This window comes from Protomyctophum bolini (genome assembly GCF_963924005.1).
Source record: "Protomyctophum bolini genome assembly, chromosome: 2".
NCBI lineage: Eukaryota > Metazoa > Chordata > Actinopteri > Myctophiformes > Myctophidae > Protomyctophum > Protomyctophum bolini.
Window position 1 is genome coordinate 11,720,502 of NC_137863.1, and position 144,179 is coordinate 11,864,680.

Below are 144,179 nucleotides of genomic sequence, written 5' to 3' on the forward strand. Positions count from 1 at the left end.
TGAGTGTTCTTGAACTTGTGTCCATCAAAAAGACCATTGGTGTGAATGCTTTGAAAAATGTGTATAGCCCGGCCATCACTGTTTATTTCACCAACTTGCATCCTATCTCACTATACATATACTCTCTCTCTCTCTCTCTCTCTCTCTCTCTCTCTCTCTCTCTCTCTGCACAAAACATAGGTTTAACCTATCTTTTGTAGCTAAAAAAACATAAACCCACCAGAAAAAAGAAAGAAAGAAAAAAAAGAAAAACATATATAGGTTTAACCTATATTTAGTGCATTTATATTTTGAATATAAATGCGCAGGTGGAACAAAACATAGGGTAGTAGAAATACATGTGCAACAGTAGCATGAAACATGCTTAGTAAAATATACTGTACATGCATTATGATATCTCCCTTGCATGCCTTTACCACCTATAAATAGCTTCACACACTGCACCGTTTGTTGCACATACCTGTATCACAGACAAGCCCTTGAAACATGAGACATTTGCACACATGCACACATGCACACTTACCGGTACACACACATTTCTGGTGATAGACTGTACATTATACTTTACACTTACTTTTATATTTCTAGCACGCGCACACACACACACGCACGCACGCACGCACGCACGCACGCACGCACGCACGCACGCACGCACGCACGCACACACACGCACACACACACACTACTGTACAGCTAAGAGATGTATTTTCTTTCCTATCAGGGAATAACAAAAGGTTTACTTTTATCGTGTTAATTTCAAAACATGTGATTTTGTGCGAGTTTTCACGTCCATCGTCGAAGTGTTGGGGAGGAAAACAGCTGAATAATTCTCACCAACATTGCAAATGGTTGCCAAGCGGAAAAATGTTTTGGCACTTCCAACACTTTCAATCTGGCGTGCCTATTTTGGGCATGTCATTATGGACAAACATTTCCACCCAATATTGAATTTGTCGCCGCAAAGTTTTCGATCATTTCAGAAACTGCCACAGTTTTTCACTAACCTTTGAAGAATCACCCAGTCGTGAACATATAGCTCCATTTCACGATCGTCCACCTTAAAATAGCGCGATCGTTTCTCATAATGTCGAGACATATTCCACCACCGCCGTCCAAAACAATTAAGAGAAGCAGAGCGACCCGTAGGCTGCCATGATTCTCCATAGGATTGCATTGTGACTCCATTACCCAGAAGCCCTGAGAAGCGAGCGACAGAACACTTAATTTTTTTCCGGTCACGTGATCCAAACGTGTGACGTCACATATCCCAAAGTGTCAGCGGAAAACCTTGTAAGTTATCAAAATCTGCGAAAAAAAACAAAAAAGTAAAAAAAAAGTAAAACATAACTCGGGTAACTCATGTTCGGGAGGGAATGTGTTAAACAACATTTTCCCCCTAAAATTAAGAGAAAATGAGCTTGTTGTAGATCACCTATCTTCACTATTCATTACAATAATATAGGGCTTAAATTGTTAATTCAAAGATACATTTCGTCTGAGAGAAAAGGAACACAAATACTAATAATTAATGCTGCAATAAACAATGAACAGATTTACTGGGGTTGGAGAGTCCCATACCAGGCTGTGGTGCTCGTCCTCGTATGAGACGAATCATCAATAACGCAATTGTTTAAGTTCCCAGTGGGTTCCCAGCACAGGCTATAAAATTTATGAGCAGAAGTACCAACAGACAGGATGGATGGAAAGGGGTCCTGGAGCCAGCCGGAAGAGAGTCCTTAGCAATAACAACACAATCAATCATGTCACATTCAACCTCAAGTTCCCCAGCGGTGGGATTCAGAGTGCAGTCACACATTCACATACAGTATGTTCTCAGGTTCGCAAGTGCGGGTTGGGTTGTGGACGGCGAGAGCCCCCCAATCTTACCTCTCTCTTTATCTGTGTCCTTCTCTAACCTCTGTACAGTTTCCTAACTGTGAGAGGGTAAGCCTACACGTTTGATTGTGTTTTGTACTTTCTATCTATCTATCTATCTATCTATCTATCTATCTATCTATCTATCTATCTATCTATCTATCTATCTATCTCATAGGATCCTTCCATCCTTCTAGCTACTGTATCTATCTGACATGCTCTCCCTGTCTCCATACCACAATTTCACTGTATGAAGCTTTGTTTGATTTCCACCTTTGAGTCAATTTTAATTAGATTATAGGAGTGATTCCAGGTTAATTGGTGGAACAGTTTTAAGTTTGGGACTTTTGAGTATTTTGTGTTTGTCAGGTTGTCTGTGTGTTTGTTTCCCTGTGTTCTTCCTCCCCCAGCCTGCATTTCCCTACCTGTCTTGTGCTAGCCTCGTCAACCTTGCCCTGTGTATCGCCTGCCTGTCACACCCCCCTAGTCAGCTTGTTATCCAATCCTCTTGTTTCACAGCTAATTCTGGTTTCTGCCCACTCCAGCTGTGCCTTGTCCTGTGATTAGTCCCCGCAGTACCTGTGTGTGTCCCTTCGGTGTTTCTCAGATCATTGTTGAATATTCTAGTGTGTCAACTATAGTCAATGTTTTCAGTGTTTCTGAATCTATGTTGCTAGTTTCATGCCAGGTTCCCTGTTGCACTAAACTGAATATGTAATGACGTCTCTCTCTCTCTCTCTCTCTCTCTCTGTCTCTCTCTCTCTCTCTCTCTCTCTCTGTCTCTCTCTCTCTCTCTCTCTCTCTCTCTCTCTCTCTCTCTCATACCTATCCCACAAGGGAATCTCAGTTTTCAGCTTCACCCATCTGACTGGAGCACAGAGAGGGGGGGGGCACTAACCATTAAACCGCCTGGTACCACACCTGCCTTGCTAACCTTGTCTGTCTGTCTGTCTGTCTGTCTGTCTGTCTGTCTGTCTGTCTGTCTGTCTGTCTGTCTGTCTGTCTGTCTGTCTATCTTTATCCATCTATCAATCTTTACCACTCTCTCTGTCTTTCTCCATCATCCATCTATCGATCTGTCCAAGGATGATGGATAATCCATCTGTCTGTCTTTATCCATCTATTGATTTTAGCGTTTCACAACAGCGCCCTCTCACACTCCACACCCCAGTCTCCAGGTTACCTCTTCCACATTCCTGATGGAACATGCTGTAACTGACAAGCAGTGAAATGAAGTTTGGATTTCATCTGTTCACCACTAGAGAATCTTGGCTCTGAGATGCGATTGCGAGGAGTCAGTCTCACTAAGCCCCATGAGGACATATTCAAACATGACTCAGACCATGTTTAATCCAGCTCCTGTTCGCCCGTGGTCCCTTTTGTGTACACTGTACGTATGTGGCGGAGTCCTGGGGTCTCCCTTGGAGAGACAAGTGGAGGTAGATTCACATCAGTGTGTTCACAGTGGGAAGTCTGCTCATTATTACTGGGCAGCTTCATGTACCTCGGGGCACACAACACAGAGGACCTGACTTGGAGAATGCAAGACTGTGGCATAAAGGGCAAGGCAGTGCCTGTACCACATCAACCAGCTGAGGAAACTCAAGGTCTCTCAGAGAATGTCCTGAATTCTTTCTACTCTGCTACAACCTAAAGCACCCTGACAGGGGTCCATGAACATGAGTTTATTTATGGACAAAGCGGAAATGGAATGGAATTGGAGCAAGACAAGCACTGGTCACAATGTGTGCATTATTGATGTTAGGGATGCCAGAAAGTGACCATCAGCCAAATCGAATAATCGACAGCTCTGCCGATTAATAATCGATTAATTATTTGTTTAATCAGTTTGAAGATTTTACATTATGCACATGCCATGGTCACATAACCATTACATGTTGAGTGCATGCTTTGATGGTTACAGTTTTATAATCAGTTTTGATGAGTAAACCTTTGTGGAGATCTTCTCAGTTCTCATTGTAGGCTATTATAGTTACTGCCGTTCAGGATGGAAAATGAAATCCGTTTAGGGAGAAGAAGTTTCATAAGGGGCCGGTATGAAGTACTTGATATAAACAGCAAACGTTCAGTTCACTAGTCTACAGCTGCCTGATTGTCTGTCTGGCAGGCACTTAACGAGCGATCGTTAACTTTGTGAGGGGCAGAGAAGAGTGGCTTTGCTCAACTTGATTTATACTTCTATTCTCCACTCTGATGAAGGCAGTGCCGGTTCTAGGCCTTTTGAGGCCCTAGGCAACATATTATACAGAGCCCCCCCCCCCCCCTCCTGCTTTGCCACGCCGGATAAAAATTGTAAATTTGCCATGAAAATGCTTCAATCTGGTGCACTTTGAGATCAAAATTAAGAAGCTAGGTGGGGGCCACATATGTTTTAAACAAATCCCAAATGTTTATAAACAAATCCCAAATGTTTATAAACAAATCCCAAATGTTTATAAACAAATACCAAAATGTTTATAAACAAATCCCAAATCCCATGAGACTTGGTCCTACCCCCCCGACCATGAGACTTACTACAGGTAAACTGGTAGTGGTCCTACCCCCCCCCCCCCCCATGAGACTTACAAATCCCAAATGTTTATAAACAAATCCCAAATGTTTGTAAACAAATCCCAAATGTTTATAAACAAATCCCAAAATGTTTATAAACAAATCACAAATGTTTATAAACAAATCACAAATGTTTATAAACAAATACCAAAATGTTTATAAACAAATCCCAAATCCCTTGGTCCTACCCCCCCGACCATGAGCCTTACTACAGGTCAACTGGTAGTGGTCCTACCCCCCCCATGAGACTTACAAATCCCAAATGTTTATAAACAAATCCCAAATGTTTGTAAACAAATCCCAAATCCCTTGGTCCTACCCCCCCGACCAATGGTACATGTTCGATATATCATGCAGTCTTACTTATTAGCCTATATTTTGTCTATAATTGTAATTGTATTTATTTTTATATTATGAAATATTAAAATCTAGACTCCCGCAATTTAATCAGAAAATCGATTAATCGGCGGCATCCCTAATTGATGTGCCTATGTTTTTTTTTTAAACATATGTTTATTGATTTATTTTCGTGGCTTCCGCGTGCAGTTAGGGTTAGGGTTTTGGGATAGGGTTAGCATGGGGCTCTATGGTCGGAACATTGGGATTTATGGTTTAGTTGAGGTGTTACATCAGTGAGGAAAAGAAACCAAAGCACTGTTAATGTTTGTGTGGCAAACACCTCCTGTGGAGAATATAAGTTTTATGTAACCTGAACTGACCAGTTGGCTGAACTGAACACCTATTGATTGAGCCATGTGCATGTGAAAATACTCATATTAAATCCACACAATTGCCACGATACCTATTAACATTGATTATGAACTAAACCCCAAGTAACACTTTTGTGTGTTTTGGAATAATAACAAATCACATATTTGCATTTCAATTTTCTAAATGTTGTCCTTGGGTTTAAATGTGAATGACTTCAAATCAAATATGCTGTCTATTTTTGAAGCACTCTATTCAACTGTAGATCATGTCAGTGTATCAGAGATTGTCTATACTGTGCAGAGACAGTATGAAGAGGGCTCAAAACACACTCATCTTGAGAGGCAGCCACAGTAGGCCTACAGTACTCCAGTACTCCTAACATGATTATATAGCACGCATGCACCTTTTGGGGTTAGAAATGCCAACACTTGCATGCTAACGGCAGTGGCTCCCATGATTGCTTCAGTTTGTGATGAAAGGATTGGTAAGCAGCAGTATGAAAAATAAAAAATACATCTAGATAAAAGATCAATGGGAGATGTGAGCTATTTTAGTACTGAAGTGATCCAGAGATACTGGATGAACTATGGCAACTTTATTGTTGAACATTAAAAAGTTCCTTGGGGAAACATATTGCAAACTGCCAAGAATTTTCTTTTTTTAAATGTTTTCTACCATAGCTGCCTCAGTATTTCTCCTTTTTGATAAGCAAGGGATAATTTAGAGCCATCCGGTCATTGTTGAAAAATAAAGATTAGACACCCGCTTATCACACGGCTACTTAATAATTTAATTAATACATTTACAGAAAAGTAACAACAAAACAAGTATTTCCTTGCGGTAATGAAAGTATTCCATGTGTTGAGCACTGGATTACCTCGAAAAACTAAGTATTAATGAAATAGGAATTTTGGTTACTGCATTATCTATTTTTCGCTTCAAATGTTCTTGAGAGCAATGTTTGGTTGTATTTGTTGACATGGCTGTCATGTTGGATACAGCATCAAATTCAAGCGGTGCAGCAGGTGCTCTGAGGCTTTGACTAGACAGCGGTCGGTTATTGAGCCCGGTCATGATTCACATTATAACACATCCATCCATCCATCCATCTTCAACCGCTTATCCGTAGTCGGGTCGCGGGGGCAACAGCTCCACCAGAGTGCTCCAGACTTCCCTCTCCAGAGCAACATTAGTGATGTCCTCCTGGGGGATTCTGAGACGTTCCAAGGCCAGTGAGTCAATGTGTTTCCTCCAACTGCGCTTTGGTCTGCCCCAGGGTCTCCTCCCAGTCGGACGTGCGTGGAGGACCTCCCTAGGGAGGCGCCCGAGAGGCATCCTAATCAGATGCCCGAACCACCTCAGCTGGCTCCTTTCCAGGCGAAGGAGCAGCGGTTCTACTCTGAGTCTCTCTCGTGTGACCGAACTTCTCACCCTATCTCTAAGGGAGACGCCAGCCACCCGTCGAAGAAAACTAATTTCGGCCGCTTGTATTCGCGACCTAATAGCACATGCACAGCTGAATTAGTTGATTGATCAATCAGAATCAAGAATTCAACCAAGCCGTATAACTAAGTACGTTTGTAACTCCCTACAAAAGATCACTTATGTATTGTATTCATCAGGTAGGCCTACTTCCTCTGAAGCACTGTTTGCAGTTGTCAGCACACTTTTGTCTTTTCTCTTTTTTTTCTGAATAAAATGTTAAATTAGGAAAACAAAAGCAATTTGCAAAAAAAGCATTTTGCTCCTCTGTGCTTTTACAGGCATTAACTAGGACTGTAACCCAATGCTCTCATCAAAAATTGATTGCCCATGGGAACTAACAGCACTTTAAACTGCAAAAAAGCAAAAATGTAGTCCATATTTTCAGTGTAGTTATAAATAGGCAAGTCACTACAGTAAATGCTGGATACAAATGCCTGCTTGAACACACCAGTGAACTGTTTGTTACTTCAACTCAGGAACTGTAAAACTAGATTCTGACAACACAGTAGTACGTGTGCAGGGTCTTATACAAAAAGTATTAAAAACAAAAACAAATCTCCCATGAACAATTCATTAAATTCTTCATGTATGGTAAAGATTTAAACAAAAATTAATAATGAGAAATGGGAATTGAAGCCCTCTATAGCAATTGGACATTTCATTTTCCAGATGTAATTTGGCTCAGTTGAAAAGCCCTGTTGTTCATACTGACTTCATACTACGTTCATGACAAATAACACGCACACACATACACACACATTCCTACAGTAAAGGCTTTAAAGTTTTGTTTCGTTAAGTCAGTCTAGCCTATCTCATACTAAAGAGCACCATCCTTTGAGGTTTCATGCCACTTGAAGTGTCTCAAAATACATTACCATTAAAAGCTCTGTTACATTCATATCCTGACACCCAGAGCAGCATCATCTTGTGATGGCAAACCAGAACGGGAATGCAAGCCACATGACAGAATCATGGACTTGATGGAGTAGCAGCATTGTAGGCTAATAAGGGATTTTGAGACCATACCCACCCATCCTTACATTACCTGGAAACTACTGATTACATGATGAGGCTGGAGAGCCTGCTGGAAACATGAGTTTACATCTCCCTGATTTGGTTGTAGACATGCTAGGTCATTCATTTGGGAATAAACATTATATAGCAGGCGCATGTGACAGTGCTTAATTGAGTCCACACGCACGCACGCACACACACACACACACACACACACACACACACACACACACACACACACACACACACACACACACACACACACACACATAGATCATACTGTTGGGGAACAATATCCTTGCGGTCTTCTGTGTTGTTCTCTGCGAAATGCGGAAGCACATTTTAACCTTCCTTCATTAGCTCTCCCTATTCGTTTTCACATTTATTTAATCATTGAATTGATTACTTTGCTTGGTCAAGTCCATTCCTCATCACAAAACGTATTAGTAGCCTACGTATATAGTAATATTAATAGGAGCGCCATCTGTGATCCTTGGGAAGGGTCTTTCTGCATGTTCGCTTCAAAATCTCTAGTCTACTCTAGACTGAAGAGTAAGGTAATCAGAGAGGGAGAGGGAGAGAGAGAGAGAGAGAGAGTTGCAAGTTCATTGTTCTTGTTGCAAGATGCAATATGTAATGCCTGACAGCTACAAGTAGGAGGTGCGACCTTGTTTTCACACACATCTCATATTCTGGTAAATAACCAGTGTCGTATTCTGCCAATTCCTAGTAGCTAGTCCGTTTAAAACTGGATCCCTGGAAACCAATCAATCGTACGGTATTCCAGCCTATACCACGAGTAGCATTTCATAAGGAAGTACAAATAGTAATGACTGTATAGGCTCACTGATTTAAATTGTGACACACTTTAACAATGGTTGGGGCAGAGAGGGATGGATCTAGCATTTTAAGCCAGAGATTAATGACTAAAATGACATCATCGTGTCTCATTCTAAACATATCTTTGAAGCCCTGATGAGGCAATAATGCCTCAACAACCATTATCCAGCCTCTAGTTTTCGAGATATCCTGTTTGGGAAACAAAGTGGGAGATGGATGTAGGGATGGACGGACAGATGACTGCCGCCTGGCTAGCACTGCAGAGACAATAAAATGCATGTTGAAATGTGCCACAATATGTTTTAGTCCTGGGGGGAGGGCACATCATTATACTGACTGTGTACAATGTGTGCTCTGCGTTAGAGTAAATAATAATAGCAGGCATTTACAAATATAGCTAGACATTCAATTCATTCGACACCTCCCACACAATGTTATATCAGCATTAATCATGGCCATCAGTTGTAAAGGACTCTGTCTCCTGGTAGTGTTAATTGGTTAGCATTAATGAAGCTCCAGTGGTCTTATGAGGATAGCAGTATGAGCTGTGATTGATTAACAGTTGAAGGATCATTGATTTACCGGTCTCTGAGTGCTGAGTAAGCGCCATCAATGCTGTCAGACAGCAACATAATGTCTCAGCTGAGTCTCCAAGCCCCTCAGCACAACTGCACTGAATGATTTGAGGTGAGATTTCTCCATTGGCTGGGGCAAGGGCTGCAGTGGGACTGGGACAACATGTTGAGGAGATGTGAAAGGCTCCAGGCTATGCCTGTGTAAACCATATAGACCATGTAGCCTATCACTAATTCATATGCTTCAGGTGAAATTATATTCTGAATTTATTATTGACTCTAAAGAGTCGATATGCCTTGGTCTGCTTGATTGCCTATGCTCAAATAATACATTTGCAATATTATTTCACCTGAAGACGGAGTAGTTTCTTTTTTCGTATCACCCCGCAGTTGTCTGCACGACAAAAATAATGTTAAGCAAGACTTCATGGGTTGTGTTTTTTATACTTTCACCTACCCCACTAAATAACAACTGTCATAAGCATGAAGCAGAACCATGCAGAGCTTTATACTTCCATTGTCATTTTCTTGCAAAGCTATAATGTTTTTGTTGTTTTCAAAGAAAAGACAGGGGTGGGGGCAGGCAAGGAGAAAAATAAATCAGACCGTAAATAGAAACACATCACGGATAGGCACAAATTTAAGATCTACATACACATAGATACATATACATATACAGATACATACATCCAGCTGGAACAGTACATTAGGTTAAACATAAGGTTAGGCATGGTGGTAGCACTTTGGTACGCCCACAACATGTTGCGAAAGATTGTCAGCAGTCAGCACAGACTAAGATGACCTGGTGTTGTGGCCCATCTCCTAAACTGCTTCTTTTGCAAAGCTCATTTTGCCAAGCAGTACAGTAGATGATGCATATTAAAGGAAAACGTTTACATGGACAATGAACCAACACTGATCATGAGACTGGAAAGCTGCAGGGAAACGTTGGTGCAGTGGAATTCTACCCACATCCACAATCAGTGCTGTTCATCCAAGCCAGTGAGCTGCATGCATGTAATTGGTAAATGGTCTGCATTTATACATTGCCTTTTTCCAAAGCGTGCATTACATTCACCCGTCCCATTCACACACCAGCCATGCACAGTCGGACACCTGCTCATCGGGAGCAGATATTATAGATATCTTGCTCTAGGCCACTTCATGCTGGTGCCAGAAAGAGTGGTAATAAAATTGGGAACATTTAAAATGCCAAACATGTACAAAAGGGAAGAGGAAGGAAGTAGAAATTGCAATGTCGCTAAAACTCCAGGCCTTGTTGGGCTCACGTGGAACTTCGTTTAGTCTGGACATTTTATTGGAATGAACTCGCCAAAATTAAATAAGCTATTGTATAGCAGAATTGGGTAGTCATGCACCATGTCTTTTAGTGTCTAGCCAAGGCATTGAAATCAGGCTTCCTTCATTTAGTCTATGAATGTTGTGGTTACAAGTGGACCTTTTCGTCACAGTTCTCCTTTTTACTCAGTGATTGCTCATATCATATTACAATTCAAGAAAACCAGTCAGTCTGTCTGTAAACACTTCCTTAGCACAGAGCAAGACTGCTGCTCGCTTTGGGGCCAGGGCGCACAGAGAGCCTCCACGCAACTCGCGCCACACCACCCTGTGCTCCGGCCCTCAATGTCCGCTGCTTACAACAAGCACCAAACATTTGCTTGTACTACCTTAATTGACTTAATTTTCACCAAAATCAACTCCTAGCATCGCTGTCGCCGTGTGTGTGTGTGTGTGTGTGTGTGTGTGTGTGTGTGTGTGTGCCCATCACAACTTCCCAAACTCATCCGTTACCAACTCCCTCCCCCAGCCCCAGACCAATTGTAGCCTACACCTTTAAATACATACCGGTAGGCTACATCTATTAAATCATTACCCGCACGCTGTACATACTTTGGTGTTTATATATTCGAATGGGTAATAGACTAGTAAAGAACAATTGTTCATATAATGAATAAGGTTATTTAAAGCCAATAAAACATATCAATTGCCTATTATGTAGGCATGTGTGTATTGCAATAGACAACTTCAAAAGATACTTTTTTCAAATAAATGTTTGTTTGACAATGCAGAGATACTTGCCATGTTCCCATAATGCAGTGCACCAATCGTGTTTTATGTAAATGCCAGTCACTGTCAAAAACTAAACGATCCTAAACAATGATGTCTGTCTGTCTAAATTGTTTCCTGTGCTCCTTTAGTCGTTTACAGGCAGTCCTTCCCTCCTTTCTTCAGCATTAGAGGGTTTTAAATTGAGTGGACAGATGGGCAAGTTTGGAAGAATTGTAGATAAATACAGAAAACTTTGGAATGGCTACTGAAAAACTAAAACTAACAGGTGATATAATGGCACTGCTACTGTATGTGTCTTTTGAATGAGCCATTCCTATAGTTCCCATTCATTTCATACAGGTATATGTGTTCTGCCTAATCCAAAAAACCTACAAAGGAATGTCATGCAAGGTGCTACATGCAAGAACATCTGGTCCTCTAAACAAATAGCCTTGACAACCAAAGTGTGGATCTTCAATTCCAACGTCAAATCCATACTTCTCTACGGTTCAGAGACATGGGGGATGACTAAGAGGACATTGCAAAGGATCCAGACATTAATTAACAGCTGTCTGAAGCGCATTTTCAAGATCTGGTGGCCAAACAAAATCAGAAGGGAAGAACTCAGTCAGGAGCCAGTGGAGAAACAGATCTTAAGGAGAAAGTGGGGATGGATTGGCCACACCCTGAGGAAACCGGCAGCTAGTACAACGCGCCAGGCACTGACTTGGAACCCCCAGGGGAAGCAGAAGAGAGGGCGGCCTAAGAACACCTGGAGGCGGGACACTGAGGCGGAGCTGAAGAGACAGGGAATCAGCTGGGGAGAGGCGGAAAGGACGGCCCAAAACCGCATTGGATGGAGAAGAGTCGTCAATGGCCTATGATCCACTGGGAGCGACGGGCCCAACCTAAGTAAGGAAGTAAGTATATGTGTCCTTTCAGAAAATAAAGATCTGCTTCAGACAAACAAACAAAAACTAATTCCAGGCAGTTAATTTGAGTATGACGAGACTTTAAGCATTACATATCCAAGTAGCCTACATCAAATCTAATCCATGATATTTTCTTCCTGGGATATTCAGAAACTATAGAGTGTTAGCAATGTATAGGTACCGGTAGTTTCTATTGATAACAGCAAAATCAATCAATTGTTGGGTTGGGTATTAATACTATTTTTATTACTCAAGTATTAGCTACTGAGTGCACCTAAAGTAGTCCTATACTGCATGAAATTGTAGTCTATTTTTTCCCTGTATGAATCTCCTGATGTATGTTCTGTTTATTAACGAACTGGAGAGACGGGAGACCTCTGTTAGTGAACAATCACTGTAGCTATGATCAGTATAGACCTTTAACTTTTTAACAATGCACTTTTTGTTTTAACCCAAATAAATTAAATAAAAAAAATCACTTACTTAATCTCCTACAAGTATTTATCTACTGTTTTTACTTTTTATTTACTGAGTTGGCAACACGTATTGTAATATTCGATTGTTTGTCTTTTTGCTTTCTGTATGTCCTTGTATGTCATTTCTGTTCATGAAAAATGAATAAAATTTAAAAAATCACTTACAGCATCTTTAAATGTCTGTTTTTGTTAGATGCAGTGAACTGCCTGATCCATGAGGCCCAATTGCTCATTAATGATTAGAATGTCTTTAACGTGACATTATACAGTATTAATATAATTAAAACATTACAGGTCTTCAAATGGTCAATAATTATACTCTTGGTGAATTATTGCCCATCTACTTCCTTTTTCTCATGCCGCCTGCACAAGTTGTCAAAGCTCTTGTGATCTGATGTTGAAAGGCTTCATTTATCACAATCCATGGGGAACAGGTGGTCATCAATCAGGCTGAAAAACGCTAAACTATTCACCCCAGCACACTTATCTGCAGTCTGTTTCGTGGCGTGGTGGCCAGCTACTTTCAAGACATATTTTTACTTTGTCGTACAACGCTGTCGCACACCAACAATAGATCTACAAGAGTGTTGTGATTGGTCGAAAAATATCGTATCCATAGGGGAAATATATCTGCCGGATGTTCCGACCCGACACTCTCTACCTTAATGTATGGTTGTGTGACCAGGCTTTTCTCTTGCAGGGACCGAGGCTACATATAGGAAGTGTGAGCCAACTTGTGTTTCGCTAACCAATAACAGTAATAACATAATAGTGCAGAGGGGCGTCGCTCCAAATTTGGTGATGTCAGTGTTCTCCACTGTTTTCTACCGGGGAGGGGAGGGGAGGAGGGGGACAGGTGCTTAGATTGGTGAACCAATAGGATCCACCGGCTGTTTTCGCCGGCACCCGCCCCTCTAGACCAGAAATCACACATGCATGCTGGGGTGTACAGATGGAACCAGATGTCCCCTCGAGCACCGTCCCGTCGGCAGTGGCAATGGTTTTGTCCTCCATGTTAAATGCCAATACCTTTGTTTTCTTGACATTGATGTAAATCTAACTGCACTCCACTAAGCTAGGCCAGATATAGTATAACTAACACGTATCCATGGTGACGACAAGACAATTATTCATGTTACAGGTTACATAAGCAGACAAATCCATGGTCATTTTGCTATCTGCATTGTTACAGCATCTTAAGCATTCACAAAAAGAATGTTACGTCTTCTCGGCTCCTCTGGCAAATGCTGTGCATCATGCATAATGTACCTGTGCCATGAATATGGCAAGCCAACGAATCACAGAGCACGCACATACACACATCAACAACAAAAAACACACATACTGTATACTTGTGTGGGCCCACATTTCATTTGTAAAATACCAAGCAATAACTTGGAGATCAAGCTAAGATAACTTAATTGGGACAACTTCTCTGATTCTCTCTCTGTTCATGGCTTAAGGTTTTCACAGCAACAAATACGACCTCACCGCTTGGTTTTAATCAAATGTGAATAGAAGGATCATAAATAATGCAGTGATTAGTGGATTTCTACAGCTGTTCAACATCACCCTGGACAGCTAGATTGCCACCAAATTAAAATTGAATCGCATAATTCTATAATGAACTAGAACTGCACTCTGCCGAGTGCATACTTGCTTGTTGCACACTAGTAGGCCATAAATGGCCTACTAGTGCGCAAGCAGAGCGCGCAAGTACTTTCGACCGCTGGAAAGTATCACATCTCAGTATCTCTGTGAAGGAACGTTTGAAATGTATAATAATTACGTGTAACTATTTGCTACCTAACTACTTTTTTACAGAAAAATGAATCATTGATATGTGATGAAAAAAAAGGTATATAAACTGAATTAAAATATATTATACAGTATAATTATTTTATTATTATTATTATTATTTTGCCTTGTGGGTTCCATGTAAGGGCTTGTCTTGTGATGCTGGTATTGGGCTTATTTTATATAACGGTAAGTCTGTGCCTGGTTTGCTGGGACCAGTTACCACATTACGTCATCGTTGAAAGCTGGGACCAGAGTACATGGTGTGTATATGTATGACTAGCTCTCAGTGATGACATAAGAGAAATGGTCATCTGTATAATCTGGTCCCAGCAGATACCACATTACGTCATCTTTGAGAGCTGGGACCAGAGTACACGGTGTGTATATGTATGACTAGCTCTCAGTGATGACGTAAGAGATATGGTCATCTGTGTAGTCTGGTCCCAGCAGACCAAGCACAGATTTACAAATTACAAATCACATTACAACTACATACAGAGTATGTAGTTGTAATTTGATTAGCAGTATACTGTGGTTACTTGGTTCCAAAAAGTGAAGCCAAGTTTTTTTCAACCGTAGGTTTGTGCCTGGTTTGCTGGGACCAGTTACAACATTACGTCATCGTTGTGAACTGGGACCAGAGTACATGGTGTGTATATGACGTAATGTTGTAACTTGTAACTTGTAACTAGTCCCAGCAAACCAGGCACAGACTGTATGTAGTTGTTCTAGTTACAACTACATACAGAGTATGTAGTTGTAATTTGATTAGCAGTATACTGTGGTTACTTGGTTCCAAAAAGTGAAGACAAGTTTTCTTCAACGGTAAATCTGTGCCTGGTTTGCTGGGACTAGTTACAACATTACGTCATCCTTGAGAGAGTACATGGTGTGTATATGACGTAATGTTGTAACTTGTAACTTGTAACTAGTCCCAGCAAACCAGGCACAGACTGTATGTAGTTGTTCTAGTTACAACTACATACAGAGTATGTAGTTGTAATTTGATTAGCAGTATACTGTGGTTACTTGGTTCCAAAAAGTGAAGACAAGTTTTCTTCAACGGTAAATCTGTGCCTGGTTTGCTGGGACTAGTTACAACATTACGTCATCCTTGAGAGAGTACATGGTGTGTATATGACGTAATGTTGTAACTTGTAACTTGTAACTAGTCCCAGCAAACCAGGCACAGACTGTATGTAGTTGTTCTAGTTACAACTACATACAGAGTATGTAGTTGTAATTTGATTAGCAGTATACTGTGGTTACTTGGTTCCAAAAAGTGAAGACAAGTTTTCTTCAACGGTAAATCTGTGCCTGGTTTGCTGGGACTAGTTACAACATTACGTCATCCTTGAGAGAGTACATGGTGTGTATATGACGTAATGTTACAAGTTACAAGTTACAAGTTACAACATTACGTCATATACACACCATGTACTCTCTCAAGGATGACGTAATGTTGTAACTAGTCCCAGCAAACCAGGCACAGATTTACCGTTGAAGAAAACTTGTCTTCACTTCGAAGAGACCAAGCGAAACGATTACTTGCGCGCTCTGCTTGCGCAAGTAATGAGGTCAGGTGTGTCTGATTATAATTGGGCCCACTATCAGGAGAACCAAATTCTATACACGCAAACATGCACACATGCGCTCACACTTGTGCACAGACACACTCACACACAAAGAGACAGACAGTCACTGTCAGGCATGGTATACTGTATGGAGTGTGTGCACTGCCCTTGAACTGTAGATGACAGGAACTTCAGGCAGGATAGGGACTCACTGGACTTATAATATAGTGCTCCTCTTCTCTCTACTGCCAGAATGAGAAGTGACACTGTAAAATGATCAAAGTTGTAGATTGTATGTGTCCAATTCTCACTTGGTCTCAAAGGTGTACAATACATGACAAATTGTGTCAAATGAATTATTATTCATATGCTGACAGCAATATAACTACAGCATATTCTATTCTAACAAAGGATGGATGGGAATCGGTCTGTATACAGCTGAGGCTCACTCACTACTACTATCTGCAGTCTATTTTTGCTGGCTCATTTTATGGCAGGCGTAAGCCTGTCAACCTGAGCTCACTGGAACATATTGTACACTGTCTGTCCTTCCATCTGGAAGACCAAGTTTTTGCTTCCACTGGTGGGACTCGCGGCGATGGAAGCCCGATGATTTCGGATGATTCAAAGCTCTGCTAGTTGACTCCACTGGAGCAACTGACTGACTGACTGACTGACTGACCTGGGCGCACAGCTCTAGATATATATATTTCTCCATCTGCCTGATTGAACAACTTGAGAGGACTGGCTTAAGGCCTCGGGCAGCCCAGTGCACTGCCCAGTACACCACCCATACCCTGGGGCTTCATGTGAAGGTGTCGGGCTGACCCTTCCTTGGCACTGTGCCAGCCACGCTGCAGGGATAGCGGCTGAAAATAGCCTCCCAATTCATCAAACTGGCTGCCGGTATAGGGTTTGTGCTGCCTAGGCATCCTCTTAAGTTTGGGATCTGTTTCGGAGACCCAAGGAAGCCGTATTCACAAGTACAATAGCATTGCTATTCAATGTGTCTCTACTGTGGCTGTAGTAGACCTCCATTAAGATGTTTTGCTGCCTCAGCAACTGAATCTACAGCATCCCTTCAGAGAGGGCCAGGGCGGGTCCAATGTTTTGTATCGGTTGTCGTCTATAGCTCTGTACTGCTGTTGATAGAGACCATACTTCACATGACACAAACATTGAAATATAAGCTGGATCTGCATGGCAGTGCCCGAGGTTGTAATACATCAGGAACAGATTCACAAGAGTGGATTAGGATGAGACCCTCGGATGGAACAACAATACCTATAGCCACTGGGAGAATAAACCAACCTTACAGGCTGCTTAGATTTCATGCCTGTCGTTGGCCCGTACCACTGCTGTCATTCACCTTATTTGACCTCTCACTCCACGCCAGTCAAAGGACGCGATCGCCTGACCTCCCCAGCTCCATCAGCAAATCAGCTCTGCTTGCAGAGCTGATTTGCTGCCTTGCCTAGAACTCAGCCCTGACCTCACTCACTGACCTCAGTACAGTGGGAGCAGATGCTCCACAACTTAAGCGTCAGATTTCTACAGTATAGAAAATAGAGCTCATTAAAAAAAAAAAAAAAGTAAGCTACTTTATTTTTGGCACAACATGTATCATGCAAAATGTTTACAGCAAAGTTGATCACAGGGATAGACTATCGTGTTCCTTGGTTTGATTCAATGCAGTATAGCCTGTTATTGTACCTCTATATGCTTTGTTTATTTGAAGCTGAATTCATTACTTACTGCACTGACTTTAGATTCGTTTCTGGATCAGCACTTCGATTGAAGTATCAAAATCGAAGCATAGCACGGTGTAAATTAGACATGGCTTCTCACTATAATAATAATTATTGAGTGAATATTGTACCAGCATTAATTATAGAAGAAGATAGCGACCTTGGGGTTTGAATATTTCATTATATTATGGATTATTATAAATCTAAACTGAGGAACTACATTTGATTTATAATTACAAAGCTATTTATCACCATGGAAAGAAAGGCCCTGTCTCTGATGTACTTACTCAGAACCAAGCCAAAATGGCAACCTACCTAACCTAAAGGCGTTCTATGTCATGGTATGGCAGCCGCATTTTCACCCTTGGGTGAAATAGCCTTGTTGGTGGGGACCTGAAATGTCAGAACAAGAACACAGTGCACACCTGTGACTTGTTACATTTGATTGAGGCATCCACAAATTGTAGCACAAAATCACTGTGATCCAAACTGAAGCAGATAAATTCCAATTCCAATTCCAAGAAGAGGCAGCCAAACATTTCACAAAATAACAGGGATATCAGGGATCAGCAATGAATGGGGATTACAAAACAACCACTTGGAATACATCACACAACCAGGGTGGAGGAAAATACTCAATATGATACAGTATGCATGCAGTGCAGGTGGTAGTTTTAGTTTAAGTGCATGCATAATATTGTACTGAAACATATTCTAATGACCTGGTTGGGTTCCGAGTACAGTCAATTTGGATGATGTGGAATAAATAAACTATTCCCATAAAAGAAAATACATTTGAACCTGATTCCACCGAGGAGTCTGTGTAAGTAAACCTAGATGTGGTTTATAATCATATTAGTTTTATTTGAAGTATGACGTAATAAGCTGATTTCTGACGAGAATGGATTTAATCCTTTTCAACTATACGGTATATTTGTGCTACTTGTGGTATTGCTCAACTACTGTTTCACTATTGTCCTGCTACTATACTGCTACAGCAATAAGACACCTGACCTGAGCTATCCATGGTGCTGAAGACACCTGACCTGAGCTCTCCATGGGGCAGAAGACACCTGACCTGAGCTCTCCATGGTGCTGAAGACACCTGACCTGAGCTATCAATGCAACTGAACCAAATGACGAGCATTCACCGCTGGAAATAAGGCCAATATAGAAGTACTGAAAACCTAGCTGCAACAACTTTTCATACCATAAGGTATTTGACCGGTCTTTACACTTGATTACCTTCGTAAATACTTTATGCCTTAAGTTGATAGTTTTGTGAATTCATAATATCAGATCCACTCCATTGTTTACTTAGTGTATCAGTGTGGATGCTCATAGCTATAATGATCGTGCTCAGTGTGAACAGCACTTTAGAGAACTTTGCCTTCCTTCTTAGAAGCAGTGGGTGCAATTAATACAGCATCCAGCAGTTAGGGGTTAACGTTAAGTATCTTGCTCAGGGACACTTTTGAATTCTGGGACCATTTGATTCCCTGCAGGCAGCCTAAAAATCGTCCCACCTTGGTATTCCTTTAGCGCCAGCCAGAGCACTGAAGTTTGACTATACTTTACACATCCTACCTGGATCACGTTTTTTCCCCATTCTGAATTCCCATAGACGTGTGAGGAATACACTAATGTTTTGCCAGACACAGACACACAGCCCTGACAATAGCGCCGGGATAATTTGTTTATTTATATGGACCACTATTTTGTGACAATTGTGACAATTGAAGATGACCCAATATTATTCTCCATAGAGAAATTACTTCTGTGACCCAGCGGGTGAGCGAGTGACGTCAGGAGTCAGGACTTCGCTACTCTCTCTATACTGATACTTAAAAGATAATCACACCCATGTGAAGTGAGGGCCGATCTTATCATCGTACATCATCATACATCAGCTCTTTCCGGCAATTCAATGTTCAATGTTTGTGACACTTAAAATTGTCCATTAATTGTCAAAGGCATTTAATATTTGTGTAGCATTTAATGTTTGTGTCAAAAATTCAGTAGTAGCTTGTGTGTTAGTGGTAATGGTATAGTCATGATGTTAGTGACATGGTCGTGGATTGTTTATGGTTATGCTGTCATAGTGACGTAGCTGCTATGCCAGTTACTTTAGTATACTACTGTAAGACATTGTGCATTTGTTTGCTTTAACTGTATGTATACGTTTTTTGTTTTTTTTGTTATTATTATTATTTTATTTTTTAAATTTGTTCTGTATTCATAAACATTGCCTGATGTTTCTTCAAATACTTTGTTTGTATTTGTGCTGCCATGGGATGTGGCGGGGGGGGGGAATATATGTAAATAATTGTTTTGAAATTACTTTGTTGTAAAGAAAAATAAAAAAGTATACTACTGTAAGTATAAATAAGAAATCACACTTGTGAAGTGAAGTAAGGTGCGCTCTTATTATCATACTGCTGCATAAAAACACTTGTGTGAAGTGAGGTGCGCTCTTATCATCATACTGCTGCATAAAAAACACTTATGTGAAGTGAGGGGCGCGCTTATCATCATACTGCTGCATGTCACCCCCCCCATCTCTCTCCCCATTTCCTGTCAGTCTACTGTTCATCTATATTGATAAAGGCAAAAAAAACTATCTTAGACTTGGCTGCCATATGGTGTAATTCCAAAATCCAGACAGAAAAATCCAATGTCTGGATTTTGGAATGGGGCTTGCACGCCTCAAAGATCTAAGAAGTTGACTGACTCAGATGCACATTCTTTATTTATGCTACATCAGGTTTGATGCAGTATCAATAAATAACGTGCATCTGAGTCAACGTCTTGCATTTTTATCTTTTGGGGTGATGCTATCTCCACTTCTTTTGGGTTTATTTATTGTTTTATTTTTTGTTTTATTTTATTTTGTATTTTAGCACAGACCTGGAACTGAACTCTTCCTGCACATTAAACAAGAAAACTATTTAAAATGTGTTGGCAGTGGCACTGCTGCATAGACATTCGGCTGTATGACTTTGTGAAAGGCTTTGTTGACGTAGTTCAACAGTTTATTGATGTTGCCACTAAATAACTAAATATGTAACATTGTGTTTTTGGTGCTGAGATGTTTATGGTGCTGAGATGGTCAAATGCTCTCCCTCTCTCACTCTCTCTCTCTCTCTCTCACTCTCTCTCTCTCTCTCTCTCTCTCTCTCTCTCTCTCTCTCTCTCTCTCTATCTCTGGGTCTACAGATCCATTGCAGGTTTTAACAGGGATGGTAGCTTCTCTCTCTCTGAAGCCATGAAGCGATTTACCGTAAAAATATTGTATCTTTTCATAAGCAAACAATTTCACTGTCACTGACTAATGAAAAATGTATATATATTGTCTTTTATAGCCTTTTATGAATGTATTATTTGTAATATATACAGTATGCTAATATTTGCGACCGCATATATCATTATAATATTATGTTGGACATATTTGCCCACAAATTGTCAGCATAATGTCATTGATGATAAGCCACATCAAGAATGCCCACCTGTGTGTGAGTGTGAGTGTGTGTGCGTGCGTGTGTAACAGGGAAAATTATGCAGTTATTGAGCAAATGAAACAGTTTACCGGCTTCAAAGTAAAGGGCAGTAACTTTTATTGTGTACTTGAATGGTAACTAATTTGACTTGACTTGCACTGAAAGTATAAGCTCCTTGTAATGTAAATCATTCATTTTATTTACATGTTGCATGTAGAACAGGGAAATATCTGATATTTTCAAATACCAGTATCTAAATCAGCCCACCTACAAAGTGATGCATTCAGTTTGAGGTTATTATCATTATTACAGTAAATAGCGTGTTGTTAGTCTCTATAGACAGGGTGAACAAGAACATCTGATTAAAGAGGCAGGACATTAATCTTTGAAACTTGAAACTTTGTATGGTTAACTGAGTGAAAGCAGTATAAGGGCTTTACTTTTACAGTCCAGAGATAATATAATTGTCACGGTCCGTGACATGTTATGTTTTCTTGTGTAGGCCTACCTTTTATTTTGTAGTATTGTTTGTTTTGTGCCATCCTGTCTGCCCCTGTAGTTCTGTACCTGCCTTGTCTAACCTGTATTGTGATTAGTCTTTGTTTTCCACCTGTGTCCTCTTAGTCCCCCAGCCAATCCCTGTCTTGATTTTGAGTTTTGTTCACCTGTGTCTAGTTATCCCATGTCTATAAGTATGCCCTTGTGTTTTCAGTTCTTTGTTGGTTCGTAAATTGTTGTCAGTGTATTTCTAGCTCCTCGTGATTCCTTGTATTTTCCTAGTGTTATTTTCTTGCTCCTAGTTATCCCTTATAGTTATCCCGTGTTTCCTGTGTTTGTTCCTGTACCTCTGGTTTTTGGATAATAAACCACCTTGCACTCGACCTGCCTTGTGTCTGCCTCATCCTCTGCCTTGTCCTGCGCTTGGGTCCTACACACCTCTGACTCTGATCGTGACAATAATAGTCTCTCTTTCACTTCATATTTTAGCACGTCTTCTATACCCCACCTCAAAACATATATTACAATTATAAATTATTAATGATACAGGTGCCATAAAATATCTTGGGCAATGATTTCTTGTGCACAGTGTAGTGTGAAACCTCTTTCATTCCTACAACACACAAGCACACAGCACACAAGCTTTTATGTGATGAAAAGTCCAACACAATATCTTTCACCTCGGAGTTGGAGAAGATCCTACAGAGACACCACGAGAATATCCTGATTTGTATCACCACCTTGCATGGGAAGTGCTCTGACCTCAACTGGAAAGCACTGCAGAGGGTCATGTGGAGTTTGTGGACAACCCACAGCTTCAGCTCAGGTGAGCTTTCCTCCATCCAGCATATACACAATAGCACATCATCTTTTCCTGGCATTCCGGCATCATGAATACACATTGAACACTACATGGCCTGGATTATATAGCCATATGTTTGTGGCTAATATATTGGCATTTTGCACATTTTGCACTCTTGCACTAGGTATAGTTTTAGAGATTATAGTTATTTAAGCAACTTAGTTTTTAACATACAGTAGATGACTCTTGACACTAGACTGTAGCTGTTGTGTTGGCTTTTAATGCATTTCACGTGCCTTTTATTTGTAATTGGTATTGTTGACAATAAAGTTGAACCTTGAAAGTTGAACCTTGAATAGACGGTGTGTCAGTAAAGCCTGTATGATTATCACCCCATCTGTGGACTGTTTCGGGTGTAGCCGCAATTTGCAACTCTAGATTTTTTTACAATTGGTTGAATCTAGAGTTGCAATAACCTCCATCGACTTCCTATGCATGTTTTTTGGTTTGTGACCTCCTGGTCTTAAATTACGTAAAACTCACCAACATTGCAGCTGTAGTCCAAGCTTGAATTATCCTCTTTCGATCTGGTGTCGCTTGTTTATCATAAAAGTCCCCGTAAAAAAAGTTATGAGCTACTTTCTGTCCAAAATATTCCACAACTATTATTCCGAGCCGCCATCTTGGATTTTTTCAACGTGCCATAAAACAAGACGTGAGGGGGAGCGCTTGTTTAATAGTGTCCCTCCCTCCCTAGGGTGTCGGCCTCTTCTTTGGGTGTCTTACCTGCGCAGGTAAGATTCTATTAAACAAGCGCTCCCCCTCACGTCTTGTTTTATGGCACGTTGAAAAAATCCAAGATGGCGGCTCGGAATAATAGTTGTGGAATATTTTGGACAGAAAGTAGCTCATAACTTTTTTTATGGGGACTTTTATGATAAACAAGCGACACCAGATTGAAAGAGGATAATTCAAGCTTGGACTACAGCTGCAATGTTCGTGAGTTTAACGTAATTTAAGACCAGGAGGTCACAAACCAAAAAACATGCATAGGAAGTCGATGGAGGTTATTGCAACTCTAGATTCAACCAATTGTAAAAAAATCTAGAGTTGCAAATTGCGGCTATTTCGGGTGCTACTATCTGAAAAGTGGCACCGCCACCTCAAAACCTGTACCAGCAGGCTTTTTCCACCAGGCAACCTCACAAGTCCAGCTAGTCTCAAAATGGACTGAGTAGGCTACCAATCTAAAGCTGTGTGGAGACAACAAACAAAACATCTGCATTGCAGAACCAATCCGAAGTCTTTAGGGCACTCCTTCATATTGAGGTGGTGACAGGATTGGTTTATAAAGTAGTGGGCGTAGGTTTGTCAGCGGCTGTTCATTTCACTGTTCTAGCAACGACTGTACCTTGCATTTAGACGCCCCAGACGCTATAGTCGGACATTGCGGATGATCTGAAAATAGAAAATAGAACAGGGACAGGGTCCCTGGTAGGGTCATTCAGAAATATGGGACTATACAGTACACCAACATACCATCAGCACATTCAACACAAAGGCCTTGCACATTGTGTGACAATGCATTACTTTTCCGTTTAGAAATCTAAATAATGTGCACATTAGTAACTACATATGAGATTTATTTAAACAGTAAGCCATAATTATAACTAAACCTTGAGGTTAGTCACAAGACAAAGCATAGAACCTGAGGCTGTACATGTGCTGCATCCTGAATCCTAGCTGGATTTTCAGCTGAATAATTCAAGGCTTCAAACCCCTTCAACAATGGAAAACAATCTTTACAAAATATCAATAAATAATTGTTGACTGTTTGGTCAAATGAGTAATGCTTGAATTGAGTTCTATGTTTAAGTGGACGTCTGAAAGGGATTTCAAATGACCTTATATGGCTCATGATTGATCTGTGGTGAAAAGGATTTTCATAGTGATCTCAAATTTGACTGAGTCAGGCCCCATCTCAGTCTGTATCATATTCTCGAGAGGACATTGCTACAGTTCGCCATATTAATGCATATTCCGTTGCCTTCTTATTTCATTATTTTCGACAGTGTATTGATTGGTTGATATTTAAAGCTTGTGAGGGGGGCTAGCCGGTGCTCCTTGAGTCACAGAAGGATTCAATCAGCGATTTCATGGGGATATCAGGTTTGTCTTCAACCTTCCTCCTTCTTAATATACTGACCATGCCGTCAATCTGTCTGTCTGGGAGAGTTGTCGTCCCCAACCCCCCCCCCACCGCATTCTGAGACACGATGTGAAATTCGGATCACAAGAGACGGAGCTAACTCGATCATATCTCATTATAAACCATTCATTGAAAGACTCCCTCAAACCTACCGAGTCCACAAATATCCTGTTTCTTTTAACCAAATGCAAGAATAAATATTCATGAGGCCAAATTAATTCAGACATACACTGCAACACCACGGTATATGAGGTGTGCGGCGGAAATCAAAGGAAATATGAGGTTTCTTTGTGTCTCACACTCTGAGTATTTTTTTATAACCATACCAGGGGAATCGAGTGCCACTATAAATCAAATGTGTTGGCCAGTAATTATTGCCTCTGCTCTGTCAGGGACCTTGGGATTTCACTCCTGAACTTATTCTCATTGGGCTTTGGTGCACTATTCATTCTGTATAATAGACTACTTTTGAAAGACAAGTGAGCAGAAAGCAGAATGTCAGCTTAATTGGTGTGGTTGCTGCCCACGTTTCTTGCTGTGAGCCAGCTGCAAATTAGTTCCAGGGAGCAACTCAAGGACAAAGCGACTTGACACATTGATATGTGTATACATCCAAGATCAGTTACTGTAAAAAAGTAAAAAATGTCTGAAGAATGCAGAGTGCTTCTATGATTTTATGTTATGGTAATATGCTTTTAATGAACCTGGGGTCCAAGATGCATTTTTACTGTGAGCTCTGTGTAAACGAGACCGTTTTTAGTCTGTCCTTTAGAAATAATGGATACTAATAACACGGCATGTGGCCGATATAGAAATGATGACATTAAGTCTAGAGAATGCGATGCTAACATTAATACTACTGAGCCATCCACTAGGTTTGCATGCGTTGTCAAACTTCAATTATTTTCTTCTTTTCACTGCAGTGTTCAGTACAATGTGTAGGTGCAGTTTCACCATCAACACCTTGGCTTTGACAACCACAGGCTGGAAAAGCTTCTAATGGTTCAAACATCAATGGGTAGTGCAGAGTCTTGAGGAGCCCCTTGTCTATTCTCTTTGTGATTCCAGGGTGAAATATAGCTGGAAGGAAACCGGTGGATGCTGCTGGACCAGGCTGGATTTAAAAACCCACAATATAAATTATCAAGACGCCCTGAGGGCGAGAGCAGGTCTGGGAATGCCCATATTTGGACCCTTTTCTTTTCTTTTTTTTTACGGTTTCGGGCCGGGTAGGGCGTAAAATGTGTGCTAATTAGTACGGCCAGGCGGGACCTCGGGCCACCCCAGTTCGGGCCCAGGTAGGGCCGGGCCTTAATTTTCGAGAACTCTATAGTTTGAATGGACAGTCAGGTATCATTCAAAAGGTAGACATCGAAGAGGAAGGACGGGTGGGGAAGGATCAACATATGGAATGTCAGAACAGGTCAGCTCCATATATGTAGATCTAAGGGTTTGATGAGGTCAGATCAACATGGTGTCTGTGAGGTCAGATGTAGAGTTGCTGGCCGACTCCATATGCAGATCTAGGTGATAATCCAGTATTCTCCATGTATGGCTATCCAGGTTTGATTCAGTGTTGTGATTTTCATATGAAGACGGCCATATATGGAGTAATTGGAATGTGTCACAACGCATGACAGACTGACTGACGTAAACTGCAATCTACGGTCGCAACAATAACACATCCTATGAATCGCACCATGAAAAAGAGAATTGTAGTGAAGCTTTGATCATATTCAAAGAATATGCAGCAAGCATTGCGTCTCCGTAAGGCGCCGCAGAAATTATTACTTTTCAGGAAATGTAAAAAGAAACTGTGTTTCAAAGGATCCAATGTAGTTATTATTTATTTACAAGCTCTCAATACTTTTAAATGGTTAAATATTTATAAAACCCACAGACAGACTTGATCACTTTCAGCCTCCCTTCCCTATTTTTGTCTGTTAGTCAGTGCAGTGGAAGCACTGAATATCCAAAGAAACTACAGCGGATGTCCAGCCTGCCTCCCACTTCTATTTCGTCTTTGCGCATAAATAAGTCCTATTTTAAATCGAATTTCTTGAAGCATATCTACAGATATGTTTAGCAGAAATGGAAATTAAATAATATATTCATATATTAAGAAAGATTCAGACTTTCAGGATGCGTAGTTACAGACTCTAGTTTTCTGGCTTGAGATACTTTGCGAATTGCAACTTTTTGTGAGCTTGTTCATGGGCATTTTTGGGGCTACTTTTGAACGACACTATTGCAACAAATAAGGAGATTTGTTTAAAAAAATGTACAGTATTTGTTAAAATGTCGTTTTTATGTGGGAACCCCCAGCAGTTCATAAAGTATGCCTGGTTTGCCTGGTGGGTGGTGATGGGTGGTGATCCACCTGAACTTAAGCTGTACCCACTGTGCTGTCAAAACCCATCAATCACTGGTGTTGACCAACTGATCATGAGTCAGCACCTGGTGACAATCACTGATTGGGGTGAGGCACTGAAAACAGGAAGTGTTTGTTCAGTATGAGAGCAGCAGCAGTGGAGAACACTGCATGAAGAGAAGTAGAACAACTGAAAGACTAACTGCAAACATTGAAGCTGGGAAGACCGAAACCTGAAGCCATCAAGGGGAATGCCACTGGTGCGTTAATTGTTTCTGCATTGCAGTTTATTTTGTTGCTTAAATTTGTTATAAAAGTTATTTGTGTTTTTGTGCTGCTAGGCCACATTTAACTGCTATAGTTAGCTATAAGTTTGATTTAAGTTGCATATAGGCTTGCTAAGTTGATGTGATGATCTTTAATTGAATATGGAAGAAATATGAGTTAAACGAGCTGTTTATTTGTATTACTGAAGTGTCTAGTCTAGTGATTCAGTGCTGCAGGTTACTGATGCAACTATGGTTATTGGAGGGGCTGATAATGTGATGTCACTATATTACTGTTTTTTTCATTGGCATGTTTGACTGTCAAGGGTTCAGCCTCCTGGAAGAAACTCTAAATACAAAGGGAATACATCATTGCACATAAAAACGACTCCAGGGTGTCTAATGAAGTACTGTCACCTCATAAACGCATGCAAAACTAAAAAATGTGTGGCACTCCATCTTCAAATTTAACTCTTGAACCGTATACAGTAGGTCGTCAAATCAAGATCTCTCTTTCCCTATAGATTCCTTGGCTCATGACTCATCTCCCCATGTAGGCCACGCCCAGTATAGATTCTCCACCATTTAGAATTTTCTTCAAAACATACTTTTTGCTCTTTCACCTACAGTACATATTTTGTCCAAATCTCACAAAAATTGGTACACGTGATCTCTGGACCCATCCGATTAAATTCCACCGGCAGAATTTTGGAATGTCCAATCCACCCCAAACTATAATCACATGTCGAGGGTGGTTTGATCAACAGAGAGCCAAAAGCTATTCCATTTTCATCCCTAAGGGGCCCTGCAAATGCAAAAAACATAATTTTGGGTGGATAAATTCCCTGCTAATTACTTTCACATGGGAGGGGCCTATATTTCCAAAGGCGCCTGTGCGATCGAGCCAACCACACTTTGCAATTTCCCCAGAATTGCAGCTTTCCTGTACTACTTGCCCGATGGGCAAGCTCAAAATACAATAATATGATCTATTAAGTCGCATTACCCACACTGTACATAATTTGATATTCATATATATTATATATCGAACGGTTAAGGACTAGTTATATTAATGAATGGTTCTCTATCAGCAGTCCTACCCCCTGAATTTGGGGTTTCAAAACATCCCGTTTTCATGACCTGTATAATGTTCCTTTTTTTTTTGCACTGCATGTATCATTGAGACATTATGGTACAATACTGAACTATTGACTGATTTAACTACTGATGTTTTGGAGCATCACACTGAGAGGAAAATAAATCACACATCATGTGGGGTGCGTGTTATATTATAACTGCTAAAATGAACCCTACACAGAATGATTTTTAATATGCTCAAATGTAGAGTTGGAAAACCTTTTTAAAGCTATCATGAAGACACAGTAGTTGTTACAGTTTATGATTGAGTGGAGAAAGTAGAGAGAAGTAAAATCTATAGTATATAAAGATTTCATTATTATTTTTTAAAGCATGATATTATACCGGTAGCCTACATGGCAATGATTGCAAACTGTTTGCCATTGTATTTGCTACCAGGCAACTATACAACACTGCTATATAGGACGAAGCACTTGATGACGATGTCCAGAGACAGCAGAGAAGGGATGGTGGAAAGAGTCCTCAAAGATTTTACTTAAGTGAAAATATCAATCCTGCGATATAGAACTAGTTACAAGTAACAAGTAAAAGTCCATAATTCCAATGTACTGGAATCAAAATGTAGGCTACTTAAAGTACCAAAAGTAAAAGTAGTAATTATTCAGAATGTTCCGTTTCAAGTTTTCAAATATATATAAAAATCTTTTGAAAATAGCAGATCTACACGCTCACAATGCATTGCATAGCAACATATTGTGAGCTTGTAGATCGTAATACCTATTTTTAAATAGCCAAAATCTATATAGGGCTGAAGTGGTATTGTTTTATAATAATAATCCAAATCTACAAAGTAACTAACTACCGGCAAATAAATGTAGTGGAGTAAAAATACAATATTAGGATATGAGATGTAGATGTAAAAGTATTGGAAATACAGTACTAGTAATAAAGTACAAATACCTCAAGTAAATGTACTTCACACCACTGCTTTCCAGACCACTAAGAATTTGCCTCTCCATGTTGGCCCCACTTGGATAATGATTGTCTCTTGCATTGCAATTAGATTGCCATTGCATCCCATTGGCAAGTGACACAGGTTGTTTGTCAAGCTGCTTCTCTGGAACGAGGAGAGCAGTAAATACTGTAATGTTTCACTCTCTGGGGAGTGCAGAAGCGTTGTTGTATCCACACTTGCAATCTGGCAGCGCCAAGACACCATTTCTCACTTGAAAGAATTGAGTGCGTTGCTCTGAGTCGTTTCAAAGTATTTTATTTATTTATCTCGGTTCACATTCTTGAGAGCGGTTGCTCATTCTCTAGCGTGAAGTCGTGAACGTGTTGTACATTTTTGTTGCAGTTGAAGCAAGGTTGCGGGGTAGACTTGGCTGATTCAAGCCCATTTTATTGGAGACTGCAACCAATAGTACCAAAGTGCTGCTTTATTTCACCTCCCCATCTGCTACACTGATATACTTTAATCCCTTCCCAGCCATTGTGGAGGTGCAGCATGTTATTGCACCGTCACTGTCTGAGCTTCAGGAAGTCACAAGAGGTGCCTCAGCCCAAGCCCCACTTTGGGACACTAATCTAAAGCGTATACAGTACAGGTGTTCCCTCTCTCGCACTCCTTTCAGGAAGAGATTGCTATTGCTATTCATCCTCATACTGTAGCTGCTGAAACAGCCATTCTACAACAAAGAATTATGACATGTCTTCCATTTTCACAGCGAAGTGGTAAATTAAAATTCCCCTAGATGGACACGTTAACCTAGTTCCCGCGCATAAATAGGGCCTCAGTTCTAACATCGGAAACTAAAAAAAGGCAGCATTTTAGTTGTTCTCAGTGGCTGGCTACACTGTATATGGACTAAAGGCTGTGGGCTGTGGGAGGATAATTAATGTCAAAACTGTGCACTGCTACAAACAGGCTTTGACTCGGCTCACAGGCCGACATGGCCACAACGCACCAGCAGGCTTCAGAGCCCTTCCAGTGAGTCGTTGGAGACACATTCCACCAGACTGCACCAACAAGCAGCCTCTGACCAGCGCTCTAATGAGGTTGGGGACTGTCAACAGCATCCCCCCTCAGTGCATCCCATGTAGAGGCATAGCCCTTGCTTCCTTCCCACTGCCCTGCTTCCCGCGGGGCTGCCAGGCCCATGCAGCCACTTCACGCTGACTGTGCCCATTAATCAAATAAGGCCTTTTGCTACTAACTTTTGCCTTTTTTTAAAGACCATGGCCCGCGAGAAGTGGTGTTGATGGTGGTCTGATTGTCATAATAGTTGGTAAGCCTGTTTGACCTTGTTAGTAGGGATAGGAACTTTGCCCCCATGCTGTGATCAAACATTTGCAAACACACAGTGTTTGTGGAGTCGGAGTTTATGGTTACATGGTGTTCAAGGTCTCGCTGGGGTGCCTTTATACACGGTGATGTTATTTTTTACAAGGCTACAACTGCCTTCCTTTGTGTCACTAAGAGTGCGACAGTTTAACAATTTAATCTGCATCCACAGCTCACACTACTGTACAGTACCGGTATATATTAGACCACAATGGTATATGTTTTTCCCTAAGTATATTTTTTGGGACTTTTTATGCCTTTATTGATATGGATAATAGACTGACAGGAAATGAGGAGAGAGATTTAGAGTGACACGCAGCAAAGGTCTACGGGATCGGAAGTCGAACCCGCGACACACTGTCAGGCGGCATTAGCAGCCTAGGTGCCCAGACGGCTATGCCAGCAGTCCGGGCCCACAATGCTCCATTTGGGTCAATCTTTAGGCACTCATGCAGAGTTATATTAACACTAAGGATTTTACTATGAATTGACTATTGACTATGAATCTACTCCAGAGAAAGAGCTGGAGATTTTACACATCTCAGGCATATTGGAAAATAATTCTCTGCCAGGAGGGTGGATATTGTTGCACTCACCCTTGTGTGTGTCTGTTTCCCTTCCTTTCACTCTCCCTCTCTCATTCGCGGATCAAGCTCTGATCCAACATTATCAGATGGGTGAAATAGGCTCTATAGTATATTACCCTCTATATCCCCCTCTCTCTCTCTTGCTTTATTTCTCACTTCCCCTCTCTGTTTCTCTGATAGAGCTCTGGTCTGACGTCATACAACAGAAACCGCTTAATGACTTACGCTGATGTTGGGGTCCGTATATGGGCATGTGATAAGACACCTGTCCCTCTGCCTCCATCCTACCTTCCTCTCTCCCTCTGGTTTTCAACCTTTTTCAGTCAAGGCCCAATATTCTTTCGGCATTTGAGCCCACGGACCACCATTTAATGAGATCTACCCACTCAGACCTAAAACTAAAGAATTATATTGTCGCTGGATAATAATTTGTCACCAATTCCATGCTGTATTGATGTTGGTACCATAGGAGAGATAACAGGCAAAGGTGATCAAAATAGAAATTGTGTAGGTTAGGGTGAGTGCAACACAAGGGTGAGTGCAACAATCTCCACCCTACTGGCAGAGAAATATTTTCCAATAAGCCTGAGATGTGTAAAATCTCCAGCTCTTTCTCTTGAGTAGATTCATAGTCAATTCATAGTAAAATCCCTAGTGTTAATATAACTCCTAAAGATTGACCCAAATGGAGCATTGTGGGCCCGGACTGCTGGCATAGCCGTCTGGGCACCTATAGGCTGCTAATGACAGTGTGTCGCGGGTTTGACTTCCGATCCCGTCAACCTTTGCTGCGTGTCACTCTAAATCTCTCTCCCCATTTCCTGTCAGTCTATTATCCATATCAATAAAGGCAGAAAAAGTCCCAAAAATTTATTACCATAATTATATACCATTGTGGTCTAATATATACTGTACAGTAGTGTGAGCTGTGGATGCAGATGAACTTGTTAAACGGTCGCACTCTTGGTTGTTATTACATGCTTTAAAAGATGGATACTTTTCTTTTGCAGTATACTTCTTGTTGTTGTGAAATGTAAAATGTAGGTCTAAATCCAATGGGACTTGCTTAGCCATTTCACACTTTCCACTGAGTTCTTTGTGCCCCCAAAATATATATTTTTCTCTTTAAAGTCTGCCATAAATCACTGTAAAATATGCAAAGAAGTAACCCCATGCGAATTACTCCTAAAAAAAATCTAGTAATACCTTGGAAACTTTAGAATGCAATACAATATCTTGTGCAGATGAAGCTTGGATAATATGCATTTTACCAGCCTATTCACATGATTAAGTTGCTTAATTATATATATATTCCTCTGTCACCAGTGATTAAATCATCTTATGAATGATAAAGACTACACTATTTACTGTACATCAACTGAAGTGTAAGCCCTTTTAAAAAAGTGGAATATATTAAAGATAAACACTTTATTGCTCTGGCATCTGGCATTTTGTTTTAAAAATACAAAATGCCTATCTTTTGTGGTATGGCCAACTTTTACTGCTAAAATATAATTGGCCCAGCAGGGCCTCCATATATGAGTCTAGTGTGGGTTGGGCTGCAGTGTTCCATCTAAAAAGAGTATTATGACTCCTGAATAAAGAGTAGCTTACTGTAGGTTTAGCTGCGATTTTCATTCAAATTCAAATGTCCATCTTGCCATTACACAGTCAACTTAGTCAAGGGATTGTATTGTATAGGCCTAGCTACTTATATGCAGATATACAAAAAGTCCATTCCCGTCACGTGCAACAAGAACATAGCCTACCAGTTAACTTACCGTAGGCTATAGGCATGTTGCATTTTTTGTTGGAAGTATGCTATTTTCATCATAGTGCTATGATTGTATAAATTAGGCTTAAAGTCATGAACAGTAAAATATTATGGCGCCACTAAGCATATCAGAGGATGAAGATGTTACTTTGAGAACCTGCTTGCTCCTGTCAGTAGGCCTCAGCATGGACAGAGGCGTGAATTGCATTGGCCTTTCCCTACAGAGCAATGGATGCCAAATGGCGACAGATGGCACGGGGTGTGAGATTAGCCTGGTGTTGTTGCGGGGCAGGAGAGCAGACTTTTTCTGGTGTGAAGTTGCCATGGGTGAAATGGAGGTGAGACAGCTTCTTAATGGGAATCAGCCTTGCCCAGCTGTTCTCAAAGTGCAGTCCGAGGACCCCCAGGGGTCCTTGAGGGGGTTCCAGGGGGTCCCCAGCTAATTTCCTCTTTCTCTCTTTTCTCTGACACTGATGAAGCCTGGATAGCCGTCTTCGATCCATCATCTTCGATCCATCATGCAAGAATAAAAACTAAAATGCAGTCTTGGTGTGCGCGACCCGATTACCTTTATTTCCGTTGATATAGCATCAAAATCTGTTTAACCACTTTAACCCTATATACATTGGCAAATATAGCAGATCTACAAGCTCACAACAAGCTTGTATCTGCTATTTGCAAAAAGTCGTGAGAAACCAAGTGAGAAAGACAGAAATGGGCTATATTGAATGGGGGTCCCTGGCACAAAATATTTTCAAAAGGTGGCTCATAGCCAGATACATATTCATTTGAAGGTTCTTGACCTGACGAAGAGGTTTGAGAACCACTGGCCTATATAGCCCTGCCATTGTTGGGGGATGGCTGGTGGTGGATGGAGGGGGACTAACGTGCTGTAGGCCTAGCTCTGATCCATAGCGCTACTGTAGGCCTATATACATTTACATGAGTGAGTGTCTGCGTAACACCCAGCTCACTGTACCCTCAAACAGCCTGGGGAGGATGTTAAATGCTGCATTTTCTCTCTAAAAAAGAATCCAAACAGTCAGCATTGTATGCATTTTATGATCAATTTCTCCCTCCGGATGTTCTGGAAGTTTATATATTCCAGGATAAATGACCAAGAAATGACTAGACCTACTTTTCAATGTGTTATGTGTAAAATAAATATATATATTTTAATATTATAGTCACTATAAAGAAGGATGATTGTGCGCCTGGAGTTCATTAATAGCAGTCCCAGTCGAATATCTCTCTTAAATGTATGATGCATTTATACAGGGGCTCATTACAACCCACTGTATTTTTACTGGGGCAATTATGTAAAAACAAGAACCTTGCTCAAGGGTATAAATGGCTGTGCCACAGTGTTAATCATTAGGCCACTGTCCGCTATATAATATTCCCCCCTGCTGATATACTAGGAACATTTTACTTTAATGTGTGTGTGTGTGTGTGTGTGTGTGTGTGTGTGTGTGTGTGTGTGTGTGTGTGTGTGTGTGTGTGTGTGTGTGTGTGTGTGTGTGTGTGTGTGTGTGTGTGTGTGTGTGTGTGTGTGTGTGTGTGTGTGTGTGTGTGTGTGTGTGTGTGTGTGTGTGTGTGTGTGTGTGTGTGTGTGTGTGTGTGTGTGTGTGTGTGTGTGTGTGTGTGTGTCATAGAACATGTAACCAGAAGAGGGCGGTTGATATAACACAATGAAATGAGTAAATCTGTTTGCTTCTGTTATTCTTATATCTACCAACAGAGGGCGGCAAAAGACAACTTTACAAACTGTACATTATTGCTGGAGTAATGTGGTAGGAACTAGGAAGCACGCATGCTAGTTTACTTTGGCACTAGTCTATCTCAGTGGTTTTCAACCTGTGAGTTGGATCCCCCAGTGCTGTCCCCACATATGTTTTTGGGGGTCCCCTGATGATAGTAAAGTGTAAGGACTTTAGACCTTTTAAAAATATATATATTTTTAAATATATATAAATATATATATTTTTAAAGATCATTGCTGCCTCTAAAGTAATCAACACAAACTATATACTATAAAAACACTGGCCAAATTGTCAGTTACGTATATATGAAAGGTGTGATTGGGAGCTTGTAGATTTCCACATCATTTATCTGTGGAACCAAGTCAAACAAAAAACAATAATTTTGAGTAATGCCTCAATTCAAGTGGGTCAACTGTCAGAGTGGGGGGGTCCCCAATTCAATATTTTGTGTGTGTGTGTGTGTGTGTGTGTGTGTGTGGGTGGGCTGGCTGGCTGGGGGGCCAGTGGTTGAGAACCACTGGCCTATATCTATCTCCCCACGGTCACAATGACACCCGGTCAATTACCATAGGGCAAATGCTGTTCTACTTATTAGACTCCTCCACTTGTCACAGCAGGCCAGCCTGTCAACCTGTATCAGAACACAGTAGCACAATATCAACCTGCTGTCATGAAACCACCTGACGTAATCAAAAGGTATAAGGCTGCCATGAGCAATTTCATTTTGTCAAAATGCTGAAATGATGCACGCACGCACGCACGAACGTACAAACACAGCTTTGCAACAGTGTTCCATAATACAACTGTTGTAAAAACAAAATTAGCGTGTCCTCATTAAAATGTAAATTAAATTGTAATCATCGTAAACAAAACCCAGAAATACAATAGTTCAAGGTTTGCCATAAATATCCATTGTATGTATTGAGGACACATGTACGCGCTGTGCGTGTGCCCCCCCACCCACACACGCACATGCTACCAGACACCAAAATAGAAAGTGGGAAAACAGAGAAACCAGAGAGAGAGGGAGAGGGAGAGAATATGCTGTAGGGAGAGGCAGATGTGGGGGTTGCTCTTCATCAGAGCTTCATCTGAACACAAGGAGGTGAGACAGAAACTCGATTACTGGGAAATGGAACTCTCCTGATGCTGTGACAGTAGTGACAGTGTGGTGGGGTGGAGGGTGGTGCCGTGGTGGGGGGGGGGGGCGGTGGTCTGCGACTCCAAGATGATACCATCAAAGTCCTTCTTTATTTTCTTGATGAGGAAGAGATGCCTCATCCCCAGAGCCCCCGGGGGCGTGCTGATGTCATCTGCCTGTCAGACACAGTGACGGGAAGCCTCGCTGCTGATGGGAGTCCTAACACAAATGAATGGAGTCTGCTGGTGGATCCATGGTCCTACAATGGAAGTGGTCATGGCACTGATAATGGACAGAGAGAAAGCATTAGCATTTTTCCTGGATACTTGTAATGATCTAGCAAGGCGCTGATACTTCTAATGCATGGTGTTGATAAGCCACCACCTAGGGTGAATCAATAATGCTTTTCATTAGAGCCTGGTAACATGCTGAATATTAGAATTAATGTGGTGACTTCGAGACTATAATTTGCTGCACTGAATAGCTGCTGAGATTCAAATCACTGTGTTGCTGGATGCGTGTGCTCACACAATGGAGCTGCAAGGCGGCAACTTTGTTGGATTACTTTTGATTGCTCCGGCAAACCACACTGCTTGATTGTGTGTGTGTGTGTGTGTGTGTGTGTGTGTGTGTGTGTGTGTGTGTGTGTGTGTGTGTGTGTGTGTGTGTGTGTGTGTGTTAGTGCGTGCGTGCGTGCGTGCGTGCGTGCGTGCGTGCGTGCGTGTGTGCGTGCGTGCATGTGTGTCTCAGTACTTTGTTGAGAAGACAGATTTATCAGCAGGCCTTTGTGACTTTCCCCAGCCTCCAGCACCTTTGGCACCAACACAGAGAGAGGAGACAAACACATGTGGTCTATCCAGATTATACCTCATTTGACATCTACAATGGCCGCATTAGACCGTTTAAAAGGACCCCGAATTGCCAACATTCTGCGCAGTGACGGGTCACAGATGCAGATTGTTAACTGACCATTGTTCACTGAAGCACACCATAGGATAAGAAATCCATGAATTATCACAGGAATAATCCCCCCCCCTCCATAAAATAAATCTCATATTCAGCTGCTCACACCACTGCCAGACAACATTAGACAAGATGCAGCCAGATTTCTAATTGACTTCTTGCATTCCATGTAGCTTAAATCTCCATAGCAACCAGACCAGCCATCTCTTTTCACACAAAAGCAAAAGGAGGAAAAAGGTTCAAAAGGCTCTCATTCATTCTCTCCTCTTTCAGACTCTGAATAAAACTCTTACTTTTCAACTCCATTTTCATTCCAAACTATCAATTACACGACAATGTCATTAGAGGAATAATGAGGTTAGATATTTAGGCAAGTACAAAGTGATTCCTCATACAGCATCTGCCCGGGACGACATGCTTAAGTAACAATGGACACGCACATACCACACAAGATGGCACAAAAAGTGTGAGGGAAAAACAGAAAAAAGAAGTGTGATACCGACAGAAAAGGAGAGGAGACAGAGTGATAGTGAAGGGGGGAAGGGGTTGGAGCGGCAAAGTGTCTGACTCCCCACTGACACGAACATGGCCCTCTCTGTTCTGTGTCACAGTGACATCAGCTGGTCCTGAATCACTGGCGCTGGCCTCGTCCTGACGGAGCCTCCCTGAATCCCTCTCCCTCACTAACCAACGTGACCTCCACAGATCATGTGTCTTCGTCAGCCGGGTAACAAGATCCAGGATGCCTTGTCTGACTGGAGAAACACAGGAAACAAGCTGTGCAAGAACATGCTGTAATTGCGCTCGCGCAAGAGAGAGAGAGACTGATTGACTGACTGACAGACAGACAGACAGACAGACAGACAGACAGACAGACGGTTGAGAGGGAGTCTGCTATCCCATGCTATTTCCAATAGTCCAACATATAAGGAAAACAGTTGATCACAGTGTGATTGCACTCTATCACACTCCAGAGATCAAGAGGCAAGCATGAAGATGGCAAATATGAGGGCTTATTCCTATTGATTTCCTTTGTTTCTATTTATAATTAGCCCCAGGGCTTCTGGGTCCTTGATTAGAAAGGGTTTTAGCTCCCTACTGTTATTGATTTTTTTGGCGGGGTCTTTTAAATCCACTCCCCTAGTTATTAGCAACCTCTAGCGTCTCCCCTGTGGGCAGTGTTTGTCCTGATACCCAACATGTAGTCCCGCCTCTGATGGCACCAAAAGACATTTAATTGAAACAGACAAGAATCACACTCCTGTTATCCCATGGGCCCAATTCTATTACCCGCTTATGAACCTCCGCTGGGAGTGAAGAGTCACCGCGTGCAGCCTGAAAAGGGTTGTAACATTCCTTCATCCCTCATTCCCTCACATCTTTACATCCCATTTTGAGCCATCTTGACTTGTAGAACAATGGGTGATGCATGGTGGGTTGGTCAGAGCACAAGTGAGCTTCTTGAGCAATGAATCTTCGGAATGACAATTTCCTACATTATTCCTGCAAGACTCAGCCGTTCATATCATCATAATGCTGCTGTGGTGCTAACTGTGTGTGTGTGTGTGTGTGTGTGTGTGTGTGTGTGTGTGTGTGTGTGTGTGTGTGTGTGTGTGTGTGTGTGCGTGTGTGTGTGTGTTTCTTTCTTTCTTTCTTTCCTTCTTTCTTTTTACTTCAGCAAACATTCATTTAGACAATAATGAGCCAATGTCCAAACATCACTGAAGTCTTGCTTGTATTCAGAGACATCTGATTATGGATGTGCCTGCCAACCAATCTGCCTGAGCACGGCAGGCAAGGCAATTATTTGCATGATCACACAGCCATTGTGTTGCACCCATCCACTAAGAAATTTAATTATAGTATGGTAAATTCTTTCACAGGAGGAGTGCGAAGACATTGACTGGTCCATCCGCTTTGGTCCAGTGGCTCAAGGCTTACATTTTGCTGACCATAAACAGCACAATTATATCTAAAAGTCCCTGCAATTGTCTTATAACGGCTCAATGTGATCCAAATGTGTCACATATTGCAGGCCAACATTTCTCACCTCACTATATGGTACAGTATTTGTGATGTCTTTTGCAATGTAATACAAATTGTTGAAATTGGTCAACATTTTATAAACAAGCTTGCACACAGACTGATTAATCACGCACGCACGCATGCACGCACGCACGCGCGCGCGCACGCACACACACACACACACACACACACACACACACACACACACACACACACACACACACACACACACAAACAATTTATCATAATACTTCAACTTTAACAAGTGGACCAATGTTTATACTGTATGACAAATGCAAAAGAGGAACATCCTTCCTCTAATGGCCGAGTCTAATGGCGTCTGCTTAGTGCTTGCCCATCTCAACTAAAATGCAATATCCACAATTTCTGCATTGCTATGGAAACAGGCCTCACGTTGTGAGCCCCCTCCTGCTTCTCCTGTGCTGTCTCCAGGTCTATTGGGCGAGTACTGGAGGTGCACCTTGTTTTGCTCATTAAGAGTAAATGATTCCGTGAGGGCTTCTGATGAAGCCCACCGGCAGAGCGCGGTTGGTCTCGAGGGAGAGCGCCTACACGCGGCACAATCTGCCACAGGACAACGCCCTCTCCCAGCCTGCTGCTGATATTAATTACGAATTGAAAACTATGGCAGTGCCTCCAACGCATTCCAGTTCAGCACAGAAGGGGGTTGGGAGTGTTCATCAGCAGGAACAGAGAGAAGCCACAGATGTTACTAACACATTCTCATGGTGGATGGTGCAGGAAGCGTACGCTCAAGATGGTCACTTACACAGTATCTATCCATTTTTCTGTAGGCCTATGTGTTGAGTTGGAGACACACAGGCAGTCTACATTATATTTGTATAGGCTGATTCCATGTTTACGGTGTTTTGATGAGCAAAGAGCACGTACATTCCCATTCATTCAGTACATTTAGCTAATTCTAGAATGCTCGGTACAACAACCGAGTCGGGTCAAATCCGGTGACCTCGGAGCGGTCGGAGTCAGACCCAGTCAAATCCGGCAACCTCGGAACAGGTATTTTTGTCCAACAGAACCTACTCAGCCAGGTTTGACGTCTCGGGGGTATCAAGATGTAACTTGAGTGTCGCTGAGTGGGCTGAATAGACTTTGCGATGTTTGGCATACATGCCGACTCGCTCACCTAACGCCTCGCTTGGTGGTGCCTCTCACGGCTCAAATCTGCTCAGATTTGAACTGCATTCATGTTTTGCATTTTGTTCAAAATGGCCCACTGCTGCAAACTTTAGAATAGATGTCAATCTTAGCCAATCAGGATGGAATATGAAGTGAGGGGCGCTCTTATCATCATACATTACATTATAGAGATGCTGTGTACCGATTTGCGCGATTTTTGGACAAAATCTGTAGGTGTAATAAAAATGTTTTTCAAAAACGCCTCCTGGTGGCACTATCACAGGCCCATGTGAAAAATGCGATCAAGCTAACGGTGCCAGAGATTAGCTGATCACAGAGACTAGTCTCGCGTTACCAGACTGTTGCCTCTCGCAGTTTCCAAATGCTTTCATCATACAGTCTGGAGCAACGGAAGAGCTGTCATGAGTAAACTATAAAGCGGAAGTGGAGCCTCCTCGCCACTTCCGTTTCATCTTTACAGTTGCGCACATTTATCCTAATATGAATAGAAATCATGTAAGCATAATATAGCTTGTTGCAAAAATAAGCTACAAATAAGATATTTTAAAATATATTTTCGTGAACGGAAATGGCAGCTTCCTTAATCGGATTTTGGGAGCTGTAGTTCCAGACTCTATATCCACACTTTTCCTGGGCTGTGTGTGCTCCAGTTCCTGTCAATTTGATCCAATGAAAGCCAATGAAACTGGTCAGATGACCAATGATATCCAATGAAATCAACAGGAACTGGAGCACACACAGCCCAGGAAAAGTGTGGATAGCATTCGGAGATTGTGGAATAGTTGTCTGGCTACACGAGATACAGACAGACACACGGACGGATGGACAGGGTGCAAAACATAGTCTCCCTAGGCCTTTGGCCTGGTGGAGACAACTGTTCTGGTTAGTTACCCATATGGCTGATATCATGTTATGTGTAATAACAATCAATGTTTACTGAAATGGCCAATCCAATAAACCACCATTTATTTCTCAAATCAAGTTCCCATCAGAATTATAATATAACAAGAGTAATGGACCATTACTCTTTTGCATTTCTCGTGATTTTTTTTTGTTAATAGAATAGGAAAAAGAAGTCTGTGGTTCTCCAAGGGATGGTCCACTTTTCTTTTTTGGATTCATAGAGGAGCTTAATCTACCGTGACAACTTAAACAAATAACGGTTTGCAAACATCTCTGGGTAGTGAGTTTAGCTCTTGCTGTGTTGTGGCAGCGCCATAAAAAATAAAGAATGGAAAAAAGACACAAATCCATTTATTGTGTGCTGCTGAGTCTGCAGTCAAGCTAACTGAGCAGCCCATCAAACGTCAAAATACTAACTCCTGTTTGACTTGAGGATATTCATGAATCTGTCGGGCGTGGCTTATGTGTCGGATAGGGCATGTTTTTGTCTTTGCCTATTTTCAACCAAATGTGTCTTCCTTTGCATGGGTTTCTCATGGGAATCCACGTATTATTTGATGAGTCCAAAAGCACCTACATATGTTGCCTGTCTTAAGGTGCAGACACGGCTGGAACGCCAAGGAAACGGTGAGGTTGGGGGAAGGTGGACCTCTTGTTGAGAGGAGTTAGTGATCCACATCAGTAGACTACCGATCTGTTTAAAAGGCTGACTTCACTGTGATGGATGTAGCTTTAAAGTGTACTGTTTGTCTAGTGTGTGAGCTGATATACCGGTATTGTGCAAATGTGTGGTATATCCAGCACATTGGATCATCTTGCCAGCTCTAGAATTTCAATAAATAAGCTTTATATTCAGTTAAATTAATCATCCTAAGCAACTACCATATTAACAAAATGTTCCAATTTTGCCAGACTGTATCATCATGTGTCGTTCTTTGAAACGGCCCTTGAATTCGTCTTTTGATAAATAAAACACATTGTTATTGGCTTTGGTAACACAATCCATCTTAATTTTTGATGAAAGCCTATGGGCTGCCTGGAATAGAGCTGCCAGAAGCAAACAGCCTGCATATTTACTTCCAGCTCATTTATTCTCATTATGCAGTCCTACAGACGTCAATGAGGGGATTTCTGCCCCACAGTGATACTCCATGGTACAGAAGGGGAGAGAGAGAGAGAGAGAGAGAGAGAGAGAGAGAGAGAGATGAGAGATGGGGAAACACATCAGAAAAACAAGGCGGAAGCAAGACGATAGAGGGGGGGCATTCATTCATGCACTGCCCGTGAACTTTGACACCTTTGACAGAGGTACCCTCTGTTTTCAAACCCTACTTTGAGCTCACCAGCTCATTCTTTTCCTCTCACTCAGTCTCCATTGGAAATTTTGCATTCTCCGAAAAACATAATGAGGCATTGCTGTGTCTAGTAGTGGTGGTATACAGAGCATATACAAATCCATGTTGTGCATTAACCGTTAACGTCTCTTAAATGATCAAGGCTCACACCACATAATCACCCAGGAAATTATATTGGTTTAGATATTGGTATAGATATTGTGATATGCTGTATCAGTACTTGACAATTTAATTTACATATATATTATTAATATAATTGTAGCTGCAGTCATCCACTTCTATTAGTGTATAATTATACAGCCTGTAGTAGGCATAGAGTTATATACTCTATGGTAGTAGGTCATACATTAAACAAGAAAAGACGACATGGTCATATTTCACCAGCTGACCTCTGCAAATAAAGTAACAAGTTGAATTGTTTTGTGACACAGACCATCTGTTCACAAACACAAAACTGTATGATTACTTCACGTTGTGCACAGACGACATGGATTTACTATTGAGCCATTGCACAACTGCCACTGCTTTCCATTGTGTCATCATGGAATCATGTCATGACATTCATACATTTCTTTAAGTTGACAATTATTTACAGTATCAAATGAGGGACAGTTGTGTTTGGTTAATTTAAACAGCAGTATTTCCATGTTTAAGCTTTGGCTTTATCTCAGGTTACACAGACACACAGTTAGTAGAATTTTTTTTTTTTAACCTTAATGGAAACGAAAAGAGGAATCGATAAGAACCAGGATAGATAAGCAGAATCGATAAAATTGATTTAGTACATTCATTGCCTGCACTTACTGTAGAAAGTTGGAATTCTACAATTGCGTCTGAACCTTCTATCTTGGTGCCCCTAAGGCCAGTTGAGTTGCCTCTTAAACAATCACATACATACCCCACAGAGGAGACTTTGTTCAGGAAGGGGGCAGATGCTTTGGATGTCCAGGAAATCCAATTTAATTTGATGGAGCACATATTGTATTATTTGCCTCTTGAAAAGTGCCTTGTGAAAATATCCGGTTACACTTATTGCTCAGTCAAGGGTATTATGTAACTCAGTCGACGTGAATATAATGCCCTGAATCAGATTATTTGGATTTGAGCCACTTCTCTTTTCCTTCTTTGTGTTGAAGATGATCATGAGCCTTTAAGGCTTTAATTGGTACTAGTGGGAAAAGCAGCCAAGGAAGTTATATGGAGTTAACAACAATTAAGGTTCTCCTAAGGACCATTTTAGTTTAGCTTAATTTGAGCTCCCCGTGTAGAAATGTGGTGCCTTAAGACCAAACCCTCTCCTACATAAAGCATCTACAGTAAGTCAATGGGTAAAATGTAATGTAAATAAAGCATAGGCCAATACCTCTAGCGTGTCTATCATTTGATTTACTCATCATAGGCACCTGGACACAGGCAATGGTTGCTAGGCATTTGTAGGTCAGGTGGAAGGGGATTTTTTTATATTGTTTGATTTCAACTCCATCTTTATGTTGTAAATCATCACTGAGCTTTGAGCAAAATACACCTGACAGCATGTCCCTTGAAACTGGTGCCCATGCAGTTATTGGACTGAGGTTAGAGATTAATTTGATTGCTACCTGACCTCCCCACTGCACACAGCCGGCGTGGAGCTCTAATGATGCTGCTACTGTCAGAGGTGCTGAAATCACCCCCCCCCCCCCCCATAGGGGGTCACACATAGGGTGTGTGTGATTTCGCATGGGCTTACATTACATGATCACAGGAATTAATTTAACTCTATCGATGGGCTATAGGCTGACTTTTTCCTTCTTTTTTAACTTGGCTGATTGATTAGGCTACGTGGTTGTAACATTAATTATTTCACTCCTATCAGAATTGCCTGGGCGGATTAACTATATAGACTACAACCATCTAATGTCAACAATGTATTTATTATAGTTTGATTTACACATGCGTTCTATTTATTTCATTCACTACCCCCAGCTCATTCATAGCATCCGTACGAGGGGAGTTTTCCTTCCACCCCCTCCGCTTTTGAAAAAAAAAAAAAAAACTGCCTATTCTCCGCTCGGAATAATGTCGCTGTCATTGAGGGTGTTTTAACCGGTCACAACGTTGGGAAGTTGTGCGCCGTTTTTCTTGGTTGCCATGGTTTTCTAAAAGCTATTGACTGCGACAGGGTCCCTTTTCTCTGTACGTCTTTGTGGAGGAAGAAGCCCTGATACTTTTTACAGGGGGGACGGGGAGCAATAGCATCCAGAGGGGAGGCATTCTACTTTCATCCGACCACCAATTACATGCGAAGTGGAGCTTCCTCGCTTTCCTCAAGCGGCTCAGAATATACACAACTTTTGCGAGCGATTTCCACTACACGAGTAGGCTACGTTGCTCCTAAGGGTGAGTTACTTTGAATTTATTGCTTTAATATAAAGTGTTTGGATTTGTTGTTGTTTTTTGTTTGTTAACGACGATAGCTTTATAGCTATTTGATACTGATTGCATTCTCGACTGCACTTGTTTTCAACTTGGCTACATGCCATGTCGCTTTACTACACATGGTGCTGTCTGAAAATGATTTATTGGAGCTTCACAGGTAGAATACTATATATCCTAGGCTATAGTAGGCTTAAATTATTGTTGTAGAAGAAGCAGAAAGATAAAACGGAAATGATCAAAATGCCGAGACTTTTAGAAGTGTCAGTCAATGGATAAGCACTGCCAGTTTACCTATAGTACGTGATCTGATCACACAGGTTGGGATCACATCATTTTCGCTAGCAATGTCTGTGCATGTCATCATGGATGAATGCTGAATTTGAAAATTGCATTCGACTTTTCATATAAACTGACTAGCTGAGCAATAGGCCTATTAGAGAATTGTTGATAGCTATTTCTTACTAGGCTAGCTATTGTAATATATATATATATATATATATATATATATATATATATATATATATATATATATATATATATAATTTATTATTTTTATTTCATTGAATGACAGGTGAAGAGAGAGAAATAGAGAGAGAAATATATATATATATATATATATATATATATATAGAGAGAGAGAGAGAGAGAGAGAGAGAGAGAGAGAGAGAGTGAGGGGGGGCAGAGGGGGGGAGAGAGAGTGAGGGGGCAGAGGGGGGGGGGAGAGAGGGGGAGAGAGAGGGGGGGAGAGAGGGGGGAGAGAGAAATAAGGGAGGATTACTGCATTAACCCCAGCTGATGGATAAAACCTTGTTGAAACAATATTTTGGATTCAGATTGTGAGGGTAATACTAGTAATTATCCAGAAGAAAACAAAGAGGAATATTTGGCGGTGTGTGTGCTTGTGTGTGTGTGTGTGTGTGTGTGTGTGTGTGTGTGTGTGCGCGCGCGCGCAAGGTTCCTGTTGAGAGAGCCATGTCATTCACCTTACATTGTGCATCTCCACCACCACTGCGTTTCAGAATATAATAATCATCTGTTTTGAATGTTTTGAGACACAAATTCAATCCCACTTCCAAATGAAGTTAGCATTTCACAGCTTGCTGTCATACAAAATGTATATCATAGGAAAATGCCAAACTTTAATGAGAGAAATTAAAGTCACATCTAAATCATGAAATAGCTAGCTGTTTTTGTAATATAAAGTCATATTTGTATTTGATAAGGAGGTGTGTGGAACACTTGTGTATAATACTTCTGTTTACTCTATCTAATTTGCATACAAATATAACCACATGAAATTCCCAGTTTGACATCGTGATTCCCTCAATATGAATAATTACACTGCATGCAAATTTACCTAAATTTATGTACTCAAAAAGTTTCCTCTTCAATGTTGTTTATAGTGTCTCACGGCAGATCATATCTTTTGAGGAAACCCCAGTAAACAAGAATGTCATTCATGCTTGTTAGATACTAGATTATAGTTAAGATCGTCATACCGTGCCTTGTTGTTGTAAAGCTCTTGAGTAATCTTCTGTTTGCTATTGTTGATGTTAAAACACTTGAACCCTAGCATCCCTGGGGAGAACCTTTGCCGGAATTAGCCGTATACAATGTTACAACCTGTCATGTTGCAACACGTTGTGAGTGTGTATGTAGGTTGCTGAATAGATTTGGTCTAGGAGAAAAGGAGCAAGTACAGATCAGGTTTACTCAGTATATTAATTAAACAAACATTCTTTTTGATATAACCATTGCACATAAAATGTGTTTTTGACAACTTCTCTAAACACTGTTTAGCAGTATTTTTCATTCAAAAGTGTCTGTCAGTTTCTGACGTGTTGTTGAATTCCAAAATATACTTGGACCTAGGGCCCTGCAGCTTTCCTTTTGAGCGGTACTTCCATATAGATAAATGCTGTGATAACAACGGAGCTACAAAAGATGTCGCCAAATAGACTACTAAAAGTAAAAATTGTTACACAGTATGTCTTTAAGTGGTTCATGTAGGTACTGCAGTGTGCAAAGTAGAATAAATAGACAGAAATATCACACCACATCAGGTAAGCTAACTCAATAATTTCTAGGCCAAATACATTCTCTAATGGCACTTCATGTCATCATGTATGCTCCCCCAAGCCTCTCTCTGTATTCAGGGCAGTGGTGCTTTGTGTCCAGAAGTAGGTCGAATGCTTCTCACCAAATGATTTGAACAAGGGCCAGTAATTGGACAAGCAAAGTGTCCACCATCTCCCAGCAGGTCCATGTTACCGTATCCAGCTTCTCACCACTTAGCATGCAGCTCCTACCTGACTCATTTCATGGAGCTTTACCTCCCTTGTACCAACTTTGGACAGCAAAATGTGTAGGCTAAATAGAAGTTGTTAAGCACGGGCACATTGATCATAATTTGGTGGATGGTATCAGGGGCCAGGGCATGGTCGACTCTGCATGGCATGGTCGTGTTTACCCTACACACACACAGGCCTGACCTTACAAATTTACAATCTGTCCATGTGTCCAAACATACAGCTCTGGCATCTATAACTGTTTCTCTTTCACTCAAACTGACTGGAATCCAGCCAGTCACATCCAGATCAGCATTAGGAACACCTGTGCCCATACCTTTAAAGGGACTATATTCCATTTATGTGCAAATGTAACACACTCACAATACCTTTTGATGGGCTTTGAAGATAGGCAGTGATTGTCTCTTGTACCGGTCTGGGTGTGTTTGTGACTGTGTGCGTGTGTGTGTGTGTGTGTGTGTGTGTGTGTGTGTGTGTGCGTGTGCATGTGCGTGTGCATGTGTGTGTGTGTGCATTGAGGGTGGAGACCAGGGGGGCATAGTCAGACCGATATTTTGTGAAGCCACTAAGGAAATTAAAGTTCATATAATGGCCTGTTGTGGCGCTGTCATTGGACCCAGAAAAACCCATAGCCCCATAGAAGTCCATGTATTTGGGCCCAACTTCACCTAGACTGTATTACCTTAATAAACATGGTCATGAATACTTTCTTCTTCCAGTCACTAGTTTAAAGTCTCATTTATAATGTCATAATATTCTTTTTGGAAAATGATGGTCCCATTAATTAAAAAGATGACCATAAAGTCGCGTATGTTCTGAGGGGCGTGGCTACCGTTACAGTCTATGATAGGGATTCCCCTCCCACTCGAGTCAAAATAAAAACCATCGGAGAAAAGGGGGGAAGTCCCGCCTCGTTGTCTGGGCCAGCCAATGGCCAGCTGGACCAAAACGGATCTAGAAAGATGGCGACTTCCATTGCAAGGACTGACAGGCTTCATTTTACGTTCATGTTAGACCCGGGGAACGCTTTGTCCATATTTTTTACAGTCTATGGTGGAGACATAGTAGGAGAGGAGAGAAGCAGATGCCTCATTCACTGTAGCCTCATGGAATGCTAATCCCAGTGCAGGCAGTGGATGTAATTATTATGGAATCCAGAATATCAGACTTGAATTTGTGATTAAAATCACATTCCTGACTGAGTGTGATTAGATTTAGAGATGACAATTAGTCTGCAACGAGACTATAGTAATTACCCTAAACTTTTTTGGGTCCCTGTGACGTCATGTGTAGGTCAATACCTCATCATCTTCATCATCATCATCATACTGTACTTATGTAGCTTAGCTTAAAATTGTCGGTGCAACCACACTTGCAATTCCCCAGAATTGCAAGTTAGGCGAAATCAACTCTCAGGCTTTTTCATCTGGCTCGTATACAGTAGTTTGGCAAATAGGAGGCAGGCATGAATTGCCTATTCATCCATAATTCCAATCCCTGCCGTCTAGAACACGCTGCAGGTGGTGATGCATAACAAAGGCCCGCTTATGAGTCCGCTGCGCTGCGAGCCTGCGACTGAGTGAGCAATTACACTGATCTTCAGATGCAGAGTGTACTGTAAACATAAACCCTGATTATTGTGAAACGTTGTGCCGATACCTGGTTGTGTTGAGACAGTGGACTGTGTTTCAGGGAGTTGCCTTAGCCTAACAGTCACAGTGGGAAGGTGGGGAGTGGAGCTTTAGCACATACCCAGGGCTAATTGAAGTTCAGCTCATGCTTTACCAGCACAAGCAATTACAGTGACAAGTTCTGCTCCCATGCAGCGCTGCAGGCAATGTTGAGGGTTTCCGTAGCGCACTACCTGAGCCCTCCTCTTTCATGTTTACTGCCATCGACAGGCAGAAAGGTACAGTCTCACTACCTGAGTACAGGCTCACTACCTGAGCCCTCCTCTTTCATGTTTACTGCCATTGACAGGCAGAAAGGTACCGTCTCGCCTGTATGTCAAGGAAATGTGTTTGGTTACATAAAATATTCATTAATCTTCACCTGCTCTGTGGTGATGTGCATATTTATCCCTGTGTTTATTTCCCCTTAACGATACGCTGATCAGCTCAAGGAAGAGATAGGGAAGTGCTGGGAATTATTATGCCCTCCATATACAGTAGTCTAGTCTTGGGGGGTGGGGAAGGGGGGATTGAGATGTAATGATAACAGGTTTTGATCACGGGGAAAGCACGTTCGTTTCTTATTTAACAGGCCACTGCATCATTGGGGCTGGTGGGTGAAGATGATCAATGGCTGCATGTGCTTCTCGGACAATTAATCTCGGAAGTTAATACTGAAGGACAAACCTCCAATGAGGTCAATGTTATCGCACACGTTCAGGGGTTCCTTTCCCAGTGGGAGGTGGGTAGGAGGTCAGTCTGACACACCGGTGAGGTACTGTGCACACTCCTGCGCCTAAAGCTACGGATTGGCCTATCATTCTCCTTTATTCTCTCTCTGCACTGACTCTCACGTGACCAAAAGGATTCAACTGAAGGCCAGTCCCTGAACGCAGCACATTTTGCCATAGCCTACAGATTGTTACTTGCAGCTTGTGGCAATGGAGCTTACAAGCTTGTAATGTTTAGTGCTGTTGTGTGTTTACAAGTCATTATTCAGTGAAAGATGAATATCTGGTTATTATGTTAAAGCAGCAACATCCACACATCTTCCATTCTGTATACTGTATTTCGTTTCCTCTGCCCTAGGCGATAGTGCTTTCATGATTCTACTGGTTTCATGGTACAGTATTCACTGGAACAGAGAAATAATTGAAATGTTATTCCACCTCATGTGGAACCATATCATTTTCATCTTTATAATTAGGCATTTTGGATTTTGGTCAAATGGAAATTACAGCAAAAACATTTTTGGCAAACGTTTTACAGTAGGTCAACATGCATCATCATCATCAACATATGAGATTAAAGCAGATTTTACAATCGCATTGTTCTACCCCTTGCATATGCCTGCCTACAATTATAGCACCGTTGCTGCATAATAGTATGAATAGAGCCAATTATTACAAAAACATCCTCAGTGAAAACATGGCCAACATGGCCTCCAAGGTGCAACAAACCTGACAGCAATGCCTTATTGAGAAAGGAGTTATAACCCTGAATTAAAGTCGGTATAGAATGTAGGCATGCACCATTTCCATTTCAATTGCCGGCGCAATTCGAGATAACTCATGCATATAGAGGTAACATGAACAAAGAGTATAGACATAAAAGTGACAAATGTAAAGAATAGAGCAGGGGACCACAGTATCCTTGGCTTTGTGTCCCCATGAAGGGTATTGTGTGTGGCTGCATGGGTAAGGTTACAAGGGGACCCTGGGGACATGGAGGCGAAGGGCAGCAAGGATGGTAGGAAGGACACACATGACAGACAGAGGACATTATAGGACACAAGGTAGAATCAGAGCTATTCTGGTGCATTCTGGTAATATGGTGTGGTGGTGGTGTCTCTTACCCATCGAAATGCAGTGGTATTACGCTGTACATTATGTTGCCAATGCTTTAAAACAAAAGTTCATATGGGAGTTTTGAGGGAAAACTGTTTCAACTAAAATAAGAAGGTATTTGTGAGGAAAATTTATATTGAATAATCACAAGGCAAAACCCCACATCAATTATTCTTTCAGTTGAAAATACCTTATTTTTGGTGAGTGAAAGGATTGTGTGTAAGTATAGCCTCCTGTGATGGTACATTCAAACAACATTGCATAATATAATAGCTGTAATTAGTGCACCAAGTATAAATGCTACTTGTATGCTTTCAGCTAATCATGGAGCCACTACTTGACTGGAGCCCTCTGTTTAGTATGAGAAAATATGCCTCTAAAATAACTCATAACAGTTTCTGTAGAAGTCAATGCTACCTACGCACATGTGTGTGTGTCCCTGTGGGCACACTGGACGCGTCAGGAGCGTCAGAAGAAGCTGAAGCCCTTCTTCTTCTTGGGGTTTTTAGACAGCTGGTGGATGGAAAAGAAGCTCCACCTCCGCGCCCGACGGACGCGACGGACAGCTTCACGGACGCGCTCTCCTCCGCGTCCGTCGGGCGCGGAGGTGGAGCTTCTTTTCCATCCACCAGGTGTCTAAAAACCCCACGAAGAAGAAGGGCTTCAGCTTCTTCTGACGCTCCTGACGCGTCCAGTGTGCCCACGGGGAGAGTGTGTGTGTGTGTGTGTGTGTGTGTGTGTGTGTGTGTGTGTGTGTGTGTGTGTGTGTGTGTGTGTGTGTGTGTGTGTGCGTGTGTGCGTCTGTGTGTGTGCAGGTGCAGGTGTGCATGTGTGTGGTTGAATATACTGTAGTGTGAGGGCACTGATGTTCTCTTTTCCAGGCCATCCCCTGGGAGCTCATTACACTGCGTCGAGCCCCGTTGGGTTCTGTAAGTGGACGGCTGGGAGCCCCGGCCAGTGGAACTCCATGTATGTTGATTGTGTGTGAACATGCCAGCTTGGCGTATGCTCTGCATAGCAAGAGCCTGTTTACTGCAGGCCTGGCCAGGCCGGGAGTCAAACACAGCACTATACCCTCCAAATAGAGGATTAGAGAGCACAGATCTGGCGTGATTAGAATCATGAAACAAGGAGGCCTTGCGCTGTGGTCAATTTGCAAAGTGCACTAGCACATGAGCAAGACCTATCAGTCAACTAATCCTCCTTTTATGTTTTATGTTTAGCTAATTGCAAGGACTCATTTCATCCCCCTGGAAGGCATTAGGCATTTGATCAAACTAAATGGTGAATGTGCCGATGAAAGAAATTACCTAATCACTTATCTAAGAGGTTGCAGGGTTTTTATTCATTTCATTAAATTTAGAGCAGCAACTCATTACTGATGTTTCAAGCGATGGTAAAGGCCAATTTGTGCACATACGTTAAATTAGATCTCCAGATTTTTCAGTACAATTACGGTCCATTAGATAAAAGTATCAGCAATCATGCCAATATTTTTCATATCATTGTTATAGTATTGTATCTCAGATATGCAACTTAATGTTGAAAAGATCTCTGAATATTTAATTAGTCTATCTTTTGCAAACAGGCTGTCTGCTGTATAGCCAGAGCTCAGCAAGTCTATTTCTTAAAAATCTCACCCCAGTCAGTTAAACAAACTGGTAAGAATCCAGAAATATTCATCAAATTGGGTGAGCTGATTTTCCCCGTTTCTATGAATGGAATCCATGGACCACCTGCGGAGAACCAGAGACCTTTTGACCTCATTATTTTTCCAACACCAGAGTTTTGGGCAGAAACCAAAACTCCTTGTGGAATACATTTTATGGCCACAAATTGGATGTAAGTGATCCCACCTCATAACAGTTTCTGTGGTTTACAAGTGAATTCCAGCAAGTACCAGGGGACTGGTTCCGTGAGTGAAGTGAGGCCGAGCTTGTCACAAGGTCTCACTCTGGTGTAGTTAAAGCTATTCTGAAGTCAAAGGCAAAGCTCAAAATCTCTCATACCACCACTAGTCTCACGTAGCTGAGCAACTATTCCACAATATCTCTGAATGATAAATACAGTTTGAAACTACAACCCCTGAAAGCAAAGAAAGGAAGCTGTCATTGTTCGTCATTTTCCGTCCGCGAAAATACATAGGCTATTGCCTTCAAATATACTTGCTGCTTGCTAAGCAGCATTCAAAGTTACTTGCTAAGCAGCAAGCTATCGAGCCTATGCTTTGATGAATTCGATTTACAGCTGGACAAATTTACGCGACTGCAAACAGAAGCTAGGGAGGGGGGGTCATCCGCTTCACTCCTGGATAGTTTTCAGCAGGAGTCAACAGTCTGCCTTGAGAGACTGTCACTACAGTATACCAACACACAGGAAGACAGACGTGGCGATACAGTGTTTAATTGCATTAGCTAATAGCTAATCAGTGCAATGCAGAATTGCTTGATCATTGCACTCATTTGACTACTGGAGTAATCTTAGGCTAATTTAGAGTCTAGTGTACTGCTCATTATAGATTGTCTACCAATTTAGCATCCACTGCACTAGCCTAGAATGGTTTCCCTGTTTAGGCAGTAACCTACCAAGTACCAACTCTAATTGAATTGGTATGGAACTTTTTACTCTTTTGTGTAATATTACTACTTGAGTAAACAGTATAGCCTACAATAGCTACAATATCGTATCATGTTCTTATTTCATGGTTACACAAGCTGTCATGGTTTTAAAGGTAACTGTCTGAAAATAACAGTTCTTTGTTTACAGAGACAGTTGAGGCAATTGTCCCAAGAGATTGAGATAGTATTGAATTGTTACACCAGTGTTTCTTTGCAGCAGACATATGATACAAAGAGACAGTGGTTTAAAGGAGGGAACTTATCCAATCCAAAACACGAATACGAAAAAACTAAAATGAAACAGAAAACAATGCATGATGATGACGAGTATAGGAATTTGGTGGAAAGAAGTCTGATTAGGAGAGAGTGAATTACATAAATACATTTTTGTGGTGTGCTTTGTGATTTATGTTTTCAAAATAGATAGGAGAAACATTGGACATCATACAAAATCACAGTACAGAAATTAATTTAGGCTACTGTAAATGGCGATAATGAAGTTTAGTTGGTTCAGAATATGTTTATAAACATAGCAGTTTTGCTTCACCAGGGAAATACATACAAAAAAAGCAATGTGCTTGAAATGGTTTTAATGGCTCGAGGCAATAGCTTTCAGAAACAAAAAAACAATCAATAGAGTTGATCTCAAAGAAATCCAGTTTCACTATCTGAGGCTTCAGGCTTGGAAATGCCCCCATTAGTCATTGGGTGAGGCCGACTGTGTTTGATTGGATGGATGAACGGTTCTCTGTGTCAATCCACTGACCCTGCCAGTTTCCTGTGGTGTCTCTCAAAGAGAGGACAGTGTGTGTCTGGTAATGGTGACACACTGATCTCACACAGCTAACAACACCACAGCTCATCGGATACTGTAGTCTCATGACAGATTCTTTGTATTTTTCTACTGCACTGACATTTTACAGTTTTGATTTACTTATTTTAATAATTGTAATAATAAGCATAATAACGGTATTATAGGACAGTTTATCCACATACTGGGCTTTTAGCCTGTATGTCTCACGAATTGTCTCACTAATGGATGAACTATAGCTGCAGCCTAAAGGCCTATTCATACTCCAGTTTTAGGTGATAAGGTGACCACCGAAAACTACAATATGACGTCACGCCGCTCACACAAACAAATCTCTCTGTTTTTATTAACCACTGTTTCGGTGGTCACCTTATCGCCTAAAACTGGAGTATGAATCTGCCTTAATACTCAATGCCGTCACCCTCATAATGGTTTTCACCATGACTGGATTTTATTTGAAACAAAAAATATTTCTGCACTTGTGTAGAAGAGTGGCACTTGTGTAGCAGACCCGGTCAAGGGCGGATTCCCTCTTTGGCTAGTGGTTGGTTAAGATGTTTGGCTTTTATAGTGTCTCATTATGCGGGAGACCCGGGTTGAAAACTAAAGGCTCATTCATGGTCTGCATTTTCGGTGGTGAGGTGACCACCGGAGCTGAAATAACATTGAGCGGTGGTGAGTAAAAACAGAGAGAATGGCTGTGGCGGTGGCGGCTCGTGACGTCATGTTGTAGTTCGGTGGTCACCTCATCACCGAAAATCCAGACTATGAATGAGCCTTTAGGTGTTAACACATAGCCTGGTTGGTTGTACCTATCGTGCAGCTATGTCACAGTGTGCCGCGTTGTGAGCTTGTAGATCTGTTATTGTCAGTGCGGGACATCCCCATCCCTATGCAATTATGTATAAGTCAGGCTTTATGCTTCTGATCTTCTGAGCTTCTGAGCTATTAAGCTACTGGATCAACGAGTAATCTGTGAGGTAATGCACAACAACATTTTCTGGAGCTTTGTATTGATGTATTGTAAACATTCAATTTGTAAACTCGAACATAAGGAAGAGGGCAGGGAGCAGGAAGGAAATTGCAGGCAAGAGTGGGAGGGAAATGCAGGCATTCAGGCAATGGTTCCATTTCAACATGGGGACATTGCAATTAGGCCTGTGTGGTGTACACACTTTACTCTGCCCCATGGCATTGGTGTCTTGGTTCTTTGCAGGGGTCATGGTAATTTGGGGAGGCCATGTAGCTCTTATGATGACAGGTTGACACTGAGCTCAAGTACCCCTTAAGGCAGGCATAATTGACAGCTCGGGCATTGAGAAGTGACAATTCTCTGACAACTGATGCATTTAGCATTTGTTTTTTTCCTCTATTTTTCACCTGGAAAATATTTCAAGCCTGCTGTTTTAAAATCATTTTACACCTCAGTAATCCCCTCCTAACTGCCCCTGCCTCCAGCTGGGACACTGTGTCACTGGGGACCCTTGATGACCCTCTCCAGTGTGTAGATGTCTGTAGAACAGGCCATCTAAAGTCTCGCGTAGCCATATGACGATCAGAGACTGCCGCCTACTGAGTCGCCTGGGGAAATCTAAATTCACTGTATGGGCTTGAACGGTGGATAAAACCAGTTATTTTCATTTCCCAATTGTTTCCGCCCAGTTTTATCGCTTTAATTAAATGTAGATGTCACCAGACATATCAGTTGGCTGAGATATTTGATTGTCTGGCTACATGAGTCTAAGGCCACCTTATGCACAAGAGTCCCTAATGCCCCCCCAACATGCCTCTGTCTTTCAGTGGTGCTCACATTTGTTACTTCAGTAAAAGTAATCAATACTGCAATGTAGAACTACTCCATTACAAGTAAAAGTATGGTAATCAAAAATGACTTGAGTAAAAGTACTAAAGTATTGGTATCAAAATGTACTTAAAGGAGATTCCAGTGTTTGTACACAAAAGTGAGTGATGATTCCTAACAGACTCAAATCTGTCTCCACCCACCCCCTCCCATCGAGCCATGTCACCTCAGTCTATGGGTTGTTGTTGTTCACTTGCTCAGCTCCTGGCCCTGGGAGGGACACATCGTTTATTTGCGATACTGGCTAAATATGGCATTAAAAATTACAATTTTCTATCGAATATCTTAGTTACAATGAAATTGAGTTGACGTGTTTTTTTAAGGGTAACTGCAGCATAATCGCAATATCACACGTGTCCCGTATTCACCAAGATGTTCCCAACTGAGGAAGTGGCTGAGGCTCACTGTTGGCTCTCAGTCTCAACAAATAAATTATCTTTTATTTGTAATCGGTGCACATGAAATACATATTGCCCCTCAAATTCTCCAGCCACTACAGCATCGTTCATGTGAACTTTGTCCACGCTTATTCATTGACATTGTATAATGATCAAAATCGCTATGATGATCTATCATCATACTGTTGTCTCCGCACCTCTCGCAGCCAGAAGACCAGTCACCACTGTTGTGACCGATGGAGCAACCCGGCAGGCATTGGCGGTCATCCGGGGGTGTGACTCACCATAGGGAATTCCACCGTCTCAACAAAAATAAGCACACTTGACGTGAACGATATTGATGTAACAGGAGACTTGGTGGGGGATCTGACGTTCTGTCTGATCCCTCCCCTCCTCTGAGTTCTCCCCGGTGCGGGAGGAATCGAGCAGTGGCGAGAGAGGTCTGCTGCTCGGCAGACACCACATGCACCCCGCGGGAGGTAAGCCAATAAGCCACCGTTGTGTTTGTATGCAGTGCTGCTGCCTGCTGCTACTGCTGCTGGATTTCACCACACCAAGACCAGGCGCTACATAGCGATTCTCATCATTTCAATAAATAATCATGAACATACTATTGTTGGTAAAACTACGATATTTTAGGGGAAATATATATTGCACCGCGTAATTCATTATAAAACTGTGCTGGAACAGACTTCCACGCAATGTTGAAAAGGCGTATCAACCAAGACAACCCAGGGCCTTCAGCATTTCTGGACGAATCTTATCAACCCCTGGAGCTTTTCCACTGTGGAGCTGCTTAACTACCTCAGTTACTTCCTTCTGGGAGATTGACGACGATCCCCCATCATCCTCAGACTCTGCTCCTGTCAGGGAGGGTGGGTCTGATGTTATTGGGTGTAGGAGGTCCTGAAAGTGTTCCTTCCAACGACTTCCTCATTTGAAGTCAGCAGAGTCCCATCCTTTCCGTACACGGCTTGGATGGTTTCCAGCTTTCCCCTCCTGTGGTGTTGTACGAACTGCCTCCGGACTATCCGGAGTCCCCCAGGATAACATACCCCGGTAGGCCTCCTTCTCCAGTCGGACGGCTTCCCTCACCTCCACTGTCCACCAGGGAGTTGTAGCCGTTACCGCCCCTTGAGGCACCTATGACCTTCTGGCCACAGCTCACAGCTGCAGCTTCAGCAAAAGAGGCTTTGAACATTGCCCATTCCTGTTCAATGTCCCCAACCTCAGTAAAACTATACCTAAACCTAACCTTAACCCGGCTATAACCTCAGTAAATCTATGCCTGCCCAGAAGCCAATCAGACACGGGTAAGACGGGTCTATCCTATAACATTGGTGGGATTCATAATCACGCCCCTCAGAAACCCATGGTTCCATGTTATCAACAGAAGCCTAGACGTCCCTCCCTGCTTCATCTTCTGGGTTACCACCAGTGCAAGAGAGGGCCACGGGAGGGTCCTCTCCTCTTGTTCCATATCCAATGTCATTACACACTGAGGCCTTCTCAATGCCTCCTCTTCTTTTTTTCTTTCCTTACCACCTGTGGTGCCGTGGGACTTGAGCTCGAATTGTACGTTTGCCAGACACCCATTAACCCTGTGTTGTGTATTATTCTATCCATTTATGCCTGTACTGTATATGAAAAGCCCATTGCTGGCAAATTCTTCCCTATTCATATATGAAGACAAGCTGCCTTGTTTGGTGAACATGACATGGTTCATTGGCTTTGAAAAAAAAAACTTGAATTCACATTCTTCTTTCCTACACTCTTTACATCCACTATGCACACAGACACACACACACACACACACACACACACACACACACACACACACACCCCTGAGGTTCTGTTTGGGACAGATTTATTTCGGCTTGGCAGTCGTTTTGACGATTCACAGTTTGAAGTAAACAACTTGTAAGCCCCTCGTGCTCCACACGGCCAGAGTGGAAATAAATATCACCACAACAGTGAGTCTTCTGTCCAAGTTGAAGCATGTTGGGCTATTCCATGGTTAAACACAAGAAGATTAATGCACAGACCAGGGTCAAACAAAGTGCAAGATTTGCTTGTTTCTCACTTTACCCACTCCATGCAAGGACATCACTTGCTGCACCAAGAAGTGCCATATTGTATACAAAAAAAAGCTTTTGGTCATTTTATTTAGACGTTTCAGTCCGGAACAGCATCTCAACGAATCAGAAGGTCCCGTCACTTCAGGCTATAGAACACTGGACTCTCACTCACTGCAGCTAGGTTAGGGTTTGGGAGCTGTAGCCTCTGATGCTCACGTTGTCCAAGGGAGGGAAGCATGTTTGTAACTAGTAACTACATTGCTTATTTCTAACCTTAAATGTTGTCAGATGCATATTTGTGCTGATAAAGTTTAACATTAATATTACACCATCTAGACATCATCTTGAATGAGATTCAAAACAGAGTAGCCCTGTAATTAAAATCAGGCGTGTTTGAGGAACGTGCAGCTCCGGGAATCACACAGCTGAATTATCAATCAAGATTCATATTTATATATTCATAATGGCCTGTCTTTGTCATCATCACGCAGTACATTTTCATTTGACAGGAAGTAATTTAGATTGGTGTTTTAGGGACACAGATATTTCCCTCCATTTTGGTATCTATTGTTTGGTGTGTCCATTATTAAGACCACAGATATGCTCAAAACGAGTGAAAACGTATTGTTCATTTCACCACGTCTTTAAACCTGGCATGTTGGGGAAAAGTTTCTAAAATGTTCACACATTTTCAGAATGTTTTCAATATACTATTGTATATAGAAAAAAGAGGAACTAACCAGGTGCTCAATGGAGATAGCAAAAAGGTGCTCACACGGATCAAAAACGAGATCAAGACATAGATAAAAAGAGAAGGATCCGGGCACATGATGTGTGCTCGGCTCCTTCTCTTTTTTTCTATACTATTGTATATTTGATTTACATTTAAAAGTAGCTACTTAGCCTGGCTTCAGCCTCCTGAATTGCTACACGGCCATTCAAATATATATTCTGCCGATGCTGGTGGTGCTGTTGAAGGAGGGGTTTTCTCGGTTGTAAATCTAACCAGCCCAAGGTGGATGGGGATTGATTAGTATGAACTAATCGCCAAAGAGTCACACTTTGGCTATGCCCCCATCAGAAAAGATGGGAGAGGGCTGAAATGAAATGAAAATTCATTTCAGAGTGTCAGGCTAGTAGCTATACAGTTTGTCTGTTACTCAGTATAAACAACTCTTACTTATTCCGCTATTGGCTGCTCTTGATACTGTTAACATCACAGGCATCCTACCATCGTAGTTGGAAGAAAAAGATGTGGAAACAGTGGCTTGTTACACATTGTATGAGCAATTATTATCAAATGGAGGAAACAGTATATGCAAGTCGGTGCGTTAACAGCAGCTGGGAGAGATCTGTCTCAGGCAATGTCGTCAGGCAGAGATGTGACTGTGAGCATCTTCATGTTGTCAGTGGAGTCACGTCTACCTGTCTCCTGTCTCTAAGCTGTGAAGTGGGGTCGCTGGTGCGTAGCCCAGCCAGCTCGGTACTAGCATGGCATGCTAAGAGGTGTTGGCGTGGGGAGGCAGGCAGCCCATTGTGGTTCTCGTCCAAGAAAGATCTCTGGGTTCAGAAAGGAACTCATTTCTTCAATAAGAGCATAAAAGGGGGTAACACAAATCGAACTCTGGACCTATCAGTCACGCTGTGGGTAGAAAACATTTTGAATCAAAATGTTTTCTACCCACAGCGTGACTGATAGGTCCAGAGTTTGATTTGCTGGCTGTGTTGTTCTGTTTCAATGATATGCTGGTGGGGTACAGTATGTTTTATCCCTGCTAGGGGACAGAATGAAATGAAATGTACACTCTTTGATATGTTTCAGTATTGATATAATTCACAATTTGATGGCTTAATTTAAAAAAATATATATGTAAAACACATTAACCCTATAGTGTCCTTTGGCCAATTGTCAACATTTCTCAAAAAGATTCTCAATGTATATTTATATATTTTTTGAAATCACCTAAATAGCAAATCTCACAACGCGACACGTTGTGAGGTTGTAGATCGGTCATGTAGACTATTTGAGTCGTTTGACAATGTATATTCATGTTAAGAAAAGGCCTATTTCTTAACGAAATGGGTCTGAATGTGTCTGTAGTTTCCTTCTTGTTAGTGTTTAGAATGGGGGAGCCAAGGTGCAAGCGTGCAGCTCTGTCACTGTCAATTCACAGCTGAGGCAGAGGTTGGGGACTGTACTCCAGTCCGATATCTTGAGATGTTCAATCTGTGGATTCATAATATTGTAGCGGTTGTGCAGTGCAGGTAATAGTGTAGATGCATATCGTGTCAGCGGGAGCAAGATTCCCTCCGCATGACATTTCTTTGAAGAACATACAATTGAAGTGCAAATTTCCTGGGTTTTAACCTTGGCTCTATCGTTCATCTGAATGCATGCGTCATCCGGCAGAGAGCAGACACATTTTACATTGGCTTATTTTGACAGGTAGGCTTTGAAGCGCTCTTGAGATGTGGACCGTTCCAGGACCTTTTATGTCCTTATCGCAATAGAGGGATAAGAATCCAGTTAAAAATGAGTGAAGTAGCCCTTTACATGAAGCAAACTCAAAGAGAGTACTCCTGCTGTTATTAACAAGACACATCAATCCGAGTACCCCCAAAAGGTCACAACTATAGGGAAGGTTTTGTGGGATTGTTTTCCCCCCACCCCAAGCTTTTCAGTTCCCGATTGTTTGCCTTGTGGATGTAGCGAGACAGGACATCATCTTGAGGGGCTACTGAAGGGGGGGGATCCTTCCTTGCCTGTTTGACCAGAGCTTAGTGTGCTCTTGTGCCTAGAATGCAGAGCCCAGCAAGTGCACAGCTCATCATCATTATAGTTGCACCGCTGTCGACACTAATGGCTGTCCTCTTTCTGCTGCCTTCGCACATTCTCAGAAGTCATCAGAGACCCGAACATGTGAATTAATGGCGGTGTGACGAGTTCACTCTCTTCTTCCTGTTTCACAGGATGCGTGCTGTAACGTTTGCTACAGGGCACCACCATGATTGCATCATAGCCACTCTCCTGCTTTGAACCACCCCCGCATCTTCAGACTCAGAGGAGGCCAATTGGGGCTTTTGTCCTCGTTTATCTTCATTTAAGGGCTGGAAAAGACGGCGATGTTTACTGGTTTCAATATTGAGTAAGGGGGTTGGTGAGGAGGCGTAGACAGTGGAGGCAGTGTCAAGTTGGGGGATGGGGCTCCTAGGCTAATGGAGGCGCTATCCCTTGACTCTCCCTTTTTGCAGTTTGAAATTTCAAAGTGTCATTATAAGCAGAAAATAAGTATTAAATGTCTGCAAAAGTACCGTATACTAAAGTAAATACAATATGTATTTACCCCCATTGATCAAGAAAATGTGAGATTAAGTGCTTGAAAATCAATGCAGCCTGCCACGACTAAGACACGCTCATCACGTTTGCTTTTCATTCCAAGGCTGAGCCTGAACTTCTTGAGATGGTTGTCACCTTGTTTTTCTCATTACATGCTAAGCCAGATAGTCTAGTCCCCTTTGTTGTCTTCATGGTGCTGGTATAGATTTTCAGATATCCAAATGAACTGTTTAGTCTGAGCCTGCAGTCCCTGGATTTAAGCACCGCCATTCCCTCCTCCAAATGTACACTTCACAAATCAATACCCTTTCACAGTAATTTAACACTGTCCGCCCCTGAGAACTTGAGGTCAATTCATTCTATAGCATACCGTCCATAGGTACTTATCAGATCAATGTTGCTCACCATTCTACAGTTTACTGTTGTTGACTCTGAAAAGGCTTATTGACTCGTGTAAAGGAATGCGGTTTGGTGTGACCTAACCTCATATACATTTTACATGAATTTTACATGACTTTTATGATATTTAAAGGCACAAGGACAAGGGGTTTTCTGTTGAATTTGCTCCGGGACCAATGAGGGATTTCACTTTCCTGATGGTAGCATGATTAGTTTTTTGACGTTGACGTGAATGAGTGAATCTAATCCTTATTTGTAACATGGGGCATCATTAATAATGATTAGGCAATGGTAGTGTGCTGTCCTACCTGATGTAGATCAATAGTCATATTCCATGAGATCAATTCCCGTGCCCGTTCATGCAGAATGGAGGCTGTGGTCCCCATGGCTCTTGCGTGGTTTAATCGCATAACATTTTATTCCTGACCAGTGATCGTGGGTAATCTCATTAGAGACTCATCCAGATGTGTCACAGGAGCTGCATATGCTAAAAATGTCATTGCGTAAACTGGCAAAAGGGTACAGTTGCTTTTCCAATTGCTGCCCCAGAATGGTTCCTTAGGTTTACCTAATGGAGAAATGGTATACGTCCATACACATCAGTGACAATGATGAAGGCAGAATATGTAGCAGACCTAGAATAGGATTGAAGAAGAATGGTTGGAAGTTATTCTGTAGCAATAGTTTCTGTATCTGTATAGTGTATAGATGACACATCATAGGCTGTTGGGAAACACTCAACCCCCTCATCAGTATTCTCAGCCTGACCTTTTTCCTCCTAAATCCAGTCCAGATATCATCATTAATCTCTTCTTCATACAGTAATAATAGTACTGAACCTTGCCCTGGAGACCCTATGCAAGCATCATAATGGACCATGTCCAAAACTAAATGCATTAAGCAAGCCACATTTACCACTGCCCCCAAATGAAGGGATATGTAGTTCACTTGCGTTTTAATCAATTCTGTTTTTCAATAACCTCATTCCTGATGGGTAGTAGGGCACGCCAACAATGTAGAGGATCGCTGCTATTACACAGTGTGAGAGATACCCCCTGGGAATGTCATGTTCATGCACATTGGATTATTGGTGCAGTGCTGTTGTTTGGATTCAGATAAATCTGAAGTATAATGATAATGCATTATAGCTAATGATTCCAAATAAAGCCAAATGTTACAAGTTTAATCTGTTTAAACTGTTTTATGGCTGTGAAGTGAACACTAGAATCCAATACCACCAAGAGATGGCTTTTAACTGGCCACAGATCCTGCTGTGACCACAGCATGATGTCAGACCAGGGGTCAATCGAAGCCTTCGTTAATGGAGCTAACAGCACAGGCGAGATCTACTCTGTTTATTACCAGCCTCTTAAAACGCAATGAGAGAATCCATTAAGAACACTTTTATTCCAATAATGACATTTCACTTCCTTTGGTGAGTGAAAAAAACTGTGTCAGACTAAAGTGCATGTTATTGGGGCTTTGCGAATCTATTCACTGTTGGGGGTGTATTCGATTTGATATGCTGTTAAATAGTTAGAAAAGGCCACGAATGCAACAAAACTCATTGATGTATGCAATGTTACAGCTAACAATACACAGCAAAATCTTGAGTGTTATTTTGACCAGTTAGAGTTAAATTAACGCTACGAATTTTACAGTATAATTCTTCATTCATAGACCAGTGGCCTTCCTAATAATGGACAAACGATGCAATGCATTAGTATTGACAAAGGTTACCCACAAGCATGCATGGACTTTATATTTATTTATTTATTTTCAGTCAAGATAATAATACACACACATTTTCTGTGGGAATCAAATGCACTTTAAAAAGTGGGATATTAAATTAAACCCAACTTCTACTGACAAAGTTTCCCCTCTCACTATTCCAACTTTAATATGTCCCAAAACAGAGCAATCCCTAAACCTCCTTTTAATGGCGTCTTTCAGGGAGGCACAGGAAGAGGAACAAATGCCTCTATTCAGTAGTGTCCAAAATGCTAATGCCTCCGGCTCTTAACACGTTTATAGGGGTTCCCATGTCACGACATGCCATGGTCCACTGCTGCGGCTCGGGTCTCTGCTAGATGAAGAAACATAAGCAGACATAGTACAGAACATGGGAAAAATGACAGCAACAACACTGCTGGTAGTTTCCTGTGGAATTGTTGGGTCTGAATCTCTTCCCTTTCTTTTATTTTTCTTTTTTCTTTTTTAGAAAGATGCACACAAGCTTGTGGTGAAATAGAAAACAGTAAAGCAGTAAAGCTTTTTTTCCTTCGCTGAGAGCTTGGTTTTGGTGTAAAACACAACTTGGGCCTTCACATTAAAATCTCTTTGAGAAGTTATTGGTATTGTGAGGATCCGTTGCTATAACGACCCATGTGTCCAGAGACCTTATGTGCACTAGAGGGAGAACAAAGAACATGCAGGAAACGTACAATAGAACAGGTGCTGTTTTGGAGACCCTGGGCAGTTCAGGGATGATATGATATTGAATTCCAGTTGTCTGTTCTTTGACCATGATGTGAATACCAGCATGAAGTCCATGTATTGTCATTAACCTCCTACAAATGCCTTCTAAATCTGTGGTTGTCACACTTTCAATATTTGTCAACAAATGTTCAGAAATAGCTGATGTGCAAACTCGCAGCATGGCACGAAGTGATGCACTGTGAGCTTGCATATCTGCTATTTTTGAATAGCCAGATATATATTTATTTCAATAATATTTTTTATAGATTTTTACATTTTATGACTTAGACAAAACAGAAAAAAGACACTCAGCTCAGCTCTGGGTTAATTAATGCAAGTTTATACAGTAAATGGGGGTGAGGCAGGTGGTAGGGATTGCAAGTAAGGCCAAAGTAATTACTTCCTTATCTGCAGCAATCTGCAGAGTGATCTTTAACCCATTCTGCGAGGGCAGTTCTCAGTATCTGACTGCTGCTCAAGTGGATATACTATATGCTCAAGTGACTTTCCACTCAAGGTGTGGGACTGATTGCACCACTTACTGTAGTCTACATTCAATAACTTTAGTATTGATTACCTCGAACGATTACAGGATCAATCAGAGCAGATGTATTCTAAAAGAAAATCTCAATTCTTAATTCCATTTTCAATATGTCATGGGTTGGAGCCTTCGACAGATCGAAATGGTCCGGCTCGTTGCCTTCAAATTGTTGAAGGCAAGTTGTTGCTCTGGCCAACATTGGATTCAAAGAATTTAACTGTTGAACATAATTTAACAGAGGAAATGGGACTGACTAGGAACAGATTCTTGATTGTATAAATTGATTTAGAAATGGAGTATTTGGCTGTGTACATCCAACATGGACATAGAGAACAACAGGGTAACAACCAGACATCAATGCCCTTGTTTACAGTACATCTGTGTCTCATTATTGATCAACATGAGCAGGAAATGTGTATTAATCACAGATATCTCAGATAGATGCTAGTTGTATTCAGATGTATGGTACATTTGCTTGTTCACAGGTGCTATGTTATTTATTGCGACCAAAGGTTGCAGTTAACTCTAACCAGGACTGCCCCAAAGTTATTAGTGCAGCTGCAGCTGGCGAAAACTTGAGTTCTCAACAGGCCCACCTGTCCATTCAAACTCTAGATGGGCTTGCCCCAAAGTTAAATAGTGCAGCAGTGCCCGGCACAGTGCCTGGCAACCGGCGGAAACTAGAGTTCTCAACAGGCCCGAAAATTAAGGCCCGACCCTACCTGGACCCTCATCAAACCCTGTACACTCAAGAGAATGTCCCAGCTACCACCCTTAGATCTCCATATACTGTACGGTATGGAGCTGACCTGTTCTGACAATCCATATGTTGATCTGACCTCATCAAACCCTGTACACTCTAGACAATGACATGCCCCTTATGGCCAGTAGGCCTACAGAATTCATTCCATGTTGATCTGACCCCCCATGCCAAAGCGCCAGCGCTCGCCCAGCAGTCTGCCACGAGGCGGATGCGTGCAGGGTGAGGTCGCTTCTCGCCCTCAGGAATCTTACTGGTATAGTACTGTGGTTAGTTGTTCGTTGGAGTAAAACCACAGAGCCCTGGTCTTTCTCGAATGGACTGATCGAGGGTAGCTACTGGGACGTAAGTCGGGACTTGATCAACCCCGGCTGGGTTGCCTGAGTGAGGGGATGATGTTCGACAGACCCGAAACCCCGATGACCTTGGGATACATCACTGAGGATACGTCCCAGGTGCATCCACGCAATGATTTTTTTGTTCTAGTTCAGACTACCTTCTTAAGCTTGATTTATACTTGTACGAGGGTGTCACATGCTGAGAATAGCCAATCTACAAGCTCATAACAGAGGACCACAATGGAAATAGTTAGGGCTTTATTGTGTTTTTTTTATAGTTTGTCTGATGGAAGTGCTGATGTACTTCAACAAATTCATTCATTCATTCAACACTTTGCATCCGTAACGCCTTGTGAGCTTGTAGATCTGCTGCTAATTTTAGCACGATCCATCGCATTGGCATTATGATCAAGCATAAATTACGCATCAGATACTTTGCAGCACATACAGATTGTTTTCTTAGCATTAATTATGCAACCAATTACCCCTGTTGTTTGTTGACAAGGGGTCATCATGGTGCTTCCTCTGATCCTGCACTTTGTCAGTCACTGTGAGAGTCTGCTACCTAAATTGCAAACTGTGCTAATATTCCCCACATCCTGTTGTATAGTTCAGTCAAATATTTGGATGTCTTACCATGATCGAATATACAGTAAACATTACTTTTAGCATGCCTGTTCCCTCTCTGATGTAAAGATACGTTTAGATTTCAAGTGCTGTACTCAAGTCAAGACTGGCTCATGAACCTTTTATTTTCTTCTGTTTGCTTTGAGGTGACCTGTTTTGTAGCTCACAATGCCCTGTGCTTCATCGCCAGTTAACCTGATTATGCAGCTGCTCTCGGTCAACATGTGGAGCTAGTTGGGAGGTCAGCTGTTTTGCTCCTTGGAGTCCCAGGTGGTCAACTTGCTACTGGAATTAATCCCAAACGAAAGCTCCCTGCCATAAAGTAAATACACTGCAGAGAGTTGAAGTATTAAACTCTCTTGAAGTGTTAAAAGAATGAATACAAAACCAATATTCCGTATGAGAGCCAAACTGGCTTTACAGATGGTATATCCCGTCTAATGGTTTTTATCTCAATTTCCTCCTCTTGTCATGACCTGTGCGAGTTTCGATTTTATGATTAAGGAAATTAGATTGTAGGCCACTTAGTGCAGATTCTGCGCCACAGCAAAGCAGCTAAATGCTTTTACTTCGTCAGTTCTGTCTAACATGTACTCAGAATCCAAACGCATCAGCTTCCTTTGGCCATATAACCACTTGATACCCTTGAGGGCTCAGCTAACTACCTCTTTGCTCATTTGAACGACACTACTTCATGCCTCTTATATCTCAGCTTCCCGTTTAATCATTTCAATGGCACATATAACAATGAAACCATATTGCATATTCCTCATCTCACCACACAGTGCACAGTATTTTAACTCTGACAGTATTCAAATGGAACACAATTTGTACAAAAAAAATGTTCACACATTAAATTGCATTTAACAATTAAATGAATCTACATGTGGGAAAAATATGGCAGGCAGACCAACTCTGTGACTTTTGGTGCAACAAACTGCAAACATTCTCCCACAGTGAAAACACAAAGCAATATTATTCTCTATTCAGGCGGGGCTTTTGATGTGAGCCTAACAAAGGCACCACTCTAAAAGCCCCTTTCACTGGATTCTTTAATACCCCGTCTTTCCTTTCAAGTTGCTAAAAGATAACTTTCCTGGTGTGCCTAATGTTTCAGAGTGAAGCAGACATTTGTTTCATTTGTTCTAGAATTTCCTCTCACTTGTCCTTTCAAGTGGCACCAGCTATCAGAAACTTAGAGCTGTTTAAGGATGTGAACATTAAGGATAGCCTACACTTGCATCTGTCTGATATTTGTTCTGAAAACATCATTCTGTTATTTCATTTATAAATACAATATGCCGTTTGTTATGTGGTAAAGGGGTTGCCAGGTAAGATCACACTACTGCACTTCTATTTAATGCCTAATTGGTTGCCATCTGATGTTTGGAATGCAGCTATTTATAGATATGGCTTAACTGACAGATAGCTACTGTTTTTTAGATCACATATAAGCCCAATGAAATCACAATTATTTAAAACCTTTGCCTCGACTATATGATTAATGAGCAGCTCCATCTCACAACACGTCACAAAGGGAGGCATTGTGAATGTGTAGATCGACTATTTTGCACGCAACCATTGTACAACGAAGTACTGTACAGGGCTTAAGTGGTAGACTAATTGACTTTCGTGTCGATTCGTTGATATATAAGAAATACAAAAACATTATCACAAAAAACCCTGCTTATCCATTAATCAAACATGAGCAAGATTAAGTCGGTTAGAGGTTCTAAATCCGGGTTTTGATATATGTTCGGTTAATTGCCCAGCCCTAAACCAGATTTATTCAAGTAAGCGGTGAATTATGCACATCCATCCATTCCTGGGGTACCCTGCAAGTTCTTACTATATCCAGTTGCACCATTGATTCAGAAGATGCAAAGTGCTTGATACAGACCTGGAGGCATTGTGTTTCTTCAACAAGACCCTACAGACATAGTTTTTATTGCTATTGGTCTTAAGTTTCATGAAGCACTGCCCTAAGAGTGCAAGTTTGCCACGTTCCACTTGATATTCCCCTGGAAGGAACACGCATGTCGAAAAATTTAACGAGACGTTGATAAAAGCAATCCATCAGCTGAAACCTAAAGGGACATTTGCATAGTAATGCAGTTTCCTGCTGTACTGTATAGGATTGTGCCTTTGGGCTATATTGCACCTGACATAGCCTAAATTGGCTATCAGGGAAAAGCCATTGAGAACAAAATTACGCAGTGTCTTTCCCACCACTGTAGGCCATCTCTCTGTGGCCATCATTAAGGAAAATGCAAACATTATAATATTTTTTCGTCCTTCAAGCCTTCACAAATGCATACAATGAAGGCAAACTATTAGGAAGTATTTAGTAAGTCTAAATAGATAACAGAATGATTAAAACCCAGAGACCATGCCTGAATGACCTGTCATGGTTCCTTTTTGTGTGCTCAGTGCATGACCGTGAGTATAAAGGTTGAATGATTCTGCAGTAGACCTAGAAACACACATGGCCTCCCCATAACCCCCCCCCCACACACACACACACACACACACACACACACACACACACACACACACACACACACACACAAAACACACATCTTTAATTCATCCCAAATATTGGTCTGCCTGTTCATCTCTTGCTGTGCGTTCAAGTGAGACGGATCCCTGAGACATTTTCCACCGCAGGATTAGCTGTGTAGCACGGCAGGCTGCCCTGCCTCTGTGGTCCTACAGGCTGACCCCTGCGATGTGTGTGTGTGTGTGTGTGTGTGTGTGTGTGTGTGTGTGTGTGTGTGTGTGTGTGTGCATGCTTGCGTGTGCTTGCGTGCGTGTAGCCAGCAGCCGACTCCTTAAAAGTCCATTTGATCCTTAGCCTTTATCATGAGAGGGCATTAACTGCTCTTCTCTTCCCTTTCATAGGACTATGGTCTGGAGAAAAAAAGCCTGTTTTCTGGAAATAATTAATCCGGCTTGTTGTCTGGAACATATTGAGGCGAACACCCACTTTCACCAAGGTGGAGGTGGTGGTGTTGGGGGGTGGGCGGCTGTGCAGGATGCAGATGCAGTGCCCAGGGGGTGACAGGTGGGCTGCTGCCAGTCTGCTGCGTGCTCAGAAAAGGCTATATGATCTTCTCCCTGCCTAGTGCCTACAGGACTGTTCCATCCAATTACAATTGAGCTGCTCTGTCTGGAAGAGGGCAATTAACCACAGCCCTATATATACTTCATTGACCGGTGTCCCCCACGGGTCCCCTGTGTATATGTGGTGAATGCCCTTTGTATAGGGTGTACATATACACACTGTTCTCTAGATTAGGCCAAGCTCGGTTACCAGGCCTACACATCTGACCGAGGGAGTGCGCGTTTATTTTAATGAATTCATTTTCAGGCTTGTGTTTGCCCCGTATTCGCCATCAGCTGTGTACACACTCCAAATAGTTCCAGAGCAGGGGCCCTTCACATTGTTAAAAGTGACCTGTCGGGGGAAAATAGCATATTGATTCTTGGGGGGGGGGACATGATTAAATTGGGTTCCAAGTGGACCCATTTCCCCTTTTATGTGCTAAAATGAAATCTTCCCATCTATTGTTTCCCGAACAAGATGCCACACAGTGATGAACTCACCCCAAATGAAAGAGCTGCCTTTTGTGTCATTTCCTCATTCAGCCTGCACAAGCAGGCCCACCGTTTGCTTACCATGCTACTTTGTTGTGCTGCAGACTGTGATGTATGGGGAACAGACGCTTGTGTGCACAAAGTGTTCGATAGGTGTGTTAATCAGGAGGAGAGATCCCATGATCGCTGCCATGATCGCTGAGAGCACCATCTGTGCTTCTCTGATGGCCGGGAGTCTAGCTGAGGGAGTTGGATGGCAGTCTGGTCTGGTGCGGTCTTTTCCCCCTGTTCACTGATTCACTCTCTGTCCTTGCATCACACCCGAGACACTTCCAGCCCTAACACCACAGAGACACACCTACTTTACTATGTCTGCTCACATTACGCCTCTCTAAAGAGACCTAGAACCACTTAATATACCGCTATTATTGAAGTACAAGCACAGAAAACATACTGTGTTGGTAAAACGGCCTCCCTTAAATGTTGTGTGTGATTTATTTGGGGCTCCAGTACATTTATGCCTGGCTTCGTCGCATTATTCTTTTGTAGCAGCACGCTGAATAAATCACACGTCAACATGGATCTGGAAACAATTGGGGAGGCCATTAAAGTGCCACGGTTAATGGGGAATTGCATACGAAACGCGGGCAATTTGATTGTTGGAATTTCATCTGCTTTTCATTTGTCGTAGCTAGGTCAGCAGCAGTACCCGTTAGACATCAGTGACTGTGAGTAACACGTTTGTGTTTCATTGCCCCCCCCCCCTTTTTTTTGCAGAATTCAAATGCTTGAGTGAGGTCCAATTGTTTCTTGCACAATACACTGGATTGTTTTTTTATTTATTTTATTTTTCCCTCTCTTTTTGAGAGGCTGTCAAATATTCCATAATGCATCAACCCTGGACAATGTTTCATTAATATGGAGGGTGTCAGTAGGAAGATACGAACCCTAGTAAGCAGTAACCTAGCAACACATCTAAAAGAGCAACAATACAAAATTGATTGTTATTTATCTCCTTGACAATAATACACAGCAGTAGCTAATTTATTAAGCAGGTGCAGGTTGCTGTGTGTCTGTCTACAGCTGCCAGGTTTGAAGCTTATTGACCGTTTGTTGACAGACTGAGCAACAGACGACTTTTTGGCAGAGTGGGCTACGTGCCTGAAGTTCAATTAAAAACCTCATACTGTGTGTCGGCAGCATATCGGCCAAAATGGTACCGTTACTACTATACATTAACCCCCAGTGCTACTTCCAACAGTCAGCGGTGCTCTCTCATCTGCAAGTCAGAATGTCCTTCATTGACCTGGAGGGCTTTGCCTTCACTCTATTGTATGACACTCTGTTTAATACCCGAGTGTATGGGCTGGTGTTATCTCAACCTGGCAGGTATGACGGAGACTCACGGATCACTGCAGCACATGCTGTAGCACTTACAGCCTGATGGTGAGGTTACTCTGAGGTTGACGACTGCTGCTGATGTATACACCTGCTATATATCAGTTTCCCTGCTTCTTCTGTTTCTTCTTTGCTCTTATAAGGCTGAGGGCAGAAGCATGGCCGTAGTATTAGGGCAAGTATAAGGGGCTTGTTGTTGCTCTGCCTGTCTGATAATTTTGCCTGAGGGGGAGTGTGGTCCAGAGAGAGCATGTTTCTAATTCCAGGGTTACCAGACCTCTATCTTGCAATGCCCAGATAACATTTAGTGATTGCTGCTTGAGGGAGATAAGAGAAGTGTCATAAATTAAAGGGACATGTGAACATGTTCTGTTACAGATCGTGTTCAACTGTGTTTCACCTTGGCTGTGCCTGGATGGGTCAAACCTCATAGAAACATTTCAAATCCACAGAGTGGAACATTTTGCAATCAGCACTCGACAGCCATCCAGTGAATAACATGGCGGCCGGGTATGCTGAGGATTATATTCCTCAGTGTTACTTTAGCTCTGAAAGTGTAAAAAATGACCTGTAGTAGTGCATTTGTAAACTGTCAGAGTAAAAATCTTGCTGTGTACTGATTCTATTGTGTCTATTAGGCTGCAAGAATTGCTTACTCTTCACTTTCCATGTGGGTCTCCCTGACTTCAACGTGTGAATAAATGTTTGCCTTTTTGCCTCCGTAAGTCAGGTCCAAACCATTGAATCGGCCGGACTGGAAGTGTGAATGAGCTCGAGCGCCTAAGACCCAGAGGGAGAGAGAGTAGAGAGAGAGAGAGGGGAAGAGGCTGTCCCCGGGGCTGTGCCCAGGACAATGTCAGGGTTTGTCCGCCCAGAGTGCATGAACACTAAGCTTTTTGGAACTGGCAGCCTGCCACGCCTGTAACCTACCTATCTCTCCGGCTTCCAGAACTGTCCAGCTCCTAGCGCTAAGCATTTGTGCAAAGTTCATAAGGCTTCCCTCTGTTTGTGTGGTCATAATGGCAGCTCCATCCTGCTGCTGCTCAAAGAGGGTGCTTAGGGGTTCTGAGGGCCTGGCGCGGGCACTGCCGAGCCGTTGTGAGTGTTCTCAGTTACTGACTTTGGCACTCGGCACTCATTATGAAAAGACCAGTGTCCTCAGACAGCTCAGATAGTACCAGAGCCTTCGACATAGAGGCTTCCTTCATCTTGCTCTTCCCCAGTATGTTGGCATGAGGTGCCAATTCAAAACCACATGGAAAAGTACAACAAAGATTTTGGTTTCATGTTTGGGTTATCAAATGGCGCTTTCCAAAAGTAAATTAAATGGCCATACATAGCGGAAGTTGTGGGTTCAAATCCACCGTAGCGCATCCGGCTTTGTCAAGCATAGACAAAGACAATTAGCCCTTTGCTAAGTCCCTCCCCAACCCGTCTTTGTCCAATAGGCACTTTAGCAGCGAAGAGACAGGTCACGCTGCCCTTCTCACCCATTGAGATGCATGTTAAATGACGGGATTTCTCCATATAAATAATGGATCATTTCAGAAGCAAAACCTTCAAAATGTCTTCTAAATCTAGTCAACCAGGCCTGCTGTAGGCTATGCACTGCATTACATTATTTAAATAAACTAGAAATACGAGAAAATGACAGAGGGAGAAATCAACTTTTAACGACCGCCTGACAAGAGTTTTCATGTTGCACGGTAAGACTACCGTCATTAGCATTATTGGCATCACCTGGGTGGGTAAGTCGTGTAACTACAGTTTCCCGATGTTAAGCCGTGTAAATGTTCAACAACACAGCCATGCAAAATAACATTGACAGCTATGACGTGGCGAAAGCTTGACCTGCATAGCAACAGTTGCTAAACTATTTGGATTGGCATTGGACAATCGCTTTTTGGGGTGGGATTTAGCAAAGGGCTAATTGGCCCGTGTTCGGGGAGGGAAGCTGGGCAGTATGATAAATGTTCACTGCACATGATTACATGCAGTGACAATTATCAATTATTAGTGACGAGCTGGGGCGGCATCTGTCAGCGGAGAGTGTTGGGCAGGAGGAGTAGGACGAAGGCTCTACATCCTCCTGGTGGGGGTTCCTCACTGGTGAGTCAGTAGGATACAACAGGGTCGGGAGGAATCAATTTGCATAACGACTACATTGGGGAGAAATTGGGGTAAAATGAAAAAAGGAAAGTGTATTTTAATATCCTTAAACCCTCATCTCCTAAATCAGTATTTCTCACACTTTCAACATTTTTCAAAAATGTTCAAAAATAGCAAATGTAGAGCTTGTACATCTGCTATTTTTAAATGGCCAACGCTAACATTGAAAATGACACAGATGCTTTCCCAGATTTAATGGGTTGAAAACTGAATTCTAATGAAAACACAATTTTGCTTACCGTATAGCTTGGCCTATTTAATGTGCATTGAACCCATAATAACACATCTTATAAAGGTATGCAGTCTCTCTCCCACCATTTTCCCAACTGTCAGCATTTGTGAGGCCCGAGTGATAATAACCTCGTTATTTGTGGCCGCATGTTCCATCAGAAAGGCCTCTGCCTTTGGCTGGTTTTAGCAGCAGCTACGACCCACATCAGCATAATTCAAGCATGACCCTCTTCCCCTCCCCTTTTCATTTGATGCCTTTCTGCCCGTTAAAACCCAAGTCTCAGACCGGGGTCCACGCCATACATCATCCAGACTGGGGAGCTTCCTCCCTTCCCCCCTGTGTGTCGTGGGAGAGAGACTGCAGTTTTTGTGTCGGGCCATGGAAGGCTCTTATCGACAGTCTCAGCACTCCTTCCCTGCTCTGTGCCTTCCCTTGACAGATCAGCCTGCCTCCACTCACCCCATCCGTGTAGTCTTGGAGTGATGTCCCAGTTCACCAGTGTGGAACAGTCAGGTCTTTTCTTTACCTTTGCTCAATTCTATTTATTTATTTTTGTTACATTTCAGGACAGGTTACACTGGTTCATTAGCTCCTCATCAGGACCAGCAAACATAAAAAAGACCAACAAAGATTACATGGATGCGTATTCTTGATGGTCTCCTAACAGTTGCAGGAATATCTTTTTTAAATGTTCGAAAATGGCAAGAATAGCATACCCGATTCGAGATTTACTGTTTTTGCTGCGTAACACCATCATATATAGGTGCCCAGGATTTATAAAAAAGTATATTGTTGTGTGTTTTGCAGAAGGAGCAACAACTCCACAGATGATCTCAGCAGGTGATCTGTGCTTCCACCTCATATCCTAGTCATTTCTTTTAGCTGATCTGTGAAGATAAGAGATGCTTTTAAGTGAAGCGTCAGGTGCAGCAAACATGTTACACGGTGACACTGGGGGGTGTGTTAAATGGAACTTGCATTCCTCCAGTATTCCACTCTCTTTTGTACACACCCCGTGAATAGCCTTTAGATCGGGCTTTGTGGGAATGATTGTCAGTGGCTTAATGAGCGTTTTTGCCAAGCTGGAGGCTTTGGCAACATATGTGTCTACAGTCTCTCTCTCTCTCTCTCTCTTTCTCTCTCACTCACTCACTCACTCACTCACACACACACACACACACACACACACACACACACACACACACACACACACACACACACTCACTCTGCCTCCCTAGCCTCTGTGACAGGCTACAGCACAGGCAGACACTTCTAGAGTATGCTTGGTTTTCGCAGGAAATCTTTTGCATCTAATTTATGCTTAGCTTTTCCTTTGGATTCTTTTGCCTGGAGAGGATTAGTTGATCTTCTCAGAAGGGACTAGCTCTGAGAATGAAGTTGAGACTTGTAAGTATCTTACTGTCTTGAGACGTTTCTGCGAGCTGTGAACGCACCGTAGTGGCAACATGTCTTTAGTGGTGCGTGTTTTGGTTCCTGCACGTGCAAGCAGCACACTTCGACACAAACAGAATTTCTCCCTCCCACGGAGAAGAGTCATTGTTATTCACATGTTGAATTAGTTGAAATGACAAAGGGATGTTTTGTAACATTAGCTGTTGTCTGCTTTAAATGACAAGCATTACCAGAGTTTTTATTTTTCTTCTCTCTGATTCATTAGTGGAATGTTGTCAGAATGCATTATTGATTATTAAAAAATTATGTAACTTTTGTCTACACACAATAATGGCCAGTAGAAAGTTTATCTTTTACACATTTCATTCTTACTTGTGACATTCATAAACAGAATTTACCCTTTTTTGACAGTGTACAAAAATACTTGAAAACAGTAATACAAAAACAGACAACATGCATCCTTAATTTAGACAGTTTAACACAACTGTGTCATATGGTGCAACAGCTGAGCAAATTACATGTGTAATACAGTTATTGCTCAGTAGAAAAACATATCAGTGCAGGTGCAATCGTGTGCATGCATAAAATTGTCTTGTGCATGCATGAATTGTCAGCTTGCTGATGCTTGCTCACTGTTGTTGCTCACAAAAATACCTTGCCTTACCTGAAATATTTGGCAATTGATGTTCAGAATTGGTAAGATAGAGAGCTAGTGAATCAACAATCAACTATATTTATATACTAGTATTTAATGTACTAGTATGAGCTGGTACGTGATCGATAATATTGAATATTTTGTTTTCAATATTATTTAGTGGGGTGACTTCCAGGTGACTGCATGGCCAATAACACAATTACGGTAATTTTCTTTTATTTGGTTTACTGGCATCCTTTTGCATAAAGGATAGCAGACTCCGAAAGCCTTGAAATAATGCATGGAATCAGCACGTGGTGGGATTTACAGTAGCTGCGATGTGGCTCAACATTCCATAGTTTAGTTTTATTCAGAGATTATTTATGTATATATATATATATATATATATATATATATATATATATATATATATATATATATATGTGTGTGTATATATGTGTGTGTAAAGTACAGTTACAGTTGGGTATTATGTTGCCCACGTCCCCTCTACACCAAATCCCTTAGATTAAATTAGGCTATCTACAAACTCACAAACTGCCATCTGTTGTAATCTTGTAGATCTGCTATTCTTGCCAAATATTCGCCCTTTTTCACATAATGTTCACCTGTTATGAGTATGACATACCCTGAATAGGGATGTTTTGGACTATGCATTGCTGTTATGTATACTGCATATTACAGTAATTTTTTGGGTCCATAGTTCAAGTCCACCATGACAGCCTGTAATATAAAATGTGATGATTCAGCAATGTTTCATTTTTAATCATTAGTTGCTGACTTTGAGTTCACTACATTCCATTTTCCATCACATGCAACCTACCATCAAGTGATGGAGGAGGGCTGGACAGAGCCATGTTTCCGACAGCTGTGTCAAACATCTCACCCAATGTAACAATGTCCAGATGTACCTCTGTAGCACAGAGCAGGAACTACAAATGGTGGATTTATATTCACCATAGAGCCTGCATTTCACTGGCTGAAAAAGCAAATATCACTTTGAATGCGAGACTTGTAGAGGATTCTAAGGCACTAGGGGCATTCATTTATTTGTACTGCATTCTGTTTTTGCTCTGCAGCTATAATGTGTGTTGAGTGTGAAATCAGAGATTCCGGTTTCTTGGCAGAAGTAAATTGCCTTGAGGGTCTGATGGTGGTGGGGAATTGGGATATAAATCCCATCGATCATGTCTGGCTGTGGACACAAGTTTCACCCTGGGAAATTGCCAACATCAGTCAGATGGAGTGAATGAACGAGGAGGAGAGCATGCTGCGTTCATTCACGCAAAATAATACTCCTGAATTCATTTCTCTGCTGGCCACTCAGCGAGGATCACAGACTAATGTGATTACTGTCCTGGGCATAAGGGCACTTCTCTGGGACTTCAAAGCATCCAGATCAGAGGAAAAATGGAAAGAAGAAAGACCTGTAAGCTGTGAAGCAGACAGGTGCAGTACACTGTCTTCTCAAAACGTTTTTATTTTTTTGAAGACTCAAACAGCATCTGTCACATGATTCAATCATACCTTGTGTATACACACCCCCATGATTTATGGTGTGTCGTGTGATATGCTTCAATGCTCAGTTAAAATTAAAGTGGTGTCATTGAGCACATAGATGAATCAAGTGGTGTCATTGAGCACATAGATGAATCAATGTGGTCTGACTCTGAATGGCTGGCTGCTTATGGTGGTGGCACTTGTGGTAGTGATGTAGGTTTTGCTCGGCACACTTTGTGTTTCGGTTTAGCCTAAACATTTTATGCAGGATCATCAGAAGGAAAATGGAAATCCTCGCTATATTGTATGTTGTACATACTGTAACTACTCACAAAGGTTGTGAAATATGGTAGGACAGCTAGGTATGATGTCTGTGCATTTCTTTTTAACAGAGCTTTGAATATGTTCTGAGTTTTTGTTTCATTTTGTTTTGTCTTTCTTTCTTATCTTATATAATTATAACATGCATGGATGTGGAAAGACAAAACAAAATAGATTGTTGCAGAGAAGGAACAGCATGATGCTACTTTTCCAGATTGCTTATAATGCCAGCTTGCAGAATGAGATTCTGCTTCAGCTGTTGCACAATATTCTGTCAAATCACAATGGGACATGGGAGGTATTCCTCTCTCCTCCCAGTCATGAAAGTTCATGTTAGGTCAGGCGGGTCATTCTTCATCAAAACGTAAGGCGTACAGGGTCACACCAGGGCCCCCACAGTTCATCAGTGAAACCACTCTATATCTGTCTTTAACAGGGCTTCATTCCTCTACATCCCAGTTCCTCACATCATTTCTCCACCCCCACCCTCTCCTCTTTCTCCTCCACCCTCTTTCCCCAATCGCCAGCTCATCTCCAGTCTCTTCCACGTACTATTGCTACGACTCCTGAAATATTAATGGCACAATAATTGAACTGTCACGCATAACAATGTGCGGTGAAATGGAGCCAAATCTCAATTAGACAAGGTTATTATTTAATATTGCTCCCCCTTCCTAATCTCATTTAGCGTCTTGTTTCTGTTTTTTTCTGTTAAAAGAATTATAATAGACGAGCTGCATTCACAAGCATGTTGTAGAATTCTGTGGGTGTCTTTGCCAGAGGTCAGAATAGGCTCAGTTTAAAATTCTGAGGAAGAAGTTTTGGGCGAAAAAAAGCAAATCCCCAACAAAAGAACCTTGAGTTCACATTGTCCTTTACACACTATATTTCAAGTACACAAAGAATTTTGAACGCTTGCTTCAGAAAAGAGGCAGCTTTGTTACACGCTAAATGCCAGATAATCTGTGTGAATAATTTTGTGAACAAAATGTGCAATTGATTGAACACGCAAGGAACAAAACAACGGCAAAGAAAGAAACGCAGTCATTAGTGAATCAAGAGGCAGGCAGGCACACCTTTTCCTGTTTAATGTTAATGAGCTCTGCCATTGTTTTAATTGTTCTCTAGTCATCCAATGCGGATGGGGTGGGCATCATCTTGCGAGAGGGAAAGAAAAGTTTGGAGTTGCTGTCTTCCCATTGCCGGTCTTTAGCAAAGCGAATATTTTAATGCAGGCTGACAGGAAGAGGATCTGCTTTAATCCCATTACAGGCTTGCCCATTAAACTACATTAGGTCCACACTTTCCTGTCTGTTGTGCAGAGCAGCCTTGTGTGTGAAAGAGGCAGCATTTGCTTGCTAATGAGTCCCACTGGCTTTGCTACTTATTTCATAGCCTACGGTAAATTGTTTACTTCTTCTACTTGAACTTTATTCACACTCACGTGGCCGGTAAAATATGTGCGAATTTGCAGTGTATGTTAGATTTAGAGGGGGAAAAAAGCACAATTATATAACACACGTGCCACCCTGTCACGCACCAATTACGAGTGTTGATTTATGACATAAATATTTGAGGGTGTATATAGATGTTTTCATAAAATGCCAGTGATACAGCTTGGTCCCCAGTATCATTAAAGTATAAAGTGTACTGTACATTTGTGTCTAGGTCAAGGTTAAGGCTTCAGTGCCAGAGCAGATGGCAGCAATATTATGTAAGCATGCCAAGAAGATAAAGGTGCCAAAAATGTCTCCCCAAGAAAAGTAAGTCTTTAATTTAGCCTGCAGGTTCACTCATTGATGGGCTCTCCGTATACACACACACATGTACTGTATATACCCATACATATACCTCACTGTTAAAGTATGCATTCACCCGTAAGGGGGAAGTTTGTGAGCAGGTGCTCCACATATTGTACATAACGGTAACTCAGAGAGAAGTTTTAAGGCCTGGACCCATATTTTACTTCACCCAATTTTGGTACAGTACATCCCCCTGTCCATTCTCTCCTATCTACCCTACTGCTCCTGTCCCCTCCGAGATTGGCTAAGCATGGTTAGGGTTCACATTGGCCTTCCCTCACTGAGCCGCTTTTAACCTCCTGCCAGTTTCATGAGTCTCAGACGGGAGTGATTGCTGCTGAAGGGGGTGGGGATTAAGGATAGCCTGTAGTCTTAAACTGGGCGGGCCTGAGGGGCCCTCTTGTGTATATCTTATAGGTCCAATACCCCTATGACTTCAATGTAGACATCATAGCTCCCAGTAGTTGAGCACTGCAGACCTCCCTCAACCAGATGGCCAAGTTGATTCCCACTAAATGCTTAACGAGGGGGAGAACAAATCAGATGGCATGCGATCAAGCACAGTTTGAATACAACGTAATCCATCTAAAGTGGTGTTAGCATGGTAAAGGCAAAACAATAGGTTTATGCGAACAAATTGTCTTGCAGGGATTGTATACCCCCCTTCTCTTAATATAGCAAAAGCTCAAGCCAATTAGTACAGGGCCTTACTTTTTGATTCCAATCAATCTGCTTGGATCAACGTTAATCACAAGGTGTGGGAAAGACAGAAATAAGACTGTAGCAAAACAATGTGCCCCAGGCCCTTTCCTTGACTCATAAATCACAACATTACTATGTCAGTTCTGTGTTGGAAATAAAGTCAATAGGCCTGTATTGTGATTTAGAGGGCTGATGTATCGCCATCGCTGAGACGCTGCCTTGTTGGTGAGCCTGTTGGTGGGTCAGATGGGGGTCACAAGTTGGGTCGGAACAACCACGATTGACTCATGAAGCCCCCAGACACAGTTAATACCATTAACATGTGCCATGGCAGAAAAGTTCAGGGTGCATAACCATCTGAAAGCAGGGCCGCTCGGCAACCCACCAAATCGACTCCTTTGTTCTCTGGTCAATTATTCAATTACTTCTCCTGATCTGGCATTTGACCCCAGTGTTTCCTATTGAATTTCTTTACCCAGCCAGATTAGAAAAGCAGGTTCATGGAACCAGTTTAGAACAGCCTTGCAAATGGCCAGCAGTTAATCTACAAGGAAAGCTATTGGAGAAATGTAGGCTCCGTATCCTGTATCTGGTTTACTGTTGCTGGAATAAACAGACATTAACACAATGTAAATTGTTTGACATTACAGCTGTATAATTGCCAGATCCCTATTATTGTATTTCCATTCACTGTGTGTGAAGCCTTCCCCGCTGACTCTCAGGTCTTAGATCATAACATTTCTCCCCTTCCAGATATTTAGCAGTTATTCATTATACGTTCTTTCTTTCTTTTCCTTTCTTTTCTTTTCTTTTCTTTTCTTTTCTTTTCTTTTCTTTTCTTTTCTTTTCTTTTCTTTTCTTTTCTTTTCTGCTAGCTACAGTAGTCTGTGTTTTGACTAATTAGACTAGAATGACCTAATAAGCTGGGTCACAGCCAGCATAAGGAAGACTAATCTACTGACACACTGGAGGTTATGCTGCTGAGGATTGGGGAGAAAGATCCTGCTCTTTGCTGTTTTCCTTTATCGTCACTGTCTCCGGGAAACCTTGTATTTTCAAAAACGTGTCTTTACAGGAAATGGCAAGAAGAAAATAAAGAACCTGTGTTCCAATTGATCCAATAATATAGTTATAATTTAGTCACAAGCTCTTCTTAATACTTACCACTTTCAAACAAATCGCAAAATTTGGGCAGATCTGATTGGTTAGCCGATTTGCTCGTCTACATATGACGTACATTTTCCCTTCATTGTCAATGGCATTTAATGTTTGTGTTGCCACAAATTTACGTAATATTCGGCGGACATTTGACTTATTTTTCAGGCAAAATGGCAAATATGAGACGTGGGGAGGCGCTAGTGCCCATCAAAAAAATCACACCCATGTGAAGTGAGGGGCGCTATTATCATCATACATCATCATGACGTAAAATAAACACTATGCCTATTTGCGTCATGATGATGTATGATGATAATAGCGCCCCTCACTTCACATGGGTGTGAAGAACATACACTAATAGCTGAAAAAAAATCACACCCATGTGAAGTACACACATCGTACATCAACATACATCATCTCATTCTGGCCAATCAGAATTTGCATCCTCATCTTCGTCTTCAATGTTTGTGTTACGCAATGTTTGTTTTTACACAAACACTCACAACTGTCCATTCATTGTCAATGGCATTTAATGTTTGTGTTAGGACAAAGTTTGTGTTTACACACACTCACTAAAAGCTGGACATAGGCCCTCAAAAAATTTAAAAAGAAAAAAAAGTTTCTGCCCGACAGCGATGTTATGCTAGTGTAGCAGTAGTGGCTCAAAGCCTCTGCCTAATATCTCCCCCGGTCAAGGGGGAATTCCCCTTTAGCTGTTGCGGTTAAGATGTTGGATTTCGACACGGGAGACCCAGGTTCGATTCCCGGGCGTTACACTTGTACTGTGAACAGCTTCCGCTGCTCGTTAGGTGGGAAATGATCCAGTGCACATTGCTCTGCTGATTGGCCAGGTGGTGGTGGTGGTGGTGGGGGGGGGTAGACAGTCCCAACTGTGTATTATTACTATACTTCAAACCTCTCCTCTAGCTCTGTTCACCACTATAATAGATTATAAATATTCAGCCGCATCGCTAATCACATTTGTGTTTTCAGCAAGCATGCATGCGGAAAGGGGTATCTGTGTTTTGAAATTCTTGGCTCAGTTTCAGTGTAAATGGATTCGTTTTTTTTTTTTTACATCTGTTGTGCATTAATATATCCACAGGCTGCTGCATTTATTTCTTTATTTCTGCTCTTGTGCTTGAGAAAAAGGGGGAAAAAGTTCTGCCACACACACCAACAGACATCAAACCGGAAAACAACCCGAGTCCCCAGGGAACGGCTGATATAAGCCTTTGATATGATTTTTTTTCCTTTCCCCTTTTTGTCTATTTTTTCTCCGACAGTATGTGTCTCAGTATTTTGAAACCGCACAGAATGTGTGCCCTGCTGATGCAATGGGCTGCTGTGCTGGAAATGTACGGTGTGCCTGGTCTGGCTACACCTGGCTGAGCAGAGAGGCAGCAGAGCCCCAAGTCACAGGGGACTTGGTGTGCGTGTGTGCGTGCGTGCGTGTGTGTGTGTGTGTGTGTGTGTGTGTGTGTGTGTGTGTGTGTGTGTGTGTGCGCGTGGTTTTCTCCTAAATGTCTGCAACGCGGCTGGATTCATGGGGGCCTATCGTGTCTGTGTGCTTTCAGGTCTCGCATCTCCTGTGTGCCATAGAGATGAACTGAGGAGAGCAGCAGCACTTGTTAACTCTCATCATGAACTCCCAGATTGCCATCTGCCGCGGGCCCATGAGGTCAAAGAAGAGCCATGGATTAGTTGCCCTGCTGAGCATTGTCTGCTGTATTTGTGCCTTTCACCTCACTACTGCCATTGACATCCCATTGGAGGGTGAGTGCCAACTTCTCCTGTAGAGCATGTGGGCGATGTGTCTTCATTACATCCAAAACACAGCATTCACACTCTCCTTGACAATTTGAAACAGTTCCGGTGTAAACAGTGTCATGTAGAGCATGTGGGCGATGTGTCTTCATTACATCCAAAACACAGCATTCACACTCTCCTTGACAATTTGAAACAGTTCCGGTGTAAACAGTGTCATGCACGAATGAGGAACACGCCTGGGCGTGTGTGTGGGATTCAATGTGACCTGGGTACTTCACAGACACACACAAGCATGCTTGTGTGCCATTTATGCATGGGCCTGTTTATCCTAGAAGTGGAACTGTGTTACTGTAAGTACCGGTAGTAAAGTTTCAGCAAAAATGCTTTGTTTTGGAATTAATGAGGACAGCCTGGATACAAAAGACATAGATGATACTGTGAATGTTTTTTTGTGTACTTTATAAGCAGAGTTTTTACATTGCCTACTTTTTCTGTTGCTAATGTTGGGCCCATTCACCGTGAAGGAATGCGACACAAACAAAAATCCTCAATGAATTCAACTAAGGCTTCATGTAATAGATAGAAAACAGATAGAATAACAGATAGAAAAGCAGTCATTTGTGAGTGAAGTGTTCCTATAAACTGCAATCTAATAATTGTTTATTAATTAATAATTTAAAAAAGAATAAGGCAAAACAAAACATTCTTGTTAACGATTGTGTCCCAAATCATGGCCTGCATAAGCGCTGACATTTCTACTGCTGAGCTAAGAAAGCCCATTTTGAACCGTGTCAACCAATAGTGCGGTCCTGCCCGACCACAAAACCAGGGAGACCACCTCTAACCACTGCAGTTGTGTGTTATTGAAAGAAAGAAAGAAAGAAAGAAAGCATAATGACTAGCACTTTATTTAATACTTTCTTCAACAAATAATACAAATTCAACTTGAATATACATGTAATACTTCTATGAAACCCACAATTTGATTATTTGAGAAAGAAAGAAATCCTGTCACAGAAATCCTGTCACAGAGACCTGTGTTATGTTACACTTTACAATCAGGCATTCTGTGGATTGAAATTATCTTCTTTAGAATCTGGTTTATTTTCCCTGTTGTGCCACAGCTGAGCATTTCCAACAGTTTCCTTGGTAACATGTATTCTAGCACTGAATTATTCAGAAACATCTCTTCAGGCTGTGAAAGAGAACAGTTCAAACTATATATATATATATATTTAAAACAATGCATACTGTACTGACACTGGTTGATGTATGCTCTTTAATTCTGCTATAGTATAACAACGTTTGTTTGACCCATTTCGACCTGGGAACGATTCTACAAATGTCTTCTAAATCCCGACAGTTTTCTGAAAAACCCTATGTTTCTATGTCAGTGGTTCTCAAATATTTTCATGTCAAGGACCCCCAAGATTATATGTAATTGGCTGCCGACCCCCATCTGAAAATATGTAGTTCCAGGGACCCCCCAGAAGCAAAGATTTGAGTTAAAAACTTATATATTCAGAAGAATTGTGCCACATTTTCACGATTTAAAAAAAATAGCAGACCTACAAGCTCATAGCGCGGCACTCGGTGCCGCGCTATGAGCTTGTAGATCTGCTTAATACTGATTGACAAATAAGGATTATTCTCACACTACTAACTGTGTTTTTGTTTTGTTTATGCTCCCCTGCGGCCATGGATTTACTAGTTTTAGGTCATGTAAACAGTAAGTTTGCTCTGCTGCGTCCTACAGTAGCTCATTTTAGTGATGTCATCAGGTCTCCTGACTGAATGTCTAAAACACAGCTGTAGTCCCGTGTGTTGGATCTACTGTACATCACTCATGTCATCTTTAATGACTCCATGAAACTGATATGTGAGATCTGTGACATTTGATTAACCTTTGACGGTCAGTTGGTCATATTAGTGACACTGATAGTAGACGAGACTGTCATTTCCATTATTAACTCATCTTAATGTTTAACCAGAGCTGTCTACAGATCATATGAAGAGTCGTCCATATCAGACATTCTACCATCTGTACACGCACCTTTGTAAAAGGACAGAGAGTAATGTAATTTAATGTTATCTGTGTGTTGAGCAGTTGAGCAGTTGCCCACCATCACAGACCAGTCGCCCAGCTCTCTCATTGCCTTCCCCTTTGACGAGAGCTTCCCCATGACGTGTGAAGCCAAAGGGAATCCTGTGCCACAGTGAGTACCAAGCACTGTATCAGATGGAAGAAAAGGGGGTAGCCCCGGAGAGCTTGTTAGCAGATACTGACACTACAATTTTGGCAGGAACTCTGTGTTTTGTTGTGTCTTGTGGACCCACTTTGCAAACTGAACATATGTACTGCATTATAGGCAGATTTGTGCCCACGGTTACCTAAAAAAAAGAAGAAGAAGAATTGGCTCATACAACCTTAACTCTTTTCTCTGTGCAGCTTTCGTTGGACAAAGAATGGAGAGGAATTTGACCCCTTCCTAGACCCCCGTCTGATGAAAGAGGAGGACTCGGGGACTTTTGTGATACCCAATAACGGGAACCTCACTGAGTACCAGGGAACCTATCGATGTTATGCCTCCAACAAACTGGGGACCGCCATCTCGGAAGAGATTACGTTCACTGTTCCCCGTGAGTAACACACATCTATGTTTTTGGCCGGTTCTCTGTTACTGTGCCTTAAAAGTGATTCAGGGTCTTGGGATGGCTGTGCCTTTCCATTGTGAGATTTCTATTGTATTGGCCATGGCAAAACATAATTGAACCGCCCCAGTGTTCATCGCCATGCTTACTCTTGTGTATACCTGCACAAAGCAGTGGGGAAAGCATTGAGTGTGATCTAGCCTCTCCATCATTTCCGGCTGGTACATTATTCATTTTGTTGTAAAGCACAGTACATAAATCCTCAAACAAATCCACTCCAAGGCGAGCTGCGACTAATTTTGGCTGTGCTTCAACTACTCAGCAATGTTGACAAGTCCCACAACAGTAGTAATGACGTCTGTTTCTCACTACAAGCCAAGGCCTGAAAAAAATGTGCCATGGAATTCAATTCATTGAATGGTACATGGGGAATGTCTAAGCTTTTCTATCTCCTTGCTTGATGCAACACTCAACCTGACTGCCATCTTCTGGATAAGATGAGAACTACACAAAATACCTAACTCATTTTTCATAATTTGTCTTCATGACAGAGGTCCCAAAGTTTCCTAAAGAAAAGATCGACCCCATCTGGGTTGAGGAGGGTCAGCCGTTTGTTCTAGAGTGTAACCCACCCAAAGGAATTCCTCCACTTCAGATCTACTGGATGACCATCAGTGAGTATTTCTCTCCAATCATACTCAACTAATATGCATGTGGTTGAATCTGGTATAGGGTCAGGCGGTCAGCCAGTCAGTTACCAGGTCAGCATGGTAACTGAGAAATAAGACTCCTCGTTCTTAATAATTTCTTTACAGGCTTTACATAAGAACCTTGATACCACTTAGGACTTAGTAGTGCGATTGAAATATGAATGTGTGTTATTTAGAGACAGCATGCAAGGTGTGATGCCTACTTGCTGTCCTAGTTACTTATAGCACATACTTGTTTTCTTGCACTGTAATTACTCAAGCAGTTACCCTGTTTGCTGACTAAGGTTCATGGCGCTTACTTTGCACATGGTAAATGGCTCTGGATTAGAGCATCTGGCAAATGGCTAGGTTGTAAATTGTAACCGTTTCACAGGAAAATGATTTCTAGTGTTTTCACTCTGTCTGCGTCAAAACACACCTACTGTTCTGATTTAATAGGGTCAAAATGAAATGACACCAGCCCTGGTTTGTATCATAACAGATACTTTGTGATGGCCAATATATCCCTTTTGCCCAACAATTAAATAGATTTTAACAAGAGTTGTCGTCTCTCTCTACCACCCAAGATCTGCAGCATATAGAGCAGGACGAAAGGGTGTCCATGGGCTTGAATGGAGACTTGTACTTCGCCCATGCAGTAGAGAAGGACAGCAGGAGAGACTACTGTTGTTTTGCTGCCTTCCCTAGAATACGCACCATTGTTCAGAAGACAGCCATGTCTGTCATTGTCAAGACAAGTAAGTGTCAAACAAATCCTTCCAGGTTTCTTTCATTAATTAAACTCCTGAATGTATGTTGTGAGGCTTCAAACCAGTGTGATGCAAACTCTTGATTTGTTTTGAGAACATTGTTCATATTCAGTGTTCCCATTGTACTTCCATTCAAATGTCTTTTGTTTTTCTTGATTTCCTTTGATGTGAATCATGTGATCTTTATGGCACCTGTGTCCTTTTTTTGGTTGAATTGACAACATCACCTTGTTCTTGTGTTCATATTTTATTTTCCTATCACATTCGCCTTCATTTCAGAAAAATCGAACAGTGGCACGACTGCTGAAAGAAGTAAGCTCAAACAATAGCATGTCATGTTCCCATTTTTGTTCATATGTATGTGCGTGCACACATGAGAGTGTTTCCAATGGGGAATTAAGTTCAATCTTTCCCATAAAAAGCATAATAACATTTTGGTTGGAGTCATCTATCTCCCTATTGAGTCTTTACAAATACTATGTTTTCTCCAAGCTAATGCCATCATGGAAAGGGAACCCAGTCTTTTGACGCCCTCTGCTGGCAAAACAGAGAAACAGCTGGTCAAAGGAGATGAGCTACAGTTGGAGTGTATTGCAGAGGGATTGTGAGTAATGGCATCTTACACACACACACACACACACACACACACACACACACACACACACACACACACACACACACACACACACACACACACACACACACACACACACAGTAGTTTAGTTCTTTCTCACTTTGTGTTAAAAACAGTGGTAAAACAGGTTAACAATTTTACACTGCTGCTTTCACAGGTGTAGCAGTTCAAAATATGTAAAATATACTGTAACTATTGCTGTTGCATTTTCTCCAAAAATGCATAGACAACCTGTGCAACATATGTAGTGTAATAACTACTATTCTGATGATGATTTATATTATATATTTATATTTTTTTGCCAGCCCAACTCCAACAATTGAGTGGGTGAAAATGGGTCACAAAAAGCTTCCTGAAAAAGCAAAAGTGGAGAACCATGGGAAAGTGCTGATTGTACCAGCAGTAGACGAGGATGACGGTGGAAAGTACAGCTGCAAGGCCAGCAACGCCTTTGGAGGGAGCTCTGCTTACTTCATAGTCACAGTAGAAGGTACTCTATTGCTTTTGTTTTGAATGCATTTACAGTTATGCACAAGTCAATGCATTGTACTGTATGTCTGTCATATGCACACATTGTATGGGTATTTTACACATTGACCATGTGTCCTTTTCAGAGCCTCCAGAGTGGGTGTCTGAACCTCAGAGTCAGCTGAGCATGATTGGTGCAGATGTGCAGATCAAGTGCTCTGCCACTGGGATTCCTCAGCCCAAGATAACGTGGAGGGTGAACGGAGTACCTCTGGGTATGTTCAATTCAGTTCGAAACCTTTATTTGTTCCACGTATAGGAATGCAAAGATGAGTTCTTAACTCTATCACCTCTCTTTCTCATTGACAAAATAATTTAGAGACAATAATGCAAATTTGAGCATTAAAAAATAGATAAAAAAGTAAGCCCCCCCCCCCCCTTCAGTTCCGGACAAGAACCGGGAGACATATTTATACTTGCTTACCTCGCTAAGATTATGATAAAGTCGCTCGCTTCATATTTTGAATGAGAGGCATGTTGAAGTCAGAAATGAAGAGCTTAGTATATCCATCTGGTCAAAACCACGGAGAGCTCCTTAGATTACGCGCGCCGAGCCTTTCTTTGTGAACGGTAAACAGGGAAGTGAAAGACAACGTGCATGTGCAAAAGAGCAAGGAGCAATGAAAATGCGCTCGTCGTTATGACGTTCCCCAACGTTGTACGGTCTAAATGAGCATTTGCGCCTGTCGTAGACATGCGCAGAGCAAGTTCAGTCAGGGAACCTCAGTCAGCGCGCCGGCCGTTAATTGGGCCACTGCAGCATCATCCGCATGATTCACTCAGCCAATCACAGCCCACCCCATCTCTCATACCGGCTACTTGAACCAGAGGTTTGCATTCCTCTGCCTTCTTGCTTGCCCACTGCTGTTGTATCAGCGTGCTGCTGTCATACATCCTTTGCCGTCTTGCTGGCCCACTGCCGTTTTATCAGCGTGCTGCTGTCATACAACCTGCGCTCAATTCTGCTTGCTCGCTCGCTGCTTTCTATTGTATACTCTACGCTGCGGTATACAAGTGCGCACCCACCTCCACCCCAGCTACCACCTGTCATTTTGGATCTACTGTTTTAGGTACGGGGGGATTCAGAGTCCCTATGGTCGGGACTGATGCGCTTGATCCTGAGTACCTAAAAAGCAGATCCAATACATCGCCAAACCATAATAAATATATTGCATTGATTATCTTATATTCAATAAATATATATATTACATCCTCCTTGAGTTGTCTGACTGAAATGGGTTAAGGTGCTTGGGGGTGCTGTATGCAAGGTTTTTCTTACTCTTTTAAAAAAATCTATTTGATAACATACAATGTTTTCAGTCCTATACACACCTACCGTACTTTTATTTACATAGTGAATCTTTTTGTTCATTGCAGAGGCCTCAGTATTGACCAGAAGAAAAGTGTTTGATGATACCATTGTTTTACACACTGCCCAAGCCAGTGACAGTGCCGTCTATCAGTGCGAGGCCAACAACGCACACGGGACGCTTCTGGCTAATGCAAATATCATGATTATGAGTAAGTATATGTGAACATTTTAGTTGTGTCAGGACTCAGGAGGACTATTTTAAAGTTCACCATATTGTGAGTGAACATCTTCTCCAGGAAGCACATTATAAACACAGTCTTTGAAAATGCGGTTTAGTTTCCAAGTAGTTGCTTAGTAATGTCACGGAAGTGCATCTGTTTATGAGTAATTGACAGACGCAGGTATTAGTCAGTGGGAGTCTGTCGGATGTTGTGTCTGCTCAGAGAGTCACTCGCTTAGATTGGCGTGCACCCCTGAAGCGCCAGGGGCTTTGAGAGCGAGGGCTGTCTGCAAGCAATGCTCCTTCACTTGGGCTAGCCCTTTTCCCCACGGACCTGCCAGCCAGTTCACTGTCATTTATATGCTAACAAGTTCCCACAATTCCATACTGATTTGGGTACCATAAGACAAACATGTGCTGCTTTACAAGTGCAGATTAAAAAAAATGAAGAAAGAGTGTGCTCTCTGTGGCTTTCCACCAATGTGGCGAGTTTGTTCGTGGTGACATAGGAGTTAATAAAGTTGGACATTCTCTGAATGTGAAGTCCCAGCTGCTCCTTCTGTAAACAATTAGAAGAGACAGACCATTTTAATGGGAAGCTTTGGCTTCTACTGATAAGGTGCATTCGCTAAGCTAAGTCATTATGCCATTGTTTTTTCTTTGATTCCATTCTCACATTTACACGTTTTTGACAACATGACAGCCTTGTCTTTTTTTTCATTTTTTTTTTTTACACAATGAAGCCTGGAATTTACCTTGAGGAAAGGCAAACATACTGTCAGAGGTCTTCTCCTTCCTCGTATCTCTTATTCGATTATTTCATTATTTTTCCACTCCAAATTAGCAATTATTTCTGAGGTTCTTTCTTGCTCACTGTTGTGTCTATTCTCCTGATAGTCACTGCACGTTGGGATTTGGGTTAATGGCCATAGCAGGAGACGACCATGAATGGTTCAAGACTCAAGGTTCTTTATTGTCACATGCACACAGGCTACAGTACAATTACAGCAGGTAGCAACATTGCAGTCATGTGGAATCCTACTCCGAGCATATGTGTAAAAAAAATCAAGATTAAATAAAAATAATAATTAAGTACGATGATGGAAATTATTACACATCAGTACTAGAGTGCAACCTCTCATGTCAGTTCTAAAAGTAATTAAGTTAATTACTGCAGATATTTGACTAGCGGCTGCTGACTTTCCTTACAGACCTACCCCCAATGATCTTGACCAAGGGATATGAGGATTATTCTGCTGTAGAGGGAAAGTGGGTGATCATGCACTGTAAGGTGTTCAGTTCTCCACCATCCACTATCACCTGGTAAGTAGGTTCATATACATATACTGTAGCTGTTACTCCCTCCCCTGCACCAGCAGAGAGCACTAGATCTCAGCCTAGTCTGTTGTGGCCATACTATGCTGTTGACTTATCCACTCTAGTGTCTCTATTCTGGGAGCGAACCTTCAGTGAAAAGAAACAATCTACAAGATCACAACGTGAGCTTGTACACTAGATTGTCTATTTTCGACATAGAGATCTGGGACTCCATCTCGCGCCACCCCTTACCCCTTATCCCTAAACTTATTTGCCATTTTTTACAATTTTAAAACATTTAAAAATAGATCAACTAGCCAATCTACATCGACACGTTGTTAGCTTGTAGATTGGCTTTTTGTACTAGTTTAAAATGCTTTAAAATAGTAAAAAATGGCAAATAAGTTTAGGGATAAGGGGTAAGGGGTGGCGCAAGATATAGGGCTTGGTGTAGAGGGAAGTAATAGTGGACCCAGTATAGAGCCCTGGGGGACCCTGGGCAACTAACTATAGGATTTAAGTTGTTAAATGGTGACACAATGGTGATCACAGAACCTCATGCCGTTCTCTTCACCAACTTGTATTTGTGTTTGTATTGGATTATTGTGCTTACGAACATCTGCAGTGTCTGCAGACCTAAATTAGTTTATGTACAGCAGTGATTTTCAAAGTGGGGTCCCAGGGGGTCCCCAGCAAAGATAGTTAAAATTGTCTAAAAATCTGTTTAACCACTTTTACCCGTTCTTTCGACTATTTGAAAATAGCTGAACAACCAGCTCACATGTACAATGGAAAATGTATGTACAACACGCTTTGCGACACAACGTGTTGTGAGCTTGTTGATCTGCTATTCAAAAACAAAAGGTGAAAGGCCAAGGGCCAAACACATGAAAAGGTTTGACTATATCACTGTTTTACAGGAGCAAGGATGACTCCACAGTGGAAGGACCAAGATTCACCGTCCACAACAACGGTTCATTGGAAGTCGACAGTGTGGCGAAAGAAGACATGGGACAGTACACGTGCTACGCTGGAAACACAGAAGGAGACTCCGCTATTGATGCCATGCTTTTTGTTAAAGGTAATAATAATAATAATAATAATGTATGTGTTTGCGCAGGCCAAAGAGGCCTTAACCCATTCTGACCGGGCACCCATTTTGGTGTTAGCATCATGTTATGCTTTAGCTATTGAAAAATAGCAGATCTACAAACTCATATCGCGCCACCGAGTGGCGCGATACGAGCTTGTAGGTCTGCTATTTTTGAAAAATCGAAGAACGACTGACATTTTTTTAGAATCTGATCTCAGGTCAGAATGGGTTAATCAGACCCAGTGTGTGTCCAGTGGAAACCTCGTATAGAATCTGATCTCAGGTCAGAATGGCTTAACAGGTAACTAATGTATATTCCCTCTATCTAAGATCCCACTAGAATAGACGTACCCCCGGAGGACCAGCACATCTTAATAGGTACCACGGCCCAGCTCTCATGTCTGGCAGAGTACGACAAGTCCTTCAGCGATGACTTTGAGATCCTGTGGGAAAAAGATGATATGGCAATAGCCCTCAACCACACAGAGAATTCGAGGTAGGAGACGGCTCTCTCTCTCTCTTTTTTTTTTTTTTGTGGCGCTGCGGTCTAATCCTAGCCGGAAAGTTCGCTTACTTTTAGGTTTCCTGGGTCAATACTGTGTCTCTGCATCCTGGCCGTCAATAGGTACTTGGTGGAGAATGGCATTCTGCAGATCGTCAACATAAGCCACAGTGACCAGGGAAGGTACTCATGTGTGGCTAGGACGCCGGTGGACCAAGACACTGCCTGGGCGTGGATCGTTGTTTTAGGTGAGCAAATGGATCAAAAATTAAAATCAATAAGACCCAACGCTCCTAGACCGTGTTCCCTGTGCAAAACAATGTGACTTCCTCACATATAAACCGACATTTCACCGATACATCAGTCTGGCTCTAATATAGTCGATGCATCGCTCCCACATTGCATATGGATAAGCAGATGGCTTTGCTCTAGAGCTCTGTTCCACACCGTCAAGACACTGAAGACTATTTCCTTTGAAAGCTTGTTCGTTCATGTGTCATCTCTGCTCCACAGTGTTATACCTTTGCTTTATCAAACCCATGTTGTCATGCTGTTTCTCAGATGTCCCTGGTGCACCAGAGGACCTGGTGTTGTCTGAACACAAGGGCAGGAGCGTGAAACTGAAATGGATCCCTGGGGATGATCACAACAGCTCAACTACTGGTAATAGGACCACCCTGCACACCATGCCATTGTCTCTGGATGTGGTAATAGGACCACCCTGTCCAGTGTGCTACACAGTCAAGTCCTTAGTGTTCATTTAACTCTGAGAGTCTGGAAATGTAACCAAAGAACCCGTAAGGGTCCATTTGGTTACATTTGTACACTCTCAGAGTTACACTATGGAGTAATAGGCTACTATTTTACTGTGTATTGTCTCTGGATGTATAGCAATGTGTAGCAAGTTCACAAAGCGTTTTTGATCGAATTGATTGAAAAGTTTATTCACAGTATGTAGAATGGGTACATAAAACGAGTCAATGTATTAACAAGTCAAATTGTGATAACGGTTCATAATGTAATAATTTAATGTAATAAAAGCTCATAATATAATAACCAGCTCATAATGTAATAAAATCATGAGTGAATAACATAATGACATATTTTTGCATAATGTTGTTACAATAATGTGTTAGATAATGAACATTACTCATAATGTATTAATGTCTCACATTGTTGAGAGAAGTGTTAATTCCTATCTCCGCCAAGACGAAAGACTGGGATGTGGAGATTATATTTCCGCCCCTGAACGTGTCCATAAAAGTGAACCATAATGTCTATGGGTGCTGCCACATTATCAAAAAAGCTGTGCACGTTCCCTGCTGTGCGCAGCTTCAAAACCGGGTTTTTAGACAGCTGGTGGACGGAAAAGAAGCTCCACTTCCGCGGACCACTTGCGTGGCGGCCAGCTTCCCGGAAGCGCTCTCCTCCGTGTCAATCGTCCACGGAGGTGGAGCTTAATTCCCATCCACCAGCTGTCTAAAAACCCGGTTTTGAAGCTGCGCGCAGCAGGGAACGTGCACAGCTTTTTTGATAGTGTGGCAGCACAGAATCTCGGACACCACTCGAACGCTCAGTATGAAACTTTTCATTAGAGCTCTTCATGGGTCCCTTGATTACCAAGAAAATACCCAACAGGACCCCACGACCCGTACGGGTCCGGATCCGTGTTTTACCATAATCACTTTGAGTTCAGTTCCAGTTCTATTATTTTGGACTTCGGGTCTGTTTATCATTAAATAGATCCGAAAAGACCCTTGCTCAGCGCTTATCGGTAGAGAAAAGCATGAAGTACTACGATGATTACACTGACATGGGATCAGATAACTGCATTGCAATATCCGGGGAAACAAATTTGACCCGCGCAAGGTGTCAGTTCAGTGAGAGCGGAGCGCACGGATTCAGAGAGCATCAAAACTACACCTCCGTAATCACAAAGTGCACGTGACATATCCGTCATTTTGGAGCTCTGCTTCATGTGCACACTCCCAGTAGGCGAAGGAGAAGTCTTTGAAACACTAATGAATGAATACAATAAAATACAGCAGTGGGGCAGGGGACAGAGGTTGCTAGGATGTTCTACTAAGGCCTACATTTTGAGGTCAACCATTCTTTACGGTTAGTTTTGAGTTTGGGTACGGAGTCCCATTGTAGAATGCATGTTTGAGACGGATTTGGGGGGAACAGTTTCTTTTGGCTGCATATAATTCTAGACAGAAGCAGACTTCGTTATGCATGTTAAATTTGCCGAAATCTGTGGATCTAGGATTGATTTGTCCGAGCATAAATAAACGGTTTGTCCGTGCGTGCCCAAAGCTGGGGCTGAGGAGTTTGCTGCACAGCTGGTGGGTAGCTAGATAAGCGATTCATTGGCACTGAGTGACAGTGGACTGACTGATTTTCCCCACCTGTCAACAGAGTTCATTATTGACTATGAGGAGACCCAGTGGGAGCCGGGAAACTGGAAGGAGCTGCTCAGAGTACCTGGGAACCACGGCTCGGCCGTGCTGAAGCTCCACGGCCACGTTGACTATCGCTTCCGTGTGTCTGCTGTCAACGCCGTGGGCAGGGGACGTCCCAGCGAGACCACAGAGAGATACAAAACGCCGGCGGCAGGTCTGTGTCACCGACACCCTCCTGTCTCTCATATTGTTTTTATGACCCTGCCTGTGATGAGGTCCCACTGTCACCACGGCTACTGTCTGAACTCTGTGATCCTTATGTACTTTATACTCACATCTAGGAGATAATTGATTCCCCCTCTTGTTGAAATTCCGGTCTCTGTGGTGTGCATATCACTAGTCATCTCTTACAACTAATAACTGTCGTGCCGACAAAATCTATGCTCTTCTTCCTCCACAGCCCCTGACAAGAACCCTGAAAATATCAAAATCGAAGGTCGCATGCCCAATGAAATGGATATCAACTGGGAGGTAAGAAAAAGCATGGACCTTTAATATCCCTTTTCCATATACTGTAATGTGGGCTACCTCAGCATATTGAATTATACACAATCTGCAGCGGTTTTTGGAAATCAAAGCATTTCTCTTCCCTAAGAGGGAACTGACGCAAAGTTTTATCAATGCTCAATAGAAATTTATGAAATAGAAATATGTCCCTTTGAAATTTTATTCTGTGGTTCGCATATTCAGAAAAGCTATTTTCTGGGATCACTCTGAATGATTTTTCAGTGAAAGCCGCCATTGTGCTGCTTTGATTAGAAAGAGAAAGGGAAAGCTATGAAAAGGGGATTTTCTTTTATTACACAATACAACAATACATCCTGCTTTATTGTAAAAAGATGAATCTCTCCCTCACTTATTATCTGGTTGCCCTGCCATGATAGCCCCAGATCCAAGATGTATGAGTTGTCTCACTGTTAATGATTTACTTTTTGTGGATAACAGTTTTTGTGGTATCACATTCTATTTCTCATGGTCTGACCTTCCTCTGTGTGGGGTGTTCTCCATCCGCATACCCTGTATCCACGATTTATTTTGTTGCACTGGAACAATTGTCCCATGATTTTTTTGTTTTGTTTTGTTTTGTTTTGTTTGTACTAGAATCAAATACTGATAATAATAATGATAATAATAATCATACGGAAGCTGTTGGAAAATGTACTGTCTATTTCAATAAAAAGTGATTAAAAACAATAAATAACATTTAACACCCAAATGGACCCATACAGGTATTTTATTATGTACATTACTATGTAACCTATTATCGATGTTGATGAAAGTCATAATTCAATTATTTTTGTTTGTCCATCACACAGCCACTGTTGCCCATGGAGCACAATGGCCCTGGTCTGGAGTATAAGCTGAGTTACAGGCGTCAGGATGTGGAGGGAGACTGGCAGGAACACGTGGTAAAGAGACACTCGTTTGTAGTGAAAGACACGCCCACCTTTGTCCCTTTCGAGATCAAGATACAGAGCCGGAACCACCAGGGCTGGGGCCCGGAGCCCAACGTAGTCACCGGCTACTCGGGAGAGGACTGTAAGTGACGCCCTTCACTTACCTGTTGCAATATTATATCACTCAGTATCAGGCTTAATTGAACATCTCCCTCTGTGGGCTCATAATCAGCTGGTTCCTGGTTGAAGCTGTATAAGCAATTTCCACTCCCCGGGGAACAGGAGATCTTTCCTTTCCTTTCCTTTCCTTTCCTTTCCTTTCCTTTCCTTTCCTTTCCTTTCCTTTCCTTTCCTTTCCTTTCCTTTCCCATTGCACGATGTTGTTTCATATCTACAGCACAAGCCCTTTGTAGATTGATTTTTTTCCCTGTGCTACTCCATCATATAACAAAGCATAAATCAGGCTTTACAGTATGTTCACATTTTATGTATTGCTTTTTGTGTTCTAAAAATCCAATGTTTTTTAAGTCATTGTCAGTCATTTTGTAGAGATACTTTATTTGATCTGTCATCTCTGATCTGTAGCTTTCTTTTGGAGATGTCCCCAGGATCTAACCACAGGTCACGCACCCCAACCCCCCCCCCCCCCCCCTCCTCTCTCTCTCTCTCTCTCTCTCTCTCTCTCTCTCTCTCTCTCTCTCTCTCTCTCTCTCTCTCTCTCTCTCTCTCTCTCTGCTGTCAATGAATGCCATGTGATGACAGAACATGCTCCTTTTAGTTCCATGGTCTGATTGTACCGTGTTATAGTCCCCCTTGATTGCTATAACTAGAATCTTTGTTTGACCCCTGTAAATCCTGGATAGGTCTTAAATAGGTAGTAACATCCCATTGTATCTGTCTCTGTTGAGCGTTATATGTGCTCTATGTAGCTTTGTGGTTTTTAGCTTGATGACTAGTGGTCGCAACAAGCAAGACAACCTTCCATATTGTGTGCGTGCGTGCGTGCGTACACACATGTGCACGTGTGCATGCGTCCATACCTGTATAAACTATATGTGTGTGTTTATCTCTATAGTTCCTTCTGCCGCGCCGGATGATGTAGCTGTAGAGGTGATGAACAACTCCGTGGTCAAGGTTAGCTGGGAACGTGTACACAAGGACACACTGCACGGACATCTGGGAGGCTACAAGGTAATACCTCAAATACATCCCCTTGCTTTTAGACACAGTTTAAAAGGAACGACCCCGACCTTGCTCTAACGGTTCTCACCCCTCTGCCCCACTCTGTCTCTCTTCCTTTGGCAGCTCAATGTTCCCCTCTCACAGACCATCAGCAAAAATACATAACTCATTCAGTGATTTATTCCATGTATGGTCTGTGGACTTGCTCTGTGAAAGCCGGCGTTAAGCCTGGTGATGCTGTGTGCGTCCCATGTGTTGTAGGTAAACTGGTGGCGTCTACGCAGCCTGGCCGACTCAAAGAACAGTCACGGTAACAAGCAAATGATGGCGTTCCCCGGGGACCGGAGCCACGCTGTGATACCGGGGCTAACACCCTTCTCCGAGTACAGTCTCATTGTTATGACCTTCAACGGACGGGGCAGCGGGCCCGGCAGCCATCCCGTGAAGTTCAAAACACCGGAGGGAGGTAGGATTGTAGAGCAGGTTGTGCAGAAACAACATGGAACTTATTGATTTAGTACTACTGCAGGGCTGAGGGGAAAAAATGGTCAAAGAAACTGGGGCTGCAGAATTCTACTCCTCACTGTGTGTATTACCTTTTTTGCTCCCACAGTTCCTGAGAAAAATCCTGTTTTCAGGGTCACAGACATACAGAAGCACACAGTGGCTCTAGCCTGGGCCCCTCCACTGGAGCCTAATGGAATTCTCATTGGCTACGTCCTGGACTATCAGCTGAGTATGTATCCATCCACCCTGTAGGAAAAGAAAAGTATAGATTGGATATTTGCATTCACAGCAACACTGTGCTTCCATGTCAAATACAGAGGAGGAAGTGATCAATCCCTGGGAGACTATGTGATGCAATTGTTCAATATGGAATCGTTGTAGCTGTAGTTGCTTGGCACGGTGGCACCCATAGCAATAAGTGCCATTGTGTCTATGGGCCATGACCTACAGTACTGTATCTATGGTTCACCCGTGACCTACTGTATCTATGGTTCACCCGTGACCTACTGTATCTATGGTTCACCCGATCTCCGAATGTCATTAAAAGCTACTTGGGCATGATTTCCAAGTCCAAATATTAATACCACTTGATCTGTTGCACCTATACGGTATTTCTACTACTTGCGGCAGCTACGGTATTGACCAATATATTTTTGTTGCGCTAGAAAGATCCTGTCAAGCCAGGTAATAATATACCATGAATACAGCCAGTTCACTTTCCCAAATATATGTACTGTGCAGTAAGTAGAAGGAAGGTGATTGTAAGATCTGGTGTTTGTCCATACAATGAGAATCAATGGAATCACGACAAAGTATTCTTGCTCATGGCGAACAGAAGTAACTAGATCATCTAAACCTCTGTTTCTCAAAGTCTGGTCCGGGGCCCAGCATGGGTCCAAATGGATGGCTATGGGTCTTTCAGAGTGTGTACAGTGGGACCCAAATCTACATTGTAAAATGCATAGGGTTCATTTAAACCTGTGTGTAAAAAATGAACCAAATGGACCCCTCACAGGTCCATTTACAGACTTGTTACAGACCTTTTATAGTCCATTTGGACCCCTGGTGGTCCCCGGACCCGACGAGAACCACTGATCTAAACAATATTTGGCCAGGTGGCTATATGTAACCTAAGATTCTACTCAAATTCAGCATCAGTTGAGAAAAAATTAAATTACATGAAAATAATGATTGCTCCTGGTGATGCCCCCATTCTACCACTAGGAGATATTGTTGTCCTGTTTGATGCAGTTTACAATGCATTTGATTTTAGCCTCTCATTTAACTTGCACCTTCTCAACAAAAGAGCATTCTCTCACATGAGAGCAGTGACTTCATAGCAGAGAGCTGATCAACTGCACAGTTTCATGGAGTAAATCCTGCCGTTGTGCGGGATATGACGTAGTGTACGGTATTTTTCAGAGTCTGAAAGCAAGGAGGTGGATCTTTGGCTCACTGTCTAATTGTGTAACCCATGGTCCGTAGCCAAGACAAAAATCATTGTGTAGTTCTAACGGGCTGGGGTCATAATGGGGTCAGAACGTTATATAGGAAACATGTCAGGTTAATGTCCACTGGCCTGCGTGTCATGATTATGGCTCAGTAGGGGCTGACCAACCAAGGTCACTGTGTCACAGTCTGTTAAGGCGTAGTGTTAGTGACCCGATCCCATCCAGAGCAGACTCCATCACCCACCAGATTGCATGTGTTCGTGTGTCTTTAAACAAAAGCCACGATGAGGCTCGATGACTTGACTAAGCTTTGTGCTGCATTTATACCAGCTAATTGAGTTTGATTCTGCGACTGCACAGAAGGGCCAAAATGTCCCACAGTATTTCAAGAGAGACGTTTTCGTTGTGCCAGCCAGCACGATAAAACTGATGGACTCTTTGAAATAGAACTTTTTTCTTCCCCCCCCCCCCCCCTCCCCTTTTAAGTCCCCTTGAAAGAAGTCATGTGTGAAATGTTGAGGATAATGCAGCCAGCTGTCAGCATGGCATCAGCGACACCAGAGGAATCTCAACAGTGTAGCACAGCTGTTCCAACGCTACGCCTGTTTTCAGATGGCCATCATTAAGTTCACATCTCACAAGGTTTCACAGAAAGGCCAGTTTGTAGCATCATATACCAGACCTAGAACAGAAGTGGGGTGGGAGGTGTGTGTGTGTGTGTGTGTGTGTGTGTGTGTGTGTGTGTGTGTGTGTGTGTGTGTGTGTGTGTGTGTGTGTGTGTGTGTGTGTGTGTGTGTGTGTGTGTGTGCGTGTGCGTGTGCGTGTGAGTGGGGGGGTATTGGTTAAACTCACTTGCATACAAATTAACACATTATAAATGTAGATTATTTTGAAAAGAGTCCGTCCATCAGATTGTTCCTAAAGGGTAATCCATCAGTTTGCTCTCAACCCAATTACTGATGCTTCTCCACTAGCTCTGATCCTCCTTAACACTATGTGTATGGCACTTTCGATTCTTTCCCACTAAGGGAAGTAGGCTTTCAACTCCTCTAAACCCTTTTGTTTTTTAGCTAAAGTGTATTTTTGTATTTTTTACTACAGACAAGAGTCTGCTCTACCGGGAGGTGCGCACAACGGCTCAAAAGTAACATAGCGTTAAGGAGAACCCCTTCTAACGCTGTGGACCACAGCTACTTGTCCACACTGAACGACATGGCCGGACCTAATCCTAACGTATTTTTCCAATGTATTTATTGATTTTTGTTAGTTAACGACACAGATGACGTTGGTCCCCTGCAAACGGTAGACATCAGTAACCCTGCCACCACAAAGTGGATCCTGCGTGACTTGGACGCCGTGAGCAGGTACAACTTCTACCTGCGCTCTTGCACCAGTGCCGGCTGTGGACCTGTTGTCAGCGAGGAGTGCACCACCACCCCAGAAGCACGTAAGTCTCTCTCTCACACACACACACACACACACACACACACACACACACACACACACACACACACACACACACACATATACACAGTAAGCTGAACATAGCTGGATGGGATGTGCGCATGAATGCTGTGGGTATGTGTGTAGTGTTGTGAGCATACTTAAGGTGTGTGTTTAATGGAGGAACATTGGCGTGTCTGTGCAGAGATGGGACAAGGCGCCCTGAGGGGGGGGGGGGGGGGGGGGGGCTGAATTTAGGTTAAGTGAAGTAGGTGACAATGCCGTTTCAGTGTTATCAAATAGCATTGAACTGGCAGAATATGATATAGGCTTGGCCAAGATTTTCATATCTCCATGTAAGTATTTTTTGTGGATGAACACAATTTCGTACGGGGGTGGTAGAGGTTTTCATTTGTCACTGTCATGAAAGAGCAAGTGCTTATTGATTGGAAGGAGAACGTGAGGTATGAAACAATCAGCTAAAAGAGAAAATGCTTTGAGCAGAGGAAACAGAAGGTTTTCATATTGAATCGTGTAATCACGAAGGTGTTGCTAGATTCAGTAAGCAATCAAAATGGGCTGATCTCTTGCATGTAATCTTTTGTTCAATTTTCCATTTTAATGACTTAGTTGAAGACTTCATACGGTGCCTCAACTATCACAGCATCCACGTTAAGGTGTTGATGAGACTCTGGGCTCAGAAACAAACAATATAATTAGATTCAAATGAAACGGTAAAATGCATACAGATTTAGCGAAGTGCCAGTAAAGCACAACAAAAGACTTCATGAACTAAACAGATACACTTGAGTGGGCTTCAATTACCTTTATATTTCGTTTTATTATAATTGAAGCACTGAGAAAACTGCCTTTCTTCGTCTTTTTTTATTTATTTTTTATTTTCTCTTCAAACTTCAAAAACATAAGGGAAACTTTGACAGGAAAAGACTCGCTCACCGTATAGAAAAAGAAGTAATACTCCTTAGACTGAGACTTAGAAAGATATATTTTTTTTAATTTTATCTTGCTCTGTGCTCATGATTGATGATTCTAATTGAAAGAAACAAAAAGAAACAGAACACAGTTTGTTCATGGTATTGTAGTACCTACCTATGTATGGTCTGTTAGCAGAAATAACTAGGCCTATTGCTTTTACTTGCATTGGAAAATATAAATCGAGAATTATCAATTCACAGAAAGAAATCTTGACCCTGTAGTTGTTTATTTGTATCTTAGCTCAGAAGAATTGATCATATTGTGTGGCTCTTATTGGTGTAATATCCTTGACATGGCGTCTTGTAGGTCTCTTGTTACATACACGAGGGAGACACATTAGTAGTGAACATTTAGCTGTGCTACCATCATTTTGTTTTTCCACTGCCTTGCTGCTGTATCATGTTAATTACTCTAAGGCTCTTCTCCGTGTGCTACATAGCTTGCTTTTCATTACAAATGTGCATGTGCGTGTGAGGATGTTTAATATTATGCATGTGTGCACACAGGTGTGTGCAGATGAGACAATTCCACCATGTCTGCTTTGCTATGCATTGCTTTTTCTTTGTGTTTGTTTTCGTCTCCTGCAGCTTCCGCTACGGTTTCCAACCTCCTCTTCAGTATGTACTGTAGAGGCCTGTTGTAGAGCCTGTCTGATAAATCTGTCAGGCTCTAGTCTGTATGTAGGGTTAAGTCTCATTTATATTTTGTCTCACGTCTGTGACAACCAATGTCACCATTGTATGACAAAGTATGAAATAGGCTTCAGGCAACTAAAACAGCCAAGCACACTGTACATAACCATGGCATTACCAACACGCATATTATGGGTCGCAGTTTGCCATACAGGTGTGTCAAAAATGTACGGCATGATACCCTTCATTCATGACCTTAACCATTTGACTTGGAATCACATACATAATATTTCAGATGAATGTAAATGCTGTGTTGGTATGCCACACGTTTAAGCAGTCGGCTCTAATTACTGTAGCTGTGTGAGCTAGTTAGCTTGCATGGGTAGATTCATGGGCTGTGTGAACAGGTGTGACACATTCATACACACTAGATTACTTCAGGAATACAGAACGATAAAGTCATTGATGAATTATTAACCTTGTCTACTGTTTGCCCTTGCCATCAGCAGAGAGCACTCGGGTGCCTACTTCCATTAGCAAAATGTCAACTGTTTTCTAGATAAAGTTTGTGGCTTTCTCTGCAATAGCTATGTTAATGAGTAACCTAATTATAACTTCATATTAATCTTGGCTCATTAGTGACTCTGTAAATTAATATTGACTTTTATCCTAGAAACAGCATACTTAGTGTCATATGTGGAACTCACACAGAGGAAACAAATGATGCTTTAAGAGCTAAACCCAGGAAGGGCAGCAACCATCTATCCTCTCTGCGTGTCATTATGTATGCTCAAGCTCAAGCTAGACATTAATGTCCCATCATTTAGCAATTGTCATTTATTTTGATCATTCCTTAGTATCTATAAACACACCTGTACCAGTATTTACACTGACAATATCTCAACTCTTGTTATTCAAGTCCTCTCTGTGCCTCTTTCTGGTCTTTAAACTCACATGCCGTTTCCAGTTTTAACTTCTTATTATTAGTCATTAATATTCATTAACTGACTGCTGTTAATGGACGAATTCGAGAAAGCTTGGGAATGGTTTTAATTCTCTATAAATGAGCTCTGAACATTACCTAGCCAAAAACACTGCACACTCTGAGTCCACACACTGAAGCTCCTCTTTAGCAGGTTGTTAACAACTAATTTATCCTAATCCTGCAGTCTGGTGTGAAATATTGTGTGCACAGACTGGACACGCCAGTTCAAGTTGTTTATTGTCTTGTGCACACAACACAGCTGGTAGCAAAACTGCAGACAGTCTATTCTTGTATACAATGGTTTCCTCAACAGTGTGAACTCACTAGATAGCTCCAATTTCACCTTCATCTTAAATTAGTTCGGACTTGCTATGGTGCAGCTTCAACCGCAATTCTATTAACCCCATTCCTGTGAAGCTCAGCAGTTATTTGTCAGCCTGTAATTTTATCTGCTTGTAAAACAGCAGCCCCTTGACATACTGTAATGCATGGGTGTAGATAGTATTTACGGTAATATTTTGTTTGTTGGTACAGTAGATGTTGTAGTCCTCTCAAATAGTTACTAATTTTAGACCACAATTAAGCCTCTGTAGTTGAAGTGTGTGCTAACCCTAACTCCCCGCTAGCATGTAGCTTCATATGCCTCTTCTCCAAATTGATAACCACAAGCTATGTCTTCCTTTTTCAGGCCAGTCAGCCTTCCCCTCACCTCCAAGCACCACAAGGTCCCCTGTGGCCAAACCAAGCACTCGTTCCACCATAGGTATAGCTGCTTCACATTCAAACACAAGCCACAGAAGAAGTGGTTATAGGAGGAAATGTACGAAGGAGAAAAGAATAATCTATTAATGATTGCTGTAGTCCCACCAGATGTAAAATTAAATATTCAATGCAACAACATCCATATCCTGACCCAAAGGTGTGAGCTCTAGTGTGTAGTCACTCGAATGAAGGGCAAATATTTCTAATTGTCACTGATTGATCTGTTGGGCCCCAGTCCACTCTGTACACGGCGGGTATTGACTAAACAGACACCTGACATTTACATGTAATATTCAACCAGGTAAACAACAAACTCCTCTGTGGGACAAGGAAATGTCTATGGCAGCAGCAACTGAGCTGAGGAAAATACAGACGGGTTCAAAATGTCCTCCCTGGGCCAAGTGCAAGAGGCGTGAGCTCATACTGGGAGGGTGATATTTACAGTACACGGGGATAAGTGGATAAGTGGAAGCTGTTGAAACCTCCTAGATGAGAATAGATTCTTTCCTGGTCTCTTGTTTTAAAGAGCCTCCTGACTTTGAAGTGGCGTCTTTCAGGCCATCAGATGCCTGCTGGGGCAGCAGCTGCTTCCCGCAGCGTTTAATAGCGGGCTGAAGAGTGCGGTGACAAAACACAGCATCCAGCCTCGGGGTATTTTTAGTGCGTGGCCCTCTGTCACTGTGAGTCGTCCTACAACGCCAATGAAGGGAATTACCATAGTTACGGACTAATCCATCAATATTAGTCAGATGGTGTCATTTGAGCTCATTGGGATGGGCAGTATGGACCCAGGTGTCCTTGTGTACTGAATTATCACCTGAGCAAATGATGCACGGTGCACCTGAGCTGGAGACATGGCTGAAGATTTGCATGTTTGCCATAGGGAAATGAAGTGGATTGTACTTTGTTGACTAGCCCAGACAGCTGCTGTCAAAATATACTTTTCCAATAATAACCTCTGCGAATTGTTCTCTACCTCTAGTTTCAGCTGCTTTTTTAGGGTTACAGCGAACAGGACACAGAGGTTTCACTGCCTGCTGAGTTACAGATCAAATTTGGCACAGATACTCGCAGATTCCCTCAGACTATAAATGAAAAAATGTGCACTTGATTATGAAAGACATTCACGTTCACTAAAGGATTTATTTGTTGATTCGTTTTTAATGTGGGCCAGCCGACATCACAGGGCACGTTCACAGAAAATGCAACAAATACTGCAGCACTTCTTTCTTCTTTTAATATCACAATAATCTTTAGCCGTTGATCTTTTTGAATCTATTGGTTTTTATTTCACATTTAAGGCATGGCTTATCACTGCTTTCCCTCATCCTCATATTATCATTCTGTTAACATCTGCTCCAGACATTATTGATGTGTTTCTACAGTGTCAGGAATAAAAACAGCATGGATGGTGCGTGCGTGTGTGTGTGTGTGTGTGTGTGTGTGTGTGTGTGTGTGTGTGTGTGTGTGCGTGTGTGTGTGTGTGTGTGTGTGTGTGTGTGTGTGTTTGTGCGCAAGCGCACGCGCACGTGTGTGTGTGTGTGTGTGTGTGTGTGTGTGTGTGTGTGTGTGTGTGTGTGTGTGTGTGCGCGCGCGCATGTGTGTGCGTGCATACTGTACTGTACGTGCGTGCATACGTGCGTGCATCATGCATACAGTATGTCTGTGCACACCTACGTACCTGTACCTACCTGTATAGGGCCGGTATAGTAGATTTAAAAAAATACATTATGAGTACAAATTGACAATGAAATGGTTGTTTTAAGTTAAAAAGGATTTTTAGATTTATGCTTATTATGTATAAATTATTAGTGGTTAGTATTAGACAGCCTAAAGCTCACAGTGTGTCACAGTGCAACATGTAGTGAGTTTGTAGATTGGCTATTTCAGTTATGAGGTCTTTCATTTAGAAAGATTGCAGTCCTAAAATGTCGTCACAAGTATAGTAATACCAGCGCGCGTGTGTGTGTGTGTGTGTGTGTGTGTGTGTGTGTGTGTGTGTGTGTGTGTGTGTGTGTGTGTGTGTGTGCTCGTGTGTGCTCGCGTGTGTGTGTGTGCATGCGTGCATCTTTCTGTGCGCGTGTGTGTGTGGCCTAAACACCCTTTCAGTGTATAATAACCCACCCCAGGCCTTCTATAGTGTCTGCTGTATCCTATATCCTCTACTAACACTGTTCTGCCATTTTTCTCCCTTCTCATCTTGTCTGTCAGTCCCAGGCCTGTTGAATATTAGCTCATCTGTTAGTGACAACTTTGCAAATATCAGCTGGATTCCTGGAAGCGAATACAAGGATTCACAGTTATATATTGCATATATGAACAACCGTAAGATCATATTACCTTTTCCTATCAATTTTGCTCTATGTCACAATGATTTTGTTTCAAAGTCATGAAATCCTCCCTGTAGACTTACAACTAACATCAATAACCCTGTGTGTTATGTCTTGTCTGGTATAGTCATTCATGTGTTTTTCTTCATACACAGTACATGCTACTGCTTGTGTGTTCTCCTGAGTACTAACCCTTCCTGGTCATTCACCCTGTGTGTAGGTACAGGTAACTGGAAGATATCTAAGCCGGTAAACACCTCAAAGGCTTTCCACATCATTGAGGGGCTCGAGCCTGGAACTGAATACACTGTGCGCCTTATGCCTAACAACTGGGTTGATAATTCTTGTATTTTTGAAGATGTTATCAGGACCAGGTCCAAAGGTGAGGAGGGACGGCAAAAGAGCTCACACCAAAACAAAACTCAACAAAAGCACAACAACTAAATGACTTGTCAATTGTGCAGAGTGCAGGACTCAGCACGCCCTTGAAAGTGACTCAAGGTGCTGCGCGTGGTCCTCCCTGATGTCGATAGGATTTGATTTAGCCTGCTGCTTGGACTCGCGGAAAGGAATTAGATTTGCACAGCATTTCTTACTTGATTAATTAGACAAGCGGATTAGCTGTTTAATATTAATATTGGAACGTCTTTATTGCAGCACACACACCCCTGCCACCTCTGCCTTTGCATTAGCTTGTCGTTGTCAATGTAAACATTCAATCAAGTATCCCGATGAGAGGCCAAGGCAAGTCAAAGTCACTGGGTATATTGTTCTCTCCAGGTCTGGCCAGCATCCACGGAGGGATATCTACCCAAGGCTGGTTTATTGGCCTGATGTGTGCCATCGCTCTCCTCACTCTCATTGTCTTGATCGCCTGCTTCGTCAACAGAAATAAAGGAGGGAAGTATTCCGGTAGGTGTTCACTTGCAAGTATGCGTGCCATGCCTCCTGAATGCTAACTAATTGCTGCCCCAAGTTTTATTATATTCCCATTTAGCTGTTTGTTGCTAAGACAGAAATTACAAATCATTCTGGATTCCATTAGAGGAACACTTAAACAGACGTAGTATTTTCCAGGAGTAAGCATCACGCCATGGGTCATTTCAATGCAAATGTGTACAGGGGAATTGGAAACGTGTGTTGATAGGAAAATACATTTATACCTACAACGTTTGAATTTTGCATTGCTTTGATATGCTGTTTATTTTATGCAGCAACTACAAAGCAAAGCAGTGTGCCGTCCACACTCGGATGCAAATATTACATGAGGCAGCCGCCTCGGGAATGATTCCATAAGCACCGTGTTAATGTTCCGGGCATGAGGGTCCTTTTACAGCTTTGATCATTCACCAGCTAATGGCCACCTGGTTGTCATCTTGCCCGCTATCACTTAAAACGTCAGCAGAATAAGACCGAAGAACATACTGTAGCTCTGTGTTTCTGTGGGGTGTTCTCATTATGTCTTCCTCATCATCCGGTCTTTCTTCTACCTTACACTTTCTGTCATTCCTTTTAACCTTTTTCTGACATAATATTTTAAGCATAACACACAGCAGCGTCAGCACACTTTAATTAACGTGCCGTTTTTATTATATACACACTGTTAAAGCAGTGTGGAGTGCTGGGAGTCAGAACATGTCATTGCTGTCGGGCAGAAACCTTGTATCTCTATTTTAACTCTTTGTTTGTTTTTTCCCCCCGTGATTTAATGCCCAACATCACCATACTATACAGTGTCAAACAAAAGTAGCAAAAATATCCAATCTATAAGTTCATGGTGGATGTTTTTTTTTTGTTTATGTGTTGGTTTTATACGTATAAACAAAAACTTGTGACAGTTGGTAGCACTGTCGCCTCACAGCTAGAAGGTCCCGGGTTTGTTTCCCACCGGAGACACTGTGGGTGCTGCGGGGTGTGTCCAATCACAATTTGCGTCCTCACTTTTGTCTTCAATGTTTGTGTTTACACACTAGTGTCTTTAATGTTTGTGTTTACACGTTTGTGGTAAATGGTGCATTTATATAGTGCCTTTATCCAAGGCGCTTTACAGAGATTGTGCATTACATTCATTTGTGTTTACACAAACCCTCAAAGCTGGACATAGGAGGCGCTAGTGCCCCTCAAAAATATTGAACAAATGAAAATCATACTTGCAAATCACCATGAAAATCACCATGCGCTTGACTCAAAACTACTTAACTCAATTGGACCCTCATAGTGTTTGCTAAAGCAGCTGCCTCCACCACCTCTCATGACATTTTCTTCATTTATTATTATTATTATTTACTTATTTATTTTCCTTTTTTCCCCTGAAAAAATTACATTTTGGAGTTGGGTGGTTTCTCCCTGACAGCTGAGATATGAGGTTTACCGCCTGACAGCGGCCATATTCAAAGCAACCTTACAATAAAGGGTCACGGTGCTCTTCAATGGTTTTTATTCATCTCTGGAGGAATCCACTGATATCGTCTCTCCTCTTCTTCTTCTTCTGAGCAGTAAAAGAGAAAGAAGACCTTCACCCAGATGTAGAGTCCCAGGGGATGAATGATGACACATTCTGTGAATACAGGTAAGCTTAATTCTCCTGGTGGCGTTTCATTAACCACCATACTGTAACCCATGCACTGTACCACCAATATGAGACCTGTCCTATACAGCAGTGATCCTCAACCTATTTTTACCTCTTCAACCTCAATCTACACTGTAAAATACAGTGTTAACGCCCAGAGTGTGCAAATGTAAATAGTGCTGATAAATAATCACTTAACCGGGGACCCACGTTGAGAACTACAGCTACAGTACGAATCCACGGAGGGCTGCCCTGGGCACAGTCATTACTGAGGTGTACCATTAAGCTGATGAGCTACAGTACACCTGGCCTCCAGGGCACTGTTCCATGGAGAATCCATGGGGCAGTGCCCTGTGCATGGACCCTGTCGGCGACGTCCATGTTGTCCTCTCTGCATAATTCTGGCTCTACCTCCTTCTGGATTGGAAAGACAACCCCACATGCACAAGCTTTATGCAGACCCCTCCAGACAGTCCTGTTGGAAACGCAGTCGATGACGAGCAGCTGAGTACCCTGTGTTGCTTTTTACACCTTGTGGTGTTGTTGTAATATCTCCCTTTATAAAGGCCTTGTGATAAGGCGCTGTGTTCTCGTGTGAGTCACTACTATAGGTGACGTCTCATTAGAGAGGAGCTGCCTCATTGCTGCAGACGTCTCCATTTGTTTCTGAATGGAGCTAAGCGAAGGCTTGCCCATCCCACAGCAGGGGGCTAAAACCAATCAGCGCAATTGAAAGAATCTCATCTCGGGGGCAGTGATATCAGGGCCCTCGTTTCATTAATCCTTTAGTGGTCCAATTCATAATGCTCTCCCGCAGTATGAGTCCTGGAGTCGTTCTCCAATCAAAGAAATCTGCACGCCACTACAAAATCTTCGACGAGAGAACGTCTTAAGTGGCCCAGTGAGTGCTGGCGAGTAGCGCACCTGCCCTCAACTCCAAGTAATAATAGTAATAGTTTCTAATTGTCACTATACAGTTCACTTAGAAAGTGGCCCTGGAATACATCACAGAGTTTAGTGGAAGATGCATGTGAAATTGTGAATGACTTCCCTCTTGTTCCTCCTGGTCACTTATTAGGTTAATCATCATATTACATATTAACCTCACACATGAGCAGTTAAAGCACATTATAGAGTATGGTGCAGCATGAGCAGGTTCAACATCCCCATCAGTTTAATGGCCCCATCAATATCCCATTTCTCTCCTCGTCACCTCTTTGTCAATTGCACTGGTATGCAAACAGTGGTCGTAATTAGAAATGTCCTGACTTGTGCATATATGTATGATTATTTCCCGTTGGCCAGGGCAGGGTAAATGCTAATGCCAATCATGGAGGCTCATTGCTTGGGCTCTGACAGCTCCAGCCTTCACCATGTCCTTGCCGATAATATTCTGTAGTGCAGAGAGTGAAGTCGTGAGTGAAAGGAGGTGATTTTTTAAAAAGGAATGGAAAAAACACAATAAAAATCCACTATGCCTCTGCTGTGCGTGTTGTGCAGTGACAACGACGAGAAGCCGCTGAAGGGCAGCCAGCACTCTCTGAGTGGAGGAGAGATGAAAGCGGCGGAGAGTGGTGACAGCATGGTGGACTATGGCGACGAGGACGTTCAGTTCAATGAGGACGGCTCCTTTATTGGGGAGTACGCCGGACGGAAGGAGAAGCGGGTGTCCGGGGAGATCAAAGCCACTGTTCAAACCCCGGCGTGAGGAGCTGAACCATCATCTGTCCTTTCCTGAATACCATTTCCACTGGGTCCGGCAGCACACTGTACAGTCTGGAGTGTACTGTACATTTAACCCCGAGGGTGTAAAAATGGAAGGGTCCATTTTTACACTCTCAGGGTTAAATGTACACTCCGGAGTTTGCTGTGTGGGGGCGGAACAAATAACGGTGGAGAAGACATTATCCATACGGAGCACCATCTTGTGTGAAATGTAATGCGTCACTGTCAACTGCACTGTCATCCTCATTTTATGAAGCTACGTTTTATCAAGTTGTAAGAGAAATGGCCATTTCTAAATGTATGCTGTATATAAATACTGTATATTGTATGTGCAAAGTGTTTTTTATTACTGCAAAACAATGAAGACGTTTGGGAGCGCTTGCATTATAATGTTTTTGTAAATGGAATTTTAGTATTCAGTTTGGATGAATGTGAAAGTAAGGGGAAAAAAACAACCACATTCCTAATTGCACCATCATTTTATGCAGTCTTGTTTCTCATGTTATGTTGTCGCGAACAAGTAAAATGTGGGGATATGAAGTTGTTACTTTTCGACTGAATCAATTATTATTGGCATTTTATATTTGAAATGGATCCATTAAATATGATATGTGTACTGGTTGTTTATTAACTTATTTCTTAAGGTTTTATACCTGGTACTAGTAACAAGGTAATTTAGACGGTGGTTAAATGCAGAAAATATATAATAAAGTTGCATTCTGAATATCACCTTGAATTTGGAAGGTACAATTTCCCCCCGATTTTCCTTGTTTAATAGCTTTGTCCAAGACATTGATGGAATATAACCCATCGCCGAATTAAACCACTGCTACTGTCGTTAAACAGCCTATTTCAGGGCTTTCCAATATAAGCTGCCAAACGTATTGCCTAATGTTACATTCCAAGTCATCCATGTTGGATGACTAATTAGCTGCTTCAAACTTAACATGGAATCCTTCAACAGGGTGAAATGACTTAGTCTTTCAAATAAAGTGTTAAGTAAACAGACAATGTATTCTGGTTCATATATAGAATGATTTCACGACAGCTGGTACAGCCACAATTAACCTTTAAGGTGACACACCATTCCAATGTTGTCTGTAAATTTGCCCTTTGAACATACTTTACGTCTCAGTAATGCATTAAGTAGCTATCTCTTCTTTTAATGTCTCAGATTCAGTAATCTGATTACATTGTTTTCATAGTAACTGTAATGGATTATAGCCCCTTTTCTGTTACCGGACTGTCATTCCTCAGCCTCCTATGCACAGCATTGCATACAATCATCTGTCATTTCCAATTTGCTTTTCACAGTATTGCGTTGCCTACTTTAATCTGTCTCTCCTGATATTCACAGTATAGCATAATTCAGTGTTGCATCAGTCGCACAGAATAATTATTGTGTTATTTTAACATCAACAGTAATTAACACAGCCATCAGTGTAATTGCAACTTTTGTATAAATACAGCAATGTGCATGTTAAGAATGTTGATTGGTGTTTTTGATGTCATTAAATTGCTATACTTTCTTACGCCTTGGTAATGGTTTGCATTATCCATACATTACATAGAACATTAAGACTGAAGCATCTGCTTTTACTGCCATGAGGATCTCTTGACCTTATACGACTTACCGGTAAATCTAAGCAGAATCTACATTTTGAGATGTGACATGCCCAGATTATAATAATAATCTTTATTGTCCGGAAGGATATTCATTTTCACAGGTCTGTTCAACACCAACAACAAAAGCAGCACATAGTACAGAAACAACATAACACCAAGACAATACAAAAAGAAAAAATGAACATGAGTTCCCCACTGTGTACAGGAACCATCCTATCGGCGGGGCAGTTTGTTTAATGCTGCGATGACTGAGGGGACAAAACTCCTACTGAAACGAACCCTTTTCCAGGGTAAGGTTCTGTATCTTTGTCCTGATGGCATGAGGTTGAAGAAGCGATACAGGGGATGATCAGTGTCACGTGATATTGAGAGTGCTAGCCGTGTGATGGCATTATTGTTCATATCAGAAAGTGTTGGTGTGGGAAGTCCGATAATCTTGGAAGCAATCCGGGTAATACTGAAAAGTTTGTTTCTGTTAGGCATGGGTAGTATGTTGTAAAAACATGCGGAACAGTACAATTAGGGATTAGGGAGCTATAGAGTCCTCCATGTCATGTGCTTAATGTTATTGTAGAGAAAACCTGAGAATGGCGGAAAATAAAAAGAATGTGGTCATGGTGACTGGATCAAGGATAGAGCTAGGTGTCTAAAAGCAGACCATGAGGGTTTGTGTTGTGTGGGTCACAAGGTTACACATTTCTTTGATCACTCATCACTCGACTATGTACAGTACTGTAAGCCAGTGGCATGGTTGTACAGGCGTGTGTGCAGTATACATCAACTTATCCTATTCTCAATGACATGAGCATGACACCCTGTCAGGATGAGTGGTTCTATTCCCCCGGGGGAGTACTGTAATACTACAAATGTACTGTATGCCCTCATGATGCTGTAAGGCACTTTGAAAGAATGTACAAATGTGCTGCATTGGTTTCTTTTGGCTAATGAATGTAATTATGTTTTCTCATTTTGTTCCACAACCGTACCTACCACACAACACTGAAAAGAAGACTGAACAGTTCATAATTATTTACTCTCATCCAACATGTTTTCACCGTATTCAATGATGACATACAGTATGTATACAGTTACAGTATAGTGACACTGCCACATAATTCTGTGATTTCTTCTGTGGGGAAAGCATGTTAGCAATAGTTCCAGGAAGTGAGGCGGGGGGTTCCATTTTAGGTATAAAAAAGACTGTTTGGGCCTGGGCCGTGGCTCAGCGCCCTTCTGTGATGCACGAGTCACCAAAGCTTGCCTCCTCTCGAGATACAGACGCCCCAGAACCGAAGGAGGCGTCTACCTTTCTATGTCTATGCCTATCTATCCTTGTCCAAATGCAGTATCAAAAGGCTTGTGTGTTTCCATTGTGCTCCTATCAATTGAATGGAATCCATAGCAAAGAACAGACCTGAGCTTCTGCACAGGTGCTGCCATTTATTAGATAGTTGAATGGAAGCTGTAGACTAGGGTCAATGATTCCGAATGTGAGGTCATGTGATACACTTATACAGGCACCTTGCTGAGATACAGTAAGTATCTTGCATTGGACAGCATTTTCTCATCAGGCGGCAGAAATATTATGTAAAAGAGTGGGTGAAATTATGTTTCGCAAGATCCCATCGCTCAGTCCAAGCCGAGCTATGTAAAGCTGTGGCAGAGAGAGAACAATGAAGAGAGATTAACAATTAATTCATCAATGTAGGGCTTGGTGTTTTAGTTATTCCTTTTGCAAAAGACAAAGGAATTACGAAAATGAGTGTGGGCCAGCAACAACCTGACACGTTACATTCCAATTTCTTGTTGATTTCTAGTTGCACCGGAGTTGATGACCTATCGAAGCTGCATAAAATCCCATTGACATTAATGGTTTCATGATGGACCGGCAGGTTTACATTATACAGGCACTGGATCAAATCAATTATGGTGTAACACTGGCACTAGCTGTCCCACCAGCTCCACCTGTCTGCATTGTTGACACTTTGAGTTGACAGTATGACACAAACTTGTTCCTATCCACTGCAAAAATGCTCACAGGCATAAAGGTTGAAATATGTTAAATAATTTATTACGAGAGTCCACTTTAGTGGTTTAATGTATTTTGGGACTTTCACAAACATGCATGGGGTGTTTAAATTGTATAGTGGGTGTGTTGGGGGGTGCTGAATTTTTATCTGGATTGTACTATGTTTTTGTATGGACGTGGTGTTGGGTGCCTGCACATATGCACACATGGCATCAACGCATGGTGTTGTGTGCAGGCGCCCTACACTCTGTCTTTGTACTATGGATTGTACTATGTTTTTGTATGGACGTGGTGTTGGGTGCCTGCACATATGCACACATGGCATCAACGCATGGTGTTGTGTGCAGGCGCCCTACACTCTGTCTTTCGTTTTCTTTTCTCTTATCCCCCTGTTCCCCTCACTGTATATATATTTTTTTCCCTTTTCGCTTCCTATATGATGAATTCCTGTTCTGTTCTTTAACTACATAGAAGTGTCTATTTGTTTGTCTCTAAATGTTTTGATGAATTGAACAATGTGGACCCTGTTGTAAACAAGTGTAAGGCTTAATTGGGTCGTCCACTCACAGTTAACAGTCTTTGTATTGAGTTTGTGCTTGAAATGTACTGTAATTCTGCAAACTGTTAATAAAGATTTCAATCAATCAATCAATGCCACCATGCATGTGTGATTGTGTGTGCCTAGATAACTGTGTGTGTGTGTGTGTGTGTGTGTGTGTGTGTGTGTGTGTGTGTGTGTGTGTGTGTGTGTGTGTGCGTGCGGAGACAGGCAACAGGTTGTCAGGATCTGCCTTCTGTGTGCTGTGTATGTTGTTCTTGAAACTTATTTTGTAGTAATGATATGGTGTTCTTGATTTTTATTTTGAAGTGATGCGTTTGTGTTTCCTGTCCTCCTTTGTAGTAGTTTCCTGCCTTGTCTCACCTTCCCTGATTTTTGGTTCTTTGTTTCACCTGTGTCCTGTTAATCGTGTGCCTATTTAAGCCCTGTGTTTGGTTGTGTTCACTGTTGGATTATTGTCTTGTATCCTGAGTTTCAAAGTCTGTTCGTTTGTAGTGTTGCTCTCCTGCAAACCTCTGTCTAATTACCCTTAGTTCCAGTTCAAGATTCTGACTTCCTCGCATTTGGGTCCTACTTGGAAACCACCTCCTGACAGGTTCGTAGTATCAATCGTTGATGAACCCTGTGTGAGGTAGCTTTTTTGGGCCCTACTGAGTACTGACCTGGTTTAGCCTTATGGATGTGAAACCACTTGACAGACTATCATCTGAAACAGTCTGTGGTTGGGGTTGCTAGGGTCTTTGTTAATCATACAGACTTAATTCACTGTCCCAGTGTCCGTTTATTGAACTGATTTTAACATGAAGTAGATCATAATATTTAACTGTTACCGTCACTGTAGATTCACGTCTTCACTCACTCAACAAGAGACTATATGATGACAATCTCCCAGCTTTCATTCTATTGCTAAAACTGTCGGGAATCAATTAGAGATTTGTCGCTGTTAAGCAGGCATGCGTCAGTACAGTGGCGCAATGTGAGACTATTATCACTTGTGGTACTATTTTTGTCCTCAGTTTACTGAGTTCAACTCTGCCAGTTCCATCACAATATGAGATAATTTCATATTGCCTGTGCAGCCTGTGCAGTGCGCTACTCGACTATCGATCAATCAATGCTTTATTTCAGACCAGGGAGATCCATATATCACAGAAGAATAAAAATAAATAACAAAACGTTATAAATCACAAACAGTACAGTATAAAAAATCACACCCGTGTGAAGTGAGTGGTGCAACTCTGTGTGGGGGTCCCCGGAAGTTCCAGACCCACAGGACCACGGCCAGGGTGCCGGCCCGGTTCCGGCGAGCCGCCCCGCATCCGAAACGGTAGAGAAATGACAGTTACCATGTGGGGGTTTACAGGGGTCTCCGGGGAGTCCCCGGGGGGTCTCCGGGACATCCAGACCCCCAGGAACGATTCCGGCGAGCCGCCCCACGTCAGAAACGGTTGAGAAATGACAGAGTTACCGTGTGGGGGTCCCTCTACTGTACCCTCTACTGTAAGTAGAGTAACACCCGAAATCATCATACTGTACAGTATATACAGTACAGTAAATCTGTGCGTTAGGTTGCGCACAGGTGGTGAAAAACAACCATGCTATTTTCGTGCTCATACCCACCCAGGCAGGCACCCAGGCAGGCAGGCAGGCATCCAGCCAGCCAGCCACACACATAGCTCCGTAAGGCCACTCAAAAATAAATGAATAAATATTTCAACGTCTAACATGCAGACAAGTCCGCCAGTGCTTCCACAATTTGGAAGAGAATCTATACGAACTGTAAACGGGTTTAGTCAAAGCAGTAATGATGTCATTTTCTGACTCGGTTACTTTTACATTTAATTTATACATCAAGTTTCTTAAAACTTCAGGGCAATTAAGTTGGAGCCCCGACACTTACAAATATATGGCTAGCACTGGAGCTTCTTGGAGCCCCTAGCAGCAGCCTCATTATACGCCACCTTGAGTCTTCTCATGCTGACATGCTTGCTTATACCGACACCACAAATGAGCAGTATACAAGGATGTACAATATGCCTTAAAAAGTGCAATCTTCACAGGTACAGAACACATGCTGAACTTGCGACACAGTGTATTTGCTTGAGCATACACCTTTCTACGTTGTCTAAAAATGCAGGTGGCTTGCGCAAATCCAGTTCCTGGCTGGTGCTGGACTAAAGGTTCAGTCAGACAACTCAAGAAGGATGTAATATATATATTTATTGAATATAAGATAATCAATGCAATATATTTATTATGGTTTGGCGATGTATTGGATCTGCTTTTTAGGTACTCAGGATCAAGCGCATCAGTCCCGACCATAGGGACTCTGAATCCCCCCGTACCTAAAACAGTAGATCCAAAACGACAGGTGGTAGCTGGGGTGGAGGTGGGTGAGCACTTTGTATACAGCAGCGCAAAGTATACAATAAAGCAGAATTGAGCGCAGGTTGTATGACAGCAGCACGCTGATACAGCAGCAGTGGGCAAGCAAGAAGGCAGAGGAATGCAAACCTCTGGTTCAAGTAGCCGGTATGAGAGATGGGGTGAGCTGTGATTGGCTGCGGTGGCCCAATTAACGGACGGCGCGCTGACTGAGGTTCCCTGACTGAACTTGCTCTGCGCATGTCTACGACAGGCGCAAATGCTCATTAGATACATGAATGAAGTCCACACACAGGCTCTGCTACATTGGTGTTTTGTTTTATTTAAAACATCACCTGATGAAGGCCGTTCACGGCCGAAACGTTGTGTGCATTAACTAATGGTGTTTTAAATAAAACAAAACACCACTGGAGCAGAGCCTGTGTGTGGACTTCTTTCTTCATTCCTGTCATCAGAGAGGTCATGTCCCAGGTACAAATAATCATTACACATACTGAGAATATTATTAACAGAAAGTGTATGGAGCGCAAAATATAGGGCTGGTTTTATCATGTTGCTCCCAGCCTTGAATTACTTTCATAGACTGACTGATCAGGTGCTTGATGTACTTCGGATGCATGTTCTTAAATAGGCCTACTTTATTATTTTTATGTTAATTTGGACTGATATAGTGCCTACTGTCATTTAACTTGCTGATTTGTGTCCACCACTGTACACACATAAAGGACATCGGAATGAGCTGGCAGGAAGCAAAAGCGCAGGCCCAGAAGAGAGTGAGATGGAGAGCTCTGGTGGACACCCTATGCCCCTCGACGGGGTAAAGAGGATTAAGTCAAGTAAGTCAAGTCACTGTACACACTACACACATCATTTAGGAATCTGAAAATGTCACGGAGTAGTGAGCGACAATTCAAAATCACGGAACGCAGCGATTCAGGCTGGAACCCAGGCTAGGTGGGACATGCCCTCTGGCAGAGATTTGCACTGAATTCACTCTACTGAGCGGCTGAGGTGTGACAACACAATGACATGGTGTTACCTCATGCCTGTTGACTTCCTATTCTAACACGTTATATTTGAAGTAACAAGGACTCCTTCATTGCCGTAGCAGCAAGTGATCAGCGCTCTGAAGGAGTGATTCATTTGGAGCGTTGCAGAGATTCCAGGCAGAGCCAGAACACAGGCCCTGTGACTCTTTCAAAGCTCTAAGGTGTTTGGGACATCTGAGCGACTGATCTCCACACATCACACTTGCGCTGCAAATGAATTGGTCCCCAGGTCTCCAGAGCTGTCAGCAACTCACTTTGTATGAGAGCTTCATTCATCAGCGCATTTTCACTCTGAGCAGCAACTTTTGAGAGAGAGAGAGAGAGAGAGAGAGGGAGAGAGAGAATAACTAGAGCAAAGCTTCTTCTTTCTTTTCTTTTCTTTGACCCATACCCAGTCCTTTTTATAATTATAATATATATATATTATATATATATATATATATAATATATATATATACACTTCACACTTCATTAAATAACTGGCTCGTCTGCTGTAATGTCCAATTGATGTGGAATGCAGTTTGAGGTGACATATAGTCTACAGATTTGGAATCCTTCTTGAAATAAGGTACACCCAGTACCCTGTTTTTACCTTATTACAGTACTTCTCTAATGCACTAGTGTTCTTGTCTTCATAGAATCAGAATCCACTTTGTCACATCACAGGTTTTAAGTAAAGTGACATTTGTTGTCATGCATAGTTCCATCGTATTTATTCCATGTATTATTTACCAAAAAAGAAAGGGAAGAAGAGGGGGGGGTACATGTAGCATACTGTGTGTATGGTAGATCTGATTTAAATAAATGTCACGTGATCTTGGTAGAGGACATACACAAATACACAGTATCTGTAAACCGAGTCGGTCCTTTTATAATGCAGAATGAAAATTCTTGATGTAGCACTTCAATAGCCTACACACAATAGCCTACTACACACTTCTTCATCTCAGATAGAGTAGGCTACAGCACAGTAGAAAAGTGTTTTTTGTACGATGATGCTTCAGTGCTGACTGTTTTGATGGCACCTGCTCAAGAAGCAGTTGGGAGGTTAATGATGATTACACAGCGATGTCAACTGTCTGGGACTGCAGGATCGTGATGATGTGTAACCCCAGACTCTCTTTCTGTTCAGGAGGGCGATTGTTTGCTTGCGCAGGTTGTTGGAATTCGTGGCACGATAAAATACCATCCCAGTGTTTGTGGACAGGGCAAGCGGAGGCCAGCTCAGATTGACGTATCTGGCACGGACAGACGGCGAGCCCAGGTATGGGCTGGCACTGATTTTGGAATGTAGGCTAGAGAGGAACACATGGCGGGGCAAAGGTAAGCAGAGGTCCCTGGGGGAGGTGAAACAGATGGGTGCCTATCAGACATCTCAGATGGTTTCATAGACTCCCTGCAAGCTGCCCAACCATGCCAGGTCAGGTCAGAGAGTGCAAGCAACAGCCATTGCAGTTAAACCTCCATTTTCACCAGCAGTATAACGTCTCTGTTTATTTCCAGCCATGTGTGCAGTGCACTCCTGACACTTTTAAAGTTGCTACTGCTGTATCTACCAGCTTAATATCTTATACTCTGTTGCATGACGGTGTCACTGAAAATCAAAGCTATGTGATTTGTGAGATTGTAGATTGGCTATTTTCGGCTTGCGACAGCGCCACACCGGACAGCATAAATTAGGCTTAACTCTCACCAGCAGATACTGACCTACACCGGAAGAGCAGACCACAAAACCACAAATCTACCCTGCTGTGAACACAGCTGTTAATTTTGGATTTTGCATTTCAATTAAGAGACATTAGATACACGTGCTAATTCAAAGACTATGCCACTTAGTACATGTGATGGCTAGATCGAAAGATAATTAGAATAAGGCAAAAGTTCTAATGATGATTAAATCCCATTATGGTATTGTGTATTTAATACTCCCCATCTCAGTGTAATGTGAAATAATACAGGAAAGGGGTAATCAAGAAATTGCCTCAAGCTTGTATTAAATAAAAATGCAATATCTGAGCTACTACTATTTATTGAGGTGCTGGTGGGGGCATTGAAGGGAAATGCTTTATTGGCTAAATGTACCTATACAAATCCCTGTTCAGTAGGCCTATATTTGGATTTGAGGATTATTGCATTTAATGCAAGTCTTCCACAGAGACAAATTAAATGTCAGTTCAAACTGATGCCCCAAATCAAACTATACTGTAATACATATATTACTGTACAGCATTTTTGTCGTAACACTTTAACAGCCTTGACAGTTAATTTCACAGTGCACGTGTTATGCAGAGCCATGGGGATATGTGCCGTGTTGATAGTACACAATAGCAAATTTATAGTATCGAATTCAGATCAGAAAGCTCACAGTCACAACCGCAACGTGAAGCGTTGTGAGCTTGTAGATTGGTTAATATTTTCACAATATTTATCTGTGGAACCTACTCCAACAAAATGTAATGCCTCAACTTCTACAATTCCAAGTGCGGGGGGTCCTCAGTTCAAATATGATTAATTTGGAGGGTTGCAGTGTGAAAAGGTTGAGAACCACTCTACAGTAGCTTACAAGAGGTTATTGGAACTAGAAGTAACAATAATGTCCACAGTTCATTCTGTTTTCAACTGAACTGGACCAATTAACTGCCAGCTGGACCTTAATTAACTAATTGGGGAAGCTTGTCAGGTTTGAATAAGCAAATCAGTCTTGGGCTCCATCTTGCGGCATGGGCCCTTTTTCCTTTATTTGGGGATTTAGTATTGTGTGAGAGGTGTGGCCCCGTAAAATGTGTTATCTTGTGCCACAGCCTAAAGTCCCTAAAACACCTCCATTACCTTACATTATGCATAGGTGTGGTTTGGGCGTTACAATGATTAAACCAATCACCATGCCATGCCACCTGCCATTGCCTTTAAGAGATCCATTATCCATTTAACATTATGCCCAGTGATTTACACTATGGCCCATGGCCATGGAAGAGCGACACACGTTGCTGCCTTGTAATATAGCCAATTTATATTTGATACAGAGGCCGGGTTGTTTTGTGTCCAGTAGCTCCAACACAGCCTCACTCGTGCAATTCTAATAACTTCTTTGACTAGACAATTAAACACGATAAGCACAAGGAATTGACACTGCTGATTATAGTAAACTTCAGAACAGAACTGTTAAATAATTTTATTTTGAGGGTTCAGACCCTCAAAATAGACATGTAAAATGTCCAATAGCCTTTAAGGCTTTAATGTTTGAAGGGGCAGCCTCCCTACGCTGCTTTTGGAAGCTAAGGGGTTAAGTAACATGGATATACTGGGAACCCTGTAACATTTGCATGTCTATTTTGAGGGTCTGTACCCTCAAAATAAAATTATTTAACAATAACGAGACTGTGAATGTTGTGCAACATGACTCAAGCCGAGCCGAGGCAGCTCCAACTCAGGTCTCACCGTCTCAGAATCAGAAGCGCATTCTTTTATCAAACAGAATTTGCATTAGGGGTGGTTTGAAGAGGCACTTTCCATTGTCCTAAACCTGTGTGCATAAGATGGCAAATATAGGGAATATCAACATGCCTACAGACACACCTCCACCCGCAAATATAGGCCCAGTGTAAGTTGCTCTGTGAAGATACCTCTTCATGTTCACTTTGTGGAGGTTCCTACTGTACTTTAGATGGGGAGGCTTTGCAAATCCTAAGTGAAGACAGGCATCTCGAGATTGCCACTTTTCACAGCTTACCAGCCTGCGTGCAGCATCTGGCTCACTGCCACATGCTGCTCTAGTGCACTACACGACCTCAGTTTATCCCACTTTTAATGAACATGATGGCTGGTGCCATGCGTTAAGCCCCATGGAGGTTCTCACTGCAGGCTAATGGAGTTACGTTTCAGCCCTTTAGTTATATTTTGTCATTTTCTGTTTCTTTGCTTGTCATATTTTGTTTATTTATTGTATCATTTATGTCAGGATTGTAATTGATTGATTGCAGGGTCAGTGGGTGGTGCGATTCATGGTGGGGGCTAGTGGTAATGACTTAACAGGTGGATTCCCTGAGTGAGTGTGAAACTCTAGATTGCAGTGTGTATGGGTCCAGTTATGAAGTGTGTTGCTGTGTTGTTTGCATGTGGTGTGTGCTCTCTACTATCCAGTGTGAGATGTTTGGTTACTGTGTTGGAGCACTTGTCTCTCACTTCCACATTTTAAAATATTCTCAATGTCGGGCAGAATATCTATCTTCAGCTTGTACTGTATGTCCAAAAATGTTACTTTTCAGGAAATGGAAAAAAGAACCTGTGTTCCAATCATAGAGTATAAAGAAGGATGGAGACTGAACCGGCGCAATAGCAATATAATTGTACCCCCTAGGCTAGGCCACTAGGGTACGGCATCAGCAATCTACGAACATGCTCGTACCCCCCCCCGTATAATCCATATATGAAAGCGGTGACCGTTAATTTACCTTTTAGCATTGCTATGGAGCGCATCCGTCCCCACCAGCTATGGGATTTTTACATCCAGGCTCCATCCTCCATCCAAATCCATTAAAAACAAGATTTTCAAAGCCCTGTATCTCTAAAGCTTCGAGCGCTGTCCATGGTCAGCCGTCTCGCATCCCGGTGATCGTAAATCATTTGTGACTTTGTCTCGCATCGCTCCGGACATGTAACAGTTTCTGACGTTAAGGGGTATGCGCTAATGGTGCTGATCACTGCTCATAACAAAAGCCCCCACCTCACTGATAACCCGGAAATGAAACGGCATTCAAATCATTTTAAATGTTACATTTTAAATACGAATATGGAGATACAAGGTTTCTGCCCCACAGTGATGATATACTGTAGGCCTATCAGATGAAATATAGTTCTTCCTACTTTTGAACCCTTATGTGGTTATTACTTTAATCTCCCATATACCAGACCAAACTGGGTTTAAAAAGAAGAATGTGGCATATTTACCATAGTTGGCCCACTTATAGTCACTTTCCTTTCCTTTCCAATTACAGCACTATTATTACAGTTACATTATTCCATAGCGTCCATGTATGGACCCGTCCTGCTGTTAGTGAAAGGTTTATATGTATACGCTTGTGGTATCATCAATCAGACAAAACCTCTCTCTGACATTCTCGCTGCATAGACGGAGGGATGCCACCCCTGGGTCTAGGTTTTACAACTTTTAGCCTTGGGTAAGACGGAACTGGCTGGCTTGAGTGGTCTGAGCCTTTAGACTGGTTCTGCCCTCTGGCTCGCAGCTGCTACAGTGCCCTCTCACTCTGATCCAATCAGGTGAGCAGTTATGTTATCTGTGTTGTGCTGTTAAAGCCAGCCATCTGCACAGCATGGCCCACAGACCAGTGGCCACGGCCCGGGGAGCAGGAGAAGGCCTTACACACATTCTGTCCGCATTTATTTTATTCTTATTTTATTTTTTACCAGTTGCTCAGGGATAAGCTGTCAGCCGCACTTTAAAATGCCCACCACACTTGACTGAAGAGGATCAGTGTCTGTTTGTTGCAATCAAGGCAAATAAAATAAAGTGTAGAAAATGGTCAAATCAAATTATAATAATAATTGCATACATGGCGCGTGTCATGGAAAATACTGGATCATCACCTAGATCTGCATATATGGAGCCGGCCAGCAGCTCTACATCTGACCTCACGTACACCAGATTAATAGTTTAACTCCTGCTTCTTAACTGTGCCGTATTAAGAAGCGCTGTTGTTTCAGCGTGACCTCGCCCTCAGGGCGTCTTACTGGTAACGTAAATGACCAAACAAATGTAGGCTACAAGTAGAATAGAATATAGAGCCCCATGAAGGGAATGTGACTGACATACCTTGTGCATGTACAGTAACATGGGGAATTAGCTTAAGAAACAAAATTGCTTTGCACTAGGTAGACAAATCAGATTTTGTTCCAAATACATACAGTAATACACTAACATTGTAGCCTGGTAATCCATCCTTGTTCATGTGAATTCATATTATTATCCAATTCACGCGACCGGGATGGTTTACCAAGGCTAATAAAATGGGACACTAACCTCGTTTTCATGTGGGGAAATGAAATTCGCTGACTGATGATGTTTATCTGATTTCAGAACAGATTATATGAATTCTTGATATCTCGCATCCCGCTCCATATGTTCTGCCACCGAGGCACTTCCATGCCGCTTGCTTGATCTGTATCAAAGAATCAATTTGTGGCTTTTTGTATATTTTTGTGTTTTGAGATGGTGGACTATAAGCACCAGTGCCCACAGAGTATAGTAGCCTACAGTATACCGATCCAAATCAGTTCAAGCGAGGTTTCTTAAAACAGAAACCTTATGATTTGGATTCTACATAAATATCATATCTGAATCGAAAGTTTATTTTATATAGCTTTATATTAAGTGCCGCTATGAGCTTGTAAACCTGGTGAAGAAATGTGGTGCATATAGGCAAAAATGGAGGGCCATGAACATGCCAAAAAGAGATGTGTGTGGTGGTGTTTATCATACTCAGAGGTTAAAGAAAACTAATAAAATGAAATATCACCGGATTAGAGAGGACAGCTTTGTTGTGAGAATCAAATAATACGCTTTCCTCGAAGAACGTTGGGAGCCACATCTCATTGATAAGGTAATGATGTATGCTACGGGTCAGGCAGGGAATGGCTGTAATGATGATAGTCATTTAACATATTTACTGGCGTACACTGGATTACCATCTGCAATTTTATGGTTGATTTAGAATCACTTTACCCTGTCTTTATAGTGGAGATTTCACAATCAAATGTGCACCAGCCATCTTTTCATCATCTCATGTTTGCTGAGCCAGCAGTGCCGGGGTTTATTGCCATACAGCAAAAGATATTTCTGCATGCCGATACAAATGCTTTCTATCTAAATGTATTTTCTGTGGAAATGTCCATTCTCTGATAGCCTCTGAGGTCTAGTTATTATTTGCAAACCTTTGACCTGAGATTTGTGGCATCTACAAGCACAAACATCAGTGATGCATTTCTCAGAGGCATACTGTATTATGAAACGGGTATAGACCTTGACATTGAGGAGCAGATAACCTGTAAAGCCTGTATTTGTCCACTGTTCTGATTGAAACAAAATCTTCCTTAAAATGTCACATCATATAGTGTAGCGTAGACTGTAGACTTCAGTGAAAATATTTTGAAACATTGTACTTCTGATGGCTATGGTGAGTTGCACGGCTGAATTGTGCTGAAATTAGATATTGTGTATGCATGTGTGTTTTGTGAACATGTAGAAGATGTGTCAGACACATTGCATTTAATATGCACTTAAATATGCCCTTTGTATTAAATTGTGTGTTTATACTAGTTCCACAATAAATGTTCACAACAATGACTGAATGAAAGTCTTGCTGTAAATGAAAAGGAACATATCCATCAGTTCTGTTTTACTCTACTTCTACTGTATGTCTCATAGAAGGCCTGTGAACAATTGCATCCATTATAGCATGCTAACTTTCCAGGAATATCTGCCATTTCTATTGCATTCCTCATTGATGATACCACTGGTAGGCGGGTTTCTGAACTGTTCACAGCCCTCTGAGACGCAACCCCGTTTAATGCCCATGCACAAAGGGCTGGAAGGAGGCGCACCGCGGCTTGTGATTGGGTGAGACAGGCCATCAGTGGGGTAGGGAGCGCTCCGCTGTGTTCATTATGGGGGGGGGGGGGGGGGGGGGGGATTTACTATCGGGTCGCAACTTACTATCGGGTCGCAACTCGGACAGGGCTGAGTCAGCTCAAGCGAACTTCGCAATGTTCGACATGGCAACTTGTTTGCTTATGCTTGCTCGGTGACGTCTGCCGTAGCTCAAGTTCGCTTGAGACAGCGTGCCTCCATCACATTTTAAAACTATAGGGCGAAAGTCCGTCCCTTTGTGGGGCAGAAAACTGTCTGAGACGTAGACAGAGTAGACAAAAATGGTGCCATATTATAATGAGCATTAGTTAGGACCAACTGTTCTTTTACATTTACACCAAATGCCTTCTCCAAAAAAAAGCAGATCTACAAGCTGACAATGCGTTACAATGCGTTGTGACTTTGCAGATCTGCTATATGTTCCTCCCAGAATATGGATAACGGGATGCAAGTGGTTAACTGTAGAGTGGTAAATTTCCCTTTCCAAATCACTAGTTGCACAACCCCAAATTATTGAACTTTATTTTGACAGTTTGACAGTTGCACAGTGAGTCCAACATGCATAAATAATCATTCACACCGTGAGGCCATGGACTCCGGCTTGTAGAATGAGCATCAGCTGTGTGACTAGTCAGTTTAATTTCTCCCCAAAAGCCCTTGGCTTGAACAGGGTGCAAGACAGCCAATGACGAGCTTTAATTTCATATCGCACGCCATATCCACTCCTGCAACTTTTACCAGCAAATAAATAGGCTACATAAATAAATGAATGAATGAATGAATAAACAAATTTATTCAATAAATAAATATCTTCATATTGTCCAACTGACATGCATGTATACAGTACATGGTCATGAGAGCATTGTCACATTGTCATTTTGTCTGTCTGCTTACATGGTTCTCATATAATGTGGTTGTAACACCATACACTACTGTAGTCTGCCTCGCATATGAATAATTCTACAGTAGGTTGACTTTTCTTATTATAGCATGTTGTATACTACTACAATTAAACTACCTCTCTGTACCATGTTGGCATCATCAACCTGTGTGTAATTGAACTTTGGTTCACAGGGTGTTGTTCTGGGTCTACCATCTTGCATGTCAAACATATCAAGTATCCTTTCCACATACATCTGGTGTGACATCTTAACCCGATTGTCATCCTGATCAAAATCAATACCAAGGAATTCAGCTTTCTTTCCTTAATATTCCCTCGGTGCGTCTGTGTCACTCAACTCACTAGCTCTGCAATAATCGGATCATCAACCCATATTATTAGAATCCCTTTGTCCCTTTCTGTTTCCCTTGTGTAAACACAATGGTCTGCTGGGTTTTGCACTCGTGCAACTTGTTTTCAGTCAGATAGTGATGTAACATTTTGTTCCCATTTCTACCTGACTGCTTTCATCTGTATAATGATTTATTTATTCTGCACACCATTTGTTGTGTAGCACCTGTATTAGATTATACCCCATAACCATCAGATGTTTCTATTGGTGCATGTACAGTAGGTAGGCAGTTTTGAAATCCATCTGATGTAAATTATTGTTCTACTTAGAACTTTTTTTTAGCGGTACACTAATTAGACGCAACAACTTTTTATCAATGTATACAAAAGCTAGAAATAATTTGTCTGTAGCCTATAAAGAATTACTGACGCAGGTACAGGACCTTTATTTCCTTTACATCCAATTTAAAATGTTATGGTTCTGATTGTTGATAAAGTAGATGATCCTAAAGACACTATTTCACATGATAATAGAAATGAAATACAAGTGCCATACAGTGCACTATATAGGACGACCTAGAGAGAGATATTCTATACCAAATTATGTCATTTGACATATTTAACATGGGCCTATCATTAATTAGATAAGTTAATTCTACAACACAGGCGGTAATTTGGTTATTCATTTAATGCCATATTATAATGGCTTTATAAGTCTGAGAAAACATAGATTTTTCTCCATTATTTAATAATTGTACTTTCATACTTTCAACATAGTTTCACTTTCTTGCCCGCGATTCAGGTGTCATAGGATAGGAGTAATAGCCGAAAGAGTGGAGACAAGAGTACTGCCCATGCAGGTAATACAATAAAACGTGATGTGATGCATGTGAGGCTGCAGCATAGCTGACACCACCTCGGGAGTCGGGAATCCTGATCTCCGCCCTCCACTCCTGATCAAAGATCAGTGCCCGGAGCTCTGCAATGTTTTTGCTGGCTCCCCTGTCGTGCTAAAGTGTGTCCACATACTGTAGAATAGATGGTGCACCCCCTTCCCCTCCTATAGCTTTAATAACCATTAAGACGCCCTGAGGGCGAGAGGTCACGTGCACGCATTCGCCTGGGTGACGGCAGAGGGCAGACTGCTGGGCGAGCGCTGGCGCTTTGGCATGGGGGGGGTCAGATCAACATATGGAATGAATTGTAACTATCCCATTGAGATAGAATGAGCACTTCGTGGACCATGTAAAACCCTGACAGTATTGAGCGATATTTTAATTAGAGAAAGGTGAATGCTTATAGACCTATGCATTGTACGTGCGTCGTGTAAACCGGTGTCTACTGTATGCACACACAGGTGGTCCTCCTCCCCTGTTTCCCTTTTTATCCTCTCTCTCTCTCTCTGTTATATATATATTTTTTGGCCAACTTCTAAGCAAGGTCTTTTATCTCTGTTAAATCTTTACAATTCTTTGCTCCATGTTTCTTTCCTGCAGTATTGTCTCTGCATCGGGGAAGAGTGGGTGGGTCTATAGTGGGTGAACGGGTGGGAAATGAGGGGTATCTATGTATTATACTGTACACAAATGTGTATTTTTATATGGACATGGGAGGGGAAAACAAATTGTAAAAATCCAATAAACAGATACAAATAATCACACTTGTGTGAAGTGAGGGGCGCTCTTGTCGTCATACATCGTTCAATAAAAATGACTATACTTGAATTCATTTGTCAACTTATGTATTATCTTTTAACCATGATGATACAATGTTTAAAAAAATTCATCTTTTCACCATGATCATATAAGATGACAACTGAATTTATGTGTAGGCTATAAGCCCCGAGCTGAATTAAAACAGTTGGACTGTTAGAAAAGCCGATTTGCTTGTCCACATACAGTATGACGTAAATTCTCCATTCATTGTCAATGGCAAATGTGACACGAGTTCAGGACAAAAAGATGTATGGGAGGGGCTAGCACCCCACAAAAATAAAAATCACACCTGTGTGAAGTGAGGGGCGCTCTGATCATCTTACAACATCAATTACAACATAATGTTTGTTTAAGCAACGGGTGCTAATGTTTGTTTTAATCCTCAAAACAAACATTACATTTCTCTTTATTGTCTATGGCGTTTTCTTAAACAAGCATCATTGAAAGACAAACATTAAAGCTGTATATAGGAGGGGCTAGGCTAGCGCCCCTCAAAAAATAGTGTCCTTGAGCAAGACGCTGAACCCCTCCCGATGAGCAGGTTGGTGCCTTGCATGGTTTCCTCCGCTATCGGTGTATGAATGTGTGTTAATGGGTGAAGGTAATGCACAATGTAAAGCACTTTGGATGAAGGCGGCAAGGCACTATGCACCATTTACCAGGTCATCTCCCATCTCAGATTTCCACACTTTCCTTTTTTGTCATTCCAGGGTAAATGGAAAATGGTTTAGGGCCAACATACATTTCTGATCTGGTACTGTAGCTATCATGAACCATCCAGACCTCTCGGGTCATCTGGGAAAGGCCTGCTTTCTGTCAGTACATCCAAACATAAACATGGAAAAGCAGCAACTAAATACCTTTCTGTTCGCCTCTGCCTTATAGGGTTATTTTAATGATTTTCTCTTTTCTTGCCTGGAAGTAATCGCAAGCATTAGTGATTGCTAGAACACAGTTTGTCTTAGATTCTCAGTATATCTGCACTACGACTCTGACTGTTCAGTCTAGTAATATAAATGATTTAGTCTATTTGTGATCATGAATGAGATGCATCTACAGAATGAGCATGCAACTGAAGAGTCTTTAAGCTCTCATATGGGACTTGGGAGTCAAGCTTGAATATGGATACTGGAACAACAACAAATCGTCCAAGTAGCTTTGTGGTGTGCTCAGGCGGGATGAGTATGTGTCTGCAGAATGAGCTCATTAGAGGACATGAGAGAGGTAGTCTCCAGGATAGCATCCAGCTTTCTCCTCATCCTCCCCTCCACCACCACCTCCACATTGCTCAATTAAACTCACAGCAACTATTACAGTATGTTGTGAAACATAGGATAAAGACAGATACAGTTATGATTCAAACAATTATGAAGTGCTTTTCATTATCCAGTAACTGGTTCCTTGTTTGAGCAACTATTAGTATTTTATTATTCTTTTTCATGTAATACTTACGGAAGAGGCTACCTTATGTCTATGGTTTTTGCCTCTATATCTCAACGGAAGGTAACATGGACGCAATGGGAGGCGATGTGTGATTTCATTGGCAAGCTTTCCCGAGATTCCTTGCGGAGCATATATAGCAGTTCAAGCAAAACAGAAGAACGGTAGGCCAATCAGAGGCGCGTGCCTTCAAGATTCTGCTCCGATTTTCTCCCGTTGCAGAAAGGTCGCTCCAGTGAACTGCAGCAATGAGGCATCTATATTTTTTAATATCTATGATTTTTACGGCGTTGGTAGGAGTCAACTTTCTATTATTTTAGCTACAGTAACGTTGCGTCCTAATACAACTAATTGTTGCTTCTACAACACACTATTATTGTTGGTATAAGTAACATTATTGTCAATATTTTCTCAAGAACTAAAATAAGCTATTGTACAGATGTATATAGTTCTATATATATCTTTGTGGGTTTTTCCTATTTTTCTGTTATATTTGAAGATAATGACAAGAGTACAATTACTTGTCTGATTTCCATTTAAATGTAAATTATGTAGCCTATATGTATTCTATTTTTCCGTGGTGCATTCTAAAATGTGGGTAATTTCAAATTAGGGCTTTAAATGACAAAGAGTAGTGGCTCCTTTGGAAATGGCTCCTTTCAGTTTGCCTCTAATTTAAGTCACAAGACTTTCATTGGCTTTGTTTTGATGAATGAGAGAGGACCATGGGCTGTGAACTAGTCTGTAGGCCTGTGAGCCAGTGGTGTGACAAATGGCCGTGGGCCTTGTGACAACAAAGCAAAGTAAACAGAGTCAGAGCTGCCACTGCTTCAAACAGACACGCTCTCTATAGAGCCTATACCCATTCATCTTCTTCATGGCATGATGAAGACTATAGAAAACGTACAATAAAGGTCTTTACATACATGGGGCATGATGAAGAAATGAAATTATTCGTGTAGTTGATACGTACGTCATCCATACGTTGATGGCTATATTCGCAGTGCAGTGCTGAAGCTCAGAAAAAATCACATAAGTAAAAAATCACTAAGGGAAATTGACTGTTTTCAAATTAGCTGGCGACAAAATTTGTGAAGGAAAAAACTAAAAACTTTTTATTGAAAGAAGTTTCAGCAACAATATCCCCTCTTCAGGGTATGAAATTTGCTGGGGACGCAATGGAACCCCCCCCAAGGACCGCTGGGGGTCCGTGGACCCCACTTAGAGAACCACTACTGTGGAAATTGTGTCAGGAAATGTATGAAACCTATTTCCTCTGGTTGATTGAAACCATAGAAGGACATAGATATTACTTGATCCTTTGCATGGTAACAGTGTCCACTGCAGCGAAGATGGCTCTTTGATACAGTATATTTGGCTGTTATTGGATGCAGTTCACTAGATCTGTTCTTTTGTTGGATGGTTTTTGAAGATGTGTTGTATGTGCCATCCAGACAATAGCTCCTTCTTCATAGTCCATGTCTCAGCCCCATACAGTAACAGGGTGCTTTCGGGCCCTAAAGAAATAGATCTTCGTTGCAGACTTGCAGTAGAGATACCAGACTTCCAAGTTGCTGAGCAGATGTTGTGTTCTGATTTCTGTGACATCATCTAGTCGATGGAAGTTGAATATTTCTGTCTGACCCTGACAACCAGATCTTCTGACACCAGATATTGGTATTGTCAATTTTCTCTGATATTAACATATTGTCATAATTAAGGCATAGACGACCACAACAAAGTTTGTTTATTAAGGATCCTCATTTGACTCTATACAGTAGGGGAGACCTGGGGTCCAGGCAAAATAAAATATGCAAGCATGTTACTACAGCTACTACAGGAATTCTGTTGTTATGCATTAGGTCAAGGTCTTCTTTGAGACGTTGACCTAATTTAATTACAGTGGTAATGTAATACTTTAGAAGTCAGTCAGTGGAACCGACAAGTGACAGCTTTTTATTAGTTAGTTTTATTAGTTAAAATCTTTCTTTTTTTTATTACATTTTTATCCCATGGACCCACGATTTTGCAACCCATTTTTTCACCCAGTTTCAATTATCTAATGTAATCCTGGGCGCTACACTTCCTCTGCCAACCTGGGGGGGGGGGGGGGGGGCAGTGGACTGACCTCATGCTTCCTTCTATGAGTCCAAGCTGCTTCTTTTCACCTGGGAGTAGGCAAAATCCCAACAGGGAAAATAGAGGTTTGACAGCAACAACTTACAAGCCATGTGTAATACAACAATAAACAAGGATACTGAAATGCGGGGAACTGTGTTTCTGTGAACAGCAGCAACTCACTAACTAGAGCCGACTGGGAGGCTCAAACCAATTAAGTTGGCCAGCACAGTAGAAATGTGACTGCAGTCTAAATGGGGCCTTAGTTAGTCCACTTTTCACAGTCGGTTTGCAACATTCAGACATTCTCTCCACACATTCTCCACAGACGTTTACCACTTCACAAGGACCAGTGGTGGAAAGTAACTGCCGGTATTAAAGTCCATTTTGTGGCCCCGGGCGGTTAGCTCAACCGTCTGGGCACCTAGGCTGCTGAGCCAGCCTGACTGCGTGCCACGGGCACGACTCCCGATCCAGACGGCCTTGTCTTTCTCCCATCTCTCTCCCCATTTCCTGTCAGACTATACTTTCATCCTATCAATAGAAAAAGGCAGAAAAAGCCCCAAAGATAATCTAAAGTACATTTTCTTGTACTGTATTTAAGTACATTTTTGAGGTATTTGTACTTTACTTGAGTAGCTCCGATTTCAAACCTTTTACTTTACTCCACTACATCTCTGATCCAAATATGGTACTTTTACTCCACTACATTTATTTGACAACTTTAATGTACTAGTTACCACTTGAAAATAGACGATCTACAAGCTCACAATGCATCGTCACGCGATGCATTGTGAGCTTGTACTGTACTGTACTGTACTGTACTTGACTATTTTCATTTTTTTAATATTTAAAATTGAATTGGCATGCACATTCTGCATAATGAGTATTTTCACTTTTAGAACTTTTAAGTACATTTTGATGCCAATTCTTCTCAAGTACATTTTGAATTCCGGAATTATATTTGTAACGGAGTAGTTCTATATTGCAGTGTTGATACTTTTACTTAAGTAGAAGCGTTGAGTACTTTTTCCACCACTGACTTACACAGACTGACAGTTAAAACGGCTGCCATGACAACAGATATAACGGTCCCCAGCACTGGGTGTAAAGGCATGCAAAATATAATGTATAAATTCTAATGGTTCATAGAATATCTCTGTGAGAGTGATTTCTCTGAGAATAATACATAATTGTATGAATAATTGCATTGTTTCCTAAGATTATGGCATGGAGAAAAACAATTCATTTCATAATGCTTCTGTTAGACTGTGTTAACGATGAGTGTATACACCAGATAATCATTGCCTGCAGGTTGAATTTAATGAGGTTAATTAGAATTACAATTGTGAGTAAAAATGTACTGGAGTAGTTATATACACACACACACACACAGAATACAACTTTTTCTCAAACATAAAGTTGGTTGAATATCTCATGCCCACTCTTGAGTGTAAAGTAGCCTATGAATCATTGACAATCACACAGGAAACATGATGGTTAAGTATACTGCATAGTAGCCTATCTTCCTGCTGGGCATATGCTGATTAGCTACGCTTTCTACAGCAATCACGCCTCTATTCACAATGCTCTCACTACAGATTATTATGTATTGCGGAATAATTTGGACGTCCTGTAGAGGCTTTCTTGAATATACTGTAATGGGTTTAGACGTGGTACTGTATATTGTTTGACATTTTCTTAAGCAAGGCAACTAAAAACTAGCAAGCACTCATTGGAATGCAGACCCGACCTTGCCATGGCAGCAGTCAAGCATTTCTTGTTAGAAACGTTGTCACTGAGGTGGTGTATTTCGATTGGGCCTTTTGACTCAAAGGCTTTCAGCTTTCACAAAGAAACCAAAAATACACAGGGAAGACATACCGGTATTTGAATATTATAATTTATAACCACACCTGGTGGTCTATTTAGTAATGTTAACTCCATAGACATATACAAAACATAAAAAGTAGTTTAAGAAATATAATGGAGAAATAATAGACATTTATTAATCCCATTGGGGAAAATTAGTTTCATGTTCCCCCAGCTGATGGATGGTAAATTTAAGATGAACTTAATAAGGGCAGAGAGAAGGGGAAGAACATCCATGCATGCACCACAGGTCACCAGCTGAACTCGAACTGGGGACATTGCAATAATGCAGTCAACTTATATACTTTTACACTAATTAAAGTTTATTAGCACTGTCACTACTTAAAAATCACACCCGTGTGAAGTGAGGGGCGCTAATATATTAAATACTAACTCATGTTGATTAGGTGATGTAATGGTGATCTGTAAAACAAACGTGCCAAAACAAACATTAAATGTTTCATAACAAACAGTTCCATAACTGTAAATGACCAATAGTTCGTTAGTATAAATATATATACTCCATATATAAATGTATGGAAATGGCGACAAGCACATATATATATTTAACCAACCATAACCATGAAATAACAATACCAGAAATAATAATAATAATAATAAACTGCTCGCCATTACACCTTGTTTAGCAAATGAGATTTTATCCGCTTAAAGACAAACAGGCAAAAACATAACCTCCTTAATAGAAGTTAACCTCCTTGGTAGAGGTAATGAACATGCCAACATGTAAACATAAAATGGTATCAGTATTCCTGCCCCATTTCTTCACATTTTCATTACCATTGACAGGGAGGTTAATATCCTGTCCTTGAATATGGTGCTGATGCGGTTACTAATGAATATCACAGCATTTGCTTTGACATAATGCCAAGGGCATAATAGCTGTGGCACCATCACACTACAATTTAGGCATTTATCTGACACTTTTATCCAGAGTGACTTACAAAGTGCAAGGTTGGAGTAAGAGCCATTAACCTTTGTCAACCAACAACAGGGTAAGTGGTCAGGGAATGTGTGCTATAAGAATACAAGTATGTTCTACAAAGTAAAGTATCAGCAGCCATGGATTTCCTCAGAGGGAAACATTCTAAATAGACATGGCGTGGGAGAAATCGTGTCTACATGGTTTTTCAGAACAATAGCGCTCAGGTTCCCCATGGTGTCATCTTTCATTTCACATCTCTGCACCTTACTTCAAGGCTGCCACAGAGGAAAAGGGAAGAGAAGAGTACACAGCACTTATTCTCTCCAAGAAGAATTCAGTGACAAAGTCTCCGGGTAGTATTGAACTGTCCAGTAACCGTGACTTTGAGCTGCGGTTCCGAGGCCATTTGCTTCTCTGAAAAGCTTTCAATTGTTATATTTTACTTGTAGAGATGTAGCATACTGTTTTTCCAAAGGATCTCCATTGATATCAATGCACTTCTTTCACAAAAAGGAGTTATCAAGAATCACAGAGTAGCAGCATTATCAAACCTGGTTCTAGCTCTTGAGGTGTTGAAGGTGATGTGTGCAAGGTTTTGACTCCTACGTTATGAACAGACGTGTCTCTGTGCTATAGTGTCCTTGGTAATGTGTAACACGATGTACTTCCAACTCCCTGATGAACTGCCACACAAGATACAGTATACAGTATGTCAGATACAGATGGTCATGAATCATGATGAAAGCAGATATACAGTAGTTTACCCAGAAATCTTTATAAATTCATATATGCTGAGGTATTAATTGGCTCTTATTCGTTTTGGGTAGAGAGGGTAAAGATCCCATTGTTTGTGATCCCATGTATCTATTGGTTAACTTGTATGTTGCATAATGCATTGCATATAACTATTGTATGTTTACCTCTATATTGTTTGTTGTTTATCTTTATATTTTGAGTCGATAGATATGTCAATAATTGAAATGTTTCTATATTATTTGATCTAACACACCAACATTACCAGGACAAATTCCTTGTACTGTATGTGAAATCATACCTGCCAGTAAAAACTTATAGTTTTTGATTAAACAATAAGACTGTAGCTACAGTTTGTGTGGTTAACTTTACAAATACAGCCCTATTGGGGGTACTCGACCGACTTCCATCCTCTTAAACACAGAATTACGAATTATTCCATTTTAAAAACTATATTGGATTTAGTCATTGTGCAATGGATTGTAATACAATCGTGTGCAAAACACTGAGCAGTTAACATTTCGATAAATACTTTTAAAGCACTATTAGCACACTCAATTATGCTCCATCCAACAATATTATACTCAACATACTCAGTTTTCTATGATTCAAGTACTTATATTGTCATCAGCTATGCATACAGGGTGCACCAGGCTGTGAATGAATTCCATTGAATGTGCCATTCATTAAATCCCACATTATATTGTTATATACAGTAGGCTATTATACACTGTGTGTTGCCCTGTAAAAATCTTAACTTTTTAGATTAACCACAAAAATGTAATTGCAACACATTCATCTGAACAGTTTTTCTTGTTTTATTCAATCTTCAGGGCCATGCAGTCCCCACGGCAGCAGTTTATGGGATGGGTGTTGTCAAAGCGGCAGTCTTCGGTGATTGGTTCATACCAACCAATCAGAATAGTAGGAAAGCAGATGACGACGTCAATCATGAGGGTAAGCCTACCCCGTTTACTAACCAAACAAACCACAGCCAACAAGCGCTACTAGCATGTGAACAAAAGCGGTAAAATATGTCGGATGATGTTTATGAAACCTGTCGTTTCTGTAAAGAAACTATTTATCATACAGCGATTTAATAGCCAGATTGATACGGTCTTGAGTCAACGCAGTGGGGGCAGCCATGTTTGTTGTCTGACGCTGTCGAGTGACTGGGCTGATGGCCAATCAGCTGCTGTGATCGGATTTCCAAACGACACTAACGCCGCCGTAGGCAGAGACTCCAGACCTGAATCGCCAGAACAGATTTTCTTAATGGGCGTGGCTAGCGATTCAGGGCTGGAGCCAGGCTACATACATGGCCTACATGTGCGCAAGCAGAGCGCGCAAGTACTGCTACTAACTAATGTCTATTACAACTGCTGTTCTAAATCCTTTAGACCCGTTATTGACCTTGTACCAACCTTGAAATGTACCTTAGTTACGTCACCATCAACAGCCCAATAAGGGACCACCATTCTTACCCCGACATACATACATAATATATACATACAATACATAGGCCTACATACCCAGCATCACCTTAGTTTCATCATCAAGAATGGTGGTCCCTTATTGGCCAGTAGACAACACCGACATACCCAGTCGATTGCAGTACTACAGCTTGAGCAAGTAATTGAATGGGTTTTAAAGTGGTGCAACCACTTCTACATCCAGCTTTGTCCGTGTACCTGTGTACCTGTGTGTGTGTGTGTGTGTGTGTGTGTGTGTGTGTGTGTGTGTGTGTGTGTGTGTGTGTGTGTGTGTGTGTGTGTGTGTGTGTGTGTGTGTGTGTGTGTGTGTGTATGAGCACGAGTATGTTACATATTTATACCAGTAGGGGGCGCCAGAAACAGAGAGAGGGGTAGTGCTGTGTCTAATGAGAGAGAGAGAGAGAGAGGGGGGAGTTGCACCACTTGGTTCACACAGGTGTGATTTTTTTCTTTTTCATGAAGAAATCAAATAAAAATATAAGAAATTCTATACATTAGAAAACAAATGTTTAAGTAGTAGTGAAAATATTTTCGCTAGTTTGTGTCCTGGGGAGACATCTAATTTCTCTTTTGAGTCATGGGCTAAAAGATTTGGGAACCACTGGTTATAGGGCCCTCTGAGTTAAATGAAACATTGTGAATATTCCTGTAGCCTACTAGGAAGCAAACAGTTCTGCAGTTCTTGCAGTGTGAACCAGATCCTCCTCGGTGATTTGTGGCTACAGCTAGACAGGCTACTATTCTCCCTTCCCATCCCTCCTAGAGGTCCTGTGTTGACTGGTGGCTGGAGGACTCCTACCAGGTGGTGACAGCAGCAGTAGTGGGCCATTCAGCCATGACGAGAATTAATGAGACATGCATGGGTAATGAGATTACAAAGCTGTAGCAGGGAATGCCAGAGAGGAAGATTACCAGGTACATGCTGTCACAGCCTCACCTCCACAGAGGAGAGTATAGGAGACACACACTTGCATGTACAGTCTAACCAACAATCGAAACAATGCCAGCATGTATGATGGATGGAAACGTGTCAGATGTAAAATCTCATTTTTGGAGTCTAGGGGTGCATGCAAAGTCTTTCTTGCCCAGGAAGGTTTCTAACCGAGTGAGCAGCCTAGATATTAAGTAGCTAAGTGGCAGGCAGCCATGATAAGAACTGGTCGAATTCTCTAAATGCTAAAAGAAGGTGCTTCATTGCTTCCTTCTTTATCTCCTTTTGCATATGGTACACCCTATGCAACCATGCTTTATGAAAGCTAAGGAGATTTGCAGCCCCAGAATTCCTCACTCTGGTTATATTAAACACGTGAAACAAGTGCACATTTGGGGCAAGTGTTGTTTTTGACAGGCATGACGATAACATAAATTACTACATCAACAGCCCCTTTTTCAGGACTAATACCTGACGATGACGAACTAAACAAAGAAATAATCAGGACAAGACGTGACGTTGACAAGCTAAAACAGTGCTCTTTGATGATTAAAATATGACGAAGTGTGTGTGTGTGTGTGTGTGTGTGTGTGTGTGTGTGTGTGTGTGTGTGTGGTCTTGTCCTGATTATTTCTTTGTTTAGTTCGTCATCGTCAGGTATTAGTCCTGAAAAAGGGGCTGTTGATGTAGTAATTTATGTTATCGTCATGCCTGTCAAAAACAACACTTGCCCCAAATGAGCACTTGTTGCACGTGTTTAATATAACCAGAGTGAGGAATTCTGGGGCCCGCAAATCTCCTTAGCTTTCATAAAGCATGGTTGCATAGGGTGTACCCTATGCAAAAGGGGATAAAGAAGGAAGCAATGAAGCACCTTCTTTTAGCATGTAGAGAATTCGACCAGTTCTTATCATGGCTGCCTGCAAATCACTATACACATAGAGGCATGTCCTTTAATCACATCATATGTTCATCACGTCATATGCTGCTACGGGACATACGCATCAAACGACCCATGAAGTAACCACAGTATACCGCTAATCAACTTACAAATTACATATACCGACACTGAAACATATCTTTATCACGTTATATCCTGGCATTGGTACATATCTTCATCACGTTATATGCTGTTTACAAATTACATACATATATACCTCCTTTAATCCACCCGACACTGAAACAAATCCTTATTACGTCACCATTGAGAGCCAGTTATAACCCGTCACTCACGGGTAGGACCACTACCAGTTGTCTCATGGTCGGGGGGGTAGGACCAAGTCTCATGGGATTTGGGATTTGTTTATAAACATTTTGGTATTTGTTTATAAACATTTGTGATTTGTTTATAAACATTTGTGATTTGTTTATAAACATTTGGGATTTGTTTATAAACATTTGTGATTTGTTTATAAACATTTGGGATTTGTAAGTCTCATGGGGGGGGGGGGTAGGACCACTACCAGTTGTCTCATGGTCGGGGGGGTAGGACCAAGTCTCATGGGATTTGGGATTTGTTTATAAACATTTTGGTATTTGTTTATAAACATTTGTGATTTGTTTATAAACATTTGTGATTTGTTTATAAACATTTGGGATTTGTTTATAAACATTTGTGATTTGTTTATAAACATTTGGGATTTGTTTATAAACATTTGTGATTTGTTTATAAACATTTGGGATTTGTAAGTCTCATGGGGGGGGGGGGGGGGTAGGACCACTACCAGTTGTCTCATGGTCGGGGGGGTAGGACCAAGTCTCATGGGATTTGGGATTTGTTTATAAACATTTTGGTATTTGTTTATAAACATTTGTGATTTGTTTATAAACATTTGTGATTTGTTTATAAACATTTGTGATTTGTTTATAAACATTTGGGATTTGTTTACAAACATTTGGGATTTGTTTATAAACATTTGGGATTTGTAAGTCTCATGGGGGGGGTAGGACCACTACCAGTTGACCTGTAGTAAGTCTCATGGGGGGGTAGGACCACTACCAGTTGGCCTGTAGTAAGTCTCATGGGGGGTGTAGAATAGAGGTTACAGAGAGATAGAAGCTTTTACCATACTTCAAAATACTACTTTTTTACGTAGCAAATAGCTAAACCTAATAGTTCAATCTTGCAAACGTTCTTTCACAGAGAGGCTGAGATTTGAAAGTTTGTAGCGGTTTACAGTACTTGCACACTCTGCTTGCGCACTTATGGTTTACTTGGGTGCAACAAGCAAGTAGGCACTCAACAGAGTGCAGTTCTAGTTTAAGATATGACTGGGCTAATAATGTCAAAAATGTGACTACAACTAATAAGCATTTCGTCCAAAAGACTAAGACTGACTAAATCTAAAAAATGCCTGCCAAAAACAACACTGGGGCATTTCCAAAATAAAACTATCAAGCTGCTGCTAAGCACAGAATTATACAACCAAACATTTCCAGGTGTCCCCTGAGTTATGTGGTGAAGGATATTGTATGCATATGCTTTTAATCAGATTGCATGAATATTCTGTCAAGTCTCTTGCAATAGGCCTACTGGAATTGACAGGAGACTGTGTGTGTGCGTGCGTGCGTGCGTGCATGCATGCGTGCGTGCGGACAACATCTCAACAACATTCAACATCACATATGCTGCCTAGTGTAGGCGTACGCTGTACGGTCTGACAATCTGATTCTCTTGACACTCATTTTTTCCTTAGGAATTATCCTTCACACCTTTCCTTGACCTCATTCCTTTTTCCATCAAGGTAAAGTGGTTTGCAAAAGAGAGTTAATGTATTTTTTACTATTCAGATGCACCTATTCAGAACGAAAATACATCACATGGATGCAACTGGGACGTATCCTCAGTGATGTATCCCAAGGTCACCGGGGTTTCGGGTCTCGCGAACATCATACCCCTCACTCGGGTGACCCAGCCGGGGTGATCAAGTCCTGACTTACATCCCAGTAGCTACCCTCGATCAGACCCACTAGGGAAAGACAGGGCCGCACAATCCATTGGAACCACTCCGGAACTACTATACCGACTGAGAGGTACAATTCTGGCATGTGGAGGGACTATAGGCTCTTTGGGTTGCCTCCTGTCCGGGCCCCTCCTACGTCTCACCAGGTCCACTCCTGCTCTCACCAGGAGTACCGCAAGGACCTGTGCGTTGCACCAGACTAAACAGGATCCTGTCGACTAAATTCAGATTTATAGCAAGAAAAGATATTTAGTAAAAGTAAATAATTTTTGTGTGTAATTCTTTGTTTATTATACAAACTGTGCAAACTTCAGACTGGACATTATTGAACAAGATTTCACTTTAAAGTTAACGGTAACATAATACAGAACCATTGAAAGAGATATATGATAAATGGGGAGACAACAGCCATGACCTTTATGAATTGCATCATCGATGAGTGTGGCCCATATCAATAATGCATTCTCCAGCACTTTGCCCAGTATCATTACCACGTTTCATTTGGTGTGTAGAAAAACAACAACAGTGCATTTCCCTGCTTTGTTTGTCACCCGGACCTTAAGGGCCTGTTTAAAAATTAATGAGCAGTGCGTACACTGTAAATAACTGCTGGTAATGCACCGTGGGTTATTTGAAATGTAAAACCTACTGTCATGCTTTGATTATCTATGTATCTGCCCTGAGCACAGATCGCTGTTCCACGTCACTGGCTGACTTATTAAGGCTCACTGTCACTTGTGAGCATGTCGGACAGCTCCCCTGAGTCGAAGCGCAGTGGGGTTATTGCTACAATATGGGGAGGGCACTTGTGTGTATATACTGTATACAGTAATGTATTGTGATGTACTTCTGAAGAGGCAATTATTTCCTGGACTAAAATGAATGAATCTATCACACCTGTGACATATTTCCAGTTGTACAGAGTTACAACTGGAAATATGTCACGGGTGTCCCCCATCAGCAGAAGAGCATGATATATAATTAGCTCTTTGGAATCTCAATTAGACATTTTATTAATGTCTCATAATCCCTTACTAGTCAATATTGTACAGTAGTCTATGCAGCTGTCGTTACCTGGGTCTATAGGCCTACAGTATGCCAGTGCTTTTAAAATGTGTTGTGCACAATTGTGTTCATAGTTCATACTAGTGACATAATGCATAAAATAAGGGCATTAATTCATACAAACTTTGTATATATTGTATTTTGTATTGCATTAATAAGAGGTGTTTTTCACAAAGTCCCCAAGGCACACCAGGACTTGTCTTGTCTTGCCAGTGTGCCTCGATCGGAATACCTTTTGGGAACCATTGCGGCTACCTAACAATAAATGGCAGTGGCTGATCTGGCCACAGCTATGCAGAGCCACACAGAGGGCAAACAAATTGCTCCAGGATGCTGACATCAATCAGTGTGTCAGCCCTCGTTATTTATGTTCTAAACCCTTAAACAAGCCCAACCTCTTGTCTTTGTAATTGTGTGTCTAGGTATCGGCCTCCTACCCAGTGAATAATTTATTTGGGTAAATTGCGCTGCTATAATTTGGATTCCTGCTAGCCTCATGGTCACCCTTCTCTATATCTGACTGGAAGTCTATTTTC

At 41.8% G+C, this 144,179-nt stretch overlaps 1 protein-coding gene across 3 annotated transcripts; it reads left to right on the plus strand.

The window, feature by feature from the left end:
• The first annotated feature begins 44,515 nt into the window (after positions 1 to 44,515).
• On the plus strand, positions 44,516 to 113,340 carry chl1b (cell adhesion molecule L1-like b). 3 transcript variants are annotated; one of them, XM_080781658.1, is made up of 27 exons: positions 44,516 to 44,825; positions 83,458 to 83,656; positions 85,758 to 85,866; positions 86,100 to 86,290; positions 86,854 to 86,976; positions 87,579 to 87,749; positions 88,041 to 88,073; positions 88,254 to 88,365; positions 88,701 to 88,885; positions 89,010 to 89,138; positions 90,301 to 90,444; positions 91,667 to 91,778; positions 92,693 to 92,853; positions 93,196 to 93,361; positions 93,491 to 93,615; positions 93,929 to 94,030; positions 95,786 to 95,983; positions 96,230 to 96,300; positions 97,146 to 97,368; positions 98,302 to 98,417; positions 98,670 to 98,874; positions 99,022 to 99,144; positions 101,634 to 101,813; positions 105,111 to 105,185; positions 108,295 to 108,426; positions 110,011 to 110,083; positions 111,584 to 113,340. In XM_080781658.1, the coding sequence occupies exons 2-27, from the start codon at positions 83,524 to 83,526 to the stop codon at positions 111,789 to 111,791; spliced, it is 3,600 nt and encodes a 1,199-aa protein (XP_080637784.1). In that variant the 5' UTR covers positions 44,516 to 44,825; positions 83,458 to 83,523; the 3' UTR covers positions 111,792 to 113,340. The 3 variants fall into 3 exon arrangements, with proteins under 3 accessions (XP_080637784.1, XP_080637786.1, XP_080637785.1); XM_080781659.1 differs by lacking the exon at positions 44,516 to 44,825 and adding an exon at positions 75,603 to 75,739; XM_080781660.1 differs by lacking the exon at positions 105,111 to 105,185.
• Positions 113,341 to 144,179: the final 30,839 nt, after the last annotated feature.

Bases quoted from the DNA above. Each gene is read 5' to 3' on its own strand.
- chl1b (XM_080781658.1), top strand. From the start codon at position 83,524: ATGAACTCCCAGATTGCCATCTGCCGCGGGCCCATGAGGTCAAAGAAG. The intron at 86,977-87,578 runs GTGAGTATTTCT...CTACCACCCAAG, and splicing joins GATCTACTGGATGACCATCA to ATCTGCAGCATATAGAGCAG. The intron at 89,139-90,300 runs GTATGTTCAATT...TGTTCATTGCAG, and splicing joins GGTGAACGGAGTACCTCTGG to AGGCCTCAGTATTGACCAGA.